Source organism: Sus scrofa, chromosome 1 (genome assembly GCF_000003025.6).
Source record: "Sus scrofa isolate TJ Tabasco breed Duroc chromosome 1, Sscrofa11.1, whole genome shotgun sequence".
NCBI lineage: Eukaryota > Metazoa > Chordata > Mammalia > Artiodactyla > Suidae > Sus > Sus scrofa.
This window is the reverse complement of record NC_010443.5, coordinates 262,329,651-262,454,419: the sequence shown is the minus strand read 5'-3', so window position 1 is coordinate 262,454,419 and position 124,769 is coordinate 262,329,651. Positions and strand designations below refer to the sequence as shown.

Sequence of the window (124,769 nt, the reverse complement as noted above, 5' to 3'; positions counted from 1 at the left end):
TAGCAGTGGGAGAAAGAGCCTTAGGCTGGAAATCGGTAGAACCAAGTTCATGTCTCAGCTCCCCCATGACTGGATCTCAGACAAGTGTCTGCATCTCTCCAGGCTTCTGGCTCCCCATCTGAACAGCACAAAGGTGAAATCAGATGGCTTCTGAGAACAGGTGTGGCATGAAGGGATCGAGCCCTCACCAGGGCCAGGCTTTGGGGCTGGCACTGGAGATCCTGAGGTGGACACAATGAAGGAAAGGCTGGAGGCAAGATGAGTGACAGGGTCCCTGTGCAGCCCCCCAGGGACAGGACCAAGAGGGCCAATGGGGAAGGAAGATGAGAGAAATGGTGGCAAGAGCTGGGCACTGGAGCTTTAGGGAAAGAGAGGAGGAGGACACCTAGGTTCCTGGCTTGGTGCTGGCGCTAATTCCCAGGGAGGGGAAGAAGGCGGGGGTAGGTGGCATCAAATTTGGACTCACTCTGCTTGGTCCATTTCGGTGTCAGGTCTGCCTGCAGCTAGATACACAGGGGGGAGGTCCGAGCTAGCCCCACCCCAGCCCTGGGAAAGGCCGTAGCACAGGGTCACTTTCCCTGTCCCTCTTCTCCAAAGCCTGTAGCCTCAACACCTGTGGGGTTTCCTAATCCTCAGGATGGTCAAAGACTATTCGCTGGGCAAAGCCCAGCTCTACGTCCTCCTTTGACACACCTCCTCCTCCTCCTCTGTCCCTGGGTCACAGCAGGCAGCACGCTGGATTGTGTGGTCCTGCTCTTTCCTTTGTCAGGCTGCAAGCATCGTGGTCACTCTTGTGTTCCCAGGCCAAGCGCAAGATCTGGTGTACAGAAGGCCCACAGCAAATAATGGTTCACTGAATAAAGAAATGAATGAGTGTGTGTATGGGTGGTTGAATTCATGAAAAAAATATAGACCTTCTGTGAGAGAGTGAAGGTCCAGGGCCAGCCTCATCAAGGTGACTGCCACCCATCCATCTGCTGTGACAGCTCCCAGAAGTGTCAGTACTCTGCCTCAATTTTCCTGACTTTCCCAGCTGGGGCTATGGCCAGCCACCCCCAGTTCCCCAGGCCCTGAGCCCCTCGCAGCTAAGGTGGCAAGGATCCCCTTCCCTGTCTCCCCCTCCCCCACCCCAGCGACCTGGAGTGGGGTTTCCCCCTTCATACCCCCGCCCCAGGCTCCACCAGTCACATGCTCTCCTGGCAACCCCACTGGAAGCCTTGGCGAGGATCTGGATGTTAAAGCTCCTGGAGAGGTCTCGGCCCGGCTGGGCCCCACCCACTATTTGGAAATCCGGAGCTGACTCTTACCTGAATCACTCAGGGACCCAGTCCCACCCAGCCCCACCTCAGGAGGCAACTTCACAGCCAGGCAGGAAAGCTCTGGAATCAACCCAACATCCCTATAACGCCCCCACCCCCATTCCCAATCAGCTCTCAGTGTGACCGTAGGCAGCCAGCTGCCCTTCTTGGGGCTCAGTTTCTCCATCTGTAAAATGGAGTTCATAATTCCATTCTTGTAAGAGTTACAGTGAGGATGAAATAAGATCACGTGCATCATTTTGAGCAAGATTATAGGCATGACCAGCCTCCAGTAGGGACTCCAGGGGTTTTGTTGTTGTTGTTTTCTTTTTCTTTTTTGGCCACCCCGCAGCATATGGAGTGTCCAGGCCAGAGATCAGATCCGAGCCATGGTTGCGACCTAAGCCATAGCTGTGGCAACGCCATATCCTTAACACACTGCACTGGGCCGGGAATCGAACCTGTGTCCCAAGATGCCACCGATCCCTTTGCGCCACAGCAGGAATTCCAGGAACTCCATGTTGATTCTTTCCCTGGTCTCCTTTCTGTTCTCTACCTGAGCAGGAGGGTTTCATGCAAAGTTCTGTTCCTCCTCCTCTTCACCTATTCAGTACCAGGCTGAGGTTGGGCATTGGTGGTAATAATAACAATTGTTAATATTTGGAGTATCTACTATGTGCCAGGCAAAAATGCTACGTATTTCACACGCGCCATCCCACGCAATCTTCTCAACAGCCCCACAGAGTATCATCACCTCCACTTTACAAAAAAAGAGACCAAGGCCCAGAGACCTGGCTTACCCAAGGGTGCACAGCCAGTAAGGGCTGGGTTTTTGCTCGATCTCTTTGCTCTGGAGTACCAGGGACCACAACCCGAAGCCCCAGCAGCGCCAGCCAGTTTGGAAACAGTTAAGAGGAAACAGAAATGCCCTGTTGTGGGGGAGGGGGTTGGATGGGGCAGGGGAGGGCAGTTGGGGGTCCAGTTTAAGCAGCATAGTTCAGCTGAGGAAGCTCAGAAACTGAGGCTCACAGAAGAAGTGTTTTTACATCCCTCTCACAACAGCTCCAAGAGGTAAATAGTGTTAACCCCACTATGCAAAAGAAGAAACTGAGATTCCCCTAGATCACATGGTGAGAACACACGCTAAGGGGTTTGGGTGCATCGTCTCCTTTATAACTTATAACCGCTCCCCAAGACAAACTTTCTCTTCTTGGCACCGTTTTCGTGAAGAGGAAAACTAACCGCCAGAGGCCACAAGCAAGTAGGTGGCAGGGCTGGCATCGGAGCTCTGATCTGTTTGATGTCATGTCGACAGTTAATTCCCTGAGGTTCTCCATCCCTGGTTCTCTTGGATCCCAAGCCCTGAATCTTTAAAACAAATACCCAAAGGCTGTCAGAGGCGGGCCAAGAAGACAGATAAACAAGCAGGAGGCTGGTGAGCAGAGTCCCAGGCTCATCTGGGGAGTTTCCACTGCAAAGTCCTCTGTCCTGCAGACCTCGCTATCTGGCAGCTGGCGCCATCTGATCAGTGCACGATGGCGAGCGGTCACGCCACTGGCATCCTCCCCAGCCCGCCCCCACCATCTGAGTAATCTTTGAGGATCAGACATCAGCTCCTGGGATCTGGGGGCCCTGCTGCCTGTGTCCTAAGAATTGGAGGAGATGGGATAGAGCCATTGTCTTGCTAAGGGACAATAAATGGTATGGAGGTTGCTGGGGCTGTAAAATGTCATCACGGTTGAAGGAAGAGGCGCTATCTCCATGGGCCTCCTTTGCTGATGAAAACTCTCCTAACTTTGAGAACCTTCAATAACTCTGGCTGCCCCAGACCTTAGCCTGGCCTTCAAGTCCCGTCTTTCTCAGAGCAGCGGGATGATAGAGAAGCCTTGGAATGGAGACCCAGAAGATCTGGTTTCTAGTGACACAACCCCCTGAACTTACTGTGTGACCCTGGGCAAGTCACTCTCTCTCCTGGACCTCAGTTTCCCTACTGATTAAATAAGTCCGAATTGCATTGGATGAGCCAAAGGTGGGGAGCAGGGGTCTCAGAGTCAGACGGCACTGAATTTGGAGCTCAGCTTCCACATTCAGTATTGCAGCCAGCCATAGTCATCTCAGAGCCTCAGTTTCCTCATCTGGAAATAAGGGCCATAGTCATATGGATTTCCTGGGCCCACTGTGAGGTTAAGGCCACTCAGCTCAATCCCTGGCATCAGAACACACTTGGTAAATGATTGTAACTGGCAGAATTATTGTAATTAATAATTATATAATTAAACCGATTCTGTCATTGTGGTCTAAGATGTTCTGGACACCAAAAAGAATCTGAGAATGGTTGCAGACGAGTGCTAGCCTATTTGTACTATAGGAATGCATTTGGCTACATATAGCACAGCCCCAAACTTGGAAGCTTAAACCAAAAAAAAAAAAAAAAAAAAAAGACTTCTTCCCAAGTGACAGGTCCAGAGGTAAGCCACCCAGGCCTCTTGGCTGCTCAGTAATGCCATCAGGAGGCCAGACTCTTTCCATCTTTCCACCCCATCACTCTCAGAATGTGTTGTACCCTCCAGCCTGTGTTCCAGGCAGGAAAGGAGAGAAAGGGACGAGGCCACCCCAGCTGAGTCCCACCAATGCCTCTATCATCCGGAACTGAGTCACGTGACCTGGACTGCCCACTGAGGAGATTGGGAAATTGAGCTGGGGGTGGTGGGTGGATTAGGCAGAGAGGGGCAGGGAGATGGAAACGGAGATGGAGCCAGCTGTGTCTGCCAGACTCAGAAGAGTCTTTTTCTCAGACTCACAGACAAAGAGAACAGACCTGTGGTTGCCAAGGGGAGGGGGTGAGGGGGAGGGATTAGGAGTTTGAGGTTAGCAGATGCAAACTAGTATTCGTGGAACCGATAAACAACAAAGTCCTACTGTACAGCACAGGGAACTATATTCCACATCCTGTAATAAACCATAATGGAAAAGAATATGAAAATGAATATACAGGAGTTGCCATCATGGAGCATCGGAAACGAATCCAACCAGGAACCACGAGGTTGCAGGTTTGATCCCTGGCCTTGCTCAGTGGGTTAAGGATCTGGCATTGCTGTGAGCTGTGGTGTAGGTCGCAGACACAGTTCAGATCCTGCATTGCTGTGGCTGTGGTGTAGGCCAGCAGCTGTAGCTCCGATCCAAGCCCTAGCCTTGGAACCTCCATATGCCATAGATGCAGCTCTAAAAAGAAAAAAAAGAAAATGAATATATAGAGAATTTCCATTGTGGCTCAGTGGAAATGGACCTGATGAGTATTCATGAGGATGCAGATTCAATCCCTGGCCTCACTCAGTGCATTAAAGATCCTCACTCATGTGAGCTGTGGTGTAGGTCACAGATGTGGCTCAGATCCCATACTGCTGTGGCTGTGGGGCAGGCCAGTGGCTACAGCTCCAATTTGACCCCTAGCCTGGGAACCTCCATATGCCACAGGTGTGGCCCTAAAAAGACAAATAAAAAAGAAAGAAAGAAAATGAATATATGCATATATATAACTGAATTACTTTGCTGTACACCAAACACTAACACAACATGGTAAATCAACTACATTTCAATTAAAAAAAAATTAAAAAGAAGAGTCTCTTTCTGATGTGGGCTGTGGTTTCTGATGTGTGGCTTCTCCAGAGAATCCAGGAACAGGTGTAGACTCCAGACTGCCCTTCTTTGTCCGAGAATTATAGAACTGTGGCAGGTCAGAGCCAGGAGCTCCCTGAGAGAGGGTCCAACCCAGCCCCCGGCACCCCCGTCAGTGAAAGATTCAGAGGCTCCGAGAAGGCAGAGGTTTGCCCAAACAGGCCAGGAATCTTCCCTCTGTGTCCTATGGTTTCTCATAAAATGACCAACCATGGAACAAGTCACCTCTGAAACAGTGGCGTCCCTATGCAAAGACATCCCGTCCTCTGAAGATCTTCAGCCAGTGAATTGAAAAGGTGGGGGCAAGCATTTACGCTTCCCAAAAGCACTTCAGGTCTCAGGCCAAGAGCCTTACAAGTCCGTTTTCTGGAGCCTTTCAGACAGAACTTCACTGACTCATCACGCACATGGAATGTGTGTTCCTGCTTTAGCGCCTCCTTAATAACTTACCGTCGTCATTCAGCCATATTCAGTTGAGAAAAACATTTCCACTTACATCATCTTCTTTTTTGATCCATACAGAAATCTTCTGACGTAGGTGTTTTAGCCCCAGACTAAGTCAGGATTACGTCCATGATGAGTGACAGACTCAATTCCTACAGATTTTGGCAAAAGAAGGGGAAGTGTTGGCTCCCAAGCTGAAAATCTGAGGACAGGTGTGGCTGCATCCAGCTGCTGGGTTTCCCCCTCTCTCTTTCTTTCCCTCTCTGTATCTTTTTTTCCTTCTCCTTGGCTTCACTCTCAGGCAGGGGCTCCCCAAGCCATCCGGCAGCTCCAGGCTTACACAGTCCCAGTATCCAATCCCACATAAAGAGAATCTCTTTCTTGGACATTTCTTATTGTTCTGGTTTAGCTCGTGTGTCTATCCCTGAGCCAAATGTCCTTATTCTAACTGGCTAGTCCTAGACCATGTGTCCATGCAAACTGAGAACAAGAGAGAGGTGTTCCCCAAAAGGAAATGGGGTACAAAAGAAGACGGAGGAGTTCCTGTTGTGGCACAGCAGAAATGAATTGGACTAGGAACCATGAGATTACGGGTTCAATCCCTGGCCTCGCTCAGTGGATTAAGGATCCCCCGTTGCCATGAGCTGTGGTGTAGGTCGAAGACACGGCTCAAATCCCACATTGTTGTGACTGTGATGTAGGCTGGCAGCTGCAGATCTGATTGGACCCCTAGCCTGGGAATCTCCATATGCTGTGGATGCAGCCCTAAAAAGACAAAAAATAAAAATATAAATATAAAAAAAACAAGAGGGAAGGGACACAAGGCAGGCAGAGACAACTGCCACCCTCCAGCATTCCGTGTCTGCATGTGACCACCAAGGAAGCCAAGCTCAGAGAGGTTAGTGGCTTTTGCCTGAAGCCATGGGGCTGGGAAGAAAGGAGGTGCTCTTGCCTTTGGCTGTGAGCCTGGGTGGAGAGAAGAGGGAAGGGATATGTGGGTGAGAGGTCCCCTGCCTCTCTGGAGTCTGGCAGGCTTCAGGGCCTCCCCGAGAAGAAGGGGACGCTGGAATCCAAAGCTGCCTCTCCTCTGTACTTCCCGATGTTTGCTTGAGCAGGAAAGATATGCTGTTTGCTGAACAACCGAGGCATGCCAATACTACCAGGCACTTCAAAGACCATGTTTTGCAGAGTTGAGACTCACGGGGGTGAAGCAACTTGTCCAAGCCACATCGTCTTGGAATGGCAAGGCTAGGACTCAGTCCAAGTCTGGAATGACTCCACAGCCAGTGCTGTTTTCTTGAGTGGTTTCTCAATGCGGCGCAAGTGACTTTTTGGGTAGGTTTTTTTCCCACACAGGAAGTGTAACTGGCTAGTAGTAAGTGCTGTCACAACAACAACCAAAAAATGTTCCATGCGTTTTCAACCCTTCCCCAACCATCGCCCCTCCAGGAGGCTACCTCTGCCTCTGGGTGAGAACCCTAATACCACGCTGACCAAGCCTGGTTCCTTTCTGTGGACAAGGGGCCTGACACAGAGAAAACACTTTAAAAATGTTTGATGAATGAATGAATGAAACATTCTGGAGTCAAACAGGACTAGGTGCAAATCCCAGCTCCACCACTTATTAGCTATAAGGTGTTCAGCAAGTTACTTAACACTTCTGTGCCTCGATGTTCTCATCTGTAAGACGGGGAGAATACCAGTACCATGCTCATAGGGTTATTAGGAGGATTTCATGAGTTAATTCTTATAAAATGCTTAGAACATTGCTTGATGCTTAATAAGCTTGGTATCAATGCTTCTTTTTTCTTTCTTTTTTCTTTTTTTTTTTTTTTCATCTTTTTAGGGCCGCAGCAGCGGCATATGGAAGTTCCCTGGCTAGGGGTCCAATCAGAGCTACAGCTGCCGGCCTACACCACAGCCATATCAATGCAGGATCCGAGCCACATCTGTGACTTATACCACAGCTCATGGAAACACCGGATCCTTAGATCCGGTAAGCGAGGCCAGTGAGCAAGGCCAGGAATCGAACCCGAATCCTCAAGGATACTAGTTGGGTTTGTTAACCACTGAGCCACAAAGAGAACTCCCTCAATGTTTCTTAAATAAGTGAGCCGATAAATGAACAAATGAATGACTTATAGCTTACACACACCACACCCACACGCACATAATCAGGAGTATACAATTTACAAATACTTTCATATTTGTTACCTCGTTTGATTACCTCCCTTACCCTATGAGGAGATGTTATACACATTTTATAGATGAGGAAACTCAGAGAGGTGAAGCCACTTGGCTTGGGTCTTCTGGTTGTTCAACTGCATTGCAAACTCTGGATTTTCTGCATTTTCCATCCTCTGCAAACCTTTTTTTTTTTTTTTGCTTTTTAGGGCCACACCCACAGCATATCAAGGTTCCCCTGCTAGGGGTCCAATTGGAGCTATAGCTGCCAGCCTATGCCACAGCCACAGCAACATCAGATCTGAGACTTGTCTGCAAGCTACACCACAGGTCACAGCAACGGCAGATCCTTGACCACTGAGGGAGACCAAGGATCAAATCCGCAACCTCGTGGTTCCTAGTCGGATTTGTTTTTGCTGCACCACAATGGGAACTCCCAAACACACATTTTTTTAAGCTACAAATAAATGAATGAGGGCTCTCAGAGATCCTAGACAGGGAGGGGGCATCTTGACCCCACAGCCATGAACCAGTCTCTCCTCCATCCAAACTGGGGCTCTCTGCTTGGGCTGCCCAGTGCTCTATAGGGTGTGTGTGTGTGTGTGTGTGTGTGTGTGTGTGACCAAGGAGTTGGGGAAGGAGGAGGTCCAGCCATGCGGCCAGGACCACAGGACCACAAGAAAGAACTGGTTAGTGGGTTAGGACTGGTCAGCTGCCTGCCCACATCCTCCCACTGTCTGAGGAGAAGAGCACTGGTTCTGTAGACACCTCAGAGCCCTCAAACCTAAACCCTCAGGACAGGAACTGGGTGTCTCCTCGGGGCCCAACACCCAGCACACAGGAGTGACCCTACTGCTCTGTGATTCCTTTCAAATCCACGCCATGGGCTGGGGTCCTGGTCAACCTCCAGACAGGCTGCTGGAGACTTCTCTCAAGGAGAAGCCAGGAGTTGAATCGCAGCTATAATGGTCTGCCATACCTGGGGACATGTCGAGGGGTAGAAAGATGGAGAAACACTGAGCGAGTCCACACCTCTGACACCCCCCTCACCAGGTCTCTCCTTGTTGGTATTCCACTCCCCCTACCTTCTCTGGCAGCATAAGTTGGCTTAGGCTGGATCTGGACTCCCCCTTACTCCTGCCTACTTGGAATTTTTACCTGTCTTCTCCAGACCAATCCAACCTAATTCATCTCAATCCCCCTCAATCCTCCTAAGTTCAACTCAGGTCAACCCAGCTCAACTTATTCCCCCCGCCCCTCAACCCACCCAGATCCAACCTAACCCAATTTAACCAAATTCCCTCCACTCCATTCAGCCCAACCCAGCCCATCTCAACACAACCCAACTCGGCTTAACTCTATTAGACTCAATTCAGGGCAAATCAGCTCAACTCAGCTCCACTCAACCAAACCCAAATCCAACTCCATTCAATCCAACCAGACTAAATTGAATTCAGCCCAACCCATCCCAACACCACATAATACAACTTCGCCCAAACCAAACTGACTACACTCAACCCAACTCAACACAATTCAATTTAACCTCTTCCCACCCGACTCAGTTCTCCTTTTGCATTTCTCCTTTGGTGGGACACCAAATACCTGCTTCCCAACCCTCCCTCATTAGCAGATTTCCTATCCTTCCCTAAATAGACACGGAGACACAGAGTTAACACCGGATCTAAAAGAAGATGGAAAAGTTTCCTTTGGATTTCCTGCCTCCTTGCCTTTCTCCCAACCCTACCCACATCCCCCTACAGATAATAACCTTCATCTGTCTCACCATTTACCCCCTCCTTTGATGAAACCTTGAGGCCATGAAGCCTCAGAGACCTCAGGCCTGTGGGCTTTCACATCCATACCCACCATCCTCAGGCGGGTGAGGCCTGGAGGACATGTGGATTGAGAGACCAGAGGTGGTCCTGGCTCCAGAGGAAATTTGCTGGGCAGAAGAGGGACCACCAGACCCGGGCGCCTTGTGAGCAAAAAGTGGGTTCTGGCATGATGCCCACGGAGCAGAAAGTGCTGGCTTTTATGCCCCTCCACCTGGCTCTCCCCACCCCTTTACAGCCCTATCTTTCCGCCTAGCGCCCTGTCTTTGTCTGCTTATCTCTGTCTGTGGGTGCTTATCCCTGTCTCCCCTTCTCATGTCTGCTCTGGATGCGCTCTTCCTCTTTCACTGTCTCTGTGTTGCTCTCTCCCTCTTGCTGGCTCTCCTCTCCGCCTCAGTCTGTATTTGGCACACACTCCGCTTCATGTTCTAAACTCTGGCTGCGGAGTGACTGCTCTTGGACAGAGAAGCCTCTGTCTCTCCAGCCCTTCCACCTCTCCCCACCGAGGGAACAAGAGTCACCCGGGGAACCTGGCTGCCTGGGGACCACAGTGTGGCTGCCTGGGGCCTCCTGAGCACAAGCTGACTGGCCCCACTGGGAAAGCAGACCCATATGTCCTGGAGCCGGAAGAGAATTTAGGCCAATCTTCTCATTTTATGGATGGGGAAACTGGGCCCCAGAGGCTGCAGGGGGCTGGCCCAAGATCATTCCGAGCTAGCGGGGTGAGAAAGAGGCCCTCCTGCGCTGGAGAACCCAGACTCTGAACCCGGAAGAGGAAGCGGGGGTGGGGTGGGGGGACCAGACTGGCCAGAAGGTGGGTGGGAGAGCAGCAGCACCCACCCTGAAGCCACCTCCATCACCAAGAGAATGATGGGTCTTCCCACAGCACCTCAGACAGGGGCGTCCGTCTGTCTGTCTGTCTGTCTGTCTGTCTGTCTCTCAGTGAGGGGTAGGGAAGAAAGGAGACAATAGGCAATCTGGGTGCCCCTCTGGTGAGGGTCATTCACCACTGAGCCCCACCTTTCCCATCTCCTGAGGTCGGGACCCAACATGGCGTCAAAGCACAATTCTGAGAGCCCAAGAGGGAGGGGAGGATGTCAGGCTCAGCCTCCTGCAACAGAGCATAGCCTGTGAGGGTCAGAGCTGGGGTTTTAGCCAGACCCAACCAGAATCCACTGAGCCCTTGGCTGCAGGCTCCCCGCCCAGTCAACCACAGCCCCCCAAGCCCATCCTGGTCTTGGTCAGGGTGAGCCTGCAGGCTGAGGGCCAGGCTGCATTCCTCCCTGGCCCTACCCACCACCTGCCTCCTGGTCAGCCCAGGCTCCGGTCAGTCCAGGCTCCTGCAGGACCAGAGCCAGGACAAGCCAGGGGAAGGGCCTGCTGCAGCCCAGAAGGGAGGCCCAGCTCCCTCCTCCTGAGCCTTGACTCGCTGTACCTCTAACTGCTCCAACCTGCTCCCTCAGCAGCTCAGGGTTCCTGGGAAGGCCCTCCTCAAAATTCTAGGATGTCTAAAAATAGAAAGGAGAACAGAAGATTGTGGCCTGTGTGGTGGGCAGAGAAGCTGGGAAGGGGAGGGGTGGGAGAGGGAAGAGGCTCTGGGCACAGGACCTGACCTCCAGTACCCTCCACCCCCCCTCTTCTGAGCCCCTGCTTCCTGCCTCTCTGCCAAAGGGTCAATGGGCCCAACCCTCCACTGAACAGATCAGGAGACTGCGGCCCAGAGGGGGAAGCAGTTTGCTTAATGACACATGGCAGACAGGCAGCTGAAATCTGGGGCTCCCAGCCCTGAGACCTGGGTCCTTCCCCAGCAGAAGCTGGTCTGGGGCTCCCAGCTCCCCCATCTGCACAAGAGACCAAATTCAGGCAAGTCACTCCCCGCATGAATTGCCCCAAGCCCAGGAGTGCCCTGGTCCTCAGAGCCCACAGCTCAGCCTGGTCTCAGCTCTCTCCCTCCCAGAGGCCTTGGGAGGGCCGGACCCTCCTTCTCTTCTCCTGCCGCTCCTCCTCCTCTGCTGACCTCTGCCTGGCTGGCTCTTCCTTCCCCTTTCTCCAGCACCCCTCTCCCCACCCCGCCCTCGGCCCAGCAGAGACAGGGTTTGAACCCTTGCTTGCCACCCCTTCCACCCCTGCTGGACCTCAAGGTAAGCCATGCCCCCAGCTCAGGGGTAGGACTGCAGGTCTGAAGCTCATTCACGCCCAACCACCAGGCTGTTGTCATCCTGGAAGGTTCTTGAAGCTCATTCACTCCCAACCACGAGGCTGTTGTCATCCTGGAAGGTCCTTGGGCATGTGAAACTGAAATCTGCTTCCCTACTAGAAACCTCTGGGCTTCCCCTGCTGCAGCCTCTGGGGAAACAGGGGCCCTCGGAAGTGGGCCAGCTGCCATCACCTTTCCTAGCAGCAAAATTGTTTCAAGAGGCTGTGAGTCCAGTTCCTCCATAAGGCATGAGCCCCGCCTCAGCCCTTACTGGGTAGCTGCCTGGTGTATCTCTTCCTTTGGCTGAACTTCATCTGTATCCTTTTCCTGGAATAAACTATAACCATGAGTATAAGAGCTTTTGGTGGGTCGAATGAGTCTTTCTAATGAATTACCAAATCTTAGGGCCCCTCCTGAACTTGCCGTTGGTGTCAGAAGTGCAGGAAGCCTCCTGTGCCCTCTGATCTGGTAGTTGGTCCCAACCTGCTGCAGCTTCATTCACTGAATCCTCACGAGAACACTCTAAAGAGGTACCACCACCATCAATACTGCCTTACACATTGGGAAGCTGAGTTAAGTCACCTGGTCGAGGTTGCACGTTTGGCAAATGAAAGACAGGTGAGATGTGGGGGCGGGCAGCCAGGCACTAGATTCTATGTCCATAACCGCTGTGCTATACAGCCCAACTGGGGGGCCTGGAGGGATTCGAGGGCTTACAGGGGACAGTTCCCTGAAGGAGTTCCCCAGTAAAGAGGCTGAGATTTGTCCTGGGATCAGTGGGGAGACTTTGATGGTTTTAAGCAGGGAGTAACATGCATAGCTGTGGGTTTTAGCAGGGTCCCCCTGGATGCAGCATGGAGAGTGGACTGCAGACAAGTCTGAGTGGGAAGAAGGCCCAATATGAGGCCACAACAGCAGACCAGGTGAGGACAATGGACAACAGACCACCTGAGCCATGGTCCAGGGGATGGAGAGCAATGGACATGATCCAGGTGCACCTAAAAGGTATATTTGACGGGACTTTTGGGATGGATTGAATTTAGGGCATGAGAGAGTGAGAGGAGCCTAAGATAACTCTCAGGCTTCTGGATTAGACAATTAGGGTGCTAAGTCCTTAATGTGGGGGACGACAGAGGAAGAACAGTTTTGGGGTGGGCTATACCACCACTAATGGTCCTAGAATCTCAAGGGGTCAATGCCTGGGGCCAATGTCTGGGGCCAGGACTGCTGCTGCTAGCTCCAGGGCTGAGGTGGCACACTCCCCTACCTCGGAGTTGCCACCAGGTGGTAGCAGAGGCCACCTTTTCCCAGGGAGGAAGTCTAGCTGTGGGAGAAGGAAACCTCTCTGCTGGGAACACACTTACTGGGGAGACCTGGGGAAGTGGGCCAGGAGCCTCATCCAGGGCACGTGAATTCTAATTCTCACAGGTACAGTGTCAAAAGAACCCTGATCCAGGAGGCAGGAATCCCGGGTTCTAGATACTGCCTGTGACCCACACCTGCCCCTCTCTGAGGCTCAGGTTTCTGCCTATAAAGAGTGCAAGCCCTTCAAAGGAGCCATAGGCTGGCAGGGGCACTTTTAAGCCCTTCCCTGACTTTCTACCCCTAAATAGCTGTGGCGTCCAAACATATTTGCAGAGGCAACATCTTTTTTCACAAACAAAATCCTACGTGCTCCTCACCCACTCCATGTATAAACCAGAGAACAGGTTTATCACTGATCTGCTTTAGTCAGAGTGGAGGTTGGCGACCCTCCCAGGCCACACAGAGGCTAGTCCAGCCCCTCACCCTGGTATCGGAGGCTCTTCACTCCCTCACTCTTCATCACCTTCTCTCACTACTCCCTACCCCTACTCTATGTGACTCTACTGTGTGGAGGATCATGACTGGCTACGCACTTTGCAGGGCCCAGTGCAAGATGAAGCAGTGGGCCTCTCATTCAAAAAATTTTTTTTTTAATTTTCTGACAGTGACAGTAGAGCATTAAACCAAGCACAAGTCACACATCCGTGGAGCCACCCATGAAGTTCTACACAATGCAGGGTGTCTGAAATCCAGCCAGAAGTACCCAAATGTGGGGCTTTGTCTGCCAAGAAGACAGTCACCTTTTTCTTCCCTCAAGGCACTTTCTGCTGCCAAGCTGCGGTCCGGCAAGACTACACCCACTCAGAAGGGATGGTACCTTTTCCTAAGTCATACAAAGGTACCATATTGGCCAGCAGCCACCCTGACCAATCCTCTGAGATTTCCTGGCCCTGGAACATGAAATGTGCTCCCAGGCTGCTTGCTGAATGAGGGAAGCGGACCAGACATTGTAAAGCAGAATGAGCATAAAGCCTGGCACACAACTGTGTGGCCCACTGATGTTTGACAAATGACGAAATGAATGACTAAGTGAACGCTGACGACCAGACAGACAGACATCTAAGTAATGGCACTGTGGCGTTACAGAGCTAAAAGAGGCTGGGGTTTTCAAACTCTAGAGTTCTTCAAAGCTGAAAGGAACTGCAAAGCTGTGCTGGGGACAACACAAGGCCATATGGCAAAAGCCAGGCACTCAGGGATCAGCCGTTTCCTGCCTTTCATCCTTTTATGTCTCACATTCTGAACTCCTATGCAAGCTTTTGTTTGAGGAAGAAATCTGCTGGCTCAGGAAGGGCAAGAGATTTGCCCAATGTCACACAGCAGAGGCTGGGAAGAGGAGGGCAAAGAAGAGGGGTCAGAGATGTGAGGTCAGAAATCTGTGGGGAGCTCCCAGATGAGAGGCTGAGGCCACAGGCAGGAGAGTGAGCATCAGAAACCAGAGGTTTGTACCAGAGAAGTGAGACCAGGGCGGAAGAGCCCAGGCAAGCCAGCTCAGAGCACAGATTCAAGGTCAAGTTCCAAACTCAGAGGCCAAAGGCAGGGGTGCAATTCACTGCTTTTATTTACTGAGCAACTACTATGTCCCAGGCAGAGTTCCAGCCCTGGGGTGCAGCCGTGGACCAGACGAGGTCCCTGCCCTCGCACAGCTCACATTCCGGAGGGAGGGGAGGGGCAGGAAATAAACATTATTTTAAGAAAACCTATGAACCAACCAGCCAGAGCTAATAGGAAGAAAATGAAACAAGGACAAGGAGAGACTAGCGGTAGGTGGGCTAGTTCATACAGGGTGGTCAGGGAGGGCCTCCCTGAGGAGGTGACATTTGAGCTAAGCTCTGAATGAGATGGGGCCTGCCTGTGCCCCAGCTGGGGGTGAGGGGGTGGAGTTGCTGAGTTGCTGGCCTGGAGAGCCTGCAGATCCACTCTTCCAAGTTGGGCCGGCTGGGCAGGAAGTCGGGCCCCCTGTAACCGTATCCCCAGGAAGGAGGAAGCCAGGAAGGCGCTTTCAGCAGTCGTATTCATCAAGGCAGCCTGCACTAAGCCCCAGGCAGCACCAGAGGCTCCTCAAGGCCCCTATCCACCTTCAGCTGCCTGGGGAGGAGACAGCAAGGGAGGGAGGGCGGGAGAGAGGGCAGCCTAGAGTGGGCCCTGGATTCTCTTCCAGACAGTAAATGCTTCCAGGTTCCTGGGGAGCATTCCGTGGGTCACAGCCGCATCTGATCTCAATTACCCCTGGTGTAGGGTTCCCGGGCAGGGCGGGGGCAGAGGTGGAGAGAAGGCCGTTTCTCCATAATCAGAAGCTCCTGGCCCAGAGAGTAAAGGCACCCCAGGACAGGCTCCCCAAATTTCAGCACTCAGGGAGAGGGTTCTCCCTAGAAGGAAAGGTCTGGCTGTAGGTGGAAGGCTTCTGTGTCATAACCATTTTGCTGTGTGGCCTAGTGCAAGTCCCTTAACCTCTCTGGGCCCCTGTTGGAAATGGTGAAGATTGCACTTTTCCTTCCAAGAGGCAAGAGTACAGTCCAGGCCTGGAGGGTAGAACTTAGTGCTGTGGACTGAGTGGGCTTGGCTGGAATGCAGTGGAGTGGCTAATCTTTTACTTTTTCCTGCCTTGATTAGATCTTAACCCTCCCGCAAAAACCTTCCCACCCAAAATTATGGTGCCAGAGTTGTAGGAATTAACATCTCCTAAAACAGACCAGGGACAAGCCCCTCTCCCCCTTCCCTAACCTGCTGGGGGAGACATTTCACCTCTCAGTTTACTCCTCCCACTTCCAGAGGAGATGAGAAGATCAAGAGTGTAACAAGCTGTAAAGCGCTTTGAAAGGACACACATCAGTAACCGTGTTCATTGGATCAATTTTACAAACAACAACAAAAGTTGGCTGAACAAAAATGCCATAAAAGTAGCCAAACTTGTAAGCACGGAGGGAGAGAGCCTTTACTTGTAAAAAGGCTGCTGGATACCCTGTGATTGAAGAGAGAAATCCCGAGCAAGCCTTTCTCCCCACCCCCCGGGGGCCTCAGTTTCCCCTTCCATAGCAGAGCCTGCAGCCCAAGTTCCAGCCTGAAGAGGGCCCTTTCGGGCCTTGGCCTGGGCTGCGCTTTTTGCACAAAGGGGCAACACCTGTGGGTGTTCTTGAGTAGGTGAAACATTCCCTTGCAGCCCGGATTTCACTTTGGCAATAGGGGTAGTAGTTTTTAGTGGGACAAGCAAACTGGAGGCGGAAGAGGGCGGGATTCAGGGAGCGCCCGGGGTGTTTGCGGAGGTGAGCTTCCAGACGCTAATTTTCATTTACGCGGGAGGAAACGCAGGCTCGGGAGGCGGCGAGCCAGAATTCGAACCCGGGGCTGGCGGGCCACATGGGCGGGGCGCGTTCCTCCTTCCCCGGCCTCCGGCCCGGAGCGGATGCCAGGTCAGCTGAGCGCGGGGCCCGCCGGCCGGCCGCTCGGCGGGCGCTGCTTTCTCCTTTCATGTCCGTGCGGGGCCGGGAACTCCCTGCCCGGGGCCGTGGCCCGCGAACAATGCGCCGCTTCCTGCCGCCCGGCCCGCTGCGGCCGCCGGGAAATGGGTCGGAGCCCGGTCGGCCGCGCCGGGACAGCGAGTCACGCCCCGAGGCACGGCGGGGGCCGGGCAGGGATGGAGGCGACGTGACGGCCCGACGGGCGCCCATCATTTAGGAGCGCACAGAGCAAGCGGCTCAGGTGGGTCGCGCGCCCCTGAGGGGTCTCCGCTTCATCCTGCGCTGGCCCGCATGGAGCTGCGCCTCGCGTCTCCAGCCCGCCTGGCTCTCTGCTAGGCGCCGGCATTGAGCAGAGAGCAAAACCGAGAGAAGCCCTAGGACTCCGGAAATTACGTTGCAGCGAGGGAGAAGGCAATGAACATCACATAGTACTGACTTAAATTGTGTTGTTTTTTTGTTGTTTTGTTTTTTTTTCAGAAAATAAAAAGGGGACTGGCATGGGACATTGGGTCTATTTTAAACAGGGTGGTTACAGGTAATTTTTTTTTTAACTGAGAAGGTGTCATTTGATCAAAGATGCAGAGAACATGAATCACAAATACATACATCTCAGAAGGATATGCCGTATAGCCTAAGTCTATGCCTTAGACACACACATGCACATTTACATCGTGGAGCCTATATAAGCGCTTCCCGTGTGTGGGCATATGAACCACATACAATGCATTGTATCTGTACAGTATGCATATCCACCACATGCATATCTGTATCCATACACATCACCTCTACGCACACACAAATGTGCCCTGCAGTGTGCACACGTGCGCATTTATCGCCATGCCTGGACTTAGATCATTACCCATTGACATACATTCTTCAACCCCGAGGGCAGAGCCCCATGTACAAGTAGAGGCTCATATACATCACACGCCTCAAGGAGTGTGATTTCCCTGATTTCATATGCCACTTGTTAATGTCATAATACATCAGAACAAATTTATTTACACGTCGTGTTCATTATGTAAAATGTATCACATACGCATATATCCAAGTTCATGTATGGTACACTTTACATAAATGGATGCCTCTTATACCCTCCCACAAACACACCTACCAGTCTCTCTCCCACGCAAATATACTACACACACATTGCCCACATACTGCCTTGTACCTGTTTTATACATCCTAGACACATCCATCATGTGCAAATAACAGTGATAAGAGTCACAGAATACTTACTATGTGCCAGATACAGTGCTAGGTACTTGGATTATCTTAGGACAACCTTATGAAATAGGTACTATCTGTTTAAACTGGCTGTTAAAAACTCGCACTGCAGGCAGATTGCCTAGGTCTAAATCCTGGCTTCACCATGCTCTAACCTCAGAGAGCTTCAGTTTCCCCATCTATTAAATGGGGGGGGGGGGCACAAGAAGTACTTACTTTTAGGGTTATTATGAAAAGTCAGTAGGATAATAATGCATGAAAATAATAGTACCAGACAAAGTAAAAGTTTGCTGGGTTTGTTTAATTTCTAGTATCCATTTTACAGATGAGAAAAGTCAGGCTCAGAGAGGTTAAATGCATTGCCTGAGATCAGACAATCTTTAAGTGGAGGAGGCAGGTCTAGAGCACAGGTCTGGGTGGGCCATACAGTTCAAGTTCAGGCCCTCAAAGCATTCCACCACTCCTGCCCCCATATCACACTACGGGGACAAGTGACACACACGGCAGGCACACACACCATGCAGACTCCATCTGCTCCCACTTTTAATATATGCATCACACAGCTCCCGTGGACCTATGACACAGATGTGAAGTCATTCAACATTTATGTAATCAACACCTAACCACCCAGCCAGGCACCCAGCTTAGGTGCTGGGGGTCCAGCAGTCAGCAAGGAGAATTTGACCCCTGTTCTCATGGCACTTATGGACCAGCAGACACAGCTGTGAACACACACCACACATAACCTGTGTACCCACAGCCCTGCTGTGTGCACACGCCCATCCCAGTATCCTGCGCACACAGCCCACGTGCAATAGTCGCTTGCACACCTCAGTGCTGGATCATCTGCATGTAATCCACAGACATTTACATGGACCCAGGACCAAGTCCACCTCCTGTGAATGTGCCTTTCACACGTGGCCAGTGTACACACCCTCCTTAACCCTATATGACACATCCCCAGCATGTACCTGTTCCTCTTTCTGCCCCCAACGGGCAGCTTGGGAGGCCCAGGTTAGCCCCTCTAAGTGGGTCCGGAGGAGTGGAGGTCAGAGATGCAGGGCCTGGGTCCCCATCACAGAGGAGGCAAGGTGGCCCCTGGCTTCACGGCTGGCGGCCAGGAAATTATAGTCGACACCAAACCAAAGCGGCCCCTTCTCGGGCCAGGTAATCAGGCCTTTCCCGGATTCGGGCTGACAGCTTAAATGTTCTAATTCCGCTGCCAGGGGCCCAGCTCCCCACTCCGGCCGAGGCTCAGGCCTGGTCCCTCCACCGTAATTGGACCCATGTTTTCATTACCCTGAGATTAGACAGGTCCCCTCCGGGGCCGGGGGGGACGCCTGCAGCTGCACGGCACCATCCCCCACACAAACGCATTTACCTGATTATGGAGTTTATTTTATAGCAATTGTCCAGAGTGCTGGAGGCCCCCTTCACCCCGCCTCCTGCTCTCTGGGCTCCAGAGGCCTCTACCAACCCTGGGCAGGGGGTTTCTGCCTAATGTACTAAAGCCGCCTCCCCCAGGCCCTTCAATCCTGGAGGCCCTACTGGCCCCCTGCATGGACTGGATCCCTTTTTAGAAAAATCATTTAAGGAATTTGAAGGGCGAGGGAGAGGGAAGAACATTCCAAGAATCTTCTTTTGGGGTGCATATGGGGGTGGGATCTTTTTCCAGAGAAGTGTTTCATTTATTCATTCAACAAAAACATATTTAGCTCCCGAGTTAGTGGTAAAGTCATTGACTGGTGAGGAGGTTCATTTAGTCAACACCAACTGGATGTCAGAGGAGTGTGCACATGGCCACTGCTTTCCCAGAGATCACGGCCTAGCGGAGGGGACCAGCAATTCTCCTAGCATGTGATTCATGCTTAGGTGAGGCTGGGAAACCTATAGGATGAAATCGTTAAGAAAGGTTTGCAGGGGATGTGTTTCAGGCAGAACACACAGCAAGTGCAACCACCTACAGAGAGAGAGGGCCTGGTGGTCTGAGGAACTGTAAAAAGATGATGAAACTGAAGTTCAGGGTATGCAGGGCAGGGGTCAGCTCTGAGGCTGGAGTTAGGGCTCTAGTCACGAAGGGCCTCCCTCAAAATTGCTTGCACTTTACCCTGAGGACGTGGGAGCTATGGGAGTGTTTCAAGCTGGGGAGGGGCACGTACAGCATGTGTGAGGGCTCACCCTGTGCAAGGCATGGTTCTGAACGCCTTGTGAGTAGTAACTTGTCTGATCCACATGTCAGCCCCATGAGACAAACACACCCGGCCCACAACCCCCTCTCCACAGCATTATCATCCTACAAGCTTCAGCAACCAAAAGCTTTCACACAGGTTGGGCGACCAGAACTGAGCAGATGCTATTTTCGGTCTTTATTTCACTACCCAATATGAATACTCACATGTTTTGTTGAAAAAAATATTGAGTAAATTTGATTGTAAGAAATGCCCTGGGAGTTCCTGTTGTGACTCAGTGGGTTAAAAACCCAACTAGTATCCATGAGGGTGCAGGTTCGATCCCTGGCATTGCTCAGTGGGTTAAGGATCTGGCATTGCCACAAGCTGCAGTGTAGGTTGCCAATGCAGCTCAGATCTGGTGTTGCTGTGGCTGTGGTGTAGGCTGGCAGCCGCAGCTCCAATTCGACCCCTAGCCCAGGAACTACTACATGCTGTAGGTGCAGCCCTAAAAGAAACAGACAAACAAAAAGAAATGCCTCACATCACACTAGAAGGTTATATAATTTTACAGATGAGGAAACTGTATAGAAGTTGCTTAAGTATTCAAGATCACCCAGCAAGAAAGAGGCAGGCCGTCTGGCTTCAGAGTCTGACCACTGCAGCACACCGCCCATCTTTTTTGGCTTCTGATGCTTTGAATAGGGGGTCTGGGCCCACTCCAGTGGTTGGGGGCCCTGGGGATAAGAGCAGGAGCCTACCTTGCTCAGCACTTGCTCTGACCTGCAGCTGCACCTGGCTTGTGGGCAGGGTTAGTCCCATTACACAGGTGGATAAAGTAAGGATCAGAAAGAGGAGTCAGCTTGGCCAAGGCCCTGCAACGAGAGGGTAGCAGAGCTGGCGGGCTTAGGTCTGGAGTAGTCAGAAACCTGCCCTCCCCACTCTCCAGGGACTGGCAAGAAGGAGGCACAGGCTGGGCCAGGTGGGGCCAAGGACATGGACCCAAGTGAAAACATCCAAGTCAAGAGCTCTAGTGTCACCCCAGGTGACAACCTCCACCTCCACCTCCACCCACTCCGGGCTACCTCAGCCTCACCTCTGGGCCATGCCTCTGTCTCCATGCTCAGCTCCCTCCAGAAAGCCTTTCCTGATTTAGGACCCAAGCTTCTACCTTTTGGATACGTGGGCCCTCCGATTATGCCTTCTTTACTCTTCTTCACTAATCAAAGTTTCGATTATTTATACGTCTATTTATCTATCTTTTTAGGGCCACACCCACTGCATATGGAGGTTCCCAGACTAGAGGTCCAATCGGAGCTGCAGCTGCTGGCCTAAGCCGCAGCCACAGCCACACAGGATCTGAGCCGTTTCTGCAACCTACACCACAGCTCAGGGCAACACAGGATCCCTAACCCATGAGTGGGGTCAGGGATCGAAGCTGAGTCTTCGTGGATATTAGTCAGGTTCAATACTGCTATGCCACAAAGGGAACTCCAGCCAAAGGTGTTTTTAAGCCCCTTTATTCACATGGCCTTGCCAGGTGAGAGATTGTTGGGGGGCAGTGGGGGCCTCCCTTTGGAAGAGGTCTAGGACCAGCTTTAGAGGTATACTAAACCATAGTTCAAATGCTGGAGGGGACAATTTTTTGCTGTGAGACCCAGGAAAGGCACTCGACTTCTCCAGGTCTCAATTTCCTCATCTGTAAAATGGGAATAATAATAGCATCTCCCTCACACAGGTGTTGTGAAGATTAAATGAGATACTGCTGGCAAATGCTCCAGTATGGAGCCTCTATCCTGGGCAGCTCCTGCTACAGGTACTCTTAGCTGCCCGGTGCATCACTGACTCTCAGCAAGGCCCTCATCCTCCAACCATTCCTGTCCCTGCTACTTGAGACTTACCTCTGAGATTCCAGACTTTGCATATGGCCCCCTGGTCCCTCTCTGAGACCTCCTACCTTCACGCCCTTGGCTGTGCCACTCCTGGCACCTGGGATTCCTTCCCCATGCCCCACTTACAAGGGTCCTAATTCTACTATTCACTTGTTATTTACACATGTGTTTATCCAAAATGAAAGCTCTATCACATGTCTACTTTGTGTCCAGCTCTGGATCAGGTACTTTCTCATAAGTTATCAATCCTCATGCCAGCCTTGCAAGGGAGGGGGTGTTATCTGCATTTTATGGAGGAAGAAACTGGGCCCAGAGAGGTTAAGTCACTTGCCTAAGACAACCCAGCCAGCAGGTGGCAGAGGTGGGATTCGGCACCAAGCCCCCCGCCTCCGGAGCCCAGCTTTTTCCTCTACCCTGCGTGTACCAAGGCACCGAGTCAGAAAGCAGGACCATCTGAGGAAGGCAGGCCTCTGTGCCTGGGTGACAGAGAGGTCAGTAGGGAAAGGAGAGGAGGTGGTGAGGTGGATGCAGAACAGATTTCCATGGGGTTGGGGGGCCAGGGTCATTCTGCCAGGAGGACCCAGAGGGAGGATGGGCAGGAGCCGAGCTTCCAGGGGAAGCCCACCACAGACAGAAACCCCGGGGCCTGGATGGGATGACCCGCCTGCCTGAGGAGCCAGTGGGAGCCCCCTTCAAACCCTGCCACCCCTGCCTCGCAGTCCCCTCTCCTGTAGCTCTATGATGAAAAAGAGATGGCAGCTTTCCTGCCATCCTTGCCTGCAAGGGAAAAATGGATGGCCCAGTGCTGGCCACTGCAGGGAAGCTCCGGAGAGTTCAGAAACCAGCCCCCACCTCAGCCTCTTCCTTTCAAGGGCCACAGTTCTAAGAGGAACAGCCCAAGGATGGGGATCTGGAATCTACCAACCACAGACAGAAGTCAGCTCTGGTAACACAGCAGCTGAGAGCAAAGAGCAGATGTGGCCAGGCAAAGGGACCAGACAGTCAGGAGCAGAGAGATGGGGAGAGAGATGGCAGTAGATAGAGGAAGGAGGGACAGAGAGACAGGGACAGAATCAAGGATGAAGATGGGGTGGGGAGGGGAGATGCACACAGAGATGCAAATGGAAGAGGAGCAGCCTGGGGAGGCTGGGAAGCTGCAGAAGGCAAACGCAGGCAGTGAGGGGTGGATCCATTCGGTGGGGAAGAAGGGACCTTGGTCACTCTGCACAGAAGGACAGAATGTCTAGGGAGTGGTCCTCAGGGGCAGCCAGCAGAGCAGGGAAGCAGCCCCAGACTGTCAGGAGGCTCTAGCTTCATGCTGGGGGGATCTTTGCTCAATCTTCCCCTCTCTGGACCTCAGGAGTCCCACCCACCAGCAGCATGAAAGCAGCATGGGGTCGCCTGCTTCCGTTCAGATTCCTGGATCTCTCTAACCCCAGTCCACGGAGCTGAGGGCAGTGCTAGGCAGGGGCCTGACGCAGAGATGTCCCATCCACACCTGGGGCTGGGCTCTGATTCCATCCACTACAGGGTTCCATCATGTCCATGCTGAGGACTAAAGCATGAGTCACATCCCTGATGGAATGGGACCTGAGCACTTGGGTATCCACTTGCCCTTCTCTGGGTCCCGGATCCTACCCAGGGTCATGTCTGTGTATATGGGGAGCTTTTAAAAAGAACTTGCCTGAAGGAAGTAAGGTTTGAGACAGATCTCTGTTCCATTCCCTGTGCCTTTCCTGGTTCTCCCCCAACCCCCACCCCCCGCCCACGGCTCCCCATGGGAGGCACAGAGTCCCCTGACAGCTTGCTTCCCACCTCCAGCTTCATGCCTGGGGTTGGGTCCAGGACTGGACTACCAACCAGGACAGCCACTGGGGCATCTGGAGGACAGACCAGGTGGGAGGCTGGAGGCCAGCTCCTGGGAAGAGATGCTGCAGCAGCCCATCCTAGAAAAGGTGACCCAGCAGAACATGGTCCCCACTGCAGACCTCAGGGGTGTCACGGGGCGAGGGAGCAGAAGTAGGGTGTGGGCCTAGAATTCAGGATCAAGAGCACCCCTTCAGCAAGGAACTGAGTATGCCCAGTGGCAGGCAGGGAGCTCCTGAGCCCCAGGGGAGAACAAGCACCGGCTGTCAGGAGTGCATTGGAGAGGATATGGTCACCAACTAAAGGAAGCACTGGGACCCTTTGAGGCCCAATTATGAGACTACCCTGCCCCTCCATCCAAGAGAGAAGGAGAGAAATCAAGAAAGTGATGCAAGAGCAACAGGCAGGCCCCCAACCTTCCTGCCTGCCTTCTTTTGACTTCTGTCTGCATGGCCATAGCTCAAGCCTCCAGAAGTGATGGCCATGACCATGATAACTATACTATGACTAATAACAACACTGTGGTCACAGCTGTCGTCGTCGTTGTCGGGTGAGAGCTAACCTTCAGCGGGAATGCACTGTTTCCATCCTGCCAGGCATACATAAAAAATACCGAACGACGTCCATACCCGTTGTTATGCAGCCAGTGCCCCAAGAGTCCTGGGCGCACTCCTCCCAGCTCAGCAGCGGGGGCTGAAACTCCACCTTCCATTCTCTGCCCATCTCTGAGCAGCCCCGTGCCTCAGTTTACCTGCGGGAACGTCATCCGAAGGGGCTGTCCCACCCAGACCGCAGCGGCGCCCCCTCCCCACAGCCCCCCCCTCCCGAACCTGAGCCTCCCGGCTCACTCCCTCCCGGGCAGGGCTGGGGCGAGCGCCGCCTCCTCCCGGCCCTACTTGCGGCTGCAAACCCAGCTCATTTGCATGTGGATCGTGCCTGCCACCATGGGTGCTGGGGTCAATTGAAACTCAAGAAAAGAGAAGAAATTTATGCAAAACTGTTGATTGCATTTGTATGTAATGAAATCATCCAATATTCATCTGACTATAGAATCTAATCTGAGAAGAGAACTGAAGGACATGAGTGTCACTGCAAAACCGTAATGAGCCACTGTAGTGATTAAAAAAGCTCTTGAGCCTTCTGAAAATCCAGGCAGAAATAGCGTCTAATCAACTCTGAATATAGGAGGCGAGATTGGGCTGGCGCGTTGCGCACGGCCCGCCGCGGGGCTGGGGGTGCGCGGTAAACCCTGGCGGCCGTGGTCTGTGGGTGCCAATCGCCCGGCCACAATCAGCCGAGTCCTCGGTGCACAAAGTAATCGCCGCCTCTCGCCACGCAGAAAGAGCCCAATCACGGCTGTTGTGGAGAGCCGCTCCGGGCTTCCGCACCCGCCTCAAAACCTTGGACGAAGGCCTCTTCTGGATCGCTTTTGCTTTCGCCCTGGAAGGCAGGGAGGGTGGGGATTCTGGAACTGTCATCCCTGGACACACCTAGGGCCCAGCCAGCCCAAGGGAGGCAGCAGCTCTGTTTCTCAGGAGCCCCAGCTTAGCACTGAAATGTCACCTCCTCCATGCAGCATTCCCTGATTGCCCTGTTGAAATTGGTGACTGCCCATCAAACCCACACACCCAGTGCTCTTCGCTGACCCCTGCTTTGCTTTCCATCATAACACTAGGTCTGGCATTGTGCTATTTCTCCGCCTAATGCCTGCCTCTTCCAGGCAGACTGTGAGCTCCATGAGGGCAGTACTGTGCAGTGGGGTGTTCGCGCAGCCCTGGGGTATGGAGAACCACACTCGACCTATAGTGAGCGCTCAATAGATATTTGTTGAATGAATGAATCGATTTCAATGAGAAGCCAAATCTTTTTACTCCATCATTCAGCAAATGCTTATTGAGGGTGTGTGCTAGCACGAAGCCTGTGCTGGTGAGTAAGACAGTCTCTACCTGCTTGGAGCCCAGAGTATGGGCAGAATACAGGCACTGAAGATGTTATGTATAATCAAATAGGATGGAGCAATGCTGGGGGCAGACAGACTCACGGGCTTCGGGAAGTCCATCTGGGGAGGTCAGGTGAGGCTGCCTGGAAGTGGTGACATTGGGGTGAGATCTAAAGGATGTATAGGAGTTAGCCAGGCAGGGAAGGGTCTGGGGTGCCCCAGGCAGGGGGAATGGCAAGTTCTGTCCCTGAAGTGAAAGGCACGTGTGGGCACCTGAGAGAAGTCACAGTCACAGCTGGCTGGGGCCACAAAGGGAGTCTGCAGTGAGATGGGGTTGGAAAGATGGTGCAAGTCAAACCTTGCAGCTAAGAGCTGGGGGTAAGAATCTGAGGCTTTTCCCTGGGGGTGATGGGGAGCTGTGAAGGGGAGCAGTCTGATTTGAGTTTTGAAGAGTTCACTGCCTTGGCAGCGGGTCAAAGGGGCCCCCACACCGGGGACAGAAGGAGGCTATGCAATTAGCCAGGCAGTGGGGAGCGACTGGGCTCTTGAGCAGGGCCATGGTCTGGCAAAGCCCGGCTTAAAAATGATTAATCTGACTGAGGAGGGGAAACCAGGTAGGAGGCAGTAATCAGCCTGGCAGCGATTCACTGATTCATTCATTCATTCATGTATTCAGCATCAACAGACATGTGTGTGCAGCTGCTCTTCTTGGCACTCTATTGGTTTCCAATCGGCTCTGAGTTTGGCTACCAAGTTACCGTTATTAAAATGGGTTCTAAAGTGGGGGTCAATGAGTTCTGAGAACCCCAGGGACTCTGGATCACGAGGCCGCTTTTTTTTTTTTTTTGGCCTGGACTTCCTGATATCAAAGAGGCCCTGTGAGTCACTCGCCTTCTTCAGGCCTTAAACTCCTTATCGCTACAGAGAGGGAACCAAACAAGATGATCTCTAAGGTCCCTCCCTGCTCCCCAACCCTGCAGCTTTATGTCCCATGAAGGCATAATGACACACCAAGTCCAGTAGATTAAAAATCCTATGTGGGAGTTCTTGTCGTGGCTCAGCAGAAAGGAATCTGATTGGTATCCATGAGGATATGGGTTCGATCCCTGGCTTTGCTTAGTGGGTCAGGTATCCGGCATTGCCATGGGCTGTGGTGTAGGTTGCAGAGGAGGCTCAGATCCGGCATTGCTATGGCTGTGGCTGTGGCTGTAGCCCAGCAGCTGTAGCTCCGATTCTACCCCTGCCCTGAGAACTTCCACATGCCTTGGGGTGCATCCCTAAAAAGAAAAAAAAAAAATCCTCCTATATGGTAGACCCCCCTGGGTAGCCTGGGGGACCAGAAGCAGTTAGGAAATCTGGGATCTAGCCCCAGGTCTGCCAGTCACTTGTTTGGCTCTTAACAGGTGAGTTCTTCCCTCTTTGGCGCTCTGCATCCTCTTTTGTACAAGGGGGAGCTGCCTAGAAGTAGGGAGAGCTCTGCAGCCCCCAGTTCAGACGCAAGGCTGGAGCCCCAGTTCCAATCCTTACTCCCATCCTGTGACCCTGAACGTCAGGCTTTCTGAGGCCTCACCTGTAATGCAGCGGGTATTGTGAGAATTAGATGATGTAGCTCAGGGGCAGAGCATGGAGGAAGCACTCAGTCAATGGCACTGCTGTGATGGATGAGCCAATGTCTGCCTGGGTGGGTAGGCCAGAACTGGTGGCCTTCCTTCCACCTTCACAAGGGCTCTATTTTACCAGTAACTGGAATTCACTGGGGGCCGGTGGAATTCAGGGGTTCTTTCAGTGGGTAGATTTGGGTAGAAAGAGTCAAAGGTCTCTCTACCCCACTGGGGGTGCAGGGGGAACTCTGCTGGGACTCTAGCTTGAGGCTTTGTTAGCAGGGGTGCCACGAACAACAGGCTGACCAGGATGGGGAGATGTCCTGGTCACAGCAAACAAGACCTCCTCCTTCCTCCCTGAACATTTTTGAGTGGCAGCTACTCCCCTCCCTAGACCCCCACTCCGGAAGCCATGCTTTGAATTTTAGGACCCATCCTCCACCCCTCAACACTGACTGTATGTTGGATCTAAGATAGGAGCTTGACTGCCTCCTGCAATGTCTGGGAGGAGAGCAAGGCTGTCTCACAAATGCCCTTGGGCTCTACCTCTGTGCCAGCTCCTGTCCCATGTGGAAGACAGTCACGGAAAACCCAGTTACAAAGGTAAACACCAGAGGGAAAGTGCTCAGAGCCCTGGGAGTCTGGTACCCGGAAAAAAGGAGATCACATTAGGAGTTCCTATTGCAGCTCAGTGGTAACAAACCCAGCTAGTATCCCTGAGGATGCAGGTTCGACCCCTGGCCTCCTGGAGGCCCTCCTTTTCGACCCCCTAGAAAAGGCAAAAAGACACACACACACACACACACACACACACACGCAAAAAAAAAAAAAAAAAAAAAAAAAAATAGGGCCCCCAAACATAAAAAACAAATGGAGTCATCCAGTGGGTTGGGGATCCGGTGTTGCCATGAGCTGTGGTGTAGGTCACAGATAAGGCTCAGATCCTGCATTGTTGTGTTTGTGGTGTAGGTTGGCAGCTACAGCTCCAATGTGACCCCTAGCCTGGAAACTTCAATATGCCACAAGTGCAGCCCTAAAAAGCATTAAAAAAATAAAATAAAAGGAGATGGGAGACCACATTTGATTGGGGATGGATTCCTGGAAGGCTTCCTGCAGGAGGTAGCATTGAGCTGGGTCTGGAGGATGGCTAGGATGTCTCTGTCTCTCTCACATTTAAGTACATGAAAAAAGAAAAGAAAAGAAGGTAACAACCAACTTGCATTTTCACAACCCCAGGTTACCATTTTGTCACATCTTTAGCCATATTTCTACATGTGAGATGATGTTTGGTACCTTTTAAGTCGTGCCCCCACTTTTCAGCAACAATTACCATTATGAATTTGAGCAGTACCCCTTCACAACCCTCCCTTTAGAAAAAGACTTCATAATGCAAAGTAAGGTCAGGCATAATTTTTTTTTTTTTTTTTTTGTCTTTTTAGAGCTGCACCCGAGGCACATGGAAGTTCCCAGACTAAGGGTCGAATCAGAGCTGCAGCTGCTAGCTTATGCCACAGGTCACAGCAACACAGGATCCTTAACCCACCGAATGTGGCCAGGGATCAAACCCGAATCCTCATGGATACTAGTTGGGTTGGTTAGCGCGGAGCCACGAGAAAGAATTACAGATTGGTGTAATTTTAAAAAGGATTGCTTTACATTGGTGTCATTCTAATTCACACAAGTGGTGTCACACTGGATGACTCCATTTGTTTTTTATGTTTGGGGGCCCTATTTTTGCGTGTGTGTGTGTCTTTTTGCCTTTCCTAGGGCCGCTTCCACAGTGTATGGAGGTTCCCAGGCTAGGGGTCGAATAGGAGCTCTAGCTGCCAGCCTACACCAGAGCCACAGCAACTCGGGATCTGAGCCACGTCTGCAACCTACACCACAGGTCACAGCAACGCCGGATCCTTAACCCACTGAGCAAGGGCAGGGACCGAACCCGCAACCTCATGGTTCCTAGTTGGATTCGTTAACCACTGGGCCATGCCACGATGGGGACTCCTTGGGGGCCCTATTTTTATTGAAACATAGGGCCCTGACCCATCATGGCATTGGATGGATGTACCACATTCATCGACCGTGGGAATGGGTAGGATTTCCATGGATGCAGATCATCAAGGACTAATATCCAAGGAAGAGGGAGTGAGAGCAGCAAAAGTAGGGGGATAGGGAGGCTGGGGACGCATCTGGGGGCTCACCAGGGTCCAGGGTGGGGGAGCCAGGGCACGTGAGGGGGAGTTGGGGGAGGCCCCACGCCCCAGGCTAGGACTCTGCAATTGGCTGCTGGACATCTGGGATTGTGGGGACAGCCCCCCCTCTTAGAGCCACCCGCACGGCCTCCACAATAATTCCACTTACCCACTCTCCAAGTTCTCCCCAGGGAGGCCTCTGTTACACTTTCCATTAATTGTCTCATTAATGACCCACTGAAGTCAAGTACCCATTGTTCTCTGGGGCCTGGGGGCAGCCTCCCTGGCTTTCTCCCCCGGGGGGTTTGTAAACGTCTTTCCTTCCCCTGCTTTCCTTATCTGGTCCCTGCAGCCCTGGCCCCGGCTGGTGCTGCTGCTGCCTCTTCCTCCACCCACCCCCTGTGCTGCAAAGCTGGGCCCCCGCAAAGCCAACGCCTCTTCGCGCCCTCTTCCGCCCTGTCTCTGCCTCCCTCAGTGTCTGTCGAGGTGTGCCTGGCTCTTTCCATTTTCCTCTTCTATCCTCTTTTAAAAAAAAAAAAAAAACTCTGTTTCTCTCCCTGGATTTCTGTCACTTTCTTTGTGTGTACTTCTCTTATGTCTCTTGGTGAATACCTGTTAAATGTCTGTCACCATCTGTTGCTCTCTTGCTGTGACTGTCTCTACCTGCTGATCCCTGTCTTTGTACACCGGGTGCACGTGCGTGTCTTTGTCTCTGATTCTGCCTCTCCCTCCCTCCAGCCCTGCATGGCATCTCTGTCTCTCTGTCTCGTCTCCCTCTCTCCTCTCTCTGACTCCCCTCTCCCTGCCCGCCCTCCTCCTCCCTCGAGGAATTCTGAACCCTGCTGATTGACTATTGTCCTGTTCCAACCTCTGCCTCTCTGCCAGCGCTGGCTCACCCACGAGGTCCCTGACACCCACACAGGTCAAACTGCCTCCCTCTGGGCGCTTCTCTCCCTGGTTACAGCCTCCCTGGATGACAGCCTCAGGGACGTCAGCTCTAGGAGTAGGCGGGAGGTCCAGTAGCTCCCAGACTTAGGGATTCATGCATCGGTAGTTAAACAAAAAAAAGGGGGAACCAACTTTTAATTTTTTTAAATGAAGTTTTTGATTTTTAGAATCATCAACTTATCACTCCGTTAAAGAATATTTTAACACGAAAAACAAAAGTAGGATGAGCAAGATGTGAGAATACAGAAGAGTTAAGTTAAATAAATTTAATTTTATGAAAACATTTGCTACATTGTCTTTATTTTACTTATTTTGCCCCAAGTAGGTGAAAATGTCAGAGAGTAGCAGGGGTTCTGTGGCTGAAATGGAAACCACTGGTCTTGTCCTAGCCCCTCTCTGGTACCCAGAGGGACATGGAGGGATCTTTTGAAGGTGGAAAGGACAACACTGCAACAGGACCCTCGAGCTCTCACTGGCTACTTTGGTATCTCACAAGGCCCTTTCCACCTATTGAGGTGGCCTGGCTGTGGATCAGCAACCAGACTCCCTGTGTCCTAAGTCTTCCTCTGGTCTGTGTGTCTTTGAACATGTAATTTAGCCTCTCTGTGCTTCAGTTTCCTCATTCCTAAAACGAGCAAAATAATAGTTTCCAGAGCTTCCTAATACACAGCAAAAGCCCAGGATTTGTTACTATCAGCAAAAGGGTGATTTTAGCTGAGGCTGGAGCCTGGAAGGGAGTAAGCACGTGGGCTTCGCCCCCAAGGAACTTGCTGGGGGCCCCCCCATCAGCTGCAGCAGTTGCCTGTGGAGGAGCCACTGTGCTGGCGAACTTAGGGGCTTGGACCCCAGGAAGATCACTTTGGAGCTCAGGGGGCCAAGGGCAGCCTGGGATTAGGGAAAAAAATCTCCTCCTATCTCTTCAGAGACCCCATTCAACACACTCAGGCATCCCCAGGCCAGGAGCCAACACTCCTGTCACTAAAGCTGACATTCTCATTAAGAGCCCAGGTGAACCCTCTCAAGGGGTATTTGTGGTCCGAGGTGCCAGCGAAGGAAGCCTTGCGGGGCAGTGTATGGTGGTTGCTTGTGACTGCAGACACCTCGGGAGGAAGCCTAAGGAGATGCCCAGAAACTCCTGACCCGGCAGATGAGGTTGGAGGTCTGAGCAGGAAGGTGAGGGTAAGGAGAGAAACTCTGGGTTATTGATGTAAACTGACTTCACTTGTGCTCAAGGCTGGCAGGCCCTTTACAACTGGACAAACATTTCCTTAACATCCACTCTGCGCCGAGCACTGCGGTAGTTAGGGGATGCAGGGGGTTTCCTTTAACCTGGCGCCGGAGACCCCATCGAGGCCAGCCTGGGACATGGGCCACTCAAGGGTACACCCAGGAAGGAAAGCAAAGCACTTGCCAGCCAGAACTGACAGCACTTAGTGACTTCCTGGATGAGGGAGGGGGAGAACTTGCGGCTCCCAATGTCCCGGCTTGGCACCTAAGTAGAAAGGAAATGCAGCAGGGGGGCACACGCAATTCAGGCGGGGCCGGTGGAATTTGGGTGAGTGAGGCACATCCAACTAGAGAGGCTCAATAGGCATATGCAGGTCTAGGGATGAGAAGAAACCTTTAGACAAAGAAATGATGGATGGGGTACCAAGAAGGCCTTTGAAGGTTAGATAGAAATTGTGCCTGTTTTGGCGTGGGGTTAAGGAAGCATACAACAGGCAAAGAAAATAGCCTAAGACCAGACATGGAGGTAGAAGAAAGCAACACAAAGTTTCAGAAAAGCTGATAATCCCAGTCATCTTAAGCACTGGTTGCATTAGTAGTAGTTGTGAGACATGCATCACAGCTAAAGAGAGAGAGAGACTGCAGAGGTTACTGAATGCCAGGGAGAAGAGTCTGGACATAACTCAGCAGGCAATGGGGAGCCGCCGAAGGTCTGGGGCAGAAGAATGACACGACAAAGGCTACGTTTTAGGTTGATCTAACCTAACAGCACAGGATGAATCCAACAGGCACCAGAAGAGAGGAATATAAAGAGACAAGGACCACCACTCATTTGCTCACCTCTGCAAAAACAACCATTCTCAAGCTAATCTCTGGTCCCTATTCTGCTAAGGATTTGACACCAAAACACCTAGAGTTGGTATCACACAGAGAGAGAGTAAATGGGTTCTACTAAACTTCAGGTTTTTTGTTTGTTTGTTTTTTGTCTTTTTTAGGGCTGCACCCTCGGCATATGGCAGTTCCCAGGCTAGGGGATGAATCGGAGATGCAGCTGCTGGCCCACACCACAGCCACAGCAACACCAGATCTGAACCCCGTCTGTGACCTACACCACAGCTCACAGCAACGCCAGATCCTTAACCCACTGACCAAGACAAGGGACTGAATCCACGTCCTAATGGATACTAGTCCAATTCATTACTGCTGAGCCACAACAGGAACTCCAATATCAGTATTATCAGTAAGAATCAATGAGTTTAAGTCACCTATTAAAAGGAGTCTCATATATACAGACAATAGGGCATTATTCAGCATTAAGAGGGAAGGAAATTCTGACACAGCTACATCATCATGCTAAGTGAAATCAGCCAATTACAACAAGACAAATATTGTGTGATTCCACTTATGTGAGGTACTTAGAGCAACTAAATTCATAGAGAAAGAAAGCAGAATGGTGGTTGCCAGGGCCTGGGGGATGGAGGAACGGGGAATTGTTTAATGGGTGGGGAGGAATGGGGAGTTGTTTAATGGGTCCGGAGGAATGGGGAATTGTTTAAAGGGTCCAGAGTTTTAGTTCTACAAGGTGAAAAGAGTTCTAAGATTGGCTGCACAACAAAGTGAATGCACTTAATGCTTCTAACTGCATACTTTAAAATGGTTAAGGTGGTAAATTTTATGGGACGTGTAGTTTACCACAATTAAAAATAAAGATAAAAATTAAAAAGGAGTTTTAAGAATGGTTCACCGACCTTCAAAAAATAATAACCTGCATTTTTATTTTGGATTATGATAGTAATTTCTAGATAACATTAATCTGCATTCCAATTTGCAATCTTATTCAAATTGGTTTTAAATAAAATAGTTGAAATTAAAAAAAAAATAGTTCACAGAACAAAACCAACACTACAAGAAGAAACACACCTAAGACCGTGATCTGAAAGGATAAGAATAAAGGGATGGGAAGGATACACCAAGCAAATGTAAACAAAAAGAAAGCAAGAGCTGTGACTGTGATATATGAAGTTAGGATTCAGACTCCAGGCAGTGAATGAGACGAAGAGGGTATGAGTCAGGCTACCTCTGCAGCAAACAACACACCAGCACTTTCACAGAGCAGAAATTACAGGAAATACAAGAAGAAATACAAATGCTAGCAACAGGAGACTAAAAGACACTAGCAGTCCAAGTCTCATCCAAGAGTCAAAAAAAAAGGTAAAAATATGGAAAACCTAAACAACGTAATCTATAACATACCTCTGTACATATCAAATCTTGTACCCCACCCAAAACAGAAAATATAACCTTTTTATTCATATCATGGAAACTAACCGTTATTACGGCAAAAGACATTGCAAACCTTCACCCAATGGTTTCAAGGGGCTAAAGGATATAGAACTTTGAAAACTAAAAAGCACCGAGTCAAAATTAGTTACTGATGCTGCCAATACTATTACTGTTCTTGTTATTGTTACTGTAATTGTTATTGCTATTATCCACTGCTGGGTGGTCTTTCTATTTGCTCCTGGGTTCTCTGAAATGATCTAGAGGAGTCTACCAAACAGGTGAGGTATAAATACATAATCTTTCTTGTCTCCCCAAGAGCTACCATTTCTTCAGTATTTACTCTAGGCCAGCTACTGTACTGTTTTACATGAAGTTCTTTACTAGAAAGAGCTTTCTAACCGTTTTATAAAAGTGAGCTTTCTGTGTTTCTTATCTCACCTTTCAGGGCCCAGAACAATGTAAGGTGTGTTCCGAGTAAGTGCTCAATGAAGACTTAGGAACTGAGGTACACTGATCAAGGACCCACTAAATGCCATTTGCAGCAACATGGATGAAACTAGAGACTCTCATACTGAGTGAAGTAAGTCAGAAAAAGAAAGACAAATACCACATGATATCACTTATATCTGGAATCTAATATATGGCACAAATGAATCTTTCCACAGAAAAGAAAATCATGGACTTGGAAAACAGACTTGAGGTTGCCAAGAGGGAGGGGGAGGGAGTGGGATGGACTGGGAACTTGGGGTTAATAGATGCAGACTATTGCCTTTGGAATGGATAAGCAATGAGATCCTGCTATATGGCACTGGGAACTACGTCTAGGCACTTATGACGGAGCATGATAATGTGAGAAAAAAGAATGTATACTTGTATGTGTAACTGCGTCACCATGCTGTACAGTAGAAAACTGAGAGAACACTGTAAACCAGCTATAATGAAAAAAAATTTAAATTAAAAAAAATTTTTTTTAAATTTCACTCCCCAGCTCTTACTAGCTGTGTTATGTTAGGCAAGCGAAATACCCTTTCTGAACCTCACTTTTCCAATATGTAAACACAAATAGGAGTTAATACCTACAGCAACTAGGAATGTCTGGAAGTTTAAATGTAACACACATAGTGTTCACCATAGTACCTGGTCCACAGTAGGCATTCAATAAATATTCATCTGAGGCTGACTAGAACCTACCAAAGAGTAGAACTTACCAAAGAGATAAACCAGGGGTTCTTTTTTCTAAAAAACAAACAAACAAACATATAAAAAAATTTTTTTTTGTCTTTTTAGGGCCGCACCCACAGCATATGGAGGCTCCCAGGCTAGGGGTTGAATCAGAGCTGTAGCTGCTGGCCTATACCACACAGCCACAGCAACGCGGGATCCAAGCCGCATCTGCGACCTACACCACAGCTCATGCCAATGCCAGATCCTTAACTCACTGAGCAAGAACAGGGAGGGATCCAACCTGCGTCCTCATGGATACTAGTCAGATTCATTTCCACTGAGCCATGACGGGAACTCCCACACAAAAATTTTAAACAGAAATTTATTCCAATGCATTTGAAATGATTTTTAAAAATATCAAATGAATGACAGTGAAATAAGTTACGGTACATCCTTATTATGGAATGTGGTAGGAATACTGTATTGCAATGAAAAAGGATGAATTTTATCTGCATGTTTATACATGGCTAGATGGCCGTGATATTCATTGCATTAAAAAAAAAAGCAAGCTTCAGAACAGTTCCCATCCCTGTTTTTATTTTAATTAATTAATTAATTAATTTTTTATTATTTTGCTTTTAGGGCCCCATCTGCAACATATGGAGGTTCCCAGGCTAAGGGTCAACTTGGAGCCACAGCTGCCAGCCTACAACACAGCCACAGCAATGCCAGACTCAAGCTGCATCTGTAACCTACCCCAGAGCTCATGGCAACACCAGATGCGTAACCCACTGAGTGAGGCCAGGGATGGAACCCACATCCTCATGGATACTAGTTAAGTTTGTTATCACTGAGCCATGACAGGGACTCCTCCTGTTTTTAAAAAATTATAAATGGGAGTTCCCACTGTGGCTCAGTGGTTGGCGAACCCAACTAGCAACCATGAGGTTGCGGGTTCGATCCCTGGCCTTGCTCATTGGGTTAAGGATCTGACATTGCTATGAGCTGTGGTGTAGGTGGCAGACACAGCCCGGATCTGGCATTGCTGTGGCTGTGGTGTAGATTGGCAGCTATAGCTCCGATTAGACCCCTAGCCTGGGAACCTCCATATGCTGCAAGTTCAGTCCTCAAAAGAAAAAAAAAAATTATTAATGCATCAAGAAATTTCTGGAAGTATATACATCTAATTGTTAAAGAAGAGTAAGATTCAGGACTTCTGAGAAGTGCTCTTTTTACATTCCCATTTCTTTTGTAATTTCCAACACACACATATATGCACACACAAAAGAAGAAAAAAAAAATAAACAGGAAAAAAGTTCTTGAATTTTCTTTGGCTTGTATTTTTCATGGGACTTTGAAAGTTGTTGAGCTGAATAGAGGAGGTGGTTAATTCTTCTGGCAAGGATGAGAATTTCCATACCCAGCATTTCTTTCTGAAAGAGAGAGAGACTGAGGAGGGAGAAAGAATTGCTGCAGCATTAGTCATTACTCAGCACATCCAAACAGGTAGTCTAACTCTCGTTCCTGCCACCACTGTAGGCCTGACACACAGAGAAACTCTTTGATAAATGTCAACTGAAATAGAGCAATCAGCTGAAAGCCATTTGCCGAGCTGTCTGCCTGCCCTGGGCTTGAGGCTTTCCTTTATTCATTTATCATGATATACGGCTTTGGCCAACATACACACAGGAGAGAAATTGTTGACATGTGGAACCCAAGTACAGAAAATCTTTCATTTTCCCCCCCGTCTGTTCACCAAATAAGTTTTTGTTTATTTAAAGACTACAGAGGATTTGGCTGTTAAGAACCAAATGCCTTTGGAGTGGAGTTTCAACATAATTTATCATTTCCTCTGTTTATTAAAAAATCCTGCATCTTTGAAAAGCACATTTGCAGTGAGTGGGGGATTTCGGCCACTCACGAAAGACTGTTGCAAAGCCCCTGCCATGTGGCTTACCCCAAAAAAGGCTCCTTGATTGCTATTTCTATCCCTGTTCTTCCCCAGCTGACTTCCGATCGTGTGATGGCCACCAGGGCTGGTGATCGGGGTTGGACAGAGGACAGGTAAGCAGAACAAGAGGCTGTGTTGGCTTCTTTCATCTTTGACCTAATTCTGACCTTGAATCCCACCGGGTTTTGGGCAGCGTGCTCCACTAGTGCAAGCAGGGGGAGAAGTGCAACCCTTAATATCTCCAGCATGGGACAGGATCTGAGAGGAGTCAAGGAGCAAAGAGAAGCTGGCTGCAATTCCGAAGGAAAGCGGCCAGGCCCCGCTGCTGCCAGAGTGGGTTCCATTCTCAAGGCAGACATCTGGCAGAACTGGAATAAACTTCCTACCTTCCACCCAAGACATCACAGACAGCAACAGTCCAGGGCACATGCACGTCTCAGAGATGGGTCATGTCTCGCCCATCTTCACATTCCCAGCACAGATCACAGTACCTGACACAAAGTGGGTGCCCGCCATCTGTGGAGACAGCAGGATGCAGCAGGCAGTGCACATGAGCGAGATCAGGCCTCCACGTGACTCCCAGGTCTGCCAGTTACTAGCTGTGGAACCCCGGGCAAGAAACTGAACCTCTCTGAGCTCTTCCTCTGTAACATGAGACTGACATCGAATAATGGAACCCTCTAGCACTTTAGGCTAGTTGTCTAACACTGTCAAGTCTCAGTTTTCCTATTTGCTAAATGGAGATAATATACATCTTGTGAGTTTGCCGTGAAGATTAAAAATATTACCTAGAACTGTATCTAGCTCATGATGGCTATATTATGAGTGAATGAATGAATGAAAGAATGAATGTAGGGAAAAAAAAACTTACTGAGGGAAGAAACCTATCCTAGTACCCAAAGCTGAGCTATAACAAACCACTCGTCCATCCACAACAGGCAGGCCCTGGGGACAGGGATCTCACTGTCAAGTAAATGGTGAGGACAAAGGGAAGAAAAGAAAGGAAAAGCAGCCAGCATTTGTTGAGAAGCTACTATGTGCAATTCATTCACAATGCATTCGCAGGCTTATTATGTTCCAGGCATTATGCCATATTCTAAGGATACTACAAATATACAGACTCTATCCAACAGAACAATTAAAGTTCAGATAAAAGCAGTAGACAGTGCTAGGAGAGCTAATAACAGGGGTCTTAGGTTGGGGGGAAAAGGAAGACTTCCCCGAGGAAGCGCTACCCAAGCTGAGACCCAGGGATGAACAGCCACGGCCAGGTGAGGAGTGGAAGAATGGTCCAGGCAGAGAAATGAACATGTGCGATGACTCAGAGACAAAAGGACTGTTCTGGATGCTTTAACACAGGGCCCTAGAGATCATTAATCCAGACCGACACCATCCTTTCCTTTGTGGTTGTTATTCTTTCCAAGTTATTTAGATTTTATTGTTTGGTAAAAATGGGCCTCTAGCAAAGGTATCCAGGCACAGGTAGGTTCCATGTTAGCCCAATCGGAATTCAAAGATAGGAACAGGGCCTGACTAACTGTTTGAAAGGAGGCTCTCATGACGAGAAGCAAGCAGTGTAAGCCTGCCAATGGTCCTGATAGCTTGGTGACGTCACAGTCCAGACAGATGGGTCAAGTAAAGGCCCTCTGTCAGCAACAGACATTCTCCAAGGGCCACCCATGCCAGAAGGCCCAGAGCAGATGAGGACAGCAGGAAGAGATTGAACAATGTCCCACTGGAAGGCTGGGCCTCACGCAGACTGACAGCTGCAGGGTGACAGCCTTTGTGTGGATGGGGTAGAGAGAGGCCAATCTGCCACCCATGGGATCCACTAGGAACTGGGCTCTGGAGCAATGCTGGCCCCTGGTGGATTTTCAGCCAAGGAGTTCTTTGGTTTTCACTGCCAGATGCCTCTCCAGCTCTGCAACTGTGTCGTCGGCCATTTGGCTGATCTGCAGAAACACAAAATGAGACAACCTGATAACCGGAGCTGGGCAGATGAAGAGGAGGAGGAGAAATAGTTCAGAACTATGAAAGGTTATCTGGGAAATACTAATAATAATTATGGTGACAAAAGCTCACATGAATTGTGTTCCAGCCAGGCACTGTACTAAGATGTTACATACACACTCTTATTGATTCCTAACAGCAAGAGGGGACACCATGAGATACGTTATTATCCCGTTTCACAGAGGAGGAAACTGAGGCAGTTAAAATCACTTGTTCAGGACACACAGCTAGAAAGCAGAAATGACAAAATTTAATCTTGGGTAGTTTGCACAGACAAAAATTCTTAACTACTATTACAGGGGACAGAGAAGCCAGCTTTATCTGTCCCTGAGGAGCCTCTGGAATTCCTACACCTCAGACACTCTGCTATACCAAGCTCTTGTATCAACTGATAAGGAGAATATTAAGATCCCAATGATTAAGCAGGAAAAAAAAAAGGGGGCTTGAAAAAAGATGAAGTACATCTGGTTAACAAACATGGAAAATTCAACAGACACTGAAGAAATGCAAATTAAAACAAGATATAATTTAGTTATCATAGTTAACAAAGTTTGATGTTGTGGTTTTTAATTACAATATTCAATGCCAGAGCTATGGTGAAGTGGATATATCACATATCACCAATAGGAATTCAAATTGATGCAAATGTTCTTACCATTTTTTAACCCCCAACTTCTCAACTGAGAAATTACCACATGAATGGAATCTGAAAAAAAAATGTTCTTAAATTCTAAACCCAAAGATATTTACTGAAACTTTATTTTTAATAATTACAAGTCAGAAAATTTTAAATGACAGCATATGTAACTGAATACATATAGCCATTAAAAGGGCTAAGACTGTCTATTTCTCATGGAGAGGGTATAAATATAAATAACATTCCAGTATATATTTCTGAAATGTCTGTTTTATAACAAGCATGGATTGCTCTTGTAATCAGAGAAAAAGAAATGTTTCAAGATATTATTTATAATATCATGGAAATATGCTCATGTTACCCTTGAATTAAAGAAAAAGCAGGAAATAAAAGTGTGTATATATACAGCAGAAACGATCTCAAATATGTTCAAAATACTCATATTTTTAAAACGGGAAGAAAATGTGTCAAAATATTAATAGTGATTATCTTTCAGGGATGGAAAGATGGGAAATGTATTATTCATGCTGGTGTCTGTCACATTCATCATAAAACTCGGCACATAGCAAGTGCTCAGGAAATATTTGTGAAAGGTATTATTAGTTTTCTGTGTTTTTCTGTATTCCCCATATTTTCTGCAATAAAATATACTCCCTCTAAGAAGAAAAACAAAACACAATTTAGTAAGCATTGCAGCCTCCGTCCTACGTCTAGGAGGGACCTAAGGCAGAAAGCCTTAGGCAGGAAGCTTGGAAGAGGCAGAATGGTGCCCAGGATCTGTGCGCTCAGCAGCACAGCAGCTGTCCAACATCTTTATTTGCAGACCACAGGCCTTGGCCAGGAACTGGGCAATAAATGCACTGGCAAGGGTAGAAACTAAAAAAGGATTTGGAGCAATTGGTCCCAGGCAAGGAGACAGCCAGACTCTCGCCATAGCAACAGCTGCTCATTTTGTAGTTGGGCACGCCGGAACAGGACCGGCTCAGGACTGCTGCTCAGGCTCTCACTTGGCTGGCACAAACCCTTGAGAGGCTTCTTTTGCCCTCACCCCCCAGCAGCTGGACCGCATGGGGTGTGCAGGGTGCCCAGCAGCACTGCAGCACCTGCAGGCTGGCAGCCTGGGACAGCCAGGAACCAGGGCTACAGGCCTCCTCTGGAAAAATGGCATCTGGGGAACACGGACTAGGACTGGGGAGAGGAAAAGGACTTAGAGGAACAGTTTGATAACGTGGGTTATGGGTTAAAGTCTCACTGGGGAAACAATGTGCAAGTCATTTCCCCACTTTGAGTCTCGGTTTCCTTAACTATCAAATGGGGATGACAGTCCCTTCCTCAGAGTTAAGTGTGAGGGCTAAACAAAATCATGAATGTGCAAGTATGTTTAAACTGGGTAATTGCTACATGCAAATACTGCTTGTGTTACTCTGATTTTTACTCACTTCCTGACTTCTTTTCAAATTAATCGATTAGTGAAAATATTTACTTTCTTGGAGTTCCCGTCGTGGCTCAGCAGTTAACGAACCCGACTAGCATGCATGAGGATGCAGGTTTGATCCCTGGCCTTGCTCAGTGGGTTAAGGATTCAGCGTTGCTATGAGCTGAGGTGAAGGTCACAGATGAGGCTCGGATGCCGTGTTCCCATGGCTCTGGTGTAGACCAGTGGCTACAACTCCGATTGGACCCTTAGCCTGGGAACCTCCATATGCTGTGGGCACGGCCCAAAAAGACGAAAAAAAGAAAAGAAAGGAAGGAAGGAAGGGAGAAAATACTTACTTTCTGCCCTATTACAGGCATAAAACGTCCTTGGGGATAGTCTGCCTGTAAGTGCATCTTTTCCTTCTTAAAATAATGATGATTAAGAACAACCAGAATACTAACAACGGCTTCTATTTACTACATGTCAAACACTGGGCTGAAAACTTTACCTGCATTATTTCACATAATCCTCAAAACATACAAATTACTATTATCCTCCTTTACTATAATGTGAATATTAATTTTTTCACCTGACAGTTACACAATAGCTCACACAATGCAGAAGTGTTTTGTCCTCTGTCACTTCATTCAAATCCAACAACCTCACATATCTATACTATAAGGCAGGTGGAACAGGTATTACCCTCATTTTATTTATTTATTGTCTTTTCAGGGCTGCACCTGTGGCACATGGAGGTTCCCAGGCTAGGGGTCCGATCGGAACTACACCACAGCCACAGCAATTCGGGATCCAAGCCAAGTCTGCAACCCACACCACAGCTCATGGCAAAGCCGGATCCTTAACCCACTGAGCAAGGCCAGCGATTGAACCTGCGTCCTTATGGATGCTAGTCAGATTCTTTTCTGCTGAGCCATGGTGAGAGCTCCTACCCTCATTTCACAGAGGAGTAAACCAAAGCCTAAAATGTTACCTAACCTGCCCAGGATCACATAAAAGGTCAGTGTGTGACTGAGCAGAGAACTCACCCACGCTGGTTCCCTTGATTGTCAGTTTGGTGCTGCTACTCCCTCTGGGGAGCCCACAGAACCTGGCCTGTCCTCCCTCATCAAGGGGGGGCTGTGTTAGACTCATTAAGTCAATTCCATCTCATATTCATAAAACTGTGAGTAAGGAGTAGGACCAACAAATAGTGCAAACCATTACTAAAGACCAGCAACCATACTAGCTACTTTTAACTATGCTGTGCTGTTTGGTCCTCTCACCAATCTTGTGAAATAGGCATTAATGCTCCCACTTTAGAGATGAGGAAACAAAGCCTCAGGAAGGTAAAGCCATTTGCTGACCTTAACAACTGAGAAGTAAAACAGCCAGGATTTGATTTGTTGCTGCTGTTGTTGTTTGACTACACCCGCGACATGCAGAAATTCCCAGGCCAGGGATGAAACTCACACCACAGCAGCAACCTGAGTCACAGCAGTGACAATATCGGATCCTTAACCAGCTGAGCCATGAGGGAACTCTGAAAGAGCCAGGATTTGAATCCAGGCCAGTCTGACTTCACAGCAGGAGCCCTTTCCATGACAACATGTGCCTCACACAGATCATAACATCATCATCACTGTTGTCCTCACAATCAATATCATCACACTGGCTCCTGACATGTTCCAGAAAAGAAAAGGCAGAGACAGAGAAGCACAGAGTCTACCCCCGGGGCAAGCCTGGCTAGCAAAGCTCAGAGCACCCACAGAGTCACCGGCTGCTGCTTCCACCCACCGACTCACTCTCTCCAGCGTGCCTGCCTGTGGTCCACTAGGAGCCCTTCCCTCCTTCGGCTCCACTAGTACCAGCTTCACTTTGGAGCCGCTCTGTTTCTCAGAAAAAGGAGGCAGTGAAAGGATCTTGGCCGGATTTACTGGTGGTTTCTGCCAAGTGCTTTCATGTTCCGCAGACCCATTTATAGCAAACTAAAGCAAAGGTGAAACAGCAGGCTGGCAGATGTCAGAGTCCCAAGCGGAAAGACCCCAGTCCTTCTTCAGCAGAGCTGGCCTGGGCTGGGAGTTGGGAAGGTTGCGGGGAAGAGGCGGGGGTCAGATGTGACGGCAGGGGCACCGCCAAAACTGAATCCTTTTATTCTTATATACCAAAGATGAAACACTTCTGTGATATAGGTTTTGGAAAAAAACTTTTAAAAAGAAAGCTCCACAAAGAATACAATTATAATTGTTCATAATCCAAATGACTATCATGAACATTTTGAAGTAAATAAGCTGCCAACCTTTTCACATGCATGAAACTTTTTCATTATAAAAATGGAGTATTATGACACTATTGTGTAGCCTACCTTAAAAAAGTGTCTGTATTTTTATAACTGTCTATATTTAGAGATTCTAGTGAATGGATGTAAAACAAGCTATTGTCCTACTATCAGAAGTTTAGACAGTTTCCAATTTTCTAGTATTATACATAATACATCAATGAACACCTCTGTAGATAAGGTTCTTGATAACTTATTTTGGATAAATCCCGAAGTCAGAGAATCAGTAATGTATGGGTTTTGGTACATACTACCATATTATCCTCTAGAAAGGTATGGATTTATACAAAGAATATCTTAATCTTTTCTGTGGAGTGTAGAACTGAAAGCAATACTTCCAAGATAAGCAACATTTTAAATTCACATTACAAATTCTATGTTTGAGGAGTTCCCTAGTGGCCTGTTGGTTAAGGATCTGGTGTTGTCACTGCTGTGGCACACATTCGATCCCTGGCCTGGGAGCTTCCACATGCCACAGATGTGGGGGAAAAAAACTAATTCTAGGTTAAAATGTTTGGGATTAGAAAAGGCAAAAATTCTTTTTAAATACACATATTCTAAACACCCTGCAAGTGATTTAGACAGTACATACCAAAAATCTTAAAAATATTCAATTCCTTCATGCCATAGTTCCACACATGAGACTCTATCCTAGGGAAGTCATCTCAACAAAGATTTATGTATAAAAATATTCACTGCAACCTTATTTATAATAACAAAAAAGTTTAAACAAACTAAATGTCCAACAAGAAGGCTTATGAAACTGAATTATGGTATAACCACAAGACGGACTATTTTGCAATCATTAGAATGTGGTTGTTTATGAAGAGTTTTTTAAGACACAGGAAAATGGTAATAGCTTTAATGCTAAACAGAAAATAAAAAGCTGGATTCAAAACTGTATGTAAACTACAAGCTTTCAATCATGTTAAAAACTGCGTAGTTTAAAAAGGGGGAGGGGTGGCATATCCCAAATTATAAATGTAATAAAATTCATTGCGTAATAAAACAAAATTAAAAAAAGAAAGAAAATAATAATAATCAACGGTAATAAACACTGAAGAAAAAAAACTAATCTGAAGAGGAAGGTGAAAAGATGGATGCTAATGAGTGAAGGCCTCTGGCAAGGTCTTTGTCAAGCAGATTTTTTTTTTAGGGCCAGCAAATGGAAGTTCCAGGCTAGCGGTCGAAATGGAGCTGCAGCCACCAGCCTACCCACAGCCATAGTAACGTGGGATTCGAGCTGTGTCTGTGACCCACACCACAGGTCATGGCAACACCGGATCCTTAACCCACTGGGCAAGGCCAGGGATCAAACCTGCATCCTCATGGATACTAGTTGGGTTGGTAACCCGCTGAGCTGCAACAGGAACTCCTGTCAAGCAGGTTTTATCAAGAGTGTTGGTATAAGAGTTTCCTTGTGGTGCAGTGTGTTAAAGACCTGGCATTGTCACTGCAGCAGCTTGGGTAGCTGCTGTAGTGTGGGTTCAATCCCTGACCAGGGAACCTCCACTTGCCACAGGTGCAGCTAAAAAAAAGAGTGCTAAAATGAAAAATCCAAAAAAAAAAAAAAAAAAAAAAAAGAACAAATCACACAAAACAAAAACCAGTACAAAAAGAGAACAGATCAGCAATTACCAGAGGGAAGAGGGTGGAAGGAGGGTGAAATGGGTAAACTTCCATACACGGATACTAGTTGGGGGTCAACTGTAGGGTGATGGGTGGGAACTAAACTTTGGGTGGTGAGCACACTGTGGTGCAGGCAGAAGTCAAAATACAACGTATACATGACACATACAGTGTTACCAATCAATGCTAAATACATATTTTTTTTAAACACAAGAAGACAGATTTAAAAAAAGAAGAAGAGTGCTGGCTATCTGATCATTCTTCTTTTTTCAAGGAGCATGGGCTCTGATCCCTGAGGCAGATGCCAGATCTGCTGAGTGAGGAGGGCCTGACAGGCCCCCAAGGTCCACAGGAAGCAACAAAAAGCCAAGTGTCAATGGCAGAGATGGAATCCCCTGGGAGAGAGACAAGGAGCTGGCCCAGCTAGACTCTTACGAGGTCTGCTCAGTGCTCAGAAAAGGCCTGGCTGGTATACAAATCCCTCTTAGCTGACTCGGGGCAAGAGGAGGGCACGAAGGGGGCAAGCAACCCTTAAGGCAGGAATTGCACATCGCTTTTACAGAAGAAACAGTCTCCAAGGAGTCAAGTAACTTCCCCCAGGTCATAGGACATGAAGTGCAGAACAACCTCTTTCCAACCCTAGCACCATCACAGCAGCACACTGTAATGCTCCCAGGTCACTTCCTTTCCCGTCTGCTTCTGCACATCTGGGAAGCTTTTATTTTTTATTATCTTTGTCTTTTTAGGGCCACACTCCCGTGTATGGAAGTTCCCAGGCTAGGGGTCGAATTGGAGCTGTAGCTGCCAGCCTACACCACAGCCACAGCAACACCAGATGATCCAAGCCAAGTCTGCGACCTACAACACAGCTCACAGCAATGCTGGATCCTTAACCCCCTGAGTGAGGCCAGGGATCGATCCCACATCCTCACGGATACTAGTTGGGTTTGTTAATGCTGCACCACCACAGGAACTCCTGGGGAGCTTTGTAAAAACACACTCCCACGAAGACCTACTGAATCAGAAAATGCAGGAGTAGGGCCAGCCAGCCATCTAAAACTCTCCCCCCGGAGTGACTGTGGTCTACTTTTTTTTTTTTCCAAAGTCTTTCTTAAAGAAAAGCAAATAGTTCCCAGGGCTGCTGGGAGGCGGGGAGAAGAGCCCCCAACTAGCATTCTAACTGTGAATCTAACTGCAGGTCTAAGAGCAGAGAGAGTTAGTCCATTTATGGCCTTCTTGCCTCTCGCATCCTCCCTCTTTACTCCCCATCCTGTCCACACTCCTGTTTAATCTTCCTAAGACAATGCTTTTATTGTAGACAAGGAGGCTTCAGGTAAATCCTTTATAAAAGGTTTGAACCCTTTATAATATATTATGCTAAACATTAAAAATTCTATCTCCTGAATTCTGGTAAACTCATCTTCCTGTCTTAATTCCACCAGTTCAAGCCATGTCATTTCCTGGTTGGATGTCTACAACAGCCTCCCTGCTTCCAGTAGTGCCCCTATACAATCTATTTTCCACCCAGCCACCACTGTCATCTTTTCAACACAAGCGTGACACCCCCACTGTCCTAAAAAATAACTGTTCAAAGGAGTTAGTTCAAGTATCAGAATCACCTGGGGAGCGTTTTAAAATGCATTATCCTTGGGTCCCACCCTGACTCATTGACTTAATCTCTGAGAGCGGGGGGTGGGGGCATGTACCTGTATTTTTATTAGCTCCTCAAGTGATTGTAATACTATGAAAGATTATTGTTCGACAAACATTCACGGCCACCCCCGGGCTTCCATGAACCCATATATTTCCCTGCCCCAGTGACTTGGCCCATGTGATTTGCAGGGCCAGTGGGATATGACAAGAGCAGGTGCCTAATCTCTGAAGGCAAGTACACCAAGCCCAGCCTAGAACAGCTATATCTCACCTGACCCACAGAAACAAGAATAAGAACTCATGCTGGACAGAGCAATCACTGAGTTTTGAGGTAAGTTGCTATCCAGCATTTATATTGTGACCACAGACAACTGAAAAAGATGCAGGGCCAATGTGGGAACCTCTGAACATGTTCAAGTTCCATCTCCTCAACTTGGTATACAAGACCCACCAGGAACTGGCCACTCTGTCTTCTCTGACCACTTCCTAGTCTCACCCCAGTCCAAGCCCAGCGACCTAACAGAATGTGCTCAGTCCCATCACCATACCTTTGCACATGCTGTTTCACTCTTGTCTCTCACTATTTCACTCCAGTAGCTCCTAAGACTTGTTCAAGGGCCACAACTCAGTACACTAAGAACAGTGCTAAGTCCTCACTTCTCGGCACCCAGACAACCAAGCACAGACAGGAGAGCATCAGTGCACGGGCTCTGAGGGCAGCCTGCCTGGGTATGGATCCCACTGCTACCATTTACCAGCGGTGTGACCTTGGGCAAGATATGTACCTTCTGTGAACCCCAGTTTCCTCACCACCTACCTCACAGCTTTGCAGTGATGCAATAAGAGAGTGCAGTAAAGTGTTCAGCATAGAGCCTGGAACACAGTCAGGGGGCAACAGCTTCCTCTCCCTCCATATTCCCAGGGTCCAGCGCAGGGCCAGGCCCAGGACACTCAGCCAGTGTTGATCATGGCAGTGAAAGAGCTAGGGGTAGTCTCTTAACTGTCCTCACTTCAGACATGAACCAGTGATTTTCTGGGTCAGAATCCTAAATACCACATCGCTGGCAACAGTACCTGCTTCTCTATGAGCCTGAGGGTGTCCTCCGAGGCTTTGTCCTTTGACTTCTTCAGCTTGTTCATTGCGTTGGTCCGCACCTTCCGTAAAGACTCTTTGGCCTTGTTGGTGTTCTGTTTAGCCAGTTTCACCAGCATTTCCCTGTGCTCCCTCGTCACTCTGATAAAAGACAAAAGACCGTTCAACAGCACCATCCCACACATTAACAGCCAGCCAAGAGTTTAATGTCGCTTTGTTCACTAGCTCAGCAGTTTGTAACTTTAGTCATTTTTGGTGGAGGACCTCTGCATTTCTGACACTCTCCCGGGGATGCTCAGGGTCAAAGAACGTCCCTGGTGAGTTGGCTGAGGACGGCCAGTAAGAGCACTGCTTAAAAGCATGAGCAGGGAGTCCCCGCAGACCTGATGCCAAATCCTGGCCATGTCTCTTACCAGATGCATAACGGACTTCCTCATTATAGAGAGTTCCCATCTGTATAACGGGGACTGTCAACACCTGTTTTAAAGGGGTGGTGTCAAGGTTATGGGATGATGTGTGGGTTAAGGATCCGGCATTGCCGTGAGCTGTGGTGTAGCCTGGAGGCTACAGCTCCTATTAGACCCCTAGCCTGGGAACCTCCATATGCCGTGGGAGCAGCCCTAGAAAAGGCAAAAAGACAAAAAAAAAAAAAAAAGAGAGAGAGAGAGAGAGAGAAGAAATACATTTCTGTTGTTTTCACCATGGAGATGTGGGGGTTGCTTGTTGCTACAGCATTGTGCATCCTATCCTAATACACCACAAGGATCTGAAGAATGAGTGCAAGTCACCAGTACTGGCAGGGATTTCCTGAACGAAGAAGGAGCATGTGCACAGGCTTTAAGCTGCAAGGAGATCACATTCATGTGAGGAACTGACTGGAGCACAGAAAACAAAGAAAGGAGTAACAAGAGGCTGGAGAGCCTTGTCATAGAGGGTCTTGGAAGATCATGAACTCCCATTTTTATGAAGAAAATAAGGTCCAAAGTAATTTGGTATCTTACACAAAGTCAAACTGAGAATGGCCTGTCTCAAAAGCTCAAGGTCTTAGTATGACAAAATTTATCTGCCTCCTGTCCTGAAATTAACATCCCTGGCATACGGTGCCTGACGCTCAAATCAATGTGATTCTGGGGATAGTCCCAAGTTCCGGGGTATATGTTCCATGTGAAACAGTGACAAGCAGGTCTTAAAAATTTAGTGGCATCTACCTGGTACTTTTTCCCTGAGAGAATGAGGGAATAATTAAAGAATTTTGAGAAAGGATAAGCTCTGAGGACAAAGCGAACGGCTGTGTGATAAATAAATCCTTCTGGACCCAGCTATTTGAAAGTATGTGCAAAATAAAAATAATCCTGGTTACTACCATTATTAAGCCCCCTCAATGCCAGGTAAGTACTGTAAGTATATTACATCACTGAACCTCACAACAACTCATCAAACTAGATCTGAAAACCCCCATTTTCCAGTGAGGAAACTGAGGCGCACAGATGTCAAGCAACTTGCCCATGGGTCTGAGCGACAGAACTGGGATCCAAATCCAGATCTTCTGGCCTGTGTTCTTTCCACTTCTCCATGCTGCCTACCCCTTGCAATCTATTTCAAATAAACTATGCGCTGCTGCCATGACTTCTGCTTCCAGGCAGAAAGCTTTTTTCAAAGTCAGTAATATGAATCTTGGGACTGAAAAGGACAAAACCACCATGTCAGGAGTTTAGGGATTTGGATCAGATCTTGTTACTTTTACGGTTTTTAATTCATTGAACAAAAATCATGCTGACATGTTTAGGTCTCTTTTTTGTTCTGCCAAAGCATATGTCAGTATAAGGAAGGAACAGGAAAATTAAAACTTGATCCACTGATTCAAAAAACCTAATCCTGCTGAAATACTAGGAGGGGCAGAAAATAAATGATTCTAAGTCTGAAAGAAACCTCTTAAAATTCTCTACCGAGAAGTATTTCAATCTTTAGGTAGCCTGCTTTTTAGACAAAATTTAATAAAATAAAAAATTTATCTAACCCACTTCTTTTTCACGGCACTATTATATTTATATTTTACATTGAGGGGAAAAAAAAATCACACATTTAAAAATATATAAATTGGGGAATTCCCGTCGTGGCTCAGCGGTTAGTGAACTCAACTAGTATCCATTAGGATGCGGGTTCAATCCCTGGCCTCATTCAGTAGGTTAAGGATCTGGTGTTGCCGTGAGCTGTGGTGTAGGTTGCAGACACAGCTCAGATCCTGCATTGCTGTGGCTGTGGCATAGGCCGGGGGTGCAGCTCCAATTCGATCCCTAGCCTGGGAACTTCCATATGCCCTGGGTGAGGCACGACATTTGGGACTCAAAAAAATCTTAAGAGTAAATGGCTGTATAAAGAAAATAAAACCATAATATATGTAATGTGGCCTAATAAAGTGTATTTTTATATTTATTCATGTAAATGTGATCTCAGTACACTACTAACACCAGTTTCCATACATGGTAATATTCAATTATTGACACTGACAAAAATATCCCAGTTTCAGGATGCAAATACAAGGCAATAATCTAGGAGAGGGGAGGGCAGTGAGGAGGAGGGAAGACGGGGGGACAGGCACAGGAAGGGCTGAGAGGAAGAGAGGCATCAGTGTGCTGGTTCTGGGGGTTGAGCTACAAGTCGTCCACAATACAAGATCAGAAGCAGTCAGGGCAATGGAAAGGACTGGTTCTGAGGTCAAGACAGAACTGTTTCCCATCCAGGTACTAACCAAGCCTGACCCTGCTTAGCTTCCGAGATCAGATGAGATGGGGCACGTCAGGGTGGTATGGCCGTAGACAAGACTGCCCTGTTTGATTCTGGTATCTATCACTCAGAAGGTGACTATCCTTGGGCAAGCTACTTAATCTTTCTCAGTTTCTTCATCTTTAGAATGAAGATAATAAAAACACCTTACGGGGTGATTGGGAGAAAGAGACACAACATATATATAAGTACCAATTCAGATAGCAGCATATAGTAGCCTTGGATAAATGATAGCGTTTATGAATGTTTTAATCAAACACACTTAATTACTTCCTCATGAAACAACGAGGGCACATCTGTTTTAGAAAAGAAACATACTATATTATGGAAATATTTTAATTCCCTTCCAAACCAGTGATTAATACATCTGATCATCTCCATCTCGCATTCACAGGGTTCTGAGAGTACACGCTAGTTGCAGCCCAGGCTCTGGCCCCAGCCAGTTGGTTCTGAGCACCCGCACTGCACTTGGCGAGCATTCCCTCATCAAGCACTGGCTGGGGCCTCTGTGTTCCCTGCCAGGTCCTGGGCCAGGCTGGGGAGTACCAGAGAGGAGGCAGGCCTGATCCAACTTCTCTAGAGGCTCGGCCCAGCAGTGTAGACAGACTTGTCAACCACTACTTAGGAAGAGCATGACTGCTGCCAGGACAGAGGGATGGGCCTTCTTCGGGGGGGGGGGGGTGGAGCGTGCCCAGAGTAGAGCTCATTCTGCCCTGTGATCTGGAAAATGCCCTGTAGATGCAGAGGAACTCATCAACTGCAGAAGAAAGGAAAGGGCACTTTAAGCAGAAGCACAGTGGGAGACACAATGGCAGGAAGGCGGGAGGCTGAAAAAGGTGCACCAGGGTCAAGTTTGTTCTGTAAGCCTGGAGTTTTCAAGTTCTTCCTTACCATGAAAGCATGCCTTCAAATAAAACCAAGCAGAGGGCCCATTTATGAAACAGATAAAAAGAGAGCTATTTCAGGTAATGAGGGGAAGGGCACGGGGGGAGGGGGTGGTCCCCATCACAGGCCTGTGAAACTGAACGCCACCCCGACTGCCCCCTGCTCTGGGTCTGCCCTTACTGACTCACTGACATTAGGCAAGGAATTTAAAAATCTCTGAGCCTGGCTCATCTCACCTGGAAAAAGGAATCGAAGATCAACTAACAAAATCCCCAGCATCGACCTTTCAGAGTTCTCATGAGGATTAGATGAGATAATATATGGAAAGCATACAGTGCAAATCCTGGTAGAAAATAAACAATCAGAAAATGTAAGCGGATTTTGTTGCTATCATTGTTTATGTTTTGGCAACTATGGGGGCATCTTCAAATAATGATGAGCTTATTCATGGAAGTTTCTACCAATAGGGAAATGACAGGGCAAACAATCCAAGCTCCAGCAAGATGACTTTTGGAGATTTGACTTGTGAGTTAACATCTCATGTACACTGCAAAATACAAATGTTCACAGCATGTAGCCATGAAATTTTCTTTCTGGTATTAATTCACTCATTCAGTTTATAGTTTTATTCAGCAGCTATTTACTGTATATTTATTGTGTTCCAGCCACTATGTCAGATACAAAGAATTTGGTATTATACACACATGAGTTTACAGTCTCAAGGAAGGTAGTCATTAAATAAACACACAATTAATCATAAGTTACACCCAACAAAGACATACAGAGCTCTCTGAAAATAATAAGCAGGGGAAAGGAGCCTGACCAAGCTGTCCTTGTGGGACTCCAGGAAGAAAACGTGAAGATATTTAAGTTAAGGGATATTTAAGTCAGGATGAGTAAGAGTGGAGAAGCTGGGGGAAGATCCTTCCTAATGGGGGAAGAGCCCAGGGTAAACAAAGGCCTTTATCCAGGGAAGGAGGGTACTGCTCTTGGGGAACTGAAGAACGGCAGTGTGGCTGCAGTACAGAAAGCAGGGCCGAAAGACTGTTTCCAGTGGGGAGGCTGGGGGGGCTGGTAAGGGTGAGACTAACACGCAGGCACTTCAGTGCCATTGTCAGGCTCATTAGATGCACAGATGGTTGAACACACACACACAAATGTGGGAGATACACACAGGGGAACAGGATTCAGCCTGAAAAGGCAGGACATTCTGCTACATGCTACAACATGGATAAACTTTGAAAAGGTTATGCTAAGTGAAATAAGCCAGACTGAAAAGGACAAATATATGATCCCACAAATAGAGGTACCTGACATAGTTAAATTCATAGACACAAAGTAAAATCGCAATTACCAGGGAACTGGGGATGAGGGAACAGGGAGCTGTTGTTTAATGGGTATAGGGTTTCAGTTTCACAAGATGAAAAGAGTTCTGGTGATTAGCTGCACAACAATGTGAATGTTCTTAATACCATTGAACTGTACATTTAAAAGTACTGAAAAGGTAAATCTTTAATGTGTATCTTGCCACAACAGGAAAAAAAAAAAAACAAAAACAGCCTCAGTAGACTGTTTCTAAGAACAAGATGGAATATCACAGACGTCTGAGGCAAAGGAAATGTGGTCAGCTTTGTATTTTGTGCAGACAGCAATGTGCAAACCAGATCTGAGCACATGACAAGTCCACCCGGGAGCCTCTGGGCAGGCAGACGGGGAGCTCAGGCCCTAGCCCATAGAAGCTTCGTGGCCGGGTGATGAAGACAGCAGCCATTTCCGCTGGGGTCAGAGAGCCTCCCAGCATAAGGCAGGGGTTCTGACTGAGCTGGCAGGGTCACACTTTGTTTGTACAAACTCCTCCAGCAGGTCTTCCAGTAACATCCTGGATGGGGGCCTTCCTGTAAAATTCCTTGAGTGTGTCCCATGAACAATAAGCAGAGGGGCCTGCCCCGCCAGTAACTCACATGGCAGAGAATCCCCCTGACAGAAAGGATACTTCCTATTGTTTCAAGGAGAACGGGACATGTGCAAAACCACTCACCAGGTGTACAGCAGAGGAAGCTACGGTCAGCATGGCAACTACAGTGAAAACCAGTTATAATGTCAGACTTCCAAAGGATCTTTGGTCACTCAGAACTTAAAAAGGTAGAAAGACATGCTTTAAAGGCAGGAAGACCTAAGCTGGAATCCCAGCTCTGCCACTCATTAGCTTCAGAACTGTGAGCATGTTATTCAACTTCTCCAGACTAGTCTCGTGTAAATGAGAATAAAGACTAAGAAGGCGGAAGCACAGGATTACATGAAATGATGGTGGCAGCTCCGTGCAGGGCGGCCACTTTCTTATTCTTACCACAGAATTGCAAGGCTGGGGAACAGAGGACATGAGCAGTGGGGGAGAACGCAGTCAAAAGGATTTAGTCACTAGGAGCTTAGGCTACTATGTGGTTGGTGAGCAGCCAGGGGCAGAACCAGGAGAGAGGAGAGCAGGGAGTAGGGGCCGTGGGAAGCGTTAGCTCGGCTCCAGCAGCCGTGCTGCACGGGACAGGCTGAGGGAGAAGGGAGCCGAGCTTCCACAGAACAAACGGCCCACGGAAACACGTCTCTGACGGCTCCAAGGAGAGCAAGCTTGCCCCCTCCTCCCTGGGCCGCTGAGGCTCCCCACCCCCCACAGCAGCAGGGTGTGCAATCAGAGGCAGACACATGCCCTGCTTTATTGTTTGCTGGTGGGCGCTGCCTAATGCCTCGGGGCCACTGGCCCTGAAGGAAATATTTTTGTTTGTGTAGCCCAGCCAGACTTCCTATGCTCCCAGGTCCACAATTCTCCCTCCCCTCTTTCCTCACCGGCCCCCCTGAGCCACCCCCCCACCCTCAGCTCCCCAGCCCATCTTACACACGCTACTATCTCATCCAGACAGGAGGTGTCCTTCTAGCCCAAAGGAAATCGTACACACCCTTTGGAAGGATCTCTACCATCACAATACCTTTAGTTCTCATCTGCTTTCAAAGGCCTATCCTGTGACTGAGGCCAGCTAAACCAGACAGGCCATCCTGAAATATAGCCCAGCATGATGGAAAGACAGAGGAGGTTGAGGTCAGGGGTCACAGCTCCATATTCCCAGCTGAGTGACCTTGATTAAGTCCCCGGTTTTCTCCTTCCCTATCATCCTAGAAGCTGGAAACCCAAGTCCAGGGATAAGTGGAGGTAGCTCTCATGTACAGGACAAAGGGCCCAGGTTTGGGTGGTCAAGTCAGACTTGATTTCCGCTTCCAGCTATGTCACTTACAGGTGGGATAACGGCAGACATTTGGCTTTTCCTCCCGAGATCACAAAGCATGTCGCGCGATGTGTTTAAGAGAACGGCCTCTGTAGCCAGACTGCCAGTGTTTGAGGCTCAGATCTATCACTGCTTAGCCGGATGACCCTGGGCAAGGATTTTACCTCTTTGCCTTAGTGTTCCCATCTGTCAAATGTGTATAACACCACTAAGTTAATGAGACTGCAGCACAGGATGAAAAGAACTACTCAGTGCGCTGGTCATGGAGATGTGCTCAGTAACACTATCTGTTACTGTTTCCTCAACTGTAAAGGGGAGGAAGGTAATAAAAATGCTCTCTTTCTTCCACAGTTGGTATCAGGAGCGAATGAGAGATGATGGTTAAAGAATTCTGCGTATGTAGGTACTGAGTATCTTAAAAGCTGTCAATCACATGGAGAACAGACTTGTGGTTGCCAAGGGGGAGCGGAGAGGGAGTGGGGTGGATTGGGAATTTGGGGTTAATAGATGCAAACTATTGCCTTTGAAATGGATAAGCAATGAGATCCTGCTGTATAACACTGGGAATTATATCTAGTCACTTATGATGGAGCATGATAATGTGAGAAAAAAGTATGTATACCTGTATGTGTAACTGGGTCACCTTGCTGTACAGTAGAAAACTGACAGAACACTGTAAACCATCTATAATGGAAAAAAATAAAAATCATTCTAAAATTTTTTAAAAAGCTGTCAACCAGATTAATAATAAAAATAACAGTGATGTCTCCTAGAGAGAGAGCAGAGGACAATGGCTACAAGCTCAGGCTGAGAAAGACATCTGTTCTTCCCATTATTAACCTGTGACACCAGGCACAAAGAACTCCCTTCCCCTGTGACTCAGTCTCTTCATCTGTAAATAGGGGTATAATAACATACGTCCCTCCTAAGACTGTTACAAATACCTTAGTCAATATACAAATAGCACCCGGGACAGCAGTGGGCACAGGACACACTCACATTCACTCGTCCCATAAACACCAACTGCATTCTTGTACTTACTACCTGCTAGGTCCTGTTTCAGGGGCTGGGGATATAGCAGCAAACAAAACTTCACATTCTAGTGAAGGAGAGAGTAAACATAAGTCTACGAAATGCCACTTAAGTGCTATGAAGAAAATAAAGCAAGACAGGGAGATAAGGAGGGACCTTATTACGATCACAGTAAGCGCCCGCTGACAACTGCCCGGACTTCCGGCCCCAATGCCATCTGCTCCCCTTCAATAACAACAACACTAACATTTGCAGAGCTCTTCCCACGTGCCAGGCTCTGAGATGACCATTAGCTTAGTGAACCTTCACATCACTCCTATGACCTAAGTGGTCTTATTACCTGGTTTTTACAGGTCAGAAAAGGGAGGCTCAGACAGATCAAGTAACATGCCCAAGGCCACTCAACAAGTTCCTGGTAGACCTGGGATCAGAGCCCAGGGCAGCCTGATTCGTGAATTCCAGACCTCCCTTACTGGTGCTAGACAAACCCAAGCAGCTCTTCCTACCAGCTGCAGCGATGAGGGGAGCACCGCTCTAACTGAGGCCCGCGTAGGTACACAGCTCCAGGCCACCCCTCCAGCTCCACTGCGTAAGCGCAGTGGGTAGAAAGGAGAAAGGGAGTCTCTAGAGGTCGGCAATGGGGCAGTGACCTGACCTCCAGCAGCCAAGTGCCAGGTTCTGAAAGCAGGTACAGGACGGGGTGGGGGGGGGCAGGAGGCGCCACTTCTGCATTGGAGTTGCCGCAGCTTTCTCCTCAGCCCATGCTCCACGCTTGGTTCCTGACCGCTCTTTCTGGTGTGTTTCAAACCGAACATTCGTGCAGGGAGGGAGCCCCATTCCGAGCACTTGGGACCTGAAATAGTACGAAGTGCTCCTAAAAAGCCACAGGCGGGCTGAGGAGAAAGCAGGCCTCCTCACACTGCACGGAGGCTCGCCTGGCCTGGACAGTTGAGAGACCACATACAGAAGTCCTCCAGCAGAATGAATGAATGAGTGAATGAATGGTCCTGGAAAGCAGGTAGGCAGTGGGCATGACAGGGCTGGAATAGCAGCTGTAGTTGCTCCAAAGCATTGGTGGCTGCCTCAGCACAGATGAGGTCACTAGGTGTCCTCCTCTGACTTTTTTTCTTTCAAGACCACTAACAGTCTGTATGTGTGAGGGTTGTGTAAAAAAAGGGTATTACCAATATTTCCTAGAATGTGCACGTTATACACACGATCTTTGTACAAGATCCACAAAGCCATACAGCAGCTAGACAGAGGCCACAGAGCTAGGAGGAAGGAGGTTCCAGGTCGGCAGCCTGAAGAGCAACGTGACAGTGTGGCAAGAAAATGGGCTGTCAAAACAGATTCTATATGAACGATGACTCCTCTGCTTACAAATCTGTGACCTTGAGCAAATCACTTAAACTTTCTGACTCCAAGTTTCCTCATCTGAATTATACCTATCTCAAAAGGGTATTTCTCTGTAGGCACAAAACAATGAGATCATCCTGAAAAAATGTACAGATGATTTTGCTAAGCCAAAAAAAGCAAGTTTTGGCACTGTAGGTACTTAATCCCATTATGTAAATTAAATATGTGTGTGTGTTGTGTGTGTGTGTGTTTGTGTGTGTGTATGCGCATGCATCATTTAAAATCTGGAAGAATACATGTTAATCTTACCAACAGTTACTTCTGAGAAGAATACTTGGGGAACTACAAAAGAACATTTTATTTTTCTGTAGGATTTGAATTTTGGCAATAAATGTATATTATTTTTATTAAAAAAATGAAAATCATATATCTGTTAAGACTCTCATATCCAGAACGTAACAAGGATCTCCGACAACTCAACACCAAAAGTACAAAAAATCTAATTTTTAAAATGGGTGAAGGACCTGAATAGACATTTTTCTAAAGATGTATAGATGGCAAACACGCACATGAAAAGACACTCAACGTCATAAACATTAGGGAAATGCAAGTCAAAACTATCATGAGGAACCACATCATACACTAGATGATAATAATAATAACAACAACAAGTGTTAGCAAGGAGATGCAGAAATCAGAACCCTTAAACATTACTTGCGGGTATGTAAAAGGTACAGTCCCTGTGAAAAAGTTTGGTAGACCCTCAAAAAGTTAGAGTAATCACATGACCCTGCAATTCCACTCATGTGTGTGTGTGTATATATATATATATATCTCCAAGAGAAGAGAAAACATGTTTATACAAAAGCTTGTGCAAATATGTTCAAAGCAGCATTATTCATAGTAGCCAAAAGTGGAAACAACCCAAAAATTCATCAGCTTATCAATAGATCAATAAAATGTGGCACATCCACACAACAGAATGTTATTCAGCAATGAAAAAGAAAGTATTGATACATGCTGTAACATGGATGAACCTTGGAAATATTTAATGCTAAGTGAAAGAAGCCAGACACAAAAGACCACATACAATGTGACTCCAGTCATACGAAATGTTCAGAATAGGAAAATCTAGAGACAGAAAGCAGAATGGTAGTGTCTACAGCAATCCCGGGGCCGGGGGTGACCTGGGGGTGAAGTGGGGAGTGACTGCCAGTGGGTTCAGGGTTTCTTTGTGGGGTGATGAAAGACATCCTAAAACTGAGTGTGGTGATAGTTTCACAACTCTCTGAATATACTAAAAACCACTGTAGTATACACTTTTTTCCTGTTTGTTTGTAGTATACACTTTAAATGGGTGAATTACATCTCAGTAAAGCTGTTAAAAATGCCATATGCCTAGCTGGTTCTCGTCATGGAACAGTACTTGCCTACAGGTGGAAAGCTTGGTGGCCGGCAGCGTGCCTCGGTCTCCTCACCCAGGGACTGGCAGAAACTGCTCCCTCAAATGGTTAACAGTGACCACACAGAAAAGGTCACAGGAATGCTCAGTAACAACAGTTACCTTGATGATGATGATTTTTAAAATAACATTCTTTTTCATTTCATTTGTCAATTGCTTTCTTCACTGCCGTCAGACCTGCCTCAAGGTCTAAAGACAGAGCCCCCTCTACTCCTGCTCTCTTCTTACAGAAGCTCCTCCCAGTAACTCTTCAGAAAAGTAAATAATGCTATTATCCCATTTTACAGATGAAGAAACTGAGACTCAGAGAGTTGAAATAACTAGGCTTAGGTCACATAACTCATTTCATTGATTCTCTTCTTCGAGTTGTTCTGATAACCTTGGCTCCTCCGGATGTCACTTCCCATGCTCCCTGGCTGTACAGGAGCTACCCTTCCCTGTTTAACTGGGCCTGGGGACCTGCTACCCTGCCTTACCAGCTTGCTCTCCCTAGAAAAACCAGGTCGTCATCCAAGAGAAACTGTCCTTCAGCATATGCTCAGAAGAAACACTTGAGAAAAAAAATCCAGACTAGGAAAACCACAACCCAGGGCTTTTTACTGTTACCTGGTGAAATGGCCTAGTCCAACCCCAGAGAGAATTCTCCTCCATGCTGCCCCTGGAGACAAGGTCTGAGGGCAGGAGCCTGATCTAGGTATAAGGTCTATCATCACTGACAAGGCCCAGAGGAAAAGTGGGAGTCAATGACGGCAATTACCCAACTACTGGGAAGCCTTGGGGAGCAGTTCGGTGGGCTGAGGGTGTCGACAAGAACCAAGGCTTTTCCAGAAACACTAAGCAGATCTCATACCACAGGCAGGACTAGTCATGGAATTTTCAACTTTGGGATATACCTTCCAAGAGGGCTTGTTCACCATAATTCATATTCAAAGAACAAACCAAGTGCTCATTAACAATCAAACTACAGTGTTCCTGAGCAACTTAAATTTCAAGATAATTACAACGTAATGACTCCACTCCTCCCACCCCTAAAAATGGAGGAAAGGATAGGAAAAAAAAATGAATATGAAGCTGCGGGAGGGGGTTAGTGAGGGAAGAGAGAAAAGAGGGTGTTAAGGAGTAAAAGCGCAATCAGCAGAAAGAAAGAAAATATCATTGGTTTTACTCCCAAATAACCAGAAAAGAATGTTTCCAAGAACTCTTTAACCTGGTGAATCAAACAACTACTACAAGAAGGACGAGGAGTTCCTGCTGTGGCTCAGCGGTAATGAACCTGACTAGTATCCAGGAGGATGCAGGTTCGATTCTTGGCCTTGCTCAGTGGATTAAGGATCCAGCATTGGCGTGAGGTGCGGCAGTATAGGTTGCAGGCATCCTGGATCCTGCATTGCTGTGGCTGTGGTATAGGCTGGCAGCTGTAGCTCCAATTCGACCCCTAGCCTGGGAACTTGAAAAAGAAAAAGAAGAAGAAGGATGCCTCACAGTAGGAGCATCACATATACTATTCCATTACTCTTCAAAAAAATCATAGAAATTATGCCCATTTTATAGATAAGGAAGCTTAAGCTTCCAAAAAATAAGTGACTTTTCCAAGGTCACTGCAGTGGGCATGTTCCCTGGGCTGCAGCGGCAGAGGGACCCTTTAAGGGGCAATCTTTGCTCGGAAACATCCATCAGCCTGGCTGACATTCTCAGAAATGCACTGCAGTGTGAGTCGTCTTCTACCCACTCCTGGCCGTTTCCCTTCTTCACCAGCGACAGACCTGCACCATCTCTTTCACAGGCCTCCCCTCCAATGAATCTCTTGCACACCTAATTCTGTCCTGGTAGCTGCTTTTCAGAGGAACCAAGTTGATATATCCAGAGAAGGATAAACAGGGATGTGAATCTAGGTCTGTCTGTCCTTCGTACCTACAGATTAACTGATAAATACATTCTGTTGCTAAATCCAATGACCAACTCTCACATCCCCTCTTCCTTGACCCATGAGCACCGTCCAGTGTCGCTGATGAGTCTCTCATCTTTACAACACATCCCCCCACATTCTCCTGGGTCTCTGGCCAACTATTCTCAGTCTCTCTTGCTGGTTCCTCCTCATCACCGTGACCCATAAATCTGGATGTGAAGCATCCAGGGCTCAGTTCCCAAACCCTTCTCTTCATTACCTATATTTACCCTTATCTAATTTCATGGCTTCTCCTACATATTTGTGCCTCCCAGAGTTCTCTCTCTAGCCCACAACTGTCCTCTGAACTCTAAACTGACCTATCTAACAGCCTACTTGACCTCTCCACGTGGATGTCTGGTAGCATCTCAAAATAAATATGGACAAAGCCTGCTCCTCCTGAACAGGCGTGCCCAGCCTGGCAGCCCATAATCTGGCCTATTTCAGTAAATGGCAACTCCAGCCTTCCAGTTGCGCAGGCCAAAAACCTCAGTCTTCTTTGGGTCCTTTCTTTCTAAATTCACAACTTATCTGTCAGCAAATCCTGGCAGCTTTTCCTTTAAAATGTATCCAGAATCTGACCACTTTTAACCAACCACACTAGTTCAGGCCACCATCATACCTGGATTCCAACAATAGCTCCTACCCGATCCCCGCTTTCAGTTTTGCCCTCCTACAGTATAATTCTCAAAATAGTGGCTAGAATGATCCTTTCAAAACCTAATCAGATCATGTCACTCCCTACCTCAACAACCTCCAATGACTTGCCATTTCACTCATCATAGAAACCAAGATTCTTTTAAGGGTGTGTAAGGACTATAATGGTTTATTTTATGTGACACACAACTACCCAGATATTTGGTCAAGCATTACTCTGGGTGGTTCTGTGAGGGTGTTTTTGGATGAGGTGAACATTTAAATCAACAGGCTGAGCAAAGGAGGTTGCCCTCCCTAATGTGGGTGGGCCTCGCTCAATCAGTTGAAGATCTGCATAAAACAGAAATGACTGGGAATTCCCCTGGATAAGAGCAGAATCCTTCTGATTGCCTTCAAGCTGGGAGAACGGCTTTTTCCTGCCTTGACTCAAACTGAAAGTCAGTTTCCTGGGTCTCGAGCCTCCTGGCTTTTAGACTGAACAACTCCATCAGCTCTCCTGGCTCTCCAGTTTGTCAACTGCAGATCCTGGGACTTCTTAGCCTCTATAATCACATGAGCCAACTCCTTATAATAAATTTATACACACACACACACACACACACACACATATCCATATGTGTGTCTGTGTGTATATATGGATACATATATATTCTGTTGGTTCTGTTTCTAGGGAGAACCCTGACTAATAAAAGACCTTATACGATATTGGCCTCCCCATTTCACTCAGACCTCATCTCCTATTTCTCTCCCCTCCCTTATTCTGCGACAGCCACACTCGCACTCTTACTATACCCTGAACACCCCAAGTGGACTCCCACCTCAGAGCTTCTGCACTTGCTGCTTCCTCTGCCCTCGTGATGAATACAAGCACAGTTTGCTCTCTCACAACCTCAGTTCTCTGTTCAATTATCACCTTTCCCCTGAAGCCTTCAGTGAACACATTACTTAAAATTGTACCAGCCCACTACGCCAGCTATGACATCCTTTATTTCTTTCCACTGCCTTATTTTTCTCCACAGGGAGAAAAATATGGCCATCTGACACACTGTATGTCCATTTCCCCAGCAAAAGTTCCACAAAGGCAGAGGCTTGGTCTGGCTTGTTCACTGCTATATCTTCCATGTCTAGAACTATGCCTAATATATAGTAGGCTCTCAATAAATATCTGCTGAATAAATGTATGAATATCCTAAAAGTTTCACATTTCAGCATAAAAATTTCATATTCTCATAAAAGCCATTAAGTCACTTGCGGCCAGAAAAGGCTAGGGACTGACTTGCAAAGGGGCACAGGGAACTTTCGGGATGACTGAATTGGTCTGTATCTTGACTGAGGTGGGGATTACAGGGACACATATGTTTGTCAAAATTCATCATCATGTACACTTGAAATGGGTTCATTTTTTGTATGTAAGATACACCTCAATTAAGTTGACTAAAAACCAAAACCAAATATCTTATATTTGGTATAAGACCACCTCTTATACCAAAAAGTGGCACACAAATTTCAGATTATGCACCCTGATCTGAGCTTTGGCAATTACGCTCCACATGGTTTGGGTTGGTACATAAATAAATTTTAAAATACCAACTGCTGTCCCTTTTACAAAAAGAAAACGTGCTCTCAGAAGTCCACAGACATAAGAAGAGACTTTGAAGTCAAGCAGACCCATACTGAAACCCTGCACAACTCGACCTTTAGTAGCTAAATGAACTTGAGTAAATTATTTAACCTCTCTTCGACTTACTTACTTGTATAAAAAATAGGAAATAACAGAATGACTTAAATAATACAGGGTAAGGCCCAGAATATACTATGTACTCAGTAAACAATCACTTTATCTGACATTATTGTTGCCATGCAGTGAGCCAGGAGAGCTGGTCAAACATCAATGGGGTTTCTTAAGAGAGTGATGTCAAGTTTGGGTCTGAGGACCACCAGAGGGGTTGCTCAGGTGTGTTGCAGATGGTTACCTGGCCCTGAAACGTCCACGTCTCTAAGAAGCTCAGCAGTATGCAGTACACGGATGCAAACAAGTCTGAGACAATTACGGGGCAAAGGCTACACCAAGGCCCCCACATTCCATTCATTTAGTCCCCAATTACAGTCCCCCCTCTACCACTTTCCACTTCCAACAGAAGAACAGGAAGCAAAGCCTTAGGAGACCATTACAACCCTCTTGGTAAAAGAGAAAAATTTTAAACAACCAAGATACTCAACAACTGGAAACTATTTAATGTTATACATAACATGCAAACACCATGCTTCCCTTAAAAAGAAGGAGGAGGAAACTCTCATCAGAGAGCAATGACACACACTGAAAAAAAAAAAAAAAAAAAAAAGAGAGAGAAGAGTACGTATAACATAATCCTGTATCATTATAAGAAAAAGGGAGATTTAGACATGTGTCTCAAGTTGCATAGAAAAATCTAGAAAATCAAGGTGCTAGAAGTGGTGCCCAATGGAGGAAAGGATAGAGGTATTTTAATTTTTTCTTTAATCCTACTTAAAACCAATACAGATACTGATGAAAAATAATGAAAGAGGAGGACAATCCAGAAAGGATGCAGTCTCGCTGGGGAACAAGTCTATTTTAGGCACTTTTGTTTCTTTGGTGAATTTATGATTCCTTACAGGTTGTTTTTTTTTTGTTTTTTGTTTTTTTTTGCTTTTTAGGGCCACACACGGCAGACTGAAGTTCCCAGACTGGGGGTCGAATCAGAGCCACAGCTGCTGCCACAGCAACAAGGGCAGCTCACAGCCACAGCTCACAGCACCACCGGATCCTTAACCCACTGAGCGAGGCCAGGGATAGAACCTGCAACCTCATGGATACTAGTCTGGTACGTTACCCCTGAGCCACAACAGAAACTCCCCCTTACCAGTTTATTTAAAGCCGGACAGGAACCCAGTGCTCTCAAACCAAAGAAGCCTCACTCTACTCTGTGGTTTTCTCATTGATATTTGGTAAAACAGTAAGTAAAGGAGTATTGGTTTGTTTGGGGGCAGGAATCTAACCTGATCAAAATAAACTGCTCAAAATTCTTCAGGGTCCCTGATGAAGTAGTGAATGGCTGATATATCAGAGAAAGCTGCTATCAGGAGACAAGAAGAGGGGATAAGGCAGTAAAAAAGACCTGCGTTCTGTCCTGCTTCTGCCCCTCGGTAGCCCCAGAGCAGCAGGCCCCAGCTCCTGGGAGCTTGAGGTCACTCATCAGGCAAGTGGACAGAGAACAGTCTCCTGACCTCAGAGTGGAGCTGGGAGAATTCATGGAGAAACCCTCAAGGGTTCAGCCCAGCACCTGCAGTGCAGGGGTTAATAAACAGGACTCAGAACCTGACTACATAAATATGAAAGAAAAACAGAAGAAACTGTTTCGGTGAATCTTAATTAACAGGAATGTATAAAGGCTCCATCTAGTTAACTGACTTCTCTAAAGGAAAGCACACCGGCCAAGAAGAAAACAAAAGCTGCACATATTGTCAATGGAGATGAATGTAACCCAGAGCCTGTGAGGTCCAAGGCATTTTACCAAGGACAGCCAGCAGAAAAACCTGCACAGGGGCACACACACAGCTGGACTGGAAGAGGCTATGAAAAGGCTTGGTGATAACAGCCACCCAGGCTCCAAGTCTGACCTGTTACTGCTTTGGGATTTATTTTCCGATTACTTCCCAAAAGGATCAGAGGCAGATTACAGTAAGAGTCACGTACTCAGTAGACTCATTTAAATAAGAATATAAGAATCAGAGGAGCGTAATGAGGGTGAGGTACCAGCTGAGATCTGCTGCAACTGAAAATAAAACTTAGCTCTGGGCATCCAGAGCAAAGGCAAAAAAAAAAAAGCAGACTTGTAGATTATTATCGGGCAGAGGAAGAAGCACAATCAACAGGAAAGGTAAATTTTTATAGAACTAAACTTGAAATTTTACCATCAGAAACTGATCCTTGGAATCTATGCTTCTGATGCCCTTCCACCTCCCAAACGCCTAACATAAGCTTTTCTGTGTTATTCTCCTCCCCACAGCTTTGCCAATTACCAGCTGTGTGACCTGAGCCAAGGCCTCACCTCTTGGAATTTTGATTTTCTCATCCCTAAAAGGAAGTGAGGTGCCTACTTATTTAAGAGAAGGAATGAAGGAACACATGCTAGCATTAACTGGGTGCTTGCGAAACATCGAAAGCTTTGTGTACGTTATCTCACCGAAATCCCCGATAACTCTCTAAGGCAAGTCCTATGAATATTTTTCAGAGGTAGAGACAGTTGCCGTTGTCACACAGCTAAAAAGTACAAGAGTCAGAACTCACTTTCACGCTTCTGTGATACCAAGGCACAAATTTAACCATTAAAGCGTTAAACTTTTCTACTTTTCCTGCACGTGTCAAGTGCCTAACCACTCCTGGCACATAGTGGATACTCAACCTATTAGTCCTCTTCCTCGCTCTTTCCTTTCCTCCTGATGTAAAATTACGTACACAGGGAAAATTTTAGGTCTGCTGAAATAATATAGCTATCTTTACCGCTCCTTTCCTCTAGATCTTAATCTATTTCCTAACCCCACCAAATCTCCACCTATCACGTATTCGTTCATTTATCTTATAAATAAGGAACCCGAGGCAGCATGCTCTAGGGTGATACACCCAGAGTCATACCGAAGTCACTGCCAAAGGCAAATAAAACCAAACCCTGGTCCTCTTTGCATCTAAATCAAGCTTTATCCTCTCACAAGACACGGCCTCCATAATAAAGAACAGATCATTCATTTTTTATCTGGAAAAGAACCAAACGTATAATTCAGTAAGGGGTCTCACGACCTTCCCACCTTGTCAAAGGGAAGAAAGTATATAAAAAATGAGGTTTGCGGGAGCAGACGGATTTGGTCCGTCAACTTTCTCTTGGATTACACCCATTAAGCAACATACAATAATGCAAAATGCAAAATACAATGTAACAGATCCCCATGTCTTTGGAAATTCAAGTTAAACTCACTGATCTTTCAAACTTACACACAATGCACAAGGGCAATCGTTAACTCGTGTGGGGCTGCAGCGGTGCACATATATCAACAAGCTCTTTGAAGGAAAAATATGATCCACAACTGGGCCACTCTAAGAAGAATCCAAGCCAGCAACGAGCATTTAAATCCACAGCGCCACGGCATTTCAGAGCTCCAGAAGGGAGCTGGCAGATCGCTGAGAACAAGCCCTTCATCCTGTGTAGCAGGAAACCAAGGCTCAGGGGTTAAGTGGCTTTTCCAAGATTTCACAGACAGAAGAGCAAGAACTAGAAAATAAAGCTGCTGACAACTATTCATCCCTTCATCCCACTTGCAAGCCTTGCTTCTGCGCTCCATGAGTACACACGGCACTTTCCAGAATTACTCATCTACCCCCAGAGTGCAGGAGAAGGAGCCTGGACTCAGCTAACAGAAAAACTCAGGATTTGCATCCTGATGGCTACTAACTGGCCATGCAATCCTGAGCAAATCCCTGAATTTCTCTGAATTTCTATTTTCTCATCTACAAACTGTGGATAAGAGTAAATTCCACAAGCTGCAGGTAATATAAACTAGGGCTCAGGATGGCCTTGATTTCCACAAGGTAAACCCCACGTCCATTCATCCCTAGCACCCAGCACAGAGGCTGGCAGATAACACAGTTGTAGAAAATCTGCTAAGTCAATGAACTAATCAAGCAAACAGGTACCGGACTTGAACCAAATCTGTTTGCTTCTTAAACCCTGGGTTACACTGCTCCCCAATTCACATGCTTTCATGGCAGAGTGTCCATTTTGATTTACAGAGTACCAAGTACACAGTGGGTAAGCTGGCCATTTTCTGGCCATGAGGAGGGAAGAAAGTTCAGCAGGAAAGTTCCTGGACTCTCAGTGTTGGTATTAATTCTTGCTAACAGCAGTGTGCATCACGAAGCCTTAGAATCATCTAAACCTGGGTTTAGGCCTCAGCATCAGCTGTGTGACCTCAGAGATATGACTGTACCTCTCTGAGCCTGTATTTCCACACCTGGAAAAAAAATCTACTCTATAAAGACTGTGGCACAGAAAAATACAAGATGGTTGTGGCACAGAATGACTCAGAGGTGTCACCCTCCATTCTCCTTCTTATTTGGAAGCTTCATTCATTCATTTCACTTAGGTCTACAGTATGACTCCTTCCTGAACCTTCCTATCCGCAAAACCCCTCTCTCCATCCCCTTAGCCTGCTTATTTTCCTTCACAGTCCTTATCACCACCTGACATCACATTATGTATTTATTTTTCTGCTTACTATGTCTGCTTGACTATAAAGTAAGCCCCAGGAGGATGGGGATTTCTTGAATATTTGTTCCATTTGCTGATTCATCTCAACAGCTAGGACAGTGCCTGCCATGTAGCCAGTGCTTAATAAACATTTGTTGAATGACTGAACGAATGAATTCAACACTTATTTGGGACTTGCTATCTGTGAGGCAGCGTGTAGGAATAGGGGTTTAAAAATAACTAAGAGGGAGTTCCCATTGTGGCTCAGTGGAAATGAATCTGACTAGTATCCATGAGGATATGGGTTCCATCCCGGGCCTCACTCAGTGGGTTAAGTATCCAGTGTTGCCATGAGCTACGGTATAAGTCAAAGATGTGGCTTTGATTCAATCCCTAGACTGGGAATTTCCACATGCTGCATCTATAACCCTAAAATGCAAACTAAATAAATGAATAAATAAGAAATGAGAGTACAGAAGGAGAAGCTAATTCTGCCTGCTACGGAGTCTGAGAAGGTTTCTATCTCACCTGGACTACTGCAGTGGCCTCTCCACTATTCTCCCTGAGCCTACCGGCCCCCTTCATTCCAATGCCAATCAGCAGCCAGGGAGACCCCCGAAAAGTCAGCATGAGATCAGATCACTCCTCCGCTTAAGTGTCTCCAATGGCTTCCTGTACAAAGAGAGTACAGCCCGCACCCCTCCCCTCAGCCTGTCATTCCTGAAGCACAAACCCTTCTCTCACCAATCCATCCCTTGCCTGCCACTCTTTCCCTCCCTCACTGGCTTTGGGACGCAATGGCTTTCTCTTCCTCCAACATGCCAAGGCCTTGTCATTTCTTTTTTTTTAATTAAAAAAAAAAAAAAAACCCATACATATTATGCATTTAAAACTCTAAGTAAGTTCCATATATTTATACAATTAACAATATTCTGTTCTTATGCTTAAAATTCTTCGACAAGCAAGGACAATTGTGAAAATGACTCTTGAAGGAACCCAGTTAGAGATGCCAAGTGTCGAAGTCTTTTCTGACTCAGGGCATTCGGGCCATCTGTGCACTCTGCCTGGAAAGCTCTTCCCCTAGGCCGGCTCTTCCTCATCATTCAAGTGACCTCCTTCAAGGATCCTCCCCAGCTGAAGTTGTGCCTGCCACCACACCCTCATCAAGTCACTAATGGATCACACTGCCATTTCTCTCCTCATAGCATTTCATTATCTGGAGTGACTTTCTCTATTTAATGTGTCCAATCTTTCCAACCGGATTATAAAATACATGAGGACGAGAACTTTGTCAGATTTGCTGCTGCATCAGAATCAGAAAGTGGACCTCAAAAGATGCTGGAGCCTGCCAAGACGGGAGGTACATATAGGTAGAGTATGCTATCGGCCCAACGGTATCTGGAGTGTTGGTTTCCTTCCAAAGATAACAGCTCCACTGCATCAAAATAGGTGAACGTCAGCCAAACTTACTTGGGAATGGGTACCCGAATTAGCGTCCCTTCCACGTCTGGGTTCAGATTCATTCCACTTTCTCTTATAGCCTTGATAGCTGCAGCTGTACACTGAAAACCAGATCAAAAGGTAAACAGAATTAGTAAATAATTATTACCAGATGCAAGCCCTCTGTCGATAACTGGGAACCCATCTTGGCAGAACATGGAAACATTTAGTTCTGTTACCAGTAAGATCAGGAAGTTACATTGGTGTAGAGTGCTTTGATCAAGCTGAATAGCAAACTATGTCCACTCCTGGTACCAGTGTACTGCGGGAGGAAAAAAAGCAAAGAGAAGGAAAAAATAAAAAGAAAACAGCACTGCTTCTTTGAAAAGATTTCAATGGTTTGAGGCAACACAGATCAAAAACCACAATAAATCCTCAAGGGAGGGGGGCTGGTCTGTGCAAGGATTGGTGTAAAGACAGCTGAAAGATTTTATACATTAAAAATTCCAGTTGACATTTTACACTCAAAATATACCAGTGCCGATTTGGAATGAGTAAATAAATTTAACTCATTCGCATCTAGGCTCACACCAACCTCACTCATGTTTTGGCATGAGCCATGAATCTCTGCTCATGTGTGTGCCAAGAAAGGAAGTGTGGCATTCTAGTTAAAAGCATGGTTTCGGAGCCAGGAAGACCACAGTTCCAACCCCAGCTCTGCTAATCATGCGACCCCGGGCAACAAGCTTGACCTCTCCAAGCCTCCATGCTGTAATCTAAGACCCCACGGTACCACACCTCAGAGAGAATTCAATGAGGTAACATGAGCCATGCATCTTGCTCGATGCCCGTAACACCCAGGTGAGGGATGCTACTATATAAATTTATTCAATAAAGATAAGAATGCACAAAATCCCCAAATAAGGCTGAGCTGATGTCATCACTTAGCTGATGCGCCCGCTGCTATCCTGCCATCCTCCAGGGTCTCCTCTGACCCAGCCTTGCTTTCTAAGGTGCTAGGTGGCACACTGATGCATTGATTTCCCAAAGTCCCTCAGCGCACCTCAAGCAACATTATAACCACACCTGGCCTGTGTTCCTAAAGCACAAAAGACAGCAGCGTGGGAGAGAGAGAATTTCACGGGCACGCCAATGTAGAATTCATGAAAACAAGGCCCCTGACACTTTCAAACAAATTTTAGGTTTGGTCAGAGTCAATCCGCATCACTTGGATTCACAGGGCCAATTCCCAGCCTTGAGTTTCTCCCTAGATTTTTTGGTTTAAATAAATGGGGTTTGTTGCACATCTATTTTACTTTTCCAGGTTTTGTTCTGTTTTTTAAGGGACTGCCTAAAAAACTCATCTGTTTCATTTTAAAATGACCTCAATCTTACAAGGACATGAGGTGTTATCATAAAGTCGTAAAGACAAGCCAGCATTCCATGGGCTGGTGAATCATTCCGTCGGGAGGCTGTACTCAAAACCTAACAGTGAGGCCACCGCTTAAAACTGTAAATTCTTAAAATGCACCTCTGACCACAGACTGCTGGAGCTGGACGGGATCTCAGACATAACAAGGTACCGTCCCTTCCTGACATGTCAGGGAGCTGCTGGTAAAAGTCACATCCCTACACACCAAAACAGTCCCCGGGAGCCAAGAGCAATGACTGAGGACCTCGCCAGTGTGCTTCCAGTTACTGTCAGGGTTAAGAGGAGATTCTTAGCAACTCAACTCTTCATCCAATGGTGTTACTTTGTCTCTCTTTTCTTCCTGATCCCCTAGCTCAACGTATTCAGTAATTGTGGCACAGGGAATTAGTTGTTTTTTGGTCTTTTGGGTTTTTTTTTTAGGGCTGCACCTGTGGCACATGGAGGTTCCCCAGCTAGGGGTCGAATCGGAGCTGCAGCTGCCAGCCTACACCACAGCCACAGCAATGCCCGATCCGAGCTGAGTCTGCAACCTATACCACAGCTCATGGCAACAATGGATCCTTAACCCACTGAGCGAGGCCAGGGATCTAACCTGAGTGCTCATGGATTTTAGTCAGATTTGTTTCCACTAAGCCATGACGCATACTCCAAGGAATCTGCTTTTCTTTTTGATAGCCAAAAAGAACTTGGAAATAGGTCTGGTATATAAAGGGTATGGCCCAAGTAAATAAAGCAGCTGGGTAACGAGATGAGATTTTCATCTGCAGGAGAACTGCCATCTTCCTTAATAAAATGAAACAGGGATTTCTGAAGTTAATAACAGAGGGAGAATCACCACTTTGAAGGAATGGCCTGATTTCAAGTCTCCCCATCTTCCTCTTTAGAAGCTTCTCACTGAATGACTGATAACTCAGCTGTAACCTCCTCCTCCTGCCCCTGCAACCTACCTCCTTTTTCACCAGCTGGCTCAAGTGCTGCCACATGACTGGTTCCCGGGTAGGCACGGGAGAATCCACTGCTGCTTCCAAGCTGGGCGGGAACCATACCTCAATATTTACATCTTCCCAGCCCAAGGCTCAGTGCCAAGTACAGGGTAAGTGCTCAGTAAAAGCTTGTTGAATAGGTATATTAATGCACTGGCTCAGATCTGTTAGAAAAATGCATCTCCTAACTTTCACTTCATGTTTATAATCCACCCCCTGCCAAAACCTTATTTTATACTATTTTATACTTGTTCTGTGCCCTTTCAAATGCAGAAAAAATGATTCGAGAGGTTTTATTTGCCAAGAAACCTACTAAAGGAGGTAGTTCATCTAAACTATTCTAAACATGTGTATTTTACTTCGATATGGAAGGACACAGAAACTCAGGGAATTATAGTCATTTTCCCAACATGATTTCTGAACTACTCATAGTTCAGACAAAAAAGCAAATATTACTATTGTATTTCCATCTCCAAGCCTTTACCCCTCACTGAAAGGGATGCCCACCGCACTTTAGGGCAAGCGGGCTGCTCTCCAATGGCCAAACTGGCCCACTAGGCATGGCTGCCTGGCATGATGTGTCCAGAAAGATTACAGACCCCATCTGGGGTCAGACTGGAAAGAATGCTGTGATCAATTAGCAATGTCTGCATGACTATTCTTAAACTAATAAATCTAACTCATCTGCATCTACTCTCACACTTGAGTGCACGTCTTAAGCTACGGACAAAAGATGGTGACACTTTTGTTAGGTGAATAAGTCCTTGACAATATGGGTTCAAGTCAACAGCTGACTTACAGGGACTTAAAAAAATCTGCGGAATTAATGAATGGATGGTAAAAGGAGCACAGGCTTTAGTGTCAAACAGACCCCTGCTCAAAGCTTGGCTCTACCATGACAGTGTGAACCCACAAAAGAAATTCTACTTCTCTGAGCCTCGGTTTCCTCATCTATAAAAAGGAATAAATACTGTCTAATGTTAGATAGTACTTGTGTTGATCGCATGAAACACAACACGGGAAAGTAGTGCCTGGCAACACTGTAGATGCTAATACGCATTTGCTCTCTTCCTTCCACAAGAGCAATAATGAAGCCTGCAGGATTTGTTTTTTTCATTTGCCTTGTTCAAATCATGCTGTGGTTTTTTACTTCTTTCTTTTCTTTCCCATCATTAACTCTAGCTGCAGGCAAGTTTATGGAAGGCAGCAACTGTGTGTACCATTTATCAAGCAGGACACAAGCTAAACAAACGAAATGCAGTGTTCTGTCCTCGATGCATTTGAAAAGATTACGCATGTAAATCTGCATTGTGTCTCCACCGCATGACACAGAAATGCTCAGGTTTGAAAAGCAAGCCAACCGCATGTGAAACAGAAAGGAATTATATAAACACAGGGAGGATTAGCTCAGCATTTTGAAGCTATAAACCTGCGGACTCCGTGGACAGCTTCTAAACTGGAGGAAGGAAATGTTTAGTTAGAGCTATTTGTTTAATATATACACCAGATGAGATAAAGGAATTCAAAAGACAATGTAACTCATACTTCCTCACTCTGTCCTTGTAAAGAACCTCTCTACTGAGAAGACTATAGATGCTTTTTTTTTTTTTTTTTAACTCATAGAATTTCAACTTGGAGAAACAGCCATGATGCTTTGCTTGAAAAATGAAGATATACTCCAACTTCCTAAGAAAAAATTAAGCTATTAATACCTCCTCCTGCCTCATAAGATGCTCTGGTGGCCAATCAGGTGCTTCTTCTGTGCATGCCATTTGCTATTTAATAACAGAAGTGGCTGGCTCTGAAAAGCAATCTGCCTGATGAGGTCTTCAAGCTGTGTAATTAGGAGGCTATTCCCTAAATTGGCCAGCAGTGCCTATGGGATTAGATGAACAAGGCAGAGAGGCCACAGTGGTTCAGAGGGGGCCAGAAAGGGAAAGAGTTAACAGTTCCCTTTCCGTTCACTTCTCTGCTCCTCAGTAACACCAGGAATGAGAGCCTCTCTTCCATCAACCTCATGACAAGTATTCATCCACGTGAGGAAATTTTACTGAGTGCAGCCACGTGCCAGGCACTGTGGTAGGCGCTGGACAAAATGAGCAAGTTAGATATGATTCCTACATTCCAAGCTTACAATCTAGTGGAAGTGAGATGGAAAATTAAGATATAAATACATGCTATTGATAATGATGAGTATGATGAAGAAAAAGAACTGTACTGTATAAAAGCAGGCAATGCGGAGGAATCATTGAGATTGGGAAGCTTAGGGAAGTCTTCCCTAAGAAAAGAGTATGTTGGAGTTCCCGTCGTGGCACAGTGGTTAACGAATCCGACTAGGAACCATGAGGTTGCGGGTTCGGTCCCTCCCCTTGCTCAGTGGGTTAACGATCCGGCATTGCCGTGACCTGTGGTGTAGGTTGCAGACGCAGCTCGGATCCCGCGTTGCTGTGGCTCTGGCGTAGGCCGGTGGCTACAGCTCCAATTGGACCGCTAGCCTGGGAACCTCCATATGCCGAGGGAGCGGCCCAAGAAATAGCAAAAAGACAAAAAAAAAAGAGTATGTAAGCTGTGATCCAAAATATGAGTAGCAATTAACCAGACAAGAGTATTCCAAGCAAAGGGAACAGCCTATGCAAAGTCCCTGAGGATGCAAAGGGTCTAAGGAACCAAAAGGCTGGTGTGGCTACGGCAGCATGCAAAGGTAACAGTGGCACAAGACTAGAGAGTTTGCAGAGACAGACAGGGGCCATTTCATTCAAAGCCTTCTAGGCCACAGTCACCTTTTCCTTTTTGTTTTTTTCCCCCTTAGGGCTGCACCTATGGAGGTTCCCAGGCTAGGAGTCGAATCAAAGCTACAGCTACCAGCCTATGCCACAGCTACAGCAACGCCAGATCCTTAACATACTGAGTGAGGCCAGGGATCGAACCTGCATTCTCGTGGATACTAGTTAGGTTCATTAACCACTGAGCCATGAAGAGAACTCCACAGTCACCCTTTTCTTAAAGATTATTTGAAGCCACTGATAAACTCAGTGCCTGGGAACGACATAATCTAATAGATTTGTTGTTTGTTTGTTTGTTTGTTTTGCTGCACCTGCAGCATGTGCAATTCCCAGGCTGGGGATCAAACGCGCACCACAGCAGTGACCTGAGCTACTGCAATGAAAATGCCAGATCCTTAACCCACTGTACCAAAAGGGAACTCCTCTAACAAATATTTTTAAAAGTTTGCTCTAGCTGCAGTACAGAGAATAGAACAGGGAGGTAGTGAGTAAGAGCCCCTCTACACCCCCTAGAAAAGTGCCCATCAGCTGCAAGAGCCCTCTGATTTCGAACAGTTTGTTCACAGCCAGGGCTTTCTCTTACTTGTACCTCTAACCCGGTTTGTCAAATCCAGCAGGTTCCACTTTGGTCCATGTCTTTTGGCTAGAAGTACTGAAACAGACCCCTGGAATAGGAGGGGCTTCAGATTCCTTCACCACATAGTAATAGATGAGGAAATGGAGGCCTAGAGAGTGATGCAACCTGCCCAAGGCCAAACAGCCAGAGGGATGGGACCAGGTTACAGGTCCTCAAGGATTCCCAATCCAGGTCAATTTCTACTGGACCAATAAGGAAAAGCCCATTTATCTTCCTCAACTAGACTTAAAATCAGAGCCTCAAGGTTGCAATGACCTAATGCAACCCATCTTCCAGCCTTGGAATCACTGTGCTCTGTGCAATATTCTGCAATGATCAGTCCAGTTTGAAAGGAATATGAATTCCTGGAGGGTCTGCTCCAAACACTAATGCAGAAGTCACAAACTGGTGGCCCACTAACGTGTTTTGTCATAGTCTTAAAAAAAAAGGGAGGGGGGTGGAATTAGTTATCAACATTTAACAAAGATCTTATATAAAAATTTGGGTTGCTGGCTTCTTCTATAAATAAAAATCGTAATATCTGATTACCAGGCCTACATTTCTGCCTGGGAAGGATCAGCAAAAGCTGGGTAGAGGCTGCTCCCTGCAGACAGGGCACAGGCTCTACAGCTTCCCAAAGCCCCCCTGTGATGGCCAAGTGCCAATCACCGCACTGTCACTATTGTTTCTCTTAGATGGGGCCTATGTCAATATTCAAATTACTTGCCTGGCCTCTGTAGTGTTTGAGTTCAGCAAAGGAATTCAGAAACACCAAGACAGCTTTTCCATACTTTTAAATCACCTTTTTTAGGCCTTCTCTCTTATTTCATCCCAAAGTAGAGAGAATACTTCCTCCTGGCTTGACCCATCCTCCTCCATTCCAAAAGAGAGCATGGAGGGGGACCTTACCTCTGGGAAGCTGGCCATATTCACCAAAATCAGCTGTGGTGACTTCATGGAGATCTGGCCAATCTGGTTTAAAGCAAGCTTCCCATCAGCAGTTACCACAGTGATCTGATCAAGGGATCCTAGGGGAAAAAAAAAAAAAAAAATTACAGGGTCTTAGAATTCAGGACTTTAGTAGCCCCACATCTAAGTCTCTATCAATTCAGATTCTACTAATATTGAGGGGTCCCTTATCAATGTGGCAAAACGGTTCAAGGGGCTTTCATAGGAGCAGCAATGTCTGGTGATGCAAAGAGCTCGAAACGTCACCAAAAACTAGGTTGGAATTCCTTACCAGCAACCAGGCTTGCCAGGGTCCTGGTGTGCCTGACCCTGAGTATTTTCCTGCAGCACAGAACTTTAAGAGCTGAAATTGGAAAGAGTTGGTCGCCCCTCCAGCAATTTTGCTGTTTACTAAGCAGGAAACTTCAGGTAAGTCAGTTATCTTCTGTATATTTTGGATTCCGACTCAATTAAAAAATAACTACCTTAGAGGATTCAACTGAGGATTATAACTAAATATAAACAAGTATACAACAGTATACCAAAATATAAACATTAAAAAAAAAGTAAATCTTTTTTTTTTTTTTTTGTCTTTTTGCTATTTTTTGGGCCGCTCCCGTGGCATATGGAGGTTCCCAAGCTAGGGATCGAATTGGAGCTGTAGCCACCGGCCTATGCCAGAGCCACAGCAATGCGGGATCCGAGCCGAGTCTGCAACCTACACCACAGGTCACGGCAATGCCGGATCGTTAACCCACTGAGCAAGGGGAGGGACCGAATCCGCAACCTCATGGTTCCTAGTCGGATTCGTTAACCACTGCGCCACAACGGGAACTCCAAAAAGGTAAATCTTTTTAGCCCTTTTAGTTCTCACAACTAGTCTGTAAGAATGTATCCCTGTCTCCATTTACACAAGAGACAGACCTGGGGAGGCAGAATGGACCAACACCACAGAGCTGACAAAAGAGCAACGCCAAGCTCCAACTCAGGAGTGCTTAATTCCAATCCTAATCAAGGCTCTTTCCTATCGGATTTTGGCTGTGCATCCGAATCCCCAGAGAGCTTTTTAATTTAGAATTCTGGGCCCCACCCCCAAAGATTCTGCTTCTGTCTGGGCTTGAGAGCCTGTGATTTGGACACAGCTTGTAATTTTTTTTAAATTTCACCACATGATACTGACTTGCAGAACTGCTCCCTTATACCACTTTGATTTGGGGGGTTTTGTTTTGTTTTTCTTTTGTTTTTAGGGCTACACCTGTGGCATACGGAAATTCCCATGCTAGGAGTCAAATCAGAGCTGTAGCTGGCGGCCTTCTCCACAGCAACAGCAATGCCATATCGGTGCCACATCTTCACCTACATCGCAGCTTGCAGCAACACCAGATCCTTAACCCAGCGAGCAAGGTCGGGGATTCAAACCCGCATCCTCATGGATACTAGTCGGGTTCCTAACCCACTGAACCACACAGGGAACTCCTATATCACCTTGATTTTGGCAGATTCCCTTTAGGAAAAACAACATCAACAAAAAAAGCACCACTTCACTGTTATCTTGGATCTGATCTTCATCCATATCTGAGTTCTGGAAAACCTTGAGGCAAAATTTTATTGTGAAGAAGGCAAGCATAAAGTTACAGATGGAAAGGGGGCGTTATTTAAACACCCTGATTTCCTATGCAAATGAGCATGAGAGGAAAGCCTTATCATTCACAGTAAGAACCACTCACAAATGGCTTATTCAAGACACAAAGAATAAGGAGGGGGGAGTCTTTTAAACAAATTGGGAGTTGTCCCAGCAAATTGTTGTTAGAATAATGCAGTACCGTACTATGGCCCAAAGATCTGATCTGAAACGCAGTACTCACTTCAATTCAATGCCACCACAAGGTAGAAGGCTGCTGACACCACTGGCTTCAATCTGGAAAAGCCCGTGATTCTGAAGACCCATGACCTGGCTCAAATACCAACCCTGCCACTTCCTGACTATGTGACCCTGGGAAAGTCCCTTCAACTTTTGGGGCGTCTGTGTCCTGATTTCTAAATGGGGCATTAAAATCATACTTACCTCACAGGGTTGTTATGAGGATTGAATGAAAGAGTTTATGCAAAGCACCTGCAACTGTGTCCTGGCATATGCAAGTGCCCAATAACTGCTAACTATTATTGTTACTTCTCAATGTTCCTCTATATTTTAACCAAACTAACCTATTTTCAATTTCTCTATTATAGCCTGTTCTCTCTCGTCTTAGCGTATATTCTCCCTTTTAACGAGAATGTCCTTTTCTGGTCAGATAACGCCTGCTCACTCTTTAACACTCAGCTATGATTCCATCTAATCTCAGAAATCCTGTCTGACATCCTAGGCTGGATTACAACCCCTTTATGAGCTCCCAAGGATCCCATGCACTTCTATGATAACGACCAATATTTACTGAACACTTTCCACGGCAAGACCTGGTGCTAATTGCTTTCTATAATTTATTTGCTTCCATTATCACGACAGCCCTATGAGACAGTTCCAACATTTTACAAATGTGGAAACTAAGGCAGAGGTCTTAGGTCACAAGAGCTCTTAATAATGGAGCCTGAATTCAAACTGAGGTCTGATCAACTCCAAAGCCCCGCTTTTCACCATTCTGCTTTGCCACATGATTTCATACATGTTGGTTTACTTGTCTATCCTTCGACACTAGGATCTAGGCTCTTGGCACAATGTCTTTTTCTCTACAGGGGACAATGTCTTTTTTCTCTACAGCACCTCTTAACCAGCACAGAATAAGTGCTCAATAATGCTTGGATGAATAAAGGAATATTATGTATGGATGGATGAATGAATGAGAGAGGATAAGAATGAACAAATAAATTTGTATTTTAGTCATCTAGTAAAAGCAATCAACTTTCTTAGAGACAGAAATTGCTGGTAGATGATGTAGGTGTAAGAAGAAAAGTTCCTGCTGGTTCAGATAGGAATAAAAAATGATATGGAAGAATCTGGCAAAAAAAAAAAAAAAAAAAAGACTGGCTAAGTTAAGCCTGTTTCATCCAGTCTCTTCATGGCCCCAAGCTCTACATAGAACATTGCACAAACATAACCCTGAAGAGAAAGAAGCAAAGAGGAAATACCAATGGGAGGCCTTTTGAAAATGGATCTTAATTCAGTCTTCCTGATTTGCCATAAGATCCTTTGCCACGAAGTTGCAACATGGGCTTTTCAGTATGCGATTGTGGTGGTTCCCAGTCCCTAAATCCATATCGACATAATGCATCAAATCCTTTTCCCTCAATCTGTCCCCAGCGAGAATCTCCCTCAGCCTCATTCCTGCCCCTCGTTTTCACAGAGGTTAACATTTAACAAATTACACTCCCAGCCTCTTTCCAGGCCCATCATCTTTTTTAAGTTCAACAAGAGTGGAGCTTGCTGGCTAATTTTAAGTATCACATTTCTCCCTGAGCTCCTCTCAAACTGCTCTCTGGTTTCGGCTGCAGAATGTTAACAGGCCAGAAAGCACAGGGGAGACAAAGCACTTTATCAGCTTCATACCTAAAATAATAAGCAAGTTTAAAATAAACAGTTGGGAGAGATTGAATGGCACGCTCTACTGTCAGCAAAGGCAGAAATGCCCCAGTCCAGGGTTGACAAATGACGGAATGGTCTTCTGGTTTCACACTGGATCTCGTTTCTGAACTCTCTGTGTTTCTGCTGGTGTTTATAAATGGAGCTGTATATTTTTCACTTGGTTTTCCTAAGAACAAGTTCATGAAATATTTTCTGGTTCCCTCATGAACTAGCCCAACCAAGATGAGAGTGGGAGCAGCCTGCGCTCCCACAGATACTTTCAGAGAGGGTCCCGGCTTGACTCTAGGATGATGACAATTTCCAAAAGGCCAATTTAACTGCAATTGGATTTTTCCTGCCTGCCTGCACCATTAGCTGACAATTCACTTCTTCCATCACATCTGCAAACGGTTCTCCTAGACAGTTCTGACATTTCCCACTTAGAAAAGCCACTTTCAGGAAGTTATTAACCCAAACGGAATCTTCCTGGTCAAACTCAAGAGTACAGAAATGCAGCCAGTCGATTCCCAGTAAGAGATGAGAACGGCCAAATAGGACAAATTGGGAAAATCAGACCAAAGATGTCAGTTACTGTGAGACTAAATACCTAGAAGTGCTTAGAGTACAGTAATAACAAAACTCCCATTCTGGGGGGAGTACAATTCCATGGAAGCAAAGATCATGCCTACTTTTGTTTATTGTGTACCAACGCAATGCCTTAGTTCATAGCAGACAAATCTTTGCTAAATGGATAAAAGTGTTAATTATATGCTGGGCAGTGCTAGAACCATGACACGCTATCTCATTTATTTTCATACCCATCCCAAAGCTATGAGGTAGGAATTAGACAAGAAAATTGAAAACCACGGAGTTCCCGTTGTGGCTCAGTGGAAACAAATCCAACTAGGATCCATGAAGATATGAGTTCAATCCCTGGCCTCGCTCCGAGGGGCAGGGATCTGGCATTGCCATGAGCTGTGGTGTAGGTCACAGAGGTGGCTCGGATCTGGCGTTGCTGTGGTGGTGGTGCAGGCTGGCAGCCGTAGCTCTGATTTGACTCCTAGCCTGGGAACATCCATAGGCCACAGGTGCAGCCCTAAAAAGCAAAAACAAACAAAAAAAGCAAGCTGAAGAACAGAGAAGTAAAGTAACTGCTTGCAGTCACCAATTAGTAAGTGACAAAGCTGGGACTAAAACCCAGCTCTGCCAAAGCAATGCTCTTTCCACTACACTCCTCTCTAAACACATGTTCATCACTAACCTGGTGAGGTCCTTATATTGACAGTCTTATTGAAGTTATCCTTGAGTGCTTCTATCACAGACTTCATCTCTTCATCCACTTCTTCCAAGCTGATTATATCCTCAACCAAGGCAGTGTTAAGATTCATTCTGGTTTGGGACTGTCCTTTCCCTTTGGCTAGAAAGCGAACATTCAATGAATTAAAAAATAGCAGCATAAAACAGACAATAAACAATAAGCTAAGAAGTGCCACCTACCATGTACAGGGGAAAATGCCAAGTGCTAGAAAATGACAGAACATTGTCGATGCCCTAAAAAAAGAGTTTACATTTACTGTCAACCTGGTACTCAGCATCATGCAAAACACTTTCTCAGATATAAGTGAAGGCACAGGTTTTTTAAATTTTTCTTATTTTTAATTTTAGGGCTATAGCTGCAGCATATGGAAGTTCCTGGGCTAGGGGTCAAATGGGAGTTTCACTTGCTGGCCTACACCATGGCAACATGGGATCTGAGCCACACCTGCAGCAATGGCAAATCCTTAACCCACTGAACAAGGCCAGGGATCGAACCTGCATCCTCATGGATACTAGTTGGGTTCTTAATCTGTTAAACTTCAACGGGAACTCCAAGGCATGGGGTTTTTTGTTTTTGGTTTTTTTTTTTTTTTGGTCTTTTTTTTTTTTTGTCTTTGTTGTTGTTGTTGCTATTTCTTGGGCCGCTCCCACAGCATATGGAGGTTCCCAGGCTAGGGGTCGAATCGGAGCTGTAGCCACCGGCCCACGCCAGAGCCACAGCAACTCGGGATCCGAGCCGAGTCTGCAACCTACACCACAGCTCACGGCAATGCCGGATCATTAACCCACTGAGCAAGGGCAGGGACCGAACCCGAAACCTCATGGTTCCTAGTCGGATTCGTTAACCACTGCGCCACAACAGGAACTCCGGCATGGGTTTTATAATGAGACAATGCAGGTGAAAATATAGGCTATAATGCATACTACCTTTAAGACCTGAAGAGATTACTCTTCTTTTCTGGTATCAGGTTCTTTTCCTATAAAACAGGAATAATAATACCTACACTTCCATGTTGCTACAAGGATACAAATTAAGTAATTCAAATACCTAAAAGAGCACTATCCACACAGCAAACACTCCACAAGTGAAAGAATTCCATATTTTTCAGAAAAATAAACAGAAGAGAAAGGTAAAGTGACTTGCCTAATGTCATAAAGTCATGAAGTAGTAAAGCCAAGGTATGGTCCCAGATCTGCTTTGCTTGTTTGTTTGTTTGTTTTTTTAGGGGTGCACCTGCAACATATGGAAGTTCCCAGGCTAGGGGTTGAGAAGTTCCCAGAAGCTGCCAGCCTACACCACAGCTCATGGCGACGCGAGATCCTTTAATCCACTAAGTAAGGCCAGAGATCGAAGCCTGGATGCTCATGGATACTAGCTGGATTCTTAACCCACTGAGCCACTATGGGAACTCCCAGATCTGTCTAATTTTAAACCCATGAACTTCCTTTCTTTCTTTTCTTTTCTTTTGTCTTTTTAGGGCTGAGCTCGAGGCATATGAAGGCTCCTAGGACAGGCGTCAAATGGGAACTGTGGCTGCCGGCCTACACCACAGCCACAGCAATGCCGATCCTTAACCCATGGAGCAAGGCCAGGGATCGAACCCATATCCTCATGGATACTAGTCGGGTTCATTAACCGCTGAGCCACAGTAGGAACTCCTTAAACCCATGAACTTTCCATTAGACTGTCTCCATAAAATGTAATTAGAGATACAGAATATATATCAATTCACTTAAAAGTGAATATTAAGACAAGGATATGCAAATTATCTGATAGCTTATACAAACAAAAAAGGAATAACAATGGTTTAACAACATTTAGTTTAAATACCACACATGATAGTGCCAGGGGCTTATATTTTAGAAAATCAACAATATTGGGAACTGAATAAAATCGTTTTATGTCTAAACCATCATAGTGATTTCTCATCTATAGCTATAATGTGTACATGCATAGGTTACTCCCATGAGTAATATAAAAAAATATTCTTGCATTTCTTTACTAAGGATGTGGGAAGGAGAAAAAGAATAAAAATCTTTAAATAACATTATCCTACATTTACTTATTTATTAAATATTCAACAAACATTTACTGAGATCATTCACAACAAATTTTACTCATCATCTACAGTGAGCTAGCTCCTGTGCTATTTGTATATCATATTATAAACTGCAATGTTATTTCAAGTACATTCTTCTATTAGATATTGAAAGCAGCTCTCTGAGGTAGGAAGAACAGACATTATTAATGCCCGCATTGTACAGATGATATACCTGAGGCAAAAGGCATTTAAAAGTTTTTCCCAGCAGTTCCCATTGGGGTGCAGTGTGTTAAGAATCCAATTGGAACAACTTGGGTCGCTGCACAGGTATGGGTTCCATCCCAGGCCTGTAACATTGGGTTACAGGTCTGGTGGTGCCACAGCTGTGGCATAGGTTGCAGCTGTGGCTCAGATTCAACCCTGGCCCTGGACCTTCCATATGCTAAGGGTATAGCCATAAAACTTAAAAAAAAAAAAAAAAGGGTTTTGCCCAAAGTAACCAACCAGTAAGCAGCATGTATTTCCTTAAGTCACCATCTTGCTTGAAACCTCACTGCTTTTAAATTAGCACACTAATGGCTTAGAATTTTCAGAACTGATGAAAGATATGAATCTTCAGATGTGAGTTCCTGTCGTGGCTCAGTAGTTAACGAACCTAACTAGTATTCATGAGGACTTGGGTTCGATCCCTGGCCTCCCTTAGTGGGTTAAGGATCCAGCATTGCCGTGAGCTGTGGTATAGGTCACAGACTCAGCTTGGATCTGGCTACAGCTCCGACTCAACCCCTATCCTGGGAACCTCTGTATACCTCGGCTACGGCCCTAAAAAAAAGACAAAACACACACACAAAAAAAATATGAGTTCCAAACAGGATAATAAAAGTACCTAGACTTCTTGTGAATGCAGAACACCAAGGACAAAGACATGGTGAAAACAGCCAAAAAGAATAGAAAGATTATCCACAAAGGGTCAAAATGTAGAATAACAGCAACAACAGAATATAGAAACAATGGAAATAATACCTTCAACTTTAGTTTTAAACAAAGTATGCATGTTAAAAAAGTTAACACAACTCCATCAATATTAGAATGGATAAATGTTATTTACAAATGAAATAGACAACCATGAGAAATAAAGATCTACAATGCAAAGAATTTAAATGAATCTCACAAATATAACTGCTAAGCAAAGAAGCTAGACATTAAAAATCCAGACTATACAGTGCCAAATCAAGATATAAGAACATACACTAAACAGTGTAACTAAACTATGTTATTAGACGTTAGAATAACAGTTATTAGCAAGGGGAAGAAGATGGTTAAATTACTAGAAGGAAGCCTAAGGGGACTTATGATGTACTGGGAATGTTCTAGATTTTTATCTGGCTGCTGAATACATTTCAATTTGTGAAAATTATCAAGCTGTTTTCCTATGACAGCTGCACTTTTCTATGGGTGCTTTTTTATTTTTATTTAAAAATAAAGAAATTAAAGGTAAATACCAAAGCGATAAGGAATAGAATATATACCTTCCAAATCAGCAGAGATTTAAAATGAGAGGAATAAAAAACTTGATTAGTCCAATAGAAAGGAGAGAAGAAACAAAGAGAATCTTAATAAAGTACAAAGTAACAGATATACAAATAACAAACAGAAGAAAAGGACCAGTTAAAAGTTAGAAATTCTCGGAGTTCCCGTCATGGCTCAGTGGTTTACGAATCCAGCTAGGAACCTTGAGGTTGCGGGGTTTGATCCCTGGCCTTGCTCAGTGGGTCAAGGATCCAGCATTGCCGTGAGCTGAGGTGTAGGTCGCAGATGTGGTTTGGATCCCGAGTTGCAGTGGCTGTGGCGTAAGTCAGCGGCTACAGCTCCAATTAGACCCCTAGCCTGGGAACTTCCATACACCGCATGTGCAGCCCTAGAAAAGACAAAACAAAAAAACAAAAAAACAAAACCAAAAAGTTAGGGAGTTCCCGTCGTGGCACAGTGGTTAATGAATCTGACTAGGAACCATGAGGTTGCGGGTTTGACCCCTGGCCTTGCTTAATGGGTTAAGGATCCAGCGTTGCCGTGAGCTGTGGTGTAGGTTACAGACACGGCTCAGATCTCAGATCTGGTGTTGCTATGTCTCTGGCATAGGCCGGTGGCTACAGCTCCAATTCTACGCCTAGCCTGGGAACCTCCATACGCAGTGGGAGCAGCCCTAGAAAAGGCAAAAAGACAAAAAAAAAAGTTAGAAATTCTCAGTATGAATTTTTAATCTAGCCATATGCCATATATAAAAGAGGTTTTACAAAAACAAAAGATCACAGAAAATTTAATATATAGGAACAGAGAAAATTATAACCCTGGCAAATATTAACCAAAAGAAGGCTAGTATAGTTATTGTAATATAAGACAAAATGTATTTTACAACAAAATGCGTTATTAGAAATAACAAGGACCACTTACTTCATAATGGTAACAGAAACAATTCACCAGAAATTTGTAACAATTCTGAGCATAAATATTCTCAATAACATAGCCTCAGAGTTGAAAGAAAACTAATGAATCCACAATCATACTAGATTTTAATTATACTTTTCCTGACAACTGACAAACTGAGCAAATTTTTAAAAATAAATGGAAAATGTGATCAACACAATTAGTCTACTTGACTTAATGGTTACATATAGACCACGCACCCAACAATAACAGAATTCACATTTTTCTCAAGCACACTTGGACATTTAAACAAAATGACCATGTTCTATCCCACAAAACAAATCCCAAAAAATATCAAAAATCAATACCATACAGACCACATTCTCTGAACACAGTAGGTTTAAGCTAACTCTCTAAAAAACATTGTTGAAGAAAAAAAAAAATTGGGGGTCACACTCACAGTATTCCAAAGGTCAGGGCCAGGGATTAAACCCACACCGAAGCAGGGACAATGCCAGATTCTTAAACCACTGAGCCACAAGGGAACTCCTGGTTGAAAATTTTTAAACACTACAAAGCTACTCATGGACTAGGGAAAAACAAAAAATGGAAATATTTTAAAAGGCAATAATAAGGAGTTCCTGTTGTGGCACAGTGGAAGTGAACTCAACTTGTATCCATGAGGATGCAGGTTCAATCCCTGGCCTCGCTCAGTGGGTCAAGGATCCAGCGTGACTGTGGTTGTGGTGTAAGCAGGCAGCTGTAGCTCCAATTTGACCTCTAGCCTGGGAACTTCCATATGCCTTGGATATGGCCCTAAAAAGCAATTAAAAAAAAAGACAATAATAAAAATACTATATATATCAAAAACTTGTAAGAAACACCCAAAGTCGTATAAAGTTGAAATTTAATGACTTAAATGCTTAAAAGAACAAAAGTCAAAATTAACTGTCCAGTTCAAAGGACAGAAAAAGAACAAGGAAACAGGAGAAAGCTAACAGCATAAAACAATGGTCAGTAAAATTTTAAAAAGAGAGATAAAATTAAAAACTTTTTTTAAAGGCTTATAAAATTGACAAACTTATGTCAAGAACCACTGATAAAAAAGTAGACACAAATAATAAGAAAGAAAAAGGGAACACAGTTATCAAAACAACAGAGATTTTTAATAATCTTAAGAGACTATTACAGACAACTTTATGCCAAGAACTTTGAAAACTTAGAAATTATGTGTCCTACAAACACATAATTTATTAAAACTAACTCAAGAAAAAAGAGAAAATCTAAATAGCCTCGTAATCATTAAAGAAATGGAATCTGGCGTTCGGTGGTCTAGTGGGTTAAGGATCTGACATAGTCACTGCTGTGGCTCAGGTTCAATCCCTGACCCAGGAACTTGGCCAAAAAGTAAATAAATAATAAAAGACTATCCAATACACCTATGGTTTGACTTTATATTAAAAAAAAAAGAAAGAAAATAAAAGAAATGGAGTTCCCATCATGGCTCAGTGGTTAACGAATCCAACTAGGAACCATGAGGTTGCAGGTTCAATCCCTGGCCTTGCTCAGTGGATTAAGGATCCAGCACTGCCATGAGCTGTGGTGTAGGTTGCAGACACTGCTCGGATCTGGCGTTACTGTGGCTGCGGTGTAGGCTGGTGGCTGCAGCTCCAATTAGACCCCTAGCCTGGGAATCTCCATATGCCGAGGATGCGGCCCTAGAAAAAGACAAAAAAAAAAAAAAGAAAGAAATGGAATCTATTGTTTAAATTCTACACACACACATGCACATGCACACACACAATACCAGGTCCAGATGATTTTTACAGGTAAGTTCTACCCATCAGGGAAGAAATTGATAATACTGACTCATTAAGAGAGACAGAACTCCTCAACTTACATTAAGAGACTATGTACATGGTCGTAATACCAAAACCAGACAAGGATCATACTAGAAATTCATACCCATCAGTATCAGAAAGTTATATTAAGACTAATGTCACATTTAAATATAGACTCAAAAATTTTAAATTAATATTAGCAAACCAAATCTATCAATGTACACACAGATTATTAAGCTATATATATATAAAGCTATATATATATATATATATATATATATATATATATATATACACAGATTACATATCAAGAAGTAGGGCTTATACCAAGAATGCAAAAGTGGTTTAACATCAGAAAAAGTTATTGAGGAGTTCCCGTTGTCGTTCAGCAAAAACGAATCTGACTAGCATCCATGAGGACAGAGGTTAGATCCCTGGCCTTGCTCACCGGGTTAAGGATCCAGCGTTGCAGTGAGCTGCAGTGTAGGTGGCTGATGCAGCTCAGATCTGATATTGCTGTGGCTGTAGCATAGGCCAGCAGCTGCAATTCCTATTTGACCCCTAGCCTGGGAACCTAATATGCCATGGGTGTGGCCCTAAAAAAAAAAGAAAGAAAAAAGGAAAAGCTATTGGTGTTGAGTTAATAAGAGATTAAAAGATTCTAAAAAATAATCATCTCAAAAAATGCAGTAAGAGCATTGATAAAAATTTAATACTCATCCAAAACAAAACCTCCTAGCAAAACAAGGATAACAGATATTTGCTTAAAAGAGAAACTAATAAAAAATAAAGCAAACATAATTCTTGATGTTAACACATAAGAGGTGTTCGCTATGAAATCAGGAATAAAATAAGGATGCCTACTATCAATAAAAGAATTTATTCAAATTATATTGGAATTCCTAGATAACACAGAAGAAAAGAAGGAAAGAAGGAAAAAAGGAAGGAAGGGAAGGAGGGAAAAAAAGAGAAGAAATAAAAGTATATGGGTTGGAAAGGGGAAAACAAAGCTATCATTATATGTAGGTATTTTAATTATCTACTTAGAAAATCCAAAAGAATATATAAACAACAGATCTAATAAAAGAGTTCAGCAAGGTTGCAAGATACAAGATCAATGTATAATAATCAAAAGTATTCCTATTTACCTGAAACCAAACATTATGATTACTTTTGAAAAAGATGTAGGAATTCCCACTGTGGCACAATGGGATCAACAGTGTTTGCACAGTGGCAGAGACACAGGATTGATCCTCAGCCTGGTGCACTGGATTAAGGATCTGATGTTGTCAGAGCTGTGGCATGCTTGCAACTCTGGCTGGGATTCAAACCCTGCCCTGGGAACTCCATATGTCATGGGGCGGTTAATAAGTACATAAACAATTAAAAATATAAACTTACAACAATAAATCTTCTCTAAAATAATAAAATAAAATAAAATATACTTAAGAGCTTAAGGTAGGGAAATTTTTCTTAAATAGGAAAAAAACACCTAATCATGAAAGAAAGAGATTGATAAATTGGACTACATTAAAATTAAATTAAAAACTTCTGTTCATCAAAAAACATCATGAGGAGTTCCCGTCGTGGCTCAGTGGTTAACGAATATGACTAGGAACCACGAGGTTGAGGGTTCGATCCCTGGCCTTACTCAGGGGGTTAAGGATCTGGCGTTGCCGTGAGCTATGGCGTAGGTCAAAGACACGGCTTAGATCCCAAGTTGCTGTGGCTCTGGCATAGGCCAGCGGCTGTAGCGCCAATTCGACCCCTAGCCTGGGAATCTCCATTTGCTGTGGGTGCAGCCCTAGAAAAAGACAAAAGACAAAAAAACAAAACAAAACAAAAACACCATGAAAAGAATGAAAAGGCAATTATTATTAGCAATACATATATATGACAGAGTATGTCCTTAGAATATATTAAAACCCTTACAAATCAATTTTTTAAATGGGCAAAGGACTGGAAAGAGGATATCCAAATAGCCACTAAAGAAATGAAAAGGTGCTCACCATCATTATTCGTCAAGGAAATACAAATTAAAACCACAATGAGATATAACTACACACTCATCAGAATGGCTAGAATTTGTGGGGGGGTGGTCTTTTTAGGGCCTCACCCCCAGCATATGGAAGTTCCCAGGCTAGGGGTCAAATTGAAGCTACAGCTGCCAGCTCGAGGCACATCTGCGACCTACACAACAGCTCAGGGCAATGCCAGATCCTCAATCCACTGAGAGAGGCCAGGGATTGAACCCACGTCTTCATGGATACTACTAGTTGGGTTAGTTACTGCTGAGCCATTGAAGGGAACTCCAGGATGGCTAGGATTTAAAAGGCTGACCATACCAAGTGTTCACAAGCATGTAGAGAAATAGAAAGCTCTAACACTTTGAGGGGGAGTGTAACCTGGCGTGGCTACTTTGGAGAAGAGTATGTACTAAAACTGAATACGTGTAAACCGAAGGCTCAGCAACCCCTCCTCTTGGTACACCCAACATGATGGCATACATATGGCACCAAAATGCAGGTACAACATTCCATATTTTAGCTCAAAACTGGAAGCAACTCAAATATCCATTAACGATACAGAACACACATAAATTGTGGTTTACACATTCACTGGAATGTGATAAAAATGCACCAATAACTACTACAGGCAACAACATGTGGAAATCTCACATACGGATTGTCATCAAAAGAAGCCAGGTATAAAAGAATCCACACTGAGTTCAAAAAAGGCAAAACTGGGAGTTCCCGTCGTGGCTCAGTGGTTAACGAATCTGACTAGGAACCATGAGGATGCAGGTTCAATCCTTGGCCTTGCTCAGTGGGTTAAGGATCTGGTGTTGCCATGAGTGGTGGCATAGGTCACAGACGTGACTCGGATCCCGCATTGCTGTGGCTGTGGTGTAGGCCTGCAGCTACAGCTCCGATTCAACCCCTAGCCTGGGAACCTCCTTATGCTACAGGTGCGGCCCTTAAAAAAGAAAAAAGAAGTAAAATTCCCTACCTCATATCACATTCAGAAACAAATTCCATATGGACCATATGGATTAAAAACCCAAATATGGGGATTTCCCATCGTGGCTCAGCAGTTAACTAACCCAACTAGGATTCATGAGGATTTGGGTTCAATCCCTGGCCTCGCTCAGTAGGTTAAGGATCCGGCATTGCTGTAAGCTGTGGTGTAGGTCACAGATGTGGTTCACATTCCCTGTTGCTGTGGCTGTGGCTCAGGCCAGCAGCTGTAGCTCTGATTCAATCCCTAGCCTGGGAACTTCCATATGCTGCAGGTGTGGCCCTAAAAACCAAAAAAAATTTTTTTTAATTAAAAAAAATAAAAACCCAAATATGAAAATTAAAAACCTTTATTTATTTATTTGGTTTTTTTTTTGTCTTTTTTGCCATTTCTTGGGCTGCTCCCATGGCATATGGAGGTTCCCAGGCTAGGGGTCTAATCAGAGCTGTAGCCGCCAGCCTACACCACAGCCACAGCAACGCAGGATCCGAGCCTCATCTGCAACCTACACCATGGCTCACAGCAACACTGGATCCTTAACCCACTGAGCAAGGCCAGGGATTGAACCCTCAACCTCATGATTCCTAGTCGGATTCGTTAACCACTGAGCCACGACGGGAACGCCAAAAAAAACCTTTAAAATATTTAGAAGAAAATACAGAATAGCTTTGTGACTTTCAGGTAGGTAAGGATTCATTATAAGACATAAAAAGCACAAGTGATAAAGCATAACAGCAAAAATGAAAAATATATATGACATTATAATTTATGTTCAATGAAAGACATCATAAAGTGAAAACACAAAGTAGAAACTCGTAATGCATACAGTCAACAAAGAATTGGCATTGCTAGTACAGAAAGAATACAATAAATCTAAAGGAAAAGGTCAAACAATCCAACTTTTCAAAGAGGCAATAAAAGAAGACAAAAAACGAATAGCCAATTAAATATGAAAAGATGCTTTTACAAGTTGTAGCTGATGACTAGTACACTGGAGGACCACAGTGCTGAGGGCATCAGGAGCCTCAAATTCAAGTTCTGCCACTAACTCAAGATGCTCATTGGGCAAACATCTGACATAGGTACCTCAATTTTCTCACTTGCAAATTGGTGAGATCTGTGCTTCACTAGGTAATGAGAAGAATTTCTTCACAGGATAATTATAATTTCCTCAATGGATAATTACAAGGATCAAATTAAATTATTAAATGACATGGGTTTTTAAATATATATGAGGCAACATACAGATCAAAAGTCATTACTGTATCAAGCTATTCTACATGGAAGGGATAAATGAGAAGGTCCTGTTGTACAGCACAGAGAACTATACTCAATGTCCTATGATAAAGCATAATGGAAAAGAATTTTTAAAAAAGAATGTATATGTATATACACACAAATATATGTACAACTGAATTACTTTGCTATACGTAGAAATTAACACAACATTGTAAATCAACTATACTTCAATAAAAATATAAAATAAAATAGGAGTTTCCAGTTGGCTCAGTGGGTTAAGGATCTGGCTAAGGATTCCTGACTAAGGAACCTCTATGTGCCACAGGTGTGGCAAAAAAAATTTAAAAAACAAAAAAATTAAATAAAAGCTTAAAAAAAAAAAACATTGAAAAAATTTACTACTACTATCACTATTAACTGACTATAAATCTTCTATGCATTAGGGAGTTCCCGTCATGGTGCAGCGGTTAACGAATCCGACTAGGAACCATGAGGTTGCGGGTTTGATCCCTGCCCTTGCTCAGTGGGTTAAGGATTGCCGTGAGCTGTGGCGTAGGTCGCAGACGAGGCTCGGATCCCACGTTACTGTGGCTCTGACGTAGGCCAGCAGCTACAGCTCCGATTAGACCCCTAGCCTGGGAACCTCCATATGCTGTGAGAGCAGCCCTAGAAAAGGCAAAAAGACAAAAAAAAAAAAAAACTTCTATGCATTAATGCTCTTTCAGCAACCTGTTAATTTTCCTATTAACAGAAAAGGAAAATGTCTGTATGAAACTATAAAAGAAAAGCAGTAAGAGAGTTTCCTCTGTGGTGCAGTGGGTTAAAAATCCAACTGCAGTGGCTCAGGTGGCTGCAGAGGTGCAGGTTTGATCCCCAGCCTGGCACAGTGGATTAAAGGATCCAGCATTGCCGCAGCTGCGGCATAGTTCACAGATGAGGCTCAAATTCAATCCATGTGCCATGGGAGCAGCCATGAAAAAAAAAAGGAATTCCTGATGTTCCTGATGCCACGCAGTAGAAATGAATCTGACTAGTATCCATGAGGCATAGGTTCGATCCCTGGCCTTGCTCAGTGGTTTAAGGATCTTGCATTGCCATGAGCTGTGGTATAGGTCACAGACACGGCTCTGATCCCAATCCTACAATTAATTAATTAATGAGTGCTATGCTACGTATGTCAATGGTAAAATAACGGTGTGCACAGAGCATGTAACAAGGGAGCTGACCCAGTCTAAGAGGTCAAGGAAGGCTTCCCTGAGGAAGTGACATTTAAGCTGAGACCTGAGGTATATCAAAGTCTCGTTCTTGGATGACACAAGCCATTAAGATCATCCATCTAAATCCACGGCTCTAATACCTCCTCACCCAACGACCTTCTGGTTTTAATTTTACTTCCAATAAGGAGAAAACAGGCTGAGCCCTGCCACAAGTTTTCTGGTTTGCTTGGCCCTTACACCCCTAATTCTAAATCTAAAAGAAAGTAGGCATTTTCTGAGCCATCCGATAGCACAGCAATAAGAAAACAGACCCTGAGTTCCAACATCATCTCTGTCACTGTGACCTTTTAAGCTAATCAGCTGAACCACCTGAGACACCATTTCCTTATGTGGCAAGGGGAGAAATTCAGAACATCTCTGACATCTGAGATGGTAATTCAATGATAATTCAATGGCTGAATATAAGACAGGAGTGAAGTGGTCAGGTCCCTACCTTTGGCTTTCTTGGTAGCAAAATGGCAGACCGGTACAGCTGGATAGGCCATGTATTGTCCATGGTTATTTCGGCTTCCACTCACTGTCTTCAGTGTAACTTCTGAAACAGGTCTGGTCAAGGCTGCAAGGGAGTTGCAAAAGGCAGGGTGGACCAAGCGGAAGCACCTTAAACCCAAGGCCATGACTGAAGACAATCCTTGTGAACATCCACTAAAAAAAAAAAAAAAAAAAAAGGCAAAAAAGAGATCTAAGTAAAACAGACTCTATTACAACTTCAGAAAATAATTTGTCCAGTCAACAAGCAAAACCTTTCAACAGAGCCTATCAATCAGTTCGGTGCTATGTGCCAGGTAACTGAAATACACGACCTCGAACCCTCCTCCCAACAGATGTACAAGGAAATACATTTTACAGAACAAAGAAAGTGAGGCTCACAAAGATTTAAGTAACTTGCTCACAGTCTGTAGGACTCCAAATCGTCATGCTTTCTACTACAGAAAATGCCTCTCGGTACACAGGGAACAGAGTTAAGTAAATTTGCAACAGCCTAATCCTTAACGATGGAAATTAAACCCTAATATGAGAAAAGGCACAAAATGTTGATAAAGTTATACCATAAAGAAGAAGGGCAGAGCACTGGAAGAGGACTTTAAATAAAATCATTTCAACAGGCATAAAATGACTGGAAAATTCACACGGCAGCATTTAATTAAAATTTTCTTTGGTTCCTTATGCACTGATTACCAATTAGAGTGCACTTTAATGTGAGTCTGAAGCATGGCTGAGGTTTGAGGTCTTCCATGCAATAGAACTAAAGCCCTGGAAAATGCCACCCTCCTCTGTGTTAACACAAGTTACACATTATACTTCTGGGGTCTTTGACCATGGAAAGATGCTACAGCCTATGGCTACTTCTGGGACAGAACACAGGTCTAGCTAACTGGCAAATGTAGCATTGATAGCTTCTGCCAGGAATCTGGCCATTATTACTCAGCTAAAAAACTAAGAACAATTAGTACCAAACACCTGGAAGGTACCATCTTTAAAAAAACAGTCCCATACCTCGTTAACAAAGAAATTCCATTCTAAAATGTTGATGCAGTATAACAGACTGAATGAGAGCATGGGCTTTGTAGCAAGAAGATTTGGAATTTAATCCCATCTCTGTCATGACTAAATGCCCTTGAACATCTCTGCACCTTGATTTCCTCAACTGTGAAATGGGGATATTTATAGTTATTTCTTACAGTTGGGACAAATAAATGAGTTAATGTACGTAAAACACTTAGCATAGTGTCTAGCAGATAGCAGGAGCCCCCCAAAAGGATACCTATTGCTGGCTATCACCTTTCCTTTCAAAGACTTCCATGCCAGGGCCAGACACTATAAAGAAATATTGCCTGTCATTACTGATGTACAAGGAAGCCTAGAGTCGGTCACATCTGGATATAAATTTCAACTCTGGGCAATTCATTCCACTTTCTAGGCATCACTTCCCTCATTTTCAAAATGAGAAAAATAATTCTGTTCTTAAAATAAGATAGTGAATGCATGTAGAAACCTCATGCAAAAAAAATCTAGTATAGCTTTTTAATAAAAGCTGGCTATCATTATCATTATCTTTAAAAAAAAAAAAGCGAATGAGATGCACAAAGGCAAATAATTTCTCCTGATGGAATTTTTAATAGCAAGAGATGCTAGATGTCAATAATCAGTATGAAGTCAGTATAAAAAGATCTGGATTAAAAAAAATGAAGGCATATTTTTTTCCTCTTCTTTAATTATTATCAATAGCTACCATTAATGGAGGTCAGGCCTGAGCTGCCTGCTTTACCCATATTATTCATTTTAATCCTCTCAAAAATGCCACAAAGAGTGTACTAATTTTCTTTTTATAGATATAGAAGCTGAGGTTCAAAGAGAGTGTCACTGACCAAGGGCATGAAGCTAATAGCTCTGCCCTAAAGCGGCAAAACTGTTCACAGAAATCTGCATCTAAGTGAGGTTTCTATATCTAGCTTTTTGCCTAATATAGCCAATGCCTAATCCACACATATCCAAATATGGCTGTATAATAAATAATGTGTTGTTGTTGTTTTTAATCTACAGGGTCTCAATCTGGCTGTTCCATTTAAGACAGGTTTCCTGGTGTTCCTGTTGCAGGTCATAACACCAATCCACAAAGCAACAGGAAATCAAAATGGGTTAGAAATAAACAACCTTTGACAGAAAACGCAACACCCCAAAGCACACCCAGCACACATGAACCGGAAGACAACTCTATAAATAAACCACATTGCTGAAAAGTTTAAGGCGTAGATTTTAATTGCACAGAAATCAGGAAACATTAAAGTAGACGTTCAATAAAAGCAGTTCCTTGGACCCTTTACCTTAAGAACAGAGAAGTAAGTTTCAGCATAGAAGTAAGGTCAAGGAAAGGAACCATCACAGGAACCCAAGAATGATAAAACAAAATTAACCTACACTCAAAAAATAAATAAATAAATAAATAAAGTAGCTGGAAGTAGCGGACCTTTGGATGCAATCTTGAACTGGAATCTGTGTTAGCCCATTTCCTAGCTGTGTGACCTTGGGGAGATGATAGGCCTCTCTGAGCTACAGTTTCCACATCTTTCTCATGGAGATATTAATAAACCTTTAAAAATACAATGATTAAAAAAAAAAAAAAGGGAGTTCCCGTCGTGGCGCAGTGGTTAGCGAATCCGACTAGGAACCATGAGGTTTCGGGTTCGGTCCCTGCCCTTGCTCAGTGGGTTAACGATCCGGCGCTGCCGTGAGCTGTGGTGTAGGTCGCAGACTCGGCTCGGATCCTGCGTTGCTGTGGCTCTGGCGTGGGCCGGGGGCTACAGCTCCGATTCGACCCCTAGCCTGGGAACCTCCCTATGCCGTGGGAGCGGCCCAAAGAAATAGCAAAAAGACAAAAAAGAAAAAAAGAAAAAAATAAAAAAAAATAAAAATACAATGATAATAATAGTGAAATTATAGCTTATAATTATACACTGATAACTATGAGCCAGAAAGAATTCTAAGTGCTATATTACATACATGAACTCATTTGAGCCTCATGATAAGCCTAGGAGATAAGTACTATTATTATAATCCAGTTTATGGATAAAGAAACAGAGGCACGGATAAATCCTTTGCCCAAGATTTTATTTCAAGCAATTTTGTTCCAGAATCTGTTCTCTTAACCACTATCCTATACTGTGTATATAAAACAGTATGGTTGCTGGCACTGTTATTCAAACTACTGAAATATTTTTAAAAATTACAGAAGTACATAATCTCTATCTAAAGTTGAGGTTCTCAAAACTTGAATTTTCCTTGTGGTTTTTTGTTTTTGTCTTTTTAGGGCTGCACCCACAGCATGTGGAGGTTCCCAGGCTAGGAGTTGTCAAATCGGAGCTATAGCTGTTGGCCTACGCCACAGCCACAGCAACGCAGGATCTGAGCCGAGTCTATGACCTACCCCAGAGCTCATGGCAACGCCAGATCCTCAACCCACTGATCAAGGCCAGGGATCAAACCTGCGTCCTCATGGATGCTAGTCAGATTCATTTCCGCTAAGCCACGACGGGAACTCCAAACTGTCCTGTTTTTCATAGAAGGCACATTTTAATGTTGTAAAGAACTAGATGAGGAAAACACACGTCCTGGCTCATCCACTACGCCAGCAACCCCTACCAATCCAGTCGTGTATTAGCTTATAATACGCTAATAATACACACAGACCCTTGCTGTACATAAAATACTTTCATATGTATTACCTGATTCCCACAATAACCAGGGTTATGATTACCACCCACATTTTACAAAGAAGCAAACTGATCTTCCATTTCCGTGAATACTCCTCCTGCTTCAGGGCCTTCAAACATACTGTTGCATCTGCTTGCAAAGGTCTTCCCACACCTCTTTAATGAACAACCTCACATTTTCCTTTCAGACTGCAGCTTAAACATCACTTCCTCAGAGGAAGCCTTCCTTGGCTGCCTCCTCTAGCCCAACAAGTCAAATGTCCTATAGCCCACTTTCATAACACCCTGTACTTTTTCATGGCACTTTAACAATATCAGCTAATATTTGTGCAGTTATTTGATCATGGTCTAATTCCCCCCATAAGACTATAAGCACCACAAGGACTAATGTATGCTTGTCTTGTTCATGGCTGTGTCTCCAGTCTCCAGCACATTCCTGAACACAGAAGACTCTGAATAAATGTGATGAAAGATGAGTGAAAGTCTAGAAAGGTTAAGTCCTTCCTCAAGGTCACAATGCTGGCACCAGAACTGAAATCTAAGCCCCGGACAGTAGGTCCTGGGCTCTGTTTCCCAAAACTGCTTCCAGTGTCTCTTGGTTGACAGATTTTTCACTTAGAGATAATAAGGCATATTATTCTCTAAATTCGGTGCCTTGTGAGGGCATTTATAGTATCTGACTATATATAAGATCACATCCCTGGCACAGCTAAAGGAAGGATAAGACACTTTAACAGATGGAGAAAGAGCCTTTGCCTAAGAGCTAGGAGGCCTGGATTCCGATATTCCTATCTCATCACTCCTGCCAACTATCCTTTTTAGATTCATAACTACTCTGTATTCAAAAAGTATTTGTGAAAGCTCTGCCGCTGACGACTTATATCAAGTCATTTCTTCTGAGGTTGTTTCCTCAACTATAACACGAAGAGTCAGACCAGACTTTCATTCTTTCTAGCTATAGAGCCTTCAAGATTCTGAGAATGCAATAGAGTGGGGTGAGTGGAAAAAAGCATCCAACTCAGAGAAGACCTGGGAAAGAATGCTGGTTCCAGCACTTCCTGGGTATGTGACCTTACATAGGTCAAACTCTCTTGGCCTCAGTCTCATCTGCAGATGACAATACGACTTGTTAGGGTTACCGGGACGATCGAATGAGATAAGAGCTGCAGAAGCACTTTACCAATATAGAAGGGCTACTGAAATGACTGTTTTGTCACTGGACGGCACAGAGTAATGTTGGAATTGAGTCCCCTCACTCACTAGCCGCGTGACCGTGATGAAATTACTCGTTCGAGCTTCCGTTTCTCCATCATGGGGAGAAACCTCCCACGGGATTGTTCAGAAAATTAAATGTTCCTGCCAGGTAGCGGGCAACTAAGTACCTGATACTATTTAGTAACCTAAGCCTCCCATCCTGGAAGTTCCTAGCTGATGCGATTAGCCCCGCCCCCAACCCGTGAGACTCTCGGATCTACCAGTCCCGCCCCCATCTGTAAAGGTCAAGCCGGATTCCAACGGAATGCATCGGGAACGGTGTTCCGGGCCCTAACAGTCCCCTGAGAAGTCCCTGAGCAGAAGTCTCTGGCGCGCGAGCCTCAAGACTATACCGAGGACACTCACCAGCTAGCTCCCAGGGTACTAGGAAGACTCGCGCGACCGCGGCGACGGAGGCGGCGCGGGCGTCGTGACGTCACGGGGCGGTGCGGCGGCGCAGGCGTAGTGCGTCAAGGGCGGCCTGGCAGCTGGCGGCGTTGAGGTGGACGGGTGTAGAGGGCCGTGGGACCGCGGAGACGGGACCTGCTTTGGGGGCATGAGCCGAGGAGAGGACTCCGAAGTCACGAGGTGAGTCCGGCCACAACGCGCCTCTACCCTTTAGCGCCGGCCCGACAAGGAGTTCCCAGCGGAGGCTCCCCCAGTGAGACGGCTCCTCAGACCCCGCCCCGGATCGTCCCGCCGCTGGCCCGGAAATATCAATCCGAGTAATGACCCCTCGCAGCTGGGAATTCGCGGCCAGGGATCGGGAAGCCGGGATTCAAGCCTTGACCCCACCATTACCATTAGCTTTTTAAGAAGAAGCGCCTTTGCTTCTCTGCACTTCAGTTTTCCCAAATGACTGTTCTTGGCTTCCAGGGTAGTTATAGCTCAGCTGGGCGGGGGCGGGATGGGGGAAGGCTAAAAAGCGTTTTGTGAACTGTGAATCTGAAGGGTTGTCGCCATTGCAAACCCAAGAATTTTGAGATAGTTGCATGCCATCTTAATCACTTATCACACTTTACCATTTCTCAAAAAGCTCTGTGCCAACTTATCAAATGTATTGCCATATTTTAGCCTCATAACAACTCGAGATAAGGATAATAATGCCCATATCAAGGAAGAAGAAAAAACGGAAGCTCCAAGTGGGGAAATGGCTTGCCTGCTTCATTCATTCGTTCATTCACTAAACTTTGAGCACCAGCCAGGAGCCAGTGTACTAAGTGCGGGGATGGGGAGGGGGATAGAATCATCAAAATAATCAAGACCCTGCTCAGTAGTAGCTTACTTTCTCATATCTTACTTTCTAGTGAGGGAAACGAAAGATAAAACAACGTATAAGGCATTGAACTGGTATTGAGTGGAAAGAAAAAGTGCCTGTGATAGAGACTAACAAGATGCCCTTACTCTGTTAAGGGAAAGCTTTTCTAGGGCTAGAGGACACTTGAGGGGAGATCACGACTTGAGTCACAAAATAATAAATCCTGGGTGCAAAAGCCAGTATTTGAGTGCCTGTCTTTTGGCCCCATACCCTGTACTCTTTCCCCTTAAAATGATTCACTTGTGTGGTATTAAGTACTTGTTGGTATTATTTATTGCTGTTTTTAGACATGAGAGAGTCAGAAGGGTCTACATTCAAGTCTCGTCTCAAATGTCATTTCCCTTAGAGGGCTTTCCACTCATTCTGAAGTAGTCCAGCCCCAATCTCCTTGTCAGATCTCCTTGCTTAACTACGTTTGCAGCACTGATCACAAATTACGCCTTGTATATTTATTTTGCATTTGTTTTGTCCTGCCCCTTTTCTAAATATGTGTATCCAGAAGGCAGAAACCTTGCTTGTTCACTGCTCTGTCCCCAGGACCTAGACGATGCCTGGAAAATACAGGCTTTTTTGAATGAATGGTCTGTAAGAAAGTAGAAGGAAAGGAAATCCAGGAGAAGACAAAATGTTTCTCCTCCCCCAACCTCCATGCCTGGGATTCTAGTCATGCCTATTTCTCCTTTCTCCCAGGAAGTAAAAGCAAGAACTGTGGCTTATTCATTTCTCTTTTTCAGCAGCTGGTAGCTGCTTTTCACACATTACAGAACAGATTGAACATGTGAGAGAGGAAGAAGAACGCCCTTGTGTGTTGGAGGGGTAGATAAACACATTTAACAAACAATATCTAGGGGCTACTGTGTGCTAGACTGTAGAGGCTGTGCTGAGGTGAATAAGAGATAACGCCAGCATTCAGTATGGCAGCTGTTGTTATTAAGACGCAGTTCCTACAGCAGTGATCTCAAAGGCACTTCTGGTCTTATAGGACCCATGTTTTTTTCTAGCAAGGAGTTCTGAAGTCTGGCACAGCCTGCCATCTGCCCAGGCCTTTTTTCTTTCTCTACCACATTATACATTAAAGTTTAATTTTATATCTGTTGTCTAATTTTGGTCTTCTCAACATCTCTTAAGTTATAAGCAGAGCAACTTTTATTATTTAGAGATGAGGAAACTGAAACTCTAAGAGAGAAGTAACTTCCAATGGAAATGCCAAAATTTGAAACCAGGCCTTCTGACCACAGGGTTTTTGCTCTTTCCATTACCAACTCCATCATAACCCTCATCCTGTGGCTGTGAGGTGAGACATTTCAGGAACTAAGACTAGTAATAACTTAAGCTAAAATTATTTGAGTGCTTCTAGGTGCCACGCACTGTTCTTAATGCTTTTGATGTATTAACTCAGTGCATCTGCACAACTCTTATTATCCTCTTTTTACAGATAAAACTGAGGCACAGAGTGGTTAAGTAACTTGCTGCTTAGGATTATAGAACTAGTAAATAGTAGAACTGGAATAACTAAAGAGGAAGTTAGTTACTCTTTTTTTTTTTTTTTTTGCTTTTTAGGGCAATACCCGTGACATATGGAAGTTCTAGGGGTCGAGTTGGAGCTGCAGCTACCAGCCTATGCCACAGCAACACCAGATTCATGTCTCGTCTGCAGCCTACACTGCAGCTCACAGTAATGCTGGATCCTTAACGCACTGAGCAGGGATAGGGATTGAACCCTTGTCCTCATGGATAGTAGTCAGACTCGTTACCATTGAGCTGCAACAGGAACTCTGGAAGTTAGTTTCTTTTTCCCAATGTCTGCCAAAATATTAAACATGAAAATAGTTCATTGACTAATTATTGTTATTCTTCCCCACCCATCCTTTTAAGTGTCATTAAAACTCTCTGGTGGTTTCCAAGACTTACTTTGGGTGACAGTTGTTGAACTAGAGTATCGTAATAGAGACCTTGGCCTCCTGCCCAGTCAGCCTCTGGCTTCAGAAGAGGAAAACTCGGTCTACACACAGAACCACTCCCCTTTCTCCTTAAGTGGAATCTTTTGCTCTCTGGCTGCCAGAGGAGCTGTCCCAGGGGAACTGGTGCTGGGGCCCTGGTTGTGGAATAACTGAGGCCTTTGAAGGACTGCCCAGGGCATGCCCTCCTTGAATAAATGTTTGTTGAATTGAATCTGAAGTCTCTTGTTCACACAGCGTTGCTCCTCTCCTGCCTGAATGTTCACATTCCTCTAGTATTTCATAGAGATTGATGGAAGCAGAAACCAAAACTCTTCCCCTGGAGAACGCATCCATCCTTTCAGAGGGTTCCCTGCAGGAAGGGCACCGGTTATGGATCGGCAACCTGGACCCCAAAATCACAGAGTAAGTCCGAGCTGTTTTAATTCCCTACAGAATTGGGATGCTTGTGGTGATGATGTCCAAGAGAACTCTCAAGGGTTGTAGAATATATTTTGGCCCATTTATTTATGTTTTCATCATCTTCAAAAGGAATGTGATGTTGTTTTAACCTGTTATCTTATCATTTTTCCTATATTTGGACTCTTCTACTATGAAGATACAGACTTGGGTAGCCTTTTAAACCATATACTTCTTTTCCCTGCTTCCCAAAGATGTTCTCTACTTTCAACTATTTTGAAAATACTTACACCCATTGACTAGGAAATTATTTTCTAAAACCAGCCATTGGCGTACTTTTGTTGCTCAAAATGAAGGAAAAAGCAGAAGCATCAGTACCATCGCAAAAAGGCAGAGAGGTACCATTTGACTCTCATTCATGTAAAGCAGCCATGAAACTACATAAAGTCAGAAGGGATCTTAGAGATCACCCCAGTCCCTTTGGTTTTCATTCATTCATTAAATGATTTGATTGCCTATTGTATGCCAGGTGTCCTGCTAAGCCAATTTCTTTAAATCTGAAGAACCTTGTCTTAAAGCAATCAGAACCTGCATGTAAAATAAAAGCTAAGAATGGCTTTTGGCAACAGCCACCTCTTCTTTGGCAGTCATTTCTAGGGTTCCGTGGAGCATAATTAAAAACCTCTGGTATGTTTCAGCTCTTTCATCCTGCACCAGAGGAAACTGAGGCCCAAGAAATGGGACGTGCCTTGCCCTTGGCCACAAAACTAATTGAATTGTCTCCCAACTCTTTCCATTGTGGATATTATAGTGGAAAGGAAATTCTTAGCAGAGAGAATTGAGAGATTTTTCCTTCCCCCAGTTATTCAGAAGGGGCAGGTGGTGCTTGGTGGCAGGATAGTCATGGGTGAATGGATTGAGCTGTACAGGGTCAGTGCTTAAACCAAGCATGGCGTGTATCCCGGGTTCTAGAACTTACTCCCTTTGGAATAGTGTTAAAAGACAAGGGGAGAGGAGACAAGGGAATGTGCTTGTTTTGAGTCTGAGAAGAGGTGTATGAAAGGATTTGGGGATTATGAGAGAAGAAAAGAGATGTAAACTAACATATCAGGAACATGACAAAATATTCAGTTCTTTAAAACTGCTCCAGTGCAGTTGGCTAAGTGTAGATATCATTGGGTCCCTCTAGAAATTATGATGGTATTTAAGATGTGTTGCCCCCTAATGACGTTACCTTGGTCATGAAGGCCCTGGAATGTAGACTGTGCATTTATTTTGGCTCTCTCTATGGCTTATGGCTTTGAGGATGAACATGTGAACCTGCCCAAGCTCTCAGTTAATGGGGGAATTAAACAGAGAAGCTGTTTCCATCATCTAAAACCCAAGCTGTGAGAGGATGCTCCCAAGAGTGGTTTCCATTCCCACCTCTGCTCCTCTGAATGGAAATCTGAAGCGTGGAAACAATGTTCATTGTTTTGGCTGCAGTTCCCTGTAATGATACTCTTGTTGTAATTGTATCCTGCTGCTTGACAGGAAGGTTCAAATGGGCATCTGCCACCTCAGTTCATGTCATAAGCTGGAGAATATGAATGTTTGCTTTAGTTAGAGCATTGACAGGAACATTGACTCATGAAACTTTCCCGCTGGTATCTCTGTTCTTTTTATATCAGGCCAAAAGTGGACATCAAGTCCTAGGCTGCCCATCAGGGCCATGCTGGCTCTACCCTGACTTCCCACCTCCCCAGCGTCAGAGATCATTTCTACTGCTTTTCCTTATCTTAAAATGTTTTCTTGATTAAACAAACTGATTTATTAAATTTCTTTTTCTTTTCTTTCTTTCTTTTTTTTTTTTTTTTTTTTTTTGGCTGCGCCCACATCATGTGGAAGTTTCCAGCCCAGCGATCAAACCCACACCACAGCAGTGACAATGCCAGATCCATAACCTGCTGAGCCACCAGGGAACTCCTTAAATTTCTTCTTAAAGACATAACTACTGATTGTAGCTTATAGTTAGCATGGAATGCTTAGTGTTACTTCATTTAATCTACTTAATTACAGCAAAGAAACCTAACATTGTAGTTAGGTGGGTCTTATCTTGTAGAAATATGTGATTTTCTTCCAAGTTTTTGAATCCTATTCCTCTCAAAGTAGGCAATGATGGACCCGAACTAATTATTAAAATAGAGTCATTCCTGGAGTTCCTATTGTGGCTCACCAATAATGAACTTGACTAGTATCCATGAGGATGCAGGTTCAATCTCTGGCTCACTCAGTGGGTTAAGGATCCAGCATTGCCATGAGCTATGGTGTAGGTCACAGATGCGGCTTGGATCCTGTGTTGCTGTGGCTGTGGTGTAGTCCAGCAGCTACAGCTCTGATTCAGCCTCTAGCCTGGGAACCTCCATATGTCATGGGTGCAGCCCTAAAAAAGGGCAAAAAATATATATACATACAGTCATTCCCAAGCATTGAAGGACTGCGTGATAAAACTTATGTGAACATGTGGTTATCTGATCTCAGAAAATATTATTTGAATTCAAATCCCTGGGAGTTCCCTCATAGCCTAGCAAGTTAAGACCTGGCATTATCACTGCTATGGCACAGGTTTGATCCCTGGCCTGGGAATTTTACATGCCATCAAAAAAAAAAAAAAAACCCTAAACTTCTAGTGACTCTTGACAGATGGTTGCAAAGCACATTCCAGCTTTGCCAATTAAACTGATACCGGAGTTCCCGTCGTGGCACAGTGGTTAACGAATCCAACTAGGAACCATGAGGTTGCGGGTTCGATCCCTGGCCTTGCTCAGTGGGTTAACGATCTGGCGTTGCCGTGAGCTGTGGTGTAGGTTGCAGACGCGGCTCGGATCCCGCGTTGCTGTGGCTCTGGCGTAGGCCGGTGGCTACAGCTCCGATTCAACCCCTAGCCTGGGAACCTCCATATGCCGCAGGAGCGGCCCAAGAAATAGCAACAATAACAACAACAACAACAAAAAAAAAAACTGATACCACTGCAAATCTCTGCTTTAGATTTGCTAGTTCCTGTTGCTCCTACCTTCAACAGACCCTTTTCTCTCCCTCCTACACAGGTCCCTAACCTTTCCATTCCTCTTCCTTATCTCTTTCATAAACAGATGTGAATGCTTCTCCTTTACAAATGCTCTCTCAATTCTTGTTAGGAGAGAAGTAAGAGTATATATTTACTGTCACGAACGGTTATAGGACGTGTAAGACAGCGATAGTTTAAAAAAAAAAAAACTTTTCCCCTCAGTTTTTCAAAGTTTATTTTGTAATAACTCTAGTCTTTGGTGTATGTGTGCATGTTATTAATCCGAGTTCTACTCAAGTTAAGTAGGGGGTCCGTCAGCCTTTCCCAACAGGATACATACTGCTGACCACCCATCTAGCCCTCTGATCCTCTGTTCACTGTGTAGTTGCAGTATTGACCATTCTGGGGCCCTGTGACCTGCCAGGAATGTCTGTATAACTAAATAGATCTTAGAGATTTGGATTTAAGGGAATGATGACATACTCTTATTTAGGGTGGTAGCAGATTCCGAGCCCATGTTCTCTCTACTATAGTCTGATTCCTTTTAACTACGTTATACCTCATAATTCTTACCTATAGAGTGAGAATGTTCCACTGAATGATCTAGAGATGTCTTCTAGCAGTAATATTGCATAGCTGCTCTTATTTAAGCTTGTAACAACCTTGTGAGGCAAGTGGAACAGATATTTCTCTTTTTTTTTTTTTTTTTTTTGTCTTTTTTTGTCTTTTTAGGGCCGCACCAGCGGCATATGGAGGTTCCCATGCTAGGGGTCGAATCAGAGCTGTAGCTGCCGGCCTATGCCAGAGCCACAGCAGTGCCAGGTCCAAGCCGTGTCTGCGACCTACACCACAGCTCATGGCAGCGCCGGATCCTTAACCCACTGAGCGAGGCCAGAGACCGAACCCACAACCTCATGGTTCCTAGTCGGATTCATTAACCACTGAACCACGACCAATATTTCCCTATTTTTTAAGTAAAGAGTTAAGTGAGTTGACTCAGTTCACTAAAGTAGTTAATGATAGGACCAGTTGCCCACCACCTAATTTAGGGCTCTTTGCACAAATATTCTAACAATGCAAACAACTGGACAGTCATAACGTATTCTAGTCTAAATTTTAAAATGTCAGGACTTCTTTTAAATTGTTACAGGACCCAGGCTAACTGTAAGAGTGAAAACAATACCTCTAAATATCATTACTAGTGCCTTCAACAGAGAATCTGAGAAAGTTGGCTTCAGCCCTGCCAGTAGTATCACCTAGGGAGAGATAGTGAACTTGGAGACCAGTGGGCGGAGCCTGAAAGAGAAAGAAAGTGATTGAAGAGGAGGGAAGAGCTGAAGATAACCCTGTGTTTCTTGTTTGAGAAGTTGAAGAGAATCGTGTCCACTGGCCAGTGGAATGGTTAGAAAGAGGCATAGTTTGTAGAGAGGAAGAGGAGAGGTTGAGGTATAGGAAGAAAACTTAAAAACAGTGGAGAGCCACCCAGGTGGAATGTGCTTCTAATGCAGACTTTCAGGGCTAAACTAGAATTCAAGGGAGAATAAGTGCACTCGCATGTAAGAACAGTTTTCCCCGAAGATATCGTTGATTCTCTTAGCCCGTTCCTTATTTTCCCTTCATGATCCATGCTTCTTCTCATGCTTTGTTTGCATGAAACAATCTTTACTGTTTGCTTATTTAAATTTGAAACAAAGTAAAACCATTTAATAACATACAGGGCATACAGCATGAAGACCTGTCACACAATAATTTGTATAAGTTTATAAAGAAAATTTCTTTGTTTCTCTAAAATAAATTGTGCATTAAGAACAATCTTAAATGTCATTTCATTGGCTTCCCAGTGCCTACAGCATCATGTAAAATTCCCTCACTAAGCCCACAACATCTTTCACAACCTGTCCCCTGCCTGCCTTTCAGCCTCATCTCTTAACTGTCTATCCACACTCTCCTCCAATGGATCAGTCTTTTTCACCTTGTGTCTTTGCGCAGGATATCACCAACTACCACCTTCCCTGCACAGTTGTCGTCTTCATCTGTGTGGTCACAGACATACCCCTTTGTGCAGGCTTCATGCTGTTGTAAAATTGGTTGTTTACATATTTCTCTCCTCTAACCAGAATTTCGGGTCTTTGAAGATAGAGACCTAGCTATATTCATCTGGGTAGGCCAAGTGCCTAATACAGTGCTCGACACCTTGTAGGTGTCATTTTGACATTTGTGTAGATCAGTTCCCTCTGTGTCATTAGGCAGGAAGGCCATCTTAAAGACCCATCACAGAAAACATTGATTACATTCATTGATTATATTGACGACCCGTTCAAACCTTGTTTTCTGTAATTTCCTGTACAGAATTCTGTATAGGACTGGTGTACTAATTCTGCAGCTCCTGAAGGCTGCAGAGCCCACGTTTCACTACACGAAGCAAGGCTCTGATGAGTAGCGAGCTCTCAGACTTCAGCAGCAGATGAAAGTGCTTGCAGATGTGAAAGCAAGATTCTTCAGGCTTTTTTCACTATCAGAGCTTGCAGTCCCCATCTCCAGGAAGCAAAATAGTAAACATTTCATTCCTTTTGTTTCGGTGTTCCGATAATTTCAAGAAATTATCAAACAAGAAAAGAAATCCTGGAGAAGTTGAAAGACACAGACCTAAGCAGATGTTCCTGGAATCTTAAGGTCGCACTTCTCGGGCAGAATGCATTTGTTAGCTTTTCAAAGAATAATCTGTCGGCTCTTTTTTTTTCCTGAGTAAATTAAAATTCATTTCCTAGGAAATGCCAATCGCCTTACCTTCCTGCTATTAAGTAGAATGGAGCTAATGAAAAGATGACCAGCCCACAGTCATCCTTGAGTTTTTTAAAAAACAGGTTTGACCCACCATTCATGGCAACTGGTGCAGTGTTAAGGTCTAGTAAATGGAAGATGCAGCTGTGAATTAAGACCCTGAGAGTAATTCTGCTAGCCTGTCTGTCTGTGCATTTGATGTACATTCACTCACCCTTGCTGTAAGCCTGTTCCCAGAAATCAAGTAACACCAGAAATTTGCTCTTGAGGCGTCTCCCTTTCCCCTGAAGGGTCACCTCTTAGGTTCTCACTAGCAGTCGAGGTATCTCCATGGAAATTGAGAATTTGGAACCTAGACGGTTATGGTTGTTTTCCCTTTCGAAACACGTCTAAAGACCCAATTCATGTCCACAATGTGCCTTGGGATCCTCACATCCTGCCCCAGTATAAGACCTGTACTATGTCTTCCCTGCTGCAGTGTGTCAGGCACCTGATCCAGGATAAAGGGCTCGCTTGCTGATGTGCATTAGTCGCAAATTCAGTGTAACTTATGATCCATTTCATATCTTTCTGCCTCCCAAAGGAGATTCTTACTCAAGAATAAAATCTTGATGAGTTTCTCCTAGAAAACAATGTGAATATAAATGTGGCTGTAACGACAGCTTTGCTGACTCCCTGTGGGGTAGAATTCCCAGTAATAACAGATTTAGCATGTGGGTTGATACCTTTTTAGTATCACAGGGACAGCATTGTTTAGAGAAAGCCTTGACTCCATTTGAATAGCGCGGAGGATGCCAGGAGGAAGGCCAGAGGAAAAGGAAACGGGAGAGCTGTTGGTTTGTCTCACCCTCACATCAGATGACAGGAAGTCGGAATTGAGATTGGCCACAGCAACCTGTTAAGGCCACATCTGTTTGAATAACTTAAAAGCTCTATAGAAACCAAATAAGTTTCGGAGAAAGGAATCCAGAAAGAGGGTGAGGGGCAGAGTGGCGAGCAAGAGCTTTGGGTGAACCTCCTGCGGGAGTGTCTTCTTCCCTGTGCGCCTGTGTTCGTCACTGGACCACACTCCGGAGCATAAATTCTGTCACAGCAACTGAAGTTGGGTAGTTATCCGCAGCTGGAAGATTTACAGGATTGGCCAGGTTCCCCCGCCTGTGTGAGACCAGCCTCAGTCACGTTGCGGTTCCTCAGGTTCCACATTGTCCTGTCATTCAGTCACATCAGGAATGGAACCTCTCAGGTGCTTATCAAAGTGCCACTGGCTGTGGTTGGGCTTTTGGCAGAGTTTCCCTCAAGTGCAATTTGGGGCTAATAATTAACTGTGAATCTGACAGGGAAGTCTTCCAGGTTTGTTTTACCCTTTGTTATATGTGTTACTTTGTTTATTTCTGAGATAGGGTTGGCTTTGGCGTTTCCAGTGTGAATGTGTGCCTCTGATGGAGTTGTAGTTACTCACATATACTATTTCATTGCCAAGAAATTAAAAATAAATCAGTCAATACTATTTTTGAGCATTTCTCCAAAAGAAAAACAAATGGTGCTTGTGAGCCAGACAGCTGTTTGTTAGGTGTGGTTTTTTTTGTTTGTTTGTTTGGTATTTTTGTGCTGGACAAACGCATAGCCATGACAATTCTCGTTCCCATTCCAAATAGAGGCAAACAACTGTGTTTGCCAAATAAACTAACAAGGCAGTTTGGAGGAAGGCAGGGGGCAGGGCGAGATTTTATCCCTGGGTAGACTGTCTCCTGCTTTTATTTCCCACTTAAGGCTGAGGGGCCAATTGAGTTCCCTGTTTTTTCTCCACAGATACCACCTCCTCAAGCTCTTGCAGAAGTTTGGCACAGTGAAGCAGTTTGACTTCCTCTTCCACAAGTCAGGTGCTCTGGAGGGACAGCCTCGAGGGTATTGTTTCGTTAACTTTGAGACAAAGCAGGTAATTGAAGCCCCCCCCCCCCACTTTCTTAGCACCTACACTCTCCTCATTATCTGTGTGTCCCTCTTGACTGCTAGAGTGGCAGTTCCCTGTGGGCAGGAGCCGCGTCTGCTTCATCTCTGTGTGTCCTCAAGGAGATGAAGTAAACAAATGAATTAGTTTATTTGAATAGCTTTCAAAGTCTCCCCTCCCTCGGCTGGCAGTCTAAGGCAACTGACCCACTTTCCTGACCAGATGCTTTGGGATGCCCTCGTGAAGCACACGGACATCCTCCTCCCTGTTCTCTTTTGTTTGTTCCTTTAGTGGCTGGCCAACAAAGCCTCTTTTCCTTTCAGTAGTTTTGCCCCATGGTGTAGAAGCCCTCCATGACTGTGGTGAGCCACCCACAAACTCTTTTATTTTGATTTCTTAAAAATAGACCCTTCTTCTCAATGTCTCAGAATAAATACAGACAAATTTGAATATATATGGAGGAAGAAAGTCCAGCTTCAACCACAATATATCCACATACTCTGCATTAAAATTTAGTCCTGGGAGTGGACATGGGTTGATAAAGAAATTGAATTGAATGTAATGAAATATAGACATACCACTTTACAGCCCTATAACTTTATTAGTCATGTATGAGAACATTGCCTAGCTTATCGTTTTATTAATAATAATTGTATTTGTACGGTTTTCTTATTATAAAAGTGATACCTGTTTCCTATAGATGAAAACATGGGTAACTTCATTTACCAGCTTAATATTCAACAATAATCACTGTTTTTTGGGTTTTTTGTTTGTTTGTTTTGCCTTTTCTAGGGCTGCTTCCTGTGGCATGTGGAGGTTCCCAGGCTAGGGGTCTAATTGCAGCTGTAGCCACTGGCCTACGCCAAAGCCACAGCAATGAGGAATCCGAGCCGTGTCTCTGACTTGCATCACAGCTCACAGCAACTCTGGATCCTTAACCCACTGAGCGGCGCCAGGGATCAAACCCACAACCTCATGGTTCACAGTCGGATTTGTTAACCACTGTGCCATGACGGGAACTCCAATAATCACTGTTTTTAATATTTAGTTACATATCTTTCTAGTCTCTTTTTCTTCACATTCATACACAGACGTGAAAAAATGTACAGCTTATAACACACAAATAGGATCACGTTATCCTCTTTACCACTGGAAACAAATGAAAATCTTTTCTGTCTTCTAATACACATCAAGATAAACATTCTATATCATATTGTGGTTTCATCTGTACGACTATAGTTATATGTAAAAATTCATTGATCTATATCTTATACATTTTATTATTTAGACTTCAGTTTAAAAATGAATCAATATCATCCTCAGTGACTGCATAATATTTTATTATATGAACAAATGATAAGTTACTTGATTAATTTCCAAATGTGTAAATAGTGCGATGGTAAACATCTTTTTAGCTCTATGTGCATATTTATCATATTCATGGAAATGGAGTAGTGTTAACAAAGGCCACAATTAGTTTTTCCTAATAAGGCTGCCAAATTGCCCTCAAGAAATGATGTATCAGTGTGTTCTGCAAGTATCATTTGTCCTTACCAGTGCTGCAGGGTTTGTTTGTATGTTAAATTCCACTAATTTTGCAAAAGTAATGGACAGTAAGGGATACATTATTGTTCTAATTGTTCAATTTTGGGGGGGGTGCGGAAACTGAAAGAATGCCCCATATAGTTAGCATTTTAAAATTCTTTATTCTTCCCTGGAGTTCCCATGGTGGCTAAGTGGTTAACGAATCCGACTAGGAACCATGAGGTTGAGGGTTCGATCCCTGGCCTTGATCAGTGGGTTAAGGACCCGGTGTTGCCGTGAGCTGTGGTGTAGGTTGCAGACGTGGCTCTGATCCCGCGTTGCTGTGGCTCTGGTGTAGGCTGGCAGCTACAGCTCCGATTCAACCCCTAGCCTGGGAACCTCTATATGCCACAGGATCAACCCTAGCAAAGGCAAAAAGACAAAAAAAAAAAAAAAAAAAAAAATTCTTTATTCTTCCCTAACAATAGAGTGTGATGAGGATTTTTACAGACGACTAAAATCAGTGATCATGTTGTAGATAAATAGTGGTTTAAAAATATTAAACTAGAAGTTAACAAAGCCCAGCTTCTCTTTCTGGCTGTTTTATTTATTAACTTTGGGCAAGTTTAATAAATAACTTCTTTTGGCCTCAGTTTTCATCTATAAATGGAGATTAAAAACACACACCCGGAGTTCCCGTCGTGCCTCAGTGGTTAACAAATCCAACTAGGAACCATGAGGTTGCGGGTTCGATCCCTGCCCTTGCTCAGTGGGTTAACGATCCGGCATTGCCGTGAGCTGTGGTGTAGGTCGCAGACAAGGCTCGGATCCCGCATTGCTGTGGCTCTGGCGTAGGCTAGCAGCTACAGCTCCAATTAGACCCCTAGCCTGGGAACCTCCATATGCCGCGGGAGCGGCCCAAGAAATGGCAAAAAGACAAAAAAAAAAAAACAAAAAAAAACACACCCTCATTATTACCTTATAGGAAATTGAGAGAATAATTGAGGATAGATATGATTAATATCGTTGGATACATGAACTTTGAAACAAGTTACAGAGAGAGGAGAGGAAGTTATTTTTGCAACATTTATTACCTGCTGGCATCTTATGACTGTTGATGTACAGAATTAATAGAGTGTCATGTAAATTCTAATTCACTAAGTGACACTTAAAAGAATGAACTGTCACATCGGTCCCTCTAACTTTGTGTGCCATAGTGAGGCAAGGGTGCCAGTGACGAACACTTGACACACAGCGGCTACCCATCTGTTTGCTGAATGTCCTGATGGCGCAATGCAGAGGAGTAAAAGAGTCTGGTAAAACAAGGCTGGAATGCCTATTCGTCTTACCCTGAGGCCTCAGACTCTCTTTGTTCCTCTTCCTGTTCCTTAAGGGCTTCTTCACTCCTGGTAAACGTGGGTTACACTTGGCCAAATGCCTCATGCATACAAATGGAGCAGAGAAGGTTTGCAGGATGGAAAAGTACAGCCAGGCTTCCTGGGAATGTCCTAGAGTGCCTGTTATCCAGCTCCAGGAATTCCTTTCAACCTTGTTGCTCCTATATCTGATGGGAAAGAGTCAGAGAACTCTTGCCTCTGAAAGCCAGGTGCATGAATTGGCTCACACAGATACCTTGCTCCTAGTCTCTTTGACTCACTCCTGCTTTTTCCGGCCCGATTTCCTTCACTCCCGTATCCTTTGAAGCCATTACTGTTTCTCACTTGGGATGCAGGGAGTATAAGCCCTAGTCCAGGATACAGTTTCATAGTCCCCCCCCCAGGAGGGTGGTGGGAGGATGGAGTACATTCTTGACATAGTAGATGCTACTGTAACAGAAGTGTATGGAAAGGTATCGCCTAATAAGAACAGTACTCTTAGCTGATGTTGGTTGAGTCCTTACCATATGCTCCATACTTTACCTGTGCTCTTTGACTCCTCACAGTGACACTGAGGAACATGCCAAACATGCCACAGTGTCCATGTATCACAGGTGAAAAAGTTAATATCCGGAGAGATTAAGTGACCAGCCAGATGTTTTACTGCCAGGAAGTGAACAGAGCCAGTATTTGACTGAATTTACAAAAACTCATACCCTTTTCATTATTCTGCCTTTTTACTTTATTGCAAACCCTTTGCCACTTGTTTACCAAAAGCAGTTAGAAATTCAGCCATCAAAGCTTGTGAGGCCCTGTGAGAATACATGTAGCTAGTTAAGCATTTTAAGTGTTTGACTAACACTAGTCCCTTTCTCAAACAGGAAGCAGAACAAGCCATCCATTGTCTCAATGGCAAGCTGGCTCTGTCTAAGAAGCTGGTGGTACGATGGGCACACGCTCAAGTAAAGGTAAGTGTAACAGGCTAAAAAGACAGCACCAGCTCATCCTAAATGAATATTCAGATAGACAGTTGTCCACTTACCCATTTGCATCACAGCCTCTGCACATCTGGAGCAGCCATACTGTGGTCTCCTACTTGTATTTACCATGTGTGTTGCCAGATTTTTCTTTTGAGAAACATCTCAGGAGGGATTAAGTTCCTTCATTGTTTCTCTCCACATACCCACAGATTCTGGTTTTGATTGATTTTTCCGTGTGACTGATGTGTATACTCAGACCTCTATCATTTTTTTGGTCAGGGTGGTTCTTTGGAGGAAAAAAATGTATTTATTTTTAAAATTAGTTGCTTTAGGCATTATTAGATTCTTCCCAGCCTCTCAGTTCTGTGGAGAGTTTGAATTGTTTATTCTAAATGCTTGAGAAATGGATAATTTGTTAAGAGTGCTTAAAGCACTGGCATTTCCTTACTCCATAGATTTTTTTGAGAGTTATTTGTGGGACTTTGCACTGTCTGCCTTGACTCCAAAGGTTCAAGCCATGGTGAACTGCGGTCTTCATATCCTAGTTCTCTTGAGAAAATGCACTGAAAGAGCTACAACCATTTAAAAAAAAAAAAAAAAGTGTCATGTTACAACCACACAGGTGAGGTATGTGCACTTGAGCAATCCCAAAAGTTCATTCTCTTCCTTCTGCAGTGTGGTCCTGACAGACCTGTCTGCAAAAAGATTTGTGACAGTTAGAACTAGAGCCTCAGTCTTTAGCTATGTGAACATGATTTTTGACCAGAGACTCTACCCAACAAGCTTCCCAGTAAAGAGTCACAGAAATTAAACATTTGAGCTCAGTGTCCAAGCTGAAAAACAGAGTTCAGACACTTTGGATCTTTATGAGAGTTTCAGGTAATCACAGAGCCTTCTCAATTTCATTGCCTTAAAAATAGGAACAACAAGGAGAATTACCAATGCTTTTTTACTCAAAAGAAAATCAAGTCTCGTTTGCCAGTCTGACTGTCATTTTCTCATTCTGCATCTCATTGAAAAGACATGCAAGAGAGGAGTTCCCGTCATGGCGCAGTGGTTAACGAATTCCGACTAGGAACCATGAGGTTGCAGGTTCGATCCCTGCCCTTGCTCAGTGGGTTAACAATCCGGCGTTGCCATGAGCTGTGGTGTAGGTTGCAGACGCGGCTCGGATCCCACATTGCCATGGCTCTGGCTTAGGCTGGCAGCTGCAGCTCCAATTAGACCGCTAGCCTGGGAACCTCTATATGCCGTGGGAACGGCCCAAGAAATGGCAAAAAGACAAAAAAAAAAAAAAAAGAAAGAAAGAAAAAGAAAAGACATGCAAGAGAAATAAATCATCCTTCGTCCTGTGTTTCATTTGGGAATCTCTATGCCCCACAGTTCTCTTCTCCTACAAGTCTTTTTGATCAGAGGTTCTTGATTGCTCTTTAATATTGTACTTACCTTTTAAAAGAAGTATATAATTTTCTGACACCAATTAAGCTGCTCTTTTCCTAGAGAATATTTCAGTAGCTAAAAGCTATTCCTACTTTTCTGCTCCCCTTAGACCTGTTAAGAGTTGACTATTACAGTTGGTACTTTGTAAAAATCTAGCAAAATTTCAAAATGCTTTGAATAAAGCAAAATAAATGTTGTGAAGAAGTGATATGTGACAATAAGAATGTAAGAGGTCAGTCCTGCTGTGTATTTGTACTATCTATGAATTTAAAGGTTGAAATTCTTTCCTTACCTTATTAGAACTAATGCCTAGATGGAACGCCTCTTCTAAACTTCTCAGTTTATAACTTTTAGGTTAAAACTATGTAACTTCTGCATTAATTATAAATGTAAAGCAGTCCTAGGATTGTCTGGAAATAATCTAACAATATACCTGGGGTTGGAGTTTCTGAACACCTGCGCTACAGTACAGGGCTGGTTTCTCCCAGGTGAGATAATTTGCCTTTTTCTTACTTTCAGAGATATGATCATAACAAGAATGACAAGATCCTTCCCATTAGTCTGGAGCCGTCCTCCAGCACCGAGCCCGCTCAGTCTAACCTCAGGTAAGAAGGTGTGCTGGAGGAAGATGCAAACATGTATACGAGAGCCTGAGTACTTCTTCACTCTAACTTTCACTCAGGCTCTCATCAATCTTCGGACTCTCAATTTAGAGTAGAATCTGCTAACTTTTGAGAGATGTGTTCAATTAGTATATGGATGTGTCCAGAATGTATACATTTCACCTCTTCCCATACCCCCAAAAGTGTGTAACACCCATTTACAGAATTCATATGCTCAGAAGGCACTGCCAGCCATCACGCTTGGCACTGGGAACACAAAGGTCAGTCAGACACGAGCCTTGCCGTGAACACAAGCATCTTAATAAGGCCTTATCTTCAACATTTGTCATTATGCACTAATTCCTCCCCAGCTATGAGTTCCTTTATACAGATTTCGAATTGGCGGCACTTTAATTTTATGTACTATTTCAGCAACGATTACCAGTTTTGGTTCCAGTACATACAGATTGTCAGTTAACTTCCTTGGAGTTAATTCAGAACAGAAGGAATTGAGGGTTGAGTGGAGAAAGGGAAAGTTAAGTAGATGGATAAGCAGAAGTAGAGGGTTTATTTTGCATTGTAGCCTAGGGAGAAAAGTTAACAGTAACAATAGCCAGGATTTATTGGGCTTACCATGAAGCAGGGAGGGTTTGTGCTAAACATTTTACATTGCCGTATGTCATTGAATTATAAAGACTTTGGGAAAGTACACTTATACTCGTTTTACACATGAGGAAACTAAAGTTTAGATTTTGGCCAAGATCACACAGGTAGCAAATAGCGGAGTCCAGATTCTAAGCCAGGTTTGCCTGGACTTCAAAATTTAGTCTTCTAGTTTCAGCTTCAAAGAAACTCCAGGCTGTAAATGCAGGAGCACAGTTTTAAAGCCTGTCCCAGGGGAGGGGAGGAGGCTACATGAAAAGAGCATCAGTGTTTTATAAGAATCAGAAATTAGCACTCGTCCTAAAGTTGGGAAAGCGATGCCTATTTGGATAGAGGGCCATACAGAAAAAAAACAACTTTTCTTGAATATTATATGTAGCAAACAAAACAGATTTATAAGCACCTCATTAAACTCAGGGGGAGGTAATCCTAAAATGTTTTCAGGAGTCATAAAATTGGTCAATTAAAATTAACTTTATGGTTACTAATTTGTTTACTATCATTGATTTCTTATAAATGTGTGCAGCTTTATGTTGTACTCCCCAGTTGTTTTTTTGATTAATTATGACTTCTATGGATGTGCTGGGAACTTGTTTTATCTATCCTATTCTCCCCATTAGATTGAACTTCCTTGATCACAGATTGGTTTTATGGAGGTTCTCATAGATCTGAGTCCTTTTGGGAAGAGACAACTGCATTTATGTTTGGTGATCTCCATGGCACAATGAACATATCTTTAGTTTCTTATTTTCAGTATTTGCTCTTTTTACTAGATAATCTAGTGTGGTGTTTTCCATTTATATTCTAATCCAGAGGATCTCAGTTTATAGCTTTTGATTAACATCTATGACAAATTAGAGAAGATTGTTTTCCCTGTGACGCAAGCAGAATGAATGGTTGGCTGTTAATTTTCCATTAATGGAAAAGGTGCTGGAATGCACCTCGGTGATATTTTAGGGTTCTCTCTCTCTTTCTCTCATTTTTTTTTTCTTTGTTTTTTGTTGTTGTTGTTGTTGTTGTTGTTTTTTGTTTTGTTTTTTTGTCACACCCGAGGCATTTAGAAGTTCCCAGGCTAGGGATTGAATCCAAGCCACAGCTGCAGCAATGCCAGATCCTTAATCCATTGAGCCAGGTGGGTTGGGGATCAAACCCATGCCTCAGCAGTGACCTGAGCCACTGCAGAGACTGTGCCAGATCCTTAACCAGCTGAGCCACAGCAAGAACTCCCCAGGGTTCTTTTGTATTGCAACTTAGTTTTTTTAATTTTTCATTGCCCCTGTAAAATGATGAGTATGTGCTGAGGTATGCCTTTGAGGATCTCCAAAAGGCCACATGCACATTCCCTCCCAAGCTTCTCTCCCTAACTGTAGACCATTGACAGCATCAGAATGGAAAATAAAGGGAGCTGTGAACCAAAAATACTCTCCCTCAGTGCTTTGCATTCTGATCCAGACAGCAGTGACCTTGATCAGAAGGGAGTTCCTCACAACTTCTGCAGCATCTCCTTACCCGTTCTCTCTAGTACAGGACTCCTCAGCTCCCAACCTAAGGGAGAGGAAAAAGCAAGGGCTTTGATATAAACAAACTGCACTTGAATCCTGGCTCCAGTTTGTTAGCTGTGTGAACCTTAGGTGAATCACTACCTCTCTGCATTTGTTTAGCTATTAAATGTGGATGATAACCCTTGGAATATTATTGCAGGGATTGGAGATGATGTAAGTGAAATGCTGGATGTACTGCCTGGCTCATTGTAAGCACTCTGTAAATGTAAATGGTAGCCTAAGCGCACATGTGTCAGTAAAAGGGGACTCTCTAGGATTTCCAGGATGTTTTCCCCATTATCATTCAGTGATTCAGAAGGTGGTACAGTATAATAATTCATAACATGGCTCCAAAGTCCAGTTGTATTCATATCTCAATTCTGCCACTTACTAGCTATGTAACACTGAGCAAGTTAACCTTTCTATGCCTTAGTTTCATCTGAAAAATGAAGGATATAGAAGTTCCCGTCGTGGCGCAGTGGTTAACGAATCCTACCAGGAACCATGAGGTTGCGGGTTCGATCCCAGCCCTTGCTCAGTGGGTTAACGATCCGGCTTTGCCGTGAGCTGTGGTGTAGGTCGCAGATGCAGCTCAGATCCCGAGTTGCTGTGGCTCTGGTGTAGGCTAGCAGCTACAGCTCCAATTGGACCCCTAGCCTGGGAACTTCCATATGCCGAGGGAGCAGCCCAAGAAATGGCGAAAAGACCAAAAAAAAAAAAAAAAAGAAGGATATAGCCTACATGGATTACTTCTTCCATTTTTTTAAAATTATGGTAAAATATGCATAATATAGCATTTACCACCTTAACCAGTGTACAGTTCAGTGGGATTAAATATATTCATAATGTTGTACAGCTAGCACCATCCTCCATCTCCATAATTCCTCTTGTAAAACTGCAACTACATACACTAAACAATAACCCCCCATTCTCACCTCCCCCAAGGCCCTAGCGACCACCATTCCACCTTCTCTGTAATTCTGGCTACTCTTTTTTAAGTGCTTCATATCAGTGGGATCACACACATTTGTTTCCTCGTGAGTGGCTTGTTTCACTTAGCACGACGTCCTCCAGGTTCAGGCATGTTGGAGCATGTATGTGGGCCACATTTGGCTTATCCACTCACTCTTCCATGGACACTTTGGTTGCTTCCACATTTTCTCTGTTGTGAGTAATGCTACATGAACATGGCTATATTCATATCTCTCCCAGACTCTGCTTTCAATCTCTACATTAATTATTTTTGAGTGCCTACTATCTGCAAGCACTAAGGTGCTGGATAGTGTTAGTGTCTGAGGTTTAAGTATAGCAATGTGCAAAGTACTCCTAACAGTATCTTATAGAAAAAACCTAGTAGATGGTTCAGATTTGATCTCTTTCCTAAAATGAGAACATTAATTATTTTTGTGTGTGTTCTCTCTGAATGTTTGAAAGTTTGTGTTTGAGTTGCTGTTGCTTCTGTGATGCTTCTCTGAAGAGGCAGGAAGATGAAATACCCAGGTATTCTCTGAATGTGCCCAGGCTCACTCTGATCTTCTGTTCTTTCTCCAGTGTCACTGCAAAGATAAAAGCCATTGAAGCAAAGCTGAAAATGATGGCAGAAAATCCTGATGCCGAGTATCCAGCAGCACCAGTTTATTCCTACTTCAAGCCACCAGATAAAAAAAGGACTACTCCCTATTCTAGAACAGCTTGGAAATCTCGAAGATGATGGTTATGAATCACTGTAACAGCAAAAGCAAATCGGTCTTCACACCTGAAATCCTCTGCCTTTGTACTTGTAGATGTGAATGGTACTATCAGACAGAGCACAATCACATGGTAGAGTTTGGTAACAACATTTTTGGATGTTCTTCTGAATGTTTCTTCCCTGAAGTATGTGTAGAATTGAGCATCATCCAGAATAAATAGGATTGTATCCAAAACTGATTTGAACACTGAGATGCTCTAATTGGCTGGTTTGTTTGGATTTGTAACTCCAGAAACTTTGTATAGTGTGCCAGAGAGAAAGGCAAACACAAAAAAAATGTTATTATTTAAATCAGGAAACTTAATTTATTAACATCTGTCTTTAAAAAAAAAAAACAAACAGCATTTTCTGTGCTCAAGTGTCTTTACAACATAAAGAAAACATAAAAGACAGGGAGGGAAATGAGAAATTTTGAATCATGTTCAGGACTGCTCTTCCCAAAACTTTCTATGGAAATCCCTCCAACTGGACTAATAAGAAAAAGTTCTTGGCAAAAAGAACTGGTTTTTGAGCAAGATTTGTAGTAATAATCTCTTTAAGAATTATGCTTGTTGTTTCAAAATCCCAATTAGGAAAACATGGAGTATATCTTAAAATTGTTTGCGTCAACGAAACTGTAGAATGAAATTTAGCATTTTATACCACAACAGAAGTTCTGTTTGGAAATCCCACTTTTATTCTATTGTGATCATTTTTTTTAATCTTAATAATCCTGCCTTCTATAATACCAAATGTCATTATTAATGCGGGACTTTTAAAATTGCATTTATTGCATGAGACTGTTTTTAATAGCATGAGAATGTTCTATTTGGAATTGTATCATGGTCAATCTAAATGGAAAAGCAAAATTTCTTTGAAAACTTAAACACTGATGTATTGATCACTATCAAACATGTTATTTATTAATAATTGTGTAGGGGTCTGAGTAGAAGAAATTGAGTTGTCTTGTATGGGGTGAGGTGGGGACATACAGTGGACACACAAAGTCAGTGGAGCAGCCACTGCTCTGGCACCAGGACTGTAATGACCTCATGTTTTGTGTGTTTTAAAAAAAAAGACTTGAAAAGCTGCATGACTTTAAAACGATTCTTCATTTGTTAAACATACTTCTCCTCAGAAAATTTTTGCCACTTTGAACATTTAAAATATAACAGTAGAGAAAGAAAAATACATCACTAGATTTGGGAGTGTGTTTCTGTCAGCAGTGTTGGTCATTTTGGTGCCAGGTTGATGGACAGCTTCATTGGGCAGCACTGTTGCTTCTTGACTGGGTAAATCATTTTTGGTACCCAGGCTGCCACTTTTAATGATTACAGACTGTTTACTGTCATTGTTCCTAGCAGAGGAAGCTTTCATTATAGGAGTTTAAGTCTTCCCATGAGCATAAATGAATTTAGGACACTTGAACCAAAACTTGAGCATAGTGAGGTTTCAGAACTCACAGACCTGGTTCAGAAAAATTCGTATCACCTTTCCCAAGGTAAAACTTTTCAGATATGTTTAAATATTAAATAATTCCTGCATTTATTAGCTCTAAGATGCAGGTAACTCTCCTTCCACTTGGGGGATGGTTCAGGGAGGTGGGAGCATTATCTCCCATTTTTCTGGTGACTTCTTAGAACATAGAATTCACCGTTTTATCCTTAAGTCCTCAAAGGGTTATGGTGGAGTAGGACTTACTTAATGCAAAATAGTCTTCTATTTTTAATAGGAACTTAGAAAATACTTAACTTTGAATTACCTAGAGTTGTTTCCTTTAGAAACCAGAGCTATTTATTTGTATTTAAAACAATGTTTATTATTTGTACCAATTCTTATTCCTCTGTGTGAATAAACGCAAGACCGTGTCTGTGGTTGTGTCTTCTCTTGTCCATGTCCTGCAACAGAGACTGTAGCACTCGGGGAGGCTTGTTTCCCTTCAGGACATGGGCCTCGGCTGGTGTGTCCTGGTGTGGCTGGTGTGTCCTGGTGTGGCTGGTGTGTCCTGGTGTAGCTGGTGTGTCCTGGCGGGGTGCTCTTTCTCTGATATCAACAGAGGTTCTCTCCAACCGTTATGCCTGCCTGCTTGTACTGTTACAGGTGAGAAAGAGACTGGCTCTTTACTAACTCTATCTATTTGAAAAGAAGTTGTTATTGGAAGTCCCCTAAAGGATCATAAAGCGTTTAGTCCTTCTTTCAGAGTAGGGTTTTCAAAAGAATAAATGGGTGTGTTGTACATCTGCTGAAGCAGTTTGAAAGGTTTGTGCAATGTGAGTGTTGACTTGGTCAGATCTTTATTATGAAGTTGTCTTTACTTTAAAATGATGTGTTGGTTTACTGTTTTGCTGAAAGTATGTCAGTTATTTGATTTATACCACAGTAAAGAATTAAGGGAAGTATTTAGGAGAGAGGTATGAACTGTCTTGTCTTTTTTTTTTTTTTTTCTTTTTTCTTTTTAAGACCGCATCCACAGCATATGGAAGTTCCCAGGCTAGGAGTTGAATCAGACCTGCAGCTGCCAGCCACAGTCACAGCCATAGCAACACAATATCTGAGCCGTGTCTGCAACCTACTACATAGCTCATGGCAGCACCAGATTTCCTACCCACTAAGCAAGGCCAGGGATCGAACCTGCATCCTCATGGGAACTGGTCAAATTCGTTTCTGCTGCACCATAACAGGAATTCCCCAGAAGTTTTTTAAAAATCTATTAAGGTATGTGCTGTTAATTTCTAAATCACCAGATAAATCTCTTTTTAATACTACTATATAAATGGGTTTAATTTGTACAGGTTAATGTTAAATTTTCCTGTATATAATCATTATGTTCCTAAAACATGACTTGATTCCATCATATTTATCCTTGATTTCTCTTTTTCTCTTCCGTTCCTCCTATCCAGTCCTTCAGCAAATCCTGTGCCCTCTACTTTCAAAATGCATCTTAGGAGTTCCCGTCGTGGCGCAGTGGTTAACGAATCCGACTAGGAACCATGAGGTTGCGGGTTCGATCCCTGCCCTTGCTCAGTGGGTTAACGATCCGGCGTTGCCATGAGCTGTGGTGTAGGTTGCAGACGCGGCTCGGATCCCGCGTTGCTGTGGCTCTGGCGTAGGCAGGTGGCTACAGCTCCGATTCAACCCCTAGCCTGGGAACCTCCATATGCCGCGGGAGCGGCCCAAGAAATAGCAACAACAACAACAAAAAAGACAAAAAAAAAAAACAAAGGTCAACGTTCAAGAGGCCACCTGACCTCCCTTTCTGAAATAACAGTCCTGCCACTTCCTAACTCTTTTCCCTTCATTTTCTAAGTAGCACTTACCACTACCCACATCATGTACAAATTTTTTCTTTTTTTTTTTTTTCATTAGAATATTAGTTCCATGGGAGTAGGTGCTTCTTTTCACTGCAGTATCCCCAACATTTGAAACAGTGCCAGGTATGTAGTAGATGTTCAATAAATATTTGTTAAAAAATCTGAATCATGGTACTTGAGAGCTGAAGGGCCTCAAGAGGCCATCCCAGTGAGCCCCCACATAAATCTAGATGGACGAAACAGAAACCCAGAGAGAGAAAGTGACTTGGCCAGGGTCACATAGTTAATGGGACAGCGTTAGGCAGAAACCCAGTCTGGTGTTTGCTGCTTCAGCAAACTGGCCTGTGCCATTTTCATACAGCACACAAAGCTAAAAATGGTTTTTACATTTTTAAATGGTTGAGGAAAAAGTCAAGAACATTATTCTGTGACACATGAAAATTAGATGAATTTTGAATTTCAATGTCCAGAAATAAATTTGTATTGGAATATAGCCATTCATTTACATTCATTTACATATTGTCCACAGCCTTTTTCCCACTATAATCAGAGTTTGGTGCAACAAAGACTGTATGGCTTATGGAACCTAAAATATTTACCATCTGGCCCTTCACGGAAAAAATTTGCCAACCCCTGCTCTGAACTATATTCCATTCATGGAAATGTCTTTCTGAACCTTTGTGGTGTCACCAGTTGTGGTGTTAAAAGCAGAAAGTAAAAGCAGGACAGAGGTGATAGAATAGTGAGTGCGTGATGCGCGCTGTCAGTTCCTTATCACACCTGGCCCCCTTTACATCTTTTGGGGTAGAGAACTGGCAGCCCAAGCCTAATAGCATCACTGCACTGAAAAGAACTCTACAAGTGCAGGCTAAATTCACTCAAGCCAAGGAAACTAAGGCCTGAAGAGCACAGGCATTTGGTATGCCTGAGTTAAACTTGTAGCCCCAGCTATGAGAGCAGGTTCGTTGGGACTCAGTTCAAATGACAAAAACTCAACCTCAGCTACCTTCTGGTAGGAAATGTATTGGCTCATGCAAGTAAAAATCCAGGTGTTCAAATGATACAGTCAGGAATCTGTCTATCTCTTGATTGTGTTTTCCTCTGGGTCAGTTTCATTCTCAGGCAGGCTCTCCCTAGTGGTCTCTGGAGGGAGACTTGAATCCCAAGTAAAAAAAAACAGACCTGTTAGAATTTATCCGAGGACAGGGAGCTGCATCTTCCTTCTTCTGCTTTCAGTCTTACGTGGCTAGGATTACTGATTATACAGAATGGCATTTTGTTTTTGATATGCCCTGTGACCTTTCCAAGGCAGAAATAGAATTTAAAATTTAGCCTTGAAAAAACAGGTCTTCATCTTCTGAAAACAGGCCTTTTGCTGTTGAAAAGCTTTCAGGTGGGCCACTTCGTCCAAAGAAGGTACAAAGATAATGAGTTCCGGTCTGGGTACCCTAAGCATGGAAGCTACAAAGATGATGAGCCCGGTCCTGGTGCACTATCATGAGCCATAATAAAAGGAAGATCTGGGAGCTGTGGGCGTGCAGAAGATGGGCGCTTAACCAAGCTGAACACAGAGGGCATAGATGACTTCTTAAGGGACGAGACACCTGAGCTGAGCCCTGAAGAATGTTTAAAGACAAGCCAGGCAAAAAAAAAAAAAAAAAGTCAGGGGAAGAACAAACCCAATGAAGTGATCAGGAAAGCCAATCATAAGGGGAGTTAAGACACTTTCGAATACCTATACCCATAGGATAAGCCAGGTATAGGAAGCCTTCTGCAGTGTGCCCTAATAGACATTCTCCCCCTAACCAGGCAAAACCACTTGTACACACCAAACACAACGCAACCTCCCGGTTTCCTAAGTCCTTGTCCAAGATGTTCTTTCTACCTGAAAAGTTTCTCCGTGCACCTCCACCCCCATTTGTCTAACAGACATCTCCCCAGCCATCCTCACACCCCCCAGGGCACTTCGCACCTTTCTGCTTGTTAAATACCTTGTTCTGCTTTGGTAATTACCACTATATCTCTACATCTATCTATCACTCCATTGATCGATCAATTGATCTATCAATCTGTTCGTTTATAATTTTTTAAATGATTCTTATTGAAAATAGATGAGCCTTGGGGACAAGCTGCCGATCCCCTTGAAACTGGGAAGTCTACAAGTCTACTCTCCTCTGTGTGTGGAGTTAATCCCGGATGCTGGAAAATTTCAACTCCTTTGGCTTCAACTGCCATCCTTGCACTGGTGTCTCTGAAGTGCCTTTCTCTCTTCTGAGCCAGCTCCAACCTCTCTTCTGGGCTTTGGACCCATCTATCCAGTTCACTCCTAGGTACCTCCACCTGCATATTTCCCTGGTACCCTGAATCCAAACTGAGTTCTGTACTCCCCCTTGCGCCTCTCCAATTACTCCTATGTTCCATGTGTTTGGGAACAATA

At 45.0% G+C, this 124,769-nt stretch overlaps 2 protein-coding genes and 1 long non-coding RNA gene across 7 annotated transcripts; 2 read left to right on the top strand and 1 right to left on the bottom strand.

Annotated features, from left to right (window-relative positions):
• On the top strand, nucleotides 11,491-15,082 carry LOC106507054. Of its 2 annotated transcripts, XR_002337489.1 has the most exons (4): nucleotides 11,491-11,574; nucleotides 12,036-12,248; nucleotides 12,464-12,635; nucleotides 13,601-15,082. It is a non-coding gene; the product is annotated as an uncharacterized LOC106507054 (long non-coding RNA). The 2 variants fall into 2 exon arrangements; XR_001302751.2 differs by having other exon boundaries at nucleotides 11,517-12,248.
• MRRF (mitochondrial ribosome recycling factor) lies at nucleotides 38,304-98,426 on the bottom strand. Its single transcript, XM_003480599.4, has 7 exons — nucleotides 98,083-98,426; nucleotides 92,685-92,896; nucleotides 80,355-80,510; nucleotides 75,499-75,617; nucleotides 68,806-68,897; nucleotides 47,664-47,823; nucleotides 38,304-38,860 (listed from the first exon to the last, which is right to left on the bottom strand). Exons 2-7 carry the CDS (start codon nucleotides 92,866-92,868, stop codon nucleotides 38,783-38,785), a joined length of 789 nt encoding a protein of 262 aa, XP_003480647.1. The 5' UTR covers nucleotides 92,869-92,896; nucleotides 98,083-98,426; the 3' UTR covers nucleotides 38,304-38,782.
• RBM18 (RNA binding motif protein 18) lies at nucleotides 98,140-120,891 on the top strand. 4 transcript variants are annotated; one of them, XM_001925816.4, is made up of 6 exons: nucleotides 98,140-98,304; nucleotides 101,269-101,397; nucleotides 109,028-109,154; nucleotides 112,948-113,034; nucleotides 115,006-115,091; nucleotides 118,844-120,891. In XM_001925816.4, the coding sequence occupies exons 2-6, from the start codon at nucleotides 101,285-101,287 to the stop codon at nucleotides 119,001-119,003; spliced, it is 573 nt and encodes a 190-aa protein (XP_001925851.1). In that variant the 5' UTR covers nucleotides 98,140-98,304; nucleotides 101,269-101,284; the 3' UTR covers nucleotides 119,004-120,891. The 4 variants fall into 4 exon arrangements, with proteins under 4 accessions (XP_001925851.1, XP_005654590.1, XP_001925831.1 ...); XM_005654533.3 differs by having other exon boundaries at nucleotides 98,163-98,304; nucleotides 101,279-101,397; XM_001925796.4 differs by having other exon boundaries at nucleotides 98,178-98,304; nucleotides 101,230-101,397.

What these genes read in the sequence shown, in the direction of transcription:
- RBM18 (XM_001925816.4), top strand. Translation starts at nt 101,285, where the DNA reads ATGGAAGCAGAAACCAAAACTCTTCCCCTGGAGAACGCATCCATCCTT. An exon ending in CTGGACCCCAAAATCACAGA is followed by an intron (nt 101,398 to 109,027) that starts GTAAGTCCGAGC and finishes TTTTCTCCACAG; the next exon opens with ATACCACCTCCTCAAGCTCT. An exon ending in CCCGCTCAGTCTAACCTCAG is followed by an intron (nt 115,092 to 118,843) that starts GTAAGAAGGTGT and finishes TTCTTTCTCCAG; the next exon opens with TGTCACTGCAAAGATAAAAG.
- MRRF (XM_003480599.4), bottom strand. Translation starts at nt 92,868, where the DNA reads ATGGCCTTGGGTTTAAGGTGCTTCCGCTTGGTCCACCCTGCCTTTTGC. An exon ending in ATATGGCCAGCTTCCCAGAG is followed by an intron (nt 68,898 to 75,498) that starts GTAAGGTCCCCC and finishes TCTGGTTTTCAG; the next exon opens with TGTACAGCTGCAGCTATCAA. An exon ending in TCAGGCTCATAGAGAAGCAG is followed by an intron (nt 38,861 to 47,663) that starts GTACTGTTGCCA and finishes GTGTTTCTGCAG; the next exon opens with ATCAGCCAAATGGCCGACGA.